Here is a 117,433-nt window from a genome sequence, read left to right on the forward strand (position 1 = left end):
AACGGAAATTCCATGGGGCCAGAGCAGCCCTTACTCCAGGACAGAAGTATCTCTGATTGTCTCCCTACTGCCCTGTACACACCAACAAAGACAGCAGTACCCCATCCCCTTACTGAATAAACGTGTCACACACACACACACACACACACACACACACACACAATTCCATAAGGACTGGGATCTTGTTTGGTTTGTCTGTGTGTCCCCAGATCCTAAAACAGTGCTTGGCATCGAGTTGGTGCTTAATAAATATGTTGGATGTATTATGGATGGATGATGGATGGATGGATGGATGGATGGATGAATGATGGATGGATGGATGGATGGATGGATGGATGAATGAATGATGGATGGATGGATGGATGGATGGATGAATGATGGATGGATGGATGGATGGATGGATGATGGATGGATGGATGGATGAATGATGGATGGATGGATGGATGGATGGATGGATGATGGATGGATGGATGGATGATGGGTGGATGGATGATGGGTGAATGATGGATGAATGATGGATGGATGACAGATGGATGAATGGATGGATGGATGGATGATGGATGATGGATGGATGATGGATGGATGGATGGGTGGATGATGGATGGATGGATGGATGGATGGATGGATGGATGGATGATGGATGGGTGGATGGATGATGGATGGGTGGATGGATGATGGGTGGATGGATAATGGATGGATGGACAGATGGATGGATGGATGATGGATGGGTGGATGGATGATGGGTGGATGGATGATGGGTGAATGATGGATGGATGACAGATGGATGATGGATGGATGGATGGATGATGGATGATGGATGGATGATGGATGGATGGATGGGTGGATGATGGATGGATGGATGGATGGAATCAGTCAGGAGGCTTTCACCATAGTTTCATGCAGGGATGGCGTGAGCCTGAGCAATGGAGGCAGAAATGGAGGGGAAGGGATAGATCTGGGACACATTGAAAGTTGCAGTAGAACCGAGTTCGATAACTCAAGTGGGTGAGTAGCCGTGAATGAGAAGCAAAGTGTATCCCTTAAGGAAAATGGAAGACCGGATTTTCAGTTGAAGGAATGGGTGTCGGCATCAGGCTCTTAACTGAGAGAGGGAACGCAGAAACAGCAGAGGATACTGTGTTTAACTCGGACGCGCTGGGTTTGATATCACGGAGCTGCCTTAGACACAGGGTGGTTTTCAGGGAAGAACAGGACTGGACAGAGTCTGGGGTGTCATCAGCAAAGGTGGAGGTGGAGGCAATGACGTTCGATAAGAGAATGGGGCATAGGAGTGAACCACTTATCTGCATTTAAGAGGGGGCGGGATCAGAAGCAAAAACCCCACAAAAAACCAAAAAACCAAAACACCCCAACACAAACCAATTCCATAAGCTCCAGGTCCCAGAAAATGTCTCTAGAAATAGAAGAAAATGATTATGCAGATATGTTCACGTTTGTGCCCAGTCTGATTTCCTCCAAGCTGCCCTCTTCCCTGTTCTGCCCTACGTCCTCACCCCCTCCTCAAGTGTTTCCACAAAACTCAAAGAAAATGCAGATTTACATAATCTCAACACTGAAACCACTGCTTCAGCAGCAGGAATGGTTCGCCTTCGCTAACGCACACAGTGTGAGTCATCTGAGGTTCTGAAATTCAGCAGGAACTCGGCATTTTCATGCCCCGATCGGTGGGACGAGGGGTGGGTGTAGACAAGCACCAGCAGGAAATGCTGAGTGTCAGACAGGGAAGATCCCCGGAGGGTTACCTTCAGCGACTCTGGAAACAGTGATGTCAGCACAAGTCACGGCAGGGAGATGGAGTCTTTGCTGGAGCAGAGACCCAGGCTGGGGACACTTCCCCTGCCCTCCCGGCCTTCCCGTCCCTGCCTGCACCCCCTCTCTCCTACAGCCTCAGACTTCATGTAGGGCTGGGACGATGATTTCATCCTGAATCTCTGAGTCCCAGCTCTGTGAGCTCCACGCGAGGTCACACTGACCCTTGTGAGCCCTGGGCATTGCCGCAGGAACCGGACACGGGATTTGGGTGGAAGTGGAGTTGCCTTGGACCCCTCAGGGCTTTCGTTACTGAATTGCCACGTGCAGAGCTGAGACAGGAAGTCCTGCCCCATCAGGCAGGTGGGAGCTTCTGGTATGTGTTTTCATCCAGTCAATTCCCCAGTCAGCTATGAGGACTTCAGCAGAGGCCTCATTGCTCATGGTCACGAACACCACACTATACTCATTAATAACACAAATGGCTAATTATTGCTCAATTCTTCTCCAGGGGATTGCCTTGGCCACAGGGAACCTGGGCTGTGGGGCCTGCAGCCCGTAGCCAATGGCTCGCTGACACATAGAGGTACGAAAAGGTGACCGCCTCCTTGTCTCACGATGGGACAAACTCGGGTGTAGTTCTTGTTCTAGAGCGACCCGTGGAATGAGGCTGCAGAAACCGGCCTCCGGGGAAGACTACACCCTGCCCCTCACATCCTTCCCCGGCCTCGCCCTTTCCCTTTCAAGCTCTTCACACGCCAACGGCGGGCACCGAACCCGCCTCAGGCTCTGCTTCCAGTGACAATGGGGCCGTGGGCAGACCTGCATCCAAATGCATCTGTGTGCTGTGCGACCTTGAGCAAGACAATTGGCCTCTCTGTGTCCTATTGTCCTCATCAGTGTTTGAAAGAACATTGCTAATTTACCCTTCATGCCTTCTCTTTAAGCTTTCACGTTAGTCTGTGGGGTGGGGATATAGAGACTAAAAGGCGTAGTCTGGCCCCCAGAGATGCGGTGTTTCTCAAAGTGAAGGGCTGGAGCCTCTCGTTAGAGGTTCGTGGAATCAGCCTCAGGGGAGCTGACCTGCATTTTGAGGAAAAGGAAACAGAATAAATGAAGAGAAGTTATCCGGGTGCATCAGACTTAATAAGAGCAAGGTCAAGGAAGCCTTTGTTGGACGTTTTCATTCTATCTAGATAACGTATCTATGTCCCCATAGATAGCCGACAGCGGACCTGAGGGGATGCTGGGTGACGATACGAAACGCATTCCTTGCTGGCCATCAGCTCTTGTCTGCGGGGATAGGAGACGGCAGCGGTGGAGGGAGCATTTCATTTCAACATTCAGCTTGTCCTTGCAGTTCCCTAAGACGTGTAATACTAAGGAGCTGATGCACACATCTGAGTAACTTTATCCGGAAAGACTCTGCCAGTCCTGAGAGGTGCTCGAGAGCATTTTCCCTGAAAGGGATAACGCATTGATGAGTCATGTGTCCTAGTCATAAAGTTACTCTCCTAAACCTGTTTAAACCACTTTATTGAGGAATAACTGTCATACAGAAAGCTGTGCAGATTTAATGTATACAACTTAGGTTTAGAGTTAAGTATTCTTAAACGCTGCATTTCTTCAGAACATTATTCAGCAAATTAAGACACGCGGTAACATATGGATATGTAGATTAGCCTCTGACTTGTTAAATGGGAATATTTATGCATAGATATGCAGAGAGAAATGCTGCCAGGCTGTGGGACGATAGCGAGTGTTATCTCTGGGTGGTGGAGTCCTTAGTGCTTTTGATGTTCTCCTTGCTTTGCTTTTTAAGCTTTAAGCAATATATTATAGTTTTCTGCAACATTAAGAGAGAATTAAAGAATAATGAGTGCTTTCTATATGCTAACCCATTTACATATCACATCATTTAATTATTGCAACAATTCCATGCCATAGGCGCTACTATTCTCCTTATGTTTACACGTGGGGAAACTGAGGCTTTAAGAGATTAAGCAGACTGCCCAGTGCCACAGAGCTGGGATATAAGTAACCAGCACTCAAAACAGTGGAAGCTTGCCTTTCCTAACCTGTCCCAAGTCCACTTAACCCTGACTTATTGCCTTTCTCTTGGATGGATGGATGGATGGATGGATGGGTGGGTGGATGATGGATGGATGGATGATGGATGGATGGATGATGGATGGACGGATGATGGATGGACGGATGATGGATGGACGGATGGATGGGTGGATGGATGGATGATGGATGGATGGGTAGATGGGTGGATGATGGATGGATGGATGATGGATGGATGGATGGGTGGATGGATGGATGATGGATGGATGGATGGGTGGATGGATGGATGGATGATGGACGGATGGATGGGTGGATGGATGGATGATGGATGGATGGGTAGATGGGTGGATGATGGATGGATGGATGATGGATGGATGGGTGGATGGGTGGATGGATGGATGATGGATGGACGGATGGATGGGTGGATGGATGGATGATGGATGGATGGATGGATGGATGGGTGGGTGGATGATGGATGGATGGGTGGATGGGTGGATGGATGGATGATGGATGGACGGATGGATGGGTGGATGGATGGATGATGGATGGATGGATGGATGGATGGGTGGGTGGATGATGGATGGATGGATGATGGATGGATGGATGATGGATGGATGGATGATGGATGGACGGATGGATGGGTGGATGGATGGATGATGGATGGATGGGTGGATGGGTGGATGGATGGATGATAGATGGATGGGTGGATGATAGGTGGATGATAGGTGGATTAATGGTTTGGGTGCCACAAATAGCTCTTGCTTGCCCTATAACACTCTTTGGTGACTTGCACTCATGTTGGGGAATATTGGCTCTGTAAATGAAAGAGCACAGTATTTCTAAATAAAGGAACACTATCAGACTAATTATAACAATTATTTAAGCAACAACATAAATACTCATGGAATCAAGTTATTCTTTAAAGTAATCTTCAACTGCTCATTGTAGGCATTGAGGAAAGAAGAATTAATTATTTAATGTGTATAATGCAAGGGAGGCAAAGGGACACTTTTCTTTGTGAGCACTGGCGGGTTCACAGGTAGTCACAGCTGAAGGACTGGAGCAATCATCCCTTCTGCTACCTCATTCTGCTGCGGGTAACGAAGCCACAGCGAGGAATGTGTTTGTTTAGTGGCTATTTAATAATTACTCCATCTTTCCTACAGACAAAACTTCATTTCTCTGGGAGTGGCTCTTATCTAACCTATTAAGTGCTGCCATAACTCCGTTCCATTGCCTTTAAAATGGAATAATAGTATCACCCACCCATGGCGCGCTGTGATAATGCAATGGCCGATGGTCAATGGCGGACGTAAGGTGCCGGGACAGGCCTGCACCCGACAAGCAGGCAAGCAGCTTAAATGTCATTCGGATTATTACTCCCGAGAGGCAGGGACTGGGAGCGGCGCTAATCAATTCTTAGCCTCATAACTGGACTAATCTCTTTTTCTCTGTTATCTGTATTTGGTTTACTGGGCACTGTTAACTTTGGAACAGCACTCTGGTTAGAATAAGATTTTCTTGTTTGGCCTAAATACACACACACACACACACACACACAAATGTATACTATATGCATATGTGTGTATATATGTATGTGTGTGTATATATGTGTGTGCATGTACACACACGTAAATGTATACTATATGCATATGTGTGTATATATGTATGCATATGTATATATATGTGTGCATGTATACACACGTAAATGTATACTATATGCATATATGTGTATATATGCATGTATGTGTATATATGTGTGTGCATGTACACACATAAATGTATACTATATGCATGTGTGTATATATGTATGCATATGTATATATGTGTGTGCATGTATACACACGTAAATGTATACTATATGCATGTGTGTATATATGTATGTGTATGTATGTGTGGTGCATGTACACACATAAATGTATACCATATGCATACGTGTGTATATATGTATGCATATGTATATGCATGTGTGTGCATGTATACACACACACACACACACACACACACGAGATTGAGAGAGAGTATAAAACATCCAATCCATCCAATCCCGATGCCTCCACTTGTAAAATGCATCCAGAATCTGCCTCCTCCATACCACGCCACCCTCCCCGCGGCCGCCTCTGCCCTCCGCCTGGCCACTCAGGGCCTCCACAGCTCCCCGGCCTCATGCGCCCCCGCGGGCCTCCCCACACCTGTCCTCCACCGGCAGCAGCTGCGTTCCCAGGTAAGTGAGCAGAGTCTTGGAGGAACAACCGCTGGAGCTGGACTCAGGACACCAGGTGGAGGAGGAGGGGCCCAGCCTATCCCAGCGCCATCTTCTGAGCTCTGCCCGGGGACAGAAAAGCAAACCCCAGCCTGAGAAAGGCTCCTTCCGCAGCCCCCGCCCCGTGTACCCCCGCCCCTGCCCCGTGTACCCCCGCCCCCGCCCCCTATACCCCCGCTCCCACCCCCTGTGCCCCAGCTCCCGCCCCGTGTACCCCCGCCCCCGCCCCCTATACCCCCGCTCCCACCCCCTGTGCCCCAGCTCCTGCCCTGTGTACCCCCGCCCCCGCCCATGTACCCCAGTCCCCGCCCCCTGTGCCCCCGCCCCGCCCCCTGTACCCCAGTCCCCGCCCCATGTGCCCCAGCCGTTCACCTATGAAGCATAAATAAAGGAGCCGGGCTGGTGTGGCTCAGTGGTTGAGCATCGACCTATGAACCAGGAGGTCACGGTTCGATTCCCGGTCAGGGCACATGCCCAGGTTGCGGGCTCCATCCCCAGTGTGGGGCGTGCAGGAGGCAGCTGGTCAATGATTCTCTCTCATCATTGAAGTTTCTCTTGCTCTCTCCCTCTGCCTTCCTCTCTGAAATCAATTTTTAAAAAAGCAAATAAAGGAAACGTCATTTAACTTGGGGTCCGGCAGTCCTGAAGGGCAGCTCTCCCCATTGCCACCCCGACCCCAGCGGGAGGACATTGCCCAGCAGGGGGAGGAGACGCCTCCGTGCCCAGCAAAGCGCCTCCAGCCTCCACCACCTCCAGCCTCCACCACCTCCAGCCTCCCCCGGGGCGATCCTGGCCTGAACTCTTTCGCTGGCTGCCTTCAGGATTGGGGTCCCGGTTACAGCCAGTCAACGACAAACTCAGCCAATGAGGAGCCGTTGCCACCCTGAGTTCGTCAAAACAGCCCCTCCCCACTCCCTCTTTTCGCCTATAAATGTGAGGCCCTCTCCTCGGCTCTCCAGATTGCCCTGGGTTCGCCATAGCCTGCTGCAATCCCTCTGCTGTTTTCAAATAAGCCCATTTTGCTGGTAAAACAAAACAAAACAAAACACCCGGCTCTTTTAATTTTTAAGGTCAGCGCATCCTTAATCACGTGTTTTCGTGTAGCACAGGGCTAGGCACATAATAAATTCCAAAGTAACCCCAGCAAGGCCTCTCTCCTGCTGGGCTGTGGACGGCAGGTCAGAGTGGACGGAGAGGGATTTAGATAAATGAGGGAGTGAGTAGGACTGAGCGTGTGGAAGTCACGTCTGATGTCAGAGGCGGTGGACGCTGGGGCCTGGGACGGGGCCGTAGGAGCTCCCCTGTCATTTTGTTACAGAAGGTCGTTCGGAGAAGGGTGGGATGGCCCGGAAGGACTTGGCTCTCTAAGGACTTGCCCATGTCATCCACCTTGAACAGGCCTCATAAGCGCCCATTGGATGGTGCTGGAGCCACAGGGGACCGGCAGGGCGGAGGGGGCCGCCTGTTTGAGGGCCCTGCACGTTCTGCAGCGGAGGGCGTGGCCCAGAGCCCGGCCTCGGAGGCGGTCAGCGAGCATTTACCAAATGCAGCAGGTGGCCGCCAGGTGAAGGGAGTGTTCGCACATGGGGGTGCCAGGGCCTCCGACCGCACGACTGAGGCGGGCCGGGTGCTGGTGTGTCTGTGACATTCACGAGAAGCCTGAGTGCAGGCTCTGTCTCAGCAGGGCTTGCGTTGAATGGACCTTGAACAGCCCTTCAGCCAGGGCTTGCTGTGAGTGTGACCTGGAGCAAGCCCTTCCGTCCATCTGGGTCGGCACCATTGGCCTTCGTTAGGATGTGGCCTTGTTTCCGGGGCAGGTTCGGGTGTGGCAGGGCCTGTGCGGGGCGTTTTTACATAAGCATCTCACGCAGCCCCCCAGGCCCCGCGGGGTAGGCAGCATGCTCCCATTCTGCAGATTAGGAAACTGATGCCCAGCGGGGCTCCCTGACTCCCCAGTCCACACGGCTGCAATGGCCATCACAGGCTTTTACACTAACGGACCCGATGGCCAATAAGAATAAAATGAACAGAAAAAGGTCAGGCATTTGGCATCTCCCAGGACCACAGCAACCACCTCCTCATCGAACCCCTTGAGCAAGCATCGCTTTATTGCTGGGCCGGTCCTAACCTCTCTTTGATCGCACAGCCCACGGAGAATACCCACCTAATCTTTTCCTGATTTATTCAGGGTCGTTTCAGACTGACTCTAAAATGGTCCCAAACTCATCCTGCCCCCAGCTGTTTGTGCCCGTGTGTATTCCATTCCCCTCCTCCTAAGTGTGTGTGCGTGTGTGTGCGCGTGTGTGTGTGTGTGTGTGTGTGGCGGGGGGGAACCTGGGACTTGCTTCTCAGCAGAGATGATATAAGATTGCAACTTCAACCCTGGCAGGTTTGGCTCAGTGGATAGAGCGTTGGCCTGTGGACTAAGGGATTCTAGATTTGATTCTGGTCGGGGGCACATGCTGGGGTTGTGGGCTCAGCCCCAGTGGGGGGGGGGGGTGCAGGAGGCAGCCGATCAATGATTCTCTCTCATCATTGACGTTTCTCTCTCTCTCTCCCTCTCCCTCCTCTCTGAAATCAATAAAAAATAAAGTTAAAAAAAAAGAGCGGCTGTCGTTTAAAAAATAAAAGATTGTAACTTGGGTCTTGTGCGCACACCCTCTCCTCTGCCTTCTTAGCTGGCGTGCTTTCATGAAGCACATGGTCATGCCAAGGAGGCCCACAGGGAGAAGAGCACAGGGCAGCCAGGCAAAGCCAGCCCCTGTGAGCTCGGGGGCAGCTACTTCCCCAGTCGACCCTCAGATGAAACCGCAACCCTGGCGGGCACCTTGACGGTGGCCCGAGGCAGAGGGCTCGGCCACGCCGCACCGATCGCAGGTGAACGGAGACAACTCACATGTGCGGTTTTAAGCCTCTACCATCTGGGTGTCCCCACCGCAGCAGAGCCCTAAAACTCTCGCTTGGTTGCAGCTCCTGGAAGGCAGGGGTGGTGTCTACTCGTCTTTCAAGTCCCAGTGCCAGCACAGGGTCTAGAAATCTCTGTGGCCTCCCTGAGCGGGTCTGTCCGCCCCCTCCCCCAACACATCCTCCACATTGCCCCAGAGAGATTGCTCTGAAACGCTGGTTTAATTGTGTCACTCTCTGCTTCCAACTCCCTGGGACTCCCCATCACGTTTACTAAAAAGCTGAACTATTTAGCACAGCAATCGAGGAACTTCATCACATGTCCCCGGACTGCTACCCCGGGCCCTTCTCCCCACGGCTCCCCCTCTCCTGCCGCTGCTCGCTGCTTGCTCCAACCACACCAACTGCCCACTCACTCCTCCCCCTGCTCCTCCAGGGGTCAGAGCACTTGCCCACGGGGCGTCCCGGCCTGGGAGAGTCTTTCTTCTTTGCCCAGTGAACTCCTGCTTGTACTTGAAGACCCAGCTCGACCATCACCCTCTCCTGACGTCTTCCCACCTCCTCCCCGAGCCCAAGGGCAGCCACCGGGCCCCCTGGTACTCCACGTGCTATTATGCCGCGTAGGACGCTGCTGTAATTCTTTGTACCCTCGGCTCCCCTCTAGTCCGTGAGCTCTCTGGAGACTTCTGTGGCCCTCTCCTATCCTTTTTCATATGCCTCTTCAGGTCCTGCTCTTTTCCCTCTCTTTGCCTGAAAAGCCCGGGTGGGTTAATGAGTAGATGACCGGCGTTCGTCACAACACCCACGGCGGAAGCAAGGCGCCCGTGGGCAGAACCGGAGCTAAGAGGCCGCGTTGGCAGGCACACAGGACGAGCGCTGCGGACACCTGAAATGCCGCTGAGTGTGGTTTGCAAACACCAGAGATAAAATCTCACGTTGCTAATACTGTCCCTCATTGTCAGGGACGGGAGCCATGGAGGCCGCACTTCCTCTTTCTGCTGGAGACAGAGTCTGTTTGTGTTAGAGCGCTGCAGGCTGAGCTTTCCCGGGGCTTTGTCCCGAAAGGCCCGGATGGGAAGGTTACACTTCCTCTCTGCTCTCAGAATATCCAACGACTGGGCGGGCCTGACTCAAACCCAAGGCTGGCTCCATCCAGACCTCAAAGCACACGCCTGCGAACTTCATGCAACTTACATGGTCCTGGTGCTCTACCTCACTACTTCCTTTTGCCCCAGGGGGAGCACAGATGTCAGCCAGTCCGTGTACCCCGAGAAGGGGACCTGGGAAGGGTGTGGACCTGAGGGGGCTCCTCACCGCTCCACCCGCTAAGCTTCACAACAAGAGCCTCCCTTCATCACCAACAGGCCCCGCAAACAGGAGGGGACAGCTCCCTGGGGAAGGGGTGTCTGTGCTGCAAACCCAAAGAGCCGACATCTCAAACTGCCGACTCGGTTGACATTGAGACACAGTCTTGACCCCACATTTCAACATGAGCGTGGAAGTTGGCCGAGTTCATGTTTAGCATGAAAGGCAGGGTTGCATCCTTTCAGCCCGCCTCTTATCAGCTCAGGGTTGTTTCCAGGCCATGAAAACAGGGTATATTAACAGCCCTGGCTCACACCATGGCCGGCCACGGCTGTCGGGTCTCCGCGCTAGAGTCCGCTTCGCAGCAGAGCCAGCCCAACTGTGCAGAACCCGTTGTTTGAACAGCTGAAAAGTCTATTTGAAACTAGATCATTGTCTCCGTGTCCACATGTAACTGGAACCCTGTCTACCTGTGAGTGTCTTATGCTTTGTTGCAGGAATATCTCCAATCAGATCAGTGTGTTTTCCCTTTCCAGCCGTCGCCCCCCCCCCCCCCGCCCCCCGCCCATACCCTCTGGATTTAGGAGAGAAAAGTCTGCTGGCTGCCCATGCCTGCGTTGGAGTCATTGATCATTTACCAAACATTTGTCAAGTCCCTTCTCCACAGCAGGCACTGCAGGTGCCAGTGGGCATGAGGCGTTAGCATTCTCTGCCTCAGTGAGAAAGAAACAAGAGGAAGCAGATTACAGCAGGTGCGGTAGGAGAGTGTTTGGGAAACATTTGATAAGTGGGTGAACAAATGCACATCTATCATCACAGGGACGCCCCAGTCCCACGGGCTGTGTCCGGGAAGACAGCAGCGAGGACAGGGGAGGTGGGTGTCAAATGGACTTCGTCCTCTGCACCTCAATCTGGAATCATACCATTTGCTCTTTGCATTTTGCTCTTCCACCTTCTGTCCGGTCTTTATTAGTAGCGGCAGAGGGAAGCAAGACTCTGTGTGTGTTAAAATAAAGAAGGCTATCTCTTTTTTAAAAACAGTGTTTTTAGCCCTGGCTGGTTTGGCTCAGTGGGTAGAGTGTCAGCCTGTGGACCGAAGGGTCCCTGTTTTGATTCTGGTCAAGGGCACATGCCCGGGTTGTGGGCTCGATCCCTAGTAGGGGGCGTGTAGAAGGCAGCCGATCAATGCTTCTCTCTCATCATTGATGTTTCTATCTCTCTTTCTCCTTCTCCCTTCCTCTCTGAATTCAATAAAAAATATATTTTTAAAAAGTGTTTTTAAAAGATTAAGGAATTAATCATGAATATTTATGTGTGGGGCAAGGTATAGGTGGCTGGGGGCGGTGGGGTTGTTCATAGAAATGCCACAGTTGCTCACATGATCCAAGGGCAGACACAGGACCTGCCGGCCTCCTGGGAATGGGCTCTGGGAGCCGCCAGCCAGCCAGGGAGCCCCTGCCTTTCTCTCTCCATGGCCTGCACCAGGCGCTGCAGCTTGTTGTTGTCTAGACAGGCCCGTCCCTCACTACTCCCTCCACTCACCCAGACATCCTCCGCTGGTTACTGGCTTCTCCTTCACAGCGCTCACCCTGCTGCATGGCCCCAGGTTCACCACGTGGCCTTTCTGCTCAGTTCTTGTGACAAGGCTCCTCGCGTTTCCATGCAGGTCCTTCCCCAGCCTGTGGGTAGCTCTGGGGCCTGGCCTAGTTCGCTGCGGGCCCGAGTGGTTTTCTGATTCCCAGCATTTCTAAAGGGAACTGGGCGGAGATTCGCTTGGAGGGGCCGGGGGCTGCGAACAGGCATCCCTATGTAGTTTTATGGATGTGGGCATAGCCATCTTGATGGCACTAGATTTCAGTTTCAAAGACGACTGCTTGGTAGCAATCCAGGCCCCTCCACCTCTGCTGGTGCCATCCTGAAACCAGGAGATCAGGCCAGCAGGGGGAGAAGAGGTCTCAGGGCTCTAAAGAAGCTCATTCTAGAAGCAACTATTTATTGAGTACCTGCTGTGCGTAAGGCAGTCTTAGATCCATTAACTCTTGGATTTTTTTGGTATGAGATGCTAGGGTGTGGGAGCCCACTTTTTAAAAGCGTCTATGTTTTTGGAGTGCTTAGGGCATTAACACGTTTTCATTAAGAATACGATGGCCCTAACCTGTTTGGCTCAGTGGATAGAGCGTCGGCCTGCAGGCTCAAGGGTCCCGGGTTTGATTCCGGTCAAGGGCATGTACCTTGGTTGCGGGCACATCCCCAGTAGGGAGACGATGGAGCCCTAGCCGATTTGGCTCAATGGATAGGGCATCGGCCTGTGGACCAAAGGGTCCCGGGTTTGATTCCGGTCAAGGGCATGTACCTCAGTTGCAGGCTCCTCCCTGGCTCTGGCCCTGGTCAGGGCACGTGCAGGAGGCAACCAATTGACGTGTTCCTCTCACATCGACATTTCTGTCTGTCTTTCTTTCTCTCTCCCACTCTCTCTAAAAATCAATGGGAAAATATCCTTGGGTGAGGATTAAAAAAGAAGAAGAAGAACAGTATGGAGGCAGTATTATAATGATTGCCATTTTACAGAGCTCAACACTGAGGCAGGGAGGTTTTCAGCTGCCTTGCATTCCTTTTTCTTGTTGAACTGCCCTGACTAGGATGTCCAGTGCATTGCTGAACGGAAGTGGCGACAGCAGATATTCTCACCTTGTTCCCGCTCACTGGGGGCCAGGGTCCAGCCCTCCACCATTCAGTCGTATGTGAGCTGTCGGTCTCTTCATGGATGTCCTTTCTCAAGTTGGGGAAGCTGCTTTCTGTGCTTAGTTTCATAGCTATGGTTTTAAAGATTCCATTTTAAACGCGGGAAAACGAAAAGCCTGGAGGGTTAGGCAAACCTTCCCTCCAGCTGTAGGGAACCAGTACAGAATCTGGAGAAACAGCAGTGAGCACAGATTCTGGCCTCGCGCTTCCCAGGTTCAGATCCGGGCCCGGCCACTCACCTGCTGGGGGTTACTCAGGGCTTTGTGCTTCCATTCCCGGCGGTAACAATAGCATCCGCCTCAGTAGGTTGTTGTGAGGTTTGACATGTAGAAATGTTTATAATATGCTTAGAACAGTGCCTGGATAATAAAACGTGCTATATAATATTTTTCTTCTTATGTTCACTTACCATGCATGAAAGACAACTAGATTCTGCTTCAGGAAGCAAGCCGACCATGCTGGCTTCCAGATGTGGGTTTTGCTCCATCTTTCGCCCACCCCTTGCCATTCGTGGTGGCACAGTGAGAGTTTCAGGCTGGTAGAGTCACCATCTAGCTCTACCTCCAGCCCAACCGCGGCAGGAACCCCGTGTGTATGTGGCACCTGACCGGCTGCCGGCCGCCTTGTGAGTGAGAATTCTTCAGGCTGATTGTACACGCAGGCAGCCCGGGTTTCTCAGTCCTGGGGAAGGCCAGTGATGTCTGTTGGGTGACAGTGAGCTTTCCCAGGGCTGGGAAGCTCCGTTTCCGTGTTCACTACACGCACGGATAGGCCCTCCAGTTGCTTCAACCACGACACCTGACATGGTGCTTGCATCTTCTAGAATACTCCGAAATAAACTCCACGGGAACTGATTTAGGGACAGGGATAGGGTGGGCTTTTCTGCTTAACAGCGACCCAGATCCTGAGTCAACACCTGAATACACACTGGGCCCTTTTTATTGAGCCCAACGGGGGGTGAGAGAGGAATGAGGCTCCGTCCTTTCCTGGCGCGTTACAAGGACTGCCCTGTGTCTGATTCCCAGGAATCCTTAGTTGGGAGACCGCTTGGTTTTAGATCGAACATGAGTCTCTTCCTGACTGGGCAGCAGGTTGCTTTGCTCACATAAACAGTATTGCTCCATAAACAAGCCAGAGGGGAGATTGCTACCAGCGAAGTTAACATTTCCGTTTAAATTCCAGCTCCTGGGAATATCAAGGCTGATTCAGCCTTTAGATGTTTTAATCTCCGGAGCCTGGCAACTCTGTTTTCCCTTTTCACTAAATGCTACAGTTGAGGACTTAGAGAATTATGCAAAACACACTTGCAGTACCAGAGTTTAAAGGGGTAGGATCCCCAGTCGTATGGGCTGATGCACCGTTACCCCCCTTTTTTTTTTGCTGATTAGGGGTGGGGGTGGGGCCTTAAAAATGAGCTACAGGATCCTGAGCAAAGGGTCTCAGGTTTTCTTGGTCCCAGGACTATCTTTTTCAAAAAAACAATTTTGAGAATTAAGTGAAAACATATGCCAAGGTCACATTTGCTGTGTGCATGTACTAACAGATAAACGTGCAAGGCAGAAGCCTGTTTATACCACTTGCAACTGCACTGCAAAACCATCAACAGCTCACAGCCCAACCCATCTTCCAAAATGTTGGTGTGATGCATTTAAAATGTGCAACTCTGCAAGGAGGTGCCCACAGAGTCTCTTCTGCGATTTGCATATTTGTGTACAGGAACACAAACCGTTTACATGGGCTTTTAGCCCGTTTTAAATGCTCCAAAAAAAAAGGTCCCCATGATTTGCTTTGCTTAAAATGCACACTCAAAACTTTATTAAAAACATTTTTCAAAAAGAGTTTCATAAAGCTAGACACCAGCAAGGCTTTACCGAGCGGTGGAAAATGGATCGTATATCTTTAACCCGCAGAAGTTAAAAGGCTTTTTTTTTTTTTTTGTTAGCTAACAATGGAAACTTTTTTTTTAAAAGTGTTTCCCTCCCTCGGTCTTGCCAAGCAATAGAAAAAAAAAAAAAAAAAAAAGAAAAACTTGTTCCGCTGAGTTCAACCCCAGACAGGCTCACAACTTCCTTCCTGCTTTCCTCCCCCAACCCCCGCCTTTCACCCTCCTCCCTCCTCACCGCACCCCCCGCCCAAGTTTTTTTTTTTTTTTTTTTTAATCTCACATTGAACAAACACTGAAGTCGCCGGGAGCAGACGCAGACGGGCACTCTCTCCTGCGCCTGGAAGGGCGCGCAGGGCCGGCCGCGTCGTCGCCGCGGGATCGCCGGCCGCGGGCCAGCAGCGTTCTCCGCCGCCCGGCCCGCTTTTGTCTGCGCCGCTCGGGGAAGCGGTCGCTTCGGAGCCTTTTCACTTTTCAGGCCATCTTGTGCCTGGGCCGTGTCGTCTGCACAGGACCCGGGGATCGGAGACACCGTAGGTAAGTTTGGCGGCTTTTTCATCGCTCCCGCTCGGAGCCTCTTTCCCCTCCCTCCCGGCTCCGGGGCGAGCACGAGCGGCCCGGGCTCTGGAAAAGCGCAGCGAGAGGGGCTGGGGAGGCCGGAAAGCGGGTGGATCCGGGAGGCTGGCGCGGAGTCTGGGTGCGGGGAGAGCGGGGCGAGCCGGGAGGGAGCTGTCGGCGTTTCCCCTGCTCGCCTCCCAGGCCGCGGGCTCCGCGCCCCTCCCCGGCGCGCCAGGCGCCCCCCGCTCGGGCGGCCGGCGGCTCCGCGGGCGACGGCGAGGCGGCCCGGGATGCGGAGAAGCCCTGCACTTGGCCGCGCTGCCCGGCGGTTTCGACCTCGGGCCCCGGGAGGTTTGCAGAGCCGGGGGTTCCCGGCGGCTGTGGCCACGCACGCCCTGGGTCCCTCCGGGTGAGCGCGGGTCCCAGAGCCGCCGAGAGCCGCGTCCTCCCCCACGGGGCGCGCGGGCACAGCGGCCCCTCCGCGGGGGGCGGCGAGCATTGGTTCCGGGACCGGGGCCGAGCGGCTCTTCGCTCCCGGACGCGCGCAGGCGCGCCCACACCCACAAAACTCACTTGTTCGGGGGACAAAGCGGGTGCGAAAAACACCTCGGTTGCGGCCCCGCCGGGCGCCCAGACCTTCGTGGGCAGGGTCAGGGAGGTTAGCGGCCGGCACGCAGGGTCCTCCCGGACCGGAGCGCAGACGGTGGCGAGGGGAGGCAGGTCCGACCGGCTCCGGGTCGCTGCGGGTCGGTCCCGGGTGGCCAGGGAGGGTGGAGCGGGGAGGTCCTGAAGTCCAGGGGCGGGGAGGCCCCGTTTTGTCCGATGCAACCTGGGTTCGCCCAGGCGGAAGCCCGGAGAGGGTGCATGGTGCCCTCGCTCAGAGGGCCCCCAGCACGCTTGGACCGAGTAGTGGCACACCGCCCCCTGCCCACCCGCGTGGCGCTGGGGACGAGTCTTGGAGTTTGGGAAGACACTTCCTGAGCAATAACAAGCTAGGGGGAGGGTGGGAGCGCGCTCGGGAGAGGCCCCCCCCCCACCCCCGTGCTGGCCACCGACACCCCCTGGGCTGTGTCCTCGCTCCGAACCAGTGAGAGGGCCAGGGGCACCGGATCCCGGACAGGTGGGACTCCGCGGTTCGAGGCGCCCCCTCCCCGTGCCCACATCCTCCCCATGGGGTCCTGACTTTTCTCCTTGTGTCTCCACAGGGTGCTGCGGTGTATGGAGCTCGGGGCGGGGGCTGAGCCCGCGATCTTGCCCCTCGCGCGCCGCCCAGGCCATGCCACTGCCTCTGCGCGCCGAGCCGCGGCCGCCGGGCCTCCGGGGCTGAGCCGGGAGCCGCGGGAGGCGGCGGGGCCGGAGCGGGGGCCGCGGCGGCGGCGCGGGCGCGGGACCCAGTACTATGGCTGTGTACTGCTATGCGCTCAACAGCCTGGTGATCATGAATAGCGCCAACCAGGTGCGGAGCGGCGCCCCCCGGCCCGGCAGCAGCGAGACGCCCCCGCCGCCGGGGAGCGCCACCCTGAGCCCCGGCAGCGTGTTCAGCCCCGGGAGGGACGCCTCTTTCCTCTTCCCTCCGACCGAGTCGTCGCCCGAGGAGCCGGGGAGCCCCCGGGGCTGGCGGAGCGGCCGGCGCCGGCTGAACAGCAGCAGCGGCGGCAGCGGCAGCAGCGGCGTGAGCAGCCCGAGTTGGGCGGGTCGCCCGCGAGGGGACGGGCAGCAGGGCGCGGCCGCCGGCGCCCGCAGCCCCCCGGGGCCGGAGGAGGCCCAGAGGAAGCTGCGCGTCCTGCAGCGCGAGTTGCAGAACGTGCAGGTGAACCAGAAGGTGGACCTGTTCGAGGCGCACATCCAGGCGCAGAGCTCCGCCATGCCCGCGCCCCGCAGCCCGCGCCTGGGCCGGGCGCGATCGCCCTCCCCGAGCCCCTTCCGCAGCAGCAGCCAGCCCCCGGGCAGGGCCCTGGCTCAGAGCGTGGGCCGGAGGACCAAGTCCTGGGGGGAGCGATGCCCAGAGACCTCGGAGGCCGACCCCGCCAGGAGCGCCGGGGCTCCCAGCCCAAGCCTCTCCAAGGACCAGGAGGGAGTGGCACCTCTTCCCTGCCCGGCCTCCCCGTCGGGCTCCGGGGCTCAGGGCGCAGCCCCTTCGGTGAGAATGGAGGAGGGGGTCCCTGCCCGCCCCCCCTGTGGCTCACCGTCCGCGATGGAGATTGACAAGAGGGTCTCTGCTCTGGAAACTCCGAGCTGCCCAGCTCCCTCGTTGGGCCAGGTCGGAGCGAACTCCTTGATGGCTGCAGAAGTGGCAGCTAGAGCCACGTCCCCTGGGCCACACCACCCGCAGGACCCTGCCCTCTCGGAGCTGCCGGAGAAGCCCCGGGGTGTGCATCCCCCGTCACCCGCGGCCGCCCTGGTGGAGGGTAAGGGGCCGGCTCTGGGCGGTGAGACGAGCCCAGCCCCAGAGATCGGCGGGCCCGGCGGTGGAGAGCCCCCTGGGACGGCGGGGAAAGGCCATCTGCCCTGTGGCCAGCCGGGCTCCGGGCATCCCGAAGCGGGCGCCAGGCCGGAGGAGAGGACTGTGGACGCGCAAAGCGCAGGGGATGTGGGCTTGGAAGGGCCCGGGGTGACCCCGAGTGCGGCCCCAGCGGCCCGGGAGCCTCCGCAATGCTCCAGCCGCGTGGATGAAGGGTCCCCGCCGCGGGGCTTGCGTGGGGGCAGCCGCGCCGCACAGCCGGGCACAGGGGAGGCGGAGGCGGGAATTCCCGCTGGCGGAATGCTGGAACCTTTGCCCTGTTGGGAAGCAGCGAAAGATGTGAAAGGACCTCAGTGCCTCCCTGCGGACGGGGTGGGCGTGCAGCCCGGGAGCTCCAGGGCTTGGCTGAGCCCCACGGAGGAAGCCTGCCTGGCCTGGACGTGCAGCCTCGGGGTACCAGCCCAGGGGACTTGGGGAAGCCCCCCGAAAGACAGAGCCACCCACTCCAGCCCAGAGCTGCTCTCCCCGGAGCAGGAGGACAAGCCTTTGCTGCGGGAGGCCTGCAGCCCCGGCAATATCCCCGCCGTCATCATTACAGACATGGGTGCCCAGGAGGATGGGGTGTTGGAGGAGGCCCAGGGCAGCCCGCTGGGCATCCTGCCCCTGCGGAAGCTGTCCTCTTCCTCGGCCTCCTCTGCCGGCTTCTCCTCCTCCTACGAGGACTCGGAGGAGGACATCTCCAGCGACCCCGAGCGGTGCCTGGACCCCACCGCCGCCTTCCTGCACACCCTGGACCAGCAGAAGCCCAGAGTGGTAAGTCTGGCCCTGAGATTTTTCTAGAACTTGAGTTGCTTTCATGCCCTCCTGCTTTTTCCGACTTTCTACTGAGTCACGGAGACTGGCCCGGGCCCTGGGGCAGTCACAACTTACTATTCTCTCCGGGTGTTTGTAGCTATTTCCATGAACATCTTAAAAAAGCAATTTGTATGTAGGTTGCCAGTCACGTCTTAGGAAGATGGTGTTCTCGAATGTCACCAAAATCTTCCCGATGAATCCCCAGCGGGAGTGAGCAGAGCTGCTAAGGGGAACCGCTTAATGCTGCGATTCTTTTCGGCAGAGGACAAGCCACAGGGCGGCATTGAATTGGCTCGGCCTCTATGCTAAGAGGCCAGGCAAACAGGTGATGCGATTCTGTGACAGGGCCTGAGACGTGGAGATGTGGCTGTGGCGGGTCTGTTAGGTGAAGAGCCGCTGGGCCTCAGTAAGTTAAGTCAGGACATGGCAATGTTCATGGGGCCGGTGTAACTAAGGTACAGTTTTGGTGTGTCAGTGAAAATAAAAACCAGGCTTTGCGTTTCTTTAACCATAGAATGTCGCGTTAGGTCAGATTGCCCGGCTGGGGACCTGGGTGATGTCTCCAGGGTGGACACCACCTCATGGACATGCGTGCTGACTGGTGCGGGTACCTGTTCAAGGGCGTCCGTCCCGGTCCGTCGTGCTGACATCTTGTTTATTTCTGTTGTGGTTAATCTCAGTCCTCGGCTGTTCTCGCTCCGAGGACGATCAGAGTGTCTTACGGAAGACACGCGTTGAAGGTAGCGCTTCTGAAAGGGCCTGGACTTTCTCTCAGCTTTCCCAGCGTCTGGGGAAATTCCTCGCTCGGCCTGCGAGGGCTTCTTGTGCTCCTGGGGAAAGTCTGCATGTTGGTGTCGTCGGCAGCCTTCCGACTGCATCTTGTATACCCAGCACTGCTGGCTGTGCCTCTGTGACTTCACCCACGGCACCGAGAACTTTGTATTTCTACTCTCCGTCCTTGTCTCGGGTATCTTGGGCCTCAAAGCATGTGTGTCCCTCGTTCCCACTTCAGAGGTCGCAGTCTGCCTTTTGGAAACCAGGGCATTTCTTTTCATGAAACTGCACTTTCTGTTGGTGGCCCCGGTCAGCCTGGCATTCGGTGGCCGGGACGGGGTGTCAGGCCTGGCCCACCGGGAGGGTGGCGGTACAGGACGGGTGGAAAGCGCTGCTCCCGGGAGACGGGCCGGCTTTCTCTGCCTTCTTGCCCACAGTCACAGGCGAGGAGGACACGGCCCTCTGTTCACGCCTCCCGTTTGCGTTTTGAACCCCGAAGCGCGCTGGCACAGCCCAGGTGCTTTAACTTGTTCTCCCGCTTTCCGTTCGCCGATTCCAGCGGCGGGTCCGCAGCTCCTATGGGCTGGTTCTCAAAACAGTTAGTGCGTCTCGGGTTTGAAAGGGGCTCTCGCCTGGAAGAGAGTGGAGGGGCGAGAATGACAGGCGACCCTTGTGTGTGTGTGTGTGTGTGTGTGTGTGTGTGTGTGTGTGTGTGTCAGGTGCCCGAGGGGAGCTGATGGAGAAACCGGAGGGTGGAGCGGTGTTTTCGGCCTGCCTCTGTCCGCCGCCTTCCTGCCTTTAAACAGGTTCCCAGACGCCCCCAGAGCTGGGCCAGGAAGAGTCCCTGCCCGCCTGCTCTCTGACTCACACGAGGCTGATGGAGAATGTGTGTTGGGGGTGAGGGGGTAACCAACTGGAAATGATGGGATCCCGGGGACATTGGAGCTTCTGGTTGAGTGCTGGCATGATGAGCTAAGTTTTCTGTTTCTTGTGCAGATTGTTATGGTGCAGCCGGACTTGCGACACCACAACATCTGCTCATTGGCTCAGAAATCCCTTGCTTACCAGGTACTGCTGTTTTGTCTACAGACGGCCAGACATCTTGATTGGCTGGGCTCCTCAGTGTTTCATAGATAAACCCTGAGCCAGCTCTGTCTGAGGCGCTGCGGTACCAGCACCCCTTTCTCTCCTCTGGCTTTGCTGCTTGTTTTTATCCTGCACCCAGGTGCTCACGCCCTCAGACGTGCTCACACTCACAGGCCCTCACACATGTCCACGCTCACACATGTCCACGCTCACACATGTTCACATTCACTCACCTTCACACTCACCATCCATCCTCACACATACACAGACATTCGCTCATACAAATTCACACACGCCCTCGCCTGTGCTCACACACACTTGCACCCTGTCACACACTGTCACACCCTCACTCCCACACACACCTCACACACACACACACACACACACACACACACACACAGGCTTGGAGCTGCATGTTCAGCCCTCCCGCCCTGGCCCTGGGGTTTGAGCAGCCCTGCCTCTCCTCTGAGAAACAGGCCGCGGGCGTGACAGGCTGTGCAGGCGGAGGGGCCGCCCAGAGGAGCCTGAAGCTGGCTGCTTTGTGGGCTCTGGCCTCCTGGCCGCTCACCACTGCTGGGATCTCAGAGCCCGTGAGCGGGGAGTTCAGAGGGCCTCCCTATAGTTAACAGCGCGGGGAGAAGCACGTCCCTTGGCAATGCACTCTGACAATTACTTCTCCATTTAGGTTATGCAAATCAGCCAAGGCCTTTTTCCTGGCAGGGAATGCGGTGAGAAGGCCACTCTCCTCATTTGCCCCCATGGGAAGGAGCCAGAGAGAGCCCGGGGGACCGTGCACAGCCTGAGGCCTTCCCCGTGGCTCCCGATGAGCCTGGCAGATGCATCTGTCCCCGAAGTAGAACGTTCTGAGTTTTTGCACCTGATGTCTGTTTATAAAAGATGGGACTTGAAATTTGTTCGGCAGAAAGGGTATTACATGCCTTGGGTTCAGTGGCTTACGTTCGGGCCTTTATTCTTCACTGGGATCTGGACAGAAGCGAGTTTCTCCAAGTGAATTTCTCTTTTATTCTTTAAAATAACTCAAAATTAATCAGCAGTTCTTTACTTTCCTCTATTATTCCATTCACTAGTATCTGAGCCATTGAAACACCAGGCTCAAAGTACTACATTAAAATATGTGTGCATATTACTTTAAAAAAGGAGATTTTATTGATTTGCTCCAATATTGTACTATTAATTAGGGGTACAAAAAAAACCCCACACAAATGTTGGCTTAGCTATCTGTGGGGTGGAGATCGGATGGATATACAAAGAAGGATAGTATAACATTTTTTTGGTTTCCCGTGCTTACTACTTGTTAAGGGCTATTAGAGTTTTGTTTCTTTTGCTTTTTTTGGTATTGACTAGTTTTGTGTGTTTTTTCCAACTACAGTTGAAATACAGTATTATAGTATTTTTAGGGGTGCAGCATGGCGATTAGACATTTATATAACTTAGCAAGTGATCACCCCGATAATCTAGTGCCCGTCTTTGTTGTCTTGTTTGTGAAAAACTCTCACGTGTACTAAAAAATTCCGTTTATAAGGGTTCTATGTGGTTTTGAAAAGTATAAAATTTTTATTTGTGGGCAAACCAAATTAAAATTTAAAGGCCTTAGAGGATTACTTAAAAAAAAGAAAAGAATGTGGTGGTAAGTACTTTTAAGCAGAAAATTCTTTTCTGGTTGAGAATGTTAAAGGCCCAGATCTGGGGGGGGAGAGGGGAAATCTGAGTCAGGTTGAATATGCAGTTTTCTTGAGATGGGGCCTCTTTCTTCTTTGTCCGGTTCGTGGATGGGATCTTTCTGGCAAGGCCTCCGCACCTTTCAGGTCTGGGAGGACCCTGAGTCATTTATGTGAGGTTCTGGGTGTTACCCTGCTCTGTTTGGGGACAAAGAAACCCAGACTCAGCGAGACAAAGGGACCTATGAGTGGCTCCACTCTCTGCTCAGTTTCCTCCTTTTAAAATGTGTCTCTTGCGTGAGGGTGATGTCATGGGGGTTTGTCTAGTTCTAACTGTCTGTGACTACGTAATTCTAGACATTTGACCTAAAACGTGGTGTAGGTGACATTTCAGGGTGTCTGGAAGTGTGACAAGATTCCTTAGGTGTAGACCTCGGGCCCAGAGGCCAAAACTGGGCACATTTAATTCTGTGCTTTTACTTAAGACCCATCAGTTGATGTGTCTGTCATCTCTCTCTTCCCTGGAAGACTGGTTCTTTGTAATTTCATGTTGAAAAAGGCATCACAATAAATCATCAGTAGGATCCCAAGGTTCTCATTAGTAACTAGACTGATATTAGGAGCCGTCCTGGTAGGATGCCAGGACATGAACTGAAAAGTAAAACAGGCTGATATCCGAGGGCTTTGGCCTCCTCAGATATTTCTGTTTGGAAAGTGAGGCTTTGCCTGCATAGAGCCAAAACACCACTTCAAAAGTCTTTCGTTTTTTAACAAAGATAGGAGTAGCTCAGCCAGCTGAAAATTCTTTCAAGTAAAGGTGGAGGGCATAGAGAAAAGGAGAGACTGATGTTGAGGCATTGCAAAAACACAGCTCAGAACTCACCTAGCCTTCAGGTTTTGTAAGAAAAACATACTAAACCAGTCAGTTGCTGCTTCGAGAAAAATGTCTTTCAGGTGTAAGAGAAATCGCTTTTTGGCGCTTCTGTTTTCAAGTGCTGAATTGCTATGGAGTCACGTTTGTGATTTTGTTGGCACATACCTGTTACATGCAGTTACAGATTAGATTAGTTTATTTGTGTTCCTAGGAGCACGGATAACATTGCGCAGGCTTATTTTATTTTTTCGGGTTTGACTTTGTTATCGAAAGGTAGAATTTTCAAATATTTAATGGAGAGAATTTTATATCTTTTTTTTAAACATATTTTATTGATTTTTTTACAGAGAGGAAGGGAGAAGGATAGAGAGTTAGAAACATCGATGAGAGAGAAACATCGATCAGCTGCCTCCTGCACACTCCCCACTGGGGATGTGCCCGCAACCAAGGTACATGCCCTTGACCGGAATCGAACCGGGGACCCTTGAGTCCACAGGCTGACGCTCTATCCACTGAGCCAAACCAGTCAGGGCGAGAATTTTATATCTTGATAGAGAAAACTCTGTAGACTTCAGGCCATCGGCAGGAACCTGAATGAATCCAGGAACTCTTCTAGGTCCGGTTGTGCTTGTACATTCGATGTGGACGGTTCTGTGGGTTTTGACAGGAGAGGAGAGCTTGAGGTAGGGCATGCACGGTGTGCCCTGAAATCCGTGACCAGCATGCCTTGCAACGATGGTTTTCCTGACGAGGTAGAATTGGCACGGATGTCATTTTCACGAATCCGGGAGCGCATTGTTGGTGAAATCACACCAAGCCCAACTGTGAATTCATTAGAAATATGGGAAGCCCTTTATGTAGTCGGCCAAGTGCCAGTTTATTAGCTGGATGTTCGGGATTTGTGTGCCCAGTTCCCCCGGGCACGGTGGTGGTGGTGTAAGCGTCCCCAACATCTTGGAACAGAAACACCCCGCGTGCAGCCTTCGCGCTGCCCAGCGGGTCCAGCCTGCCCGAGTGTGGAGGCCAATCTTGAGGTCTGGCAGGGTCCACCAACCTCGTCACGTGATCCTGGAGTCGACCCTGGTCTTGCTGTAGTCCCCCCGCCAACCTTGACCTCACGGTGGTCCTTCCAGACACCTGGCCACTCATTTTTCCTGGATTGTTACTTTGAAGACCACTCACGTCTCCTTGGCTGAAAGATACCGTAAACGTGTATATGACTTCGTTAGGCAGCGAGGCCTCTGTTTTTACTATTAAAAAAATAAAAACTTTTCTGTCGCTTATATAATTAACGTGATGTGAATTTGGGGGTGGGGAAGGCTTGGGAGCTCATGTCTTCCAATATCCACATCTTACAGACGAGGAAAGCAAGCCCAGAAAGCATGCCATATAGTCACGGGACCCACATTTGCATCCTCCTTTTCACTAACAAAACTTTACTAGTGGATAAACTCCTTACCTTGGGAGATCTACCTTGGCTTTAAAGGTAGTGCGTTTTTAAAAAAACATGGTTACAGGAATGGGTGAGTGAATGAAGCAGTAGATGGGAGACAGTATCTCATTATCTATCCATAAAAGAAATGCTGAACCATCTGGAAGATGAAGAACAAGGAGAGGGGGAAAGAACAATTCAGGCAAGCTCATGGCTTATTCCTGTGACCTGGGCCCATAGGCGTAAGGGTGACAGACTGGGGTTTAAGAGACGTGGGGTGAAACCTCAGTCTGCAAGCCCTCTGAAACATGGGGAGAGTGGGCGTGGCCCATGGGGTCAGAGGCCATTGATGCAGTGTGTGTATATACGTACCTGGCAAGCACCTGGCCCGTAGTAGAGGCTCCAGAGATGCTGGTCGAGGTGGAGCTGGGAGACATCGTGAGTGCTGGCGAGGCAGCGTCTGTCTTGGGAAGTCATTAGGTCCTTCAGAAGTGATGCTCTGCATTCTCCAAAAAGTGTGGGTCCTGTAACCATATTCCAGGGTTTTGTTTAGGCCCCGCTTTCCTCCCAGTACACCCCTGGGAAGTGATTCTGCCTCGGCCGGAATGTCTGGAATGAAATTAAATTTCTCCTAGACTGGTACCCACAGGCTACCGTGGCACCACAGCGGTCCCATGAAAGGAAGTACCTTTCAGGGCGTGTTGAGGGTGAGGCTGGCCTTACCTGCGAGAAGTCTTGACTGCTTCCTGGGGTGGTTTCCTTTTGCTCACTTGCAGGGCTGGGGACTATTTTAAGGCTGGAAACGAAAGAGACACACGGGCTTGCAGCAGAAGCGCACGCTGCACAGGCCTCGAGGAGTGAGGTCAGTGATGACACCCTTCTGCTGAGTCTTCACAGGGAAGACCTCTCCCAGAGAGGTTTCCTACTTGAAGGCAGGGCCTTCCAAGCTTTCTCTGATGAGAAAGGACTTGTAATCACCACCATCACCACCACCACCACCATCATCATCATCATTTTGCTGGTAAGCAACACGCAGGCTGTAGACCAACCTGTCGGGCGTGTTGTTCAGCAATTTCATGAAGAAGTCACTGTTGCCCTCGCTGATTTGGCTCAGTGGATAGAGCCTCGGCCTGCAGACTGAAGGGTCCCGGGTTTGATTCCGGTCAAGGTCACATGCCTGGGTTGCGGGCTCTATCCCCATAGGGGGTATGCAGGAGGCAGCCGATCAGTGATTCTCTCTCATCATTGATGTTTCTATCTCTCTCTCCCTCCCTCCCCCTTTCTCTCTGAAATCAATAAAAATACATTTTTTTAAAAAGTCATTATTAAAAAACCTGATCTTTCCTCTTATTGAGCTGTATTTTATTGACTGGATATCACCTGATGGAAAGACATTCAACAGAAGGCTACTAGTCAATATGTACTACATTTTTTTATTTCCTGAATGTTTTACTTCTATTTTGCTCCCAACCGGCTCATAATCTTCACAAGTAACCAAAAGATGGTAAGCAAAAGAACAAACCCCTATAATTTGTATTTATATAGTAGGTGTTAATGTGGGGAGAGGTATGGTTTAATCTCCCGTCTCAGATTATGTAAAAGAACTTTGCTCTCAGCCAGGGAGGGTGATGGTTAATTTTCGACTAAAGTGAGGTTCGCTGTTATCCTGTTAATCTAGCATTTTACCTTTGTGGTAAGATTCTGGGTGGAAAGGGAAAATCAAGTGTTACAGCATCTCAAACAAAGGCATTGAGGTTATTTCCGTTGACCTGGTGGTAAGATTAGGGTCTGCCTGGCCCAGCAGAGATACTGTGCATTGGCGATGCAGGGTCTGGTCCCATCCCGGCCAAGGAGAACTCTCCCGAAAGGGAGGGCCCTTTGCTCACGGTCAGGTCATAAAGTTGGTCTTCATGCATCAGAGGGCCCAAGCGAGGCACTTCCGCCTTTGGCTTTGGGGCATCGGCAATATTTTTTTTCTTTGCCCTTCTTATGGGATGCTCTGCATTCTGCACCGCCCCCCCCCCCCCATCCATTTAATCGGTGAATACACTGATTGTACTGTTTCCCCAGAAGAAGTTGTAATGCATTTTATATTACCGGCACTTAATATTTTCAGGTGCTCCGGGGGTATGCAGCCTGCCCCAGGGCGGAGGGGTTTGGGCCACCCACCAGCCCCATCAGCAGTCTCTCTTGGTTCGCTGGGGTTGGTAGACCTGGGCGATGACAGGAGGGCTCACTGTACCCCCAGGCAGTTCCCAGCAAGTGTTTTTCCAGTTTCGCCGACATTCTTTCCAGGCTCAGCTCCATTTGTTTTTTCCTTCTCTATGGCAATTGATGACCGCGTCTAGAGAGGATAATTCCGCAGGATCTCCCGTTAAGTGCTGTTTCCACTGTGGCTGGGAGCTGGCGTGTGCCCAGCCCTCTGCTCTGCGTGGCTGTGCGCGGGGTTCTCTTCGCCAGCGCGCTCTCTGAAGAGCAGATTTAGTAACATCTGCCTCAGAGCCCTGCAGAAAAAGGACCTGGGCTGGGGGTATGGGAGCAACTCGGGGGATATCGCTTCTGTCACCCTTATCTAACCTGAATCTATTAGCAGGAAACTGAAAGGGCCTGTGTATGACAATGCGATAAACAGCTTAATCTCTTAAACAATGTCAAGTGGAAAATCCGACCGCAGCCAACAGCTTAAGAAATAAATGGCCGGGAGGTTTTGTTGGGACAGCAAATCCTGAGGCCCTGGTTGCTGAGACGAGGGCAGGAAAATTGGTCGCTGGGTGTGAAACTGGGAGGTGAGGAAGACAGTGTTCAGGTTTGAGAAACCCCTGAAAAGCCCTCCCCGATAACAACACTGGCTGGTGGAGGGGACGTTTTGAATGCGTTATCGTGGATAGTTTAGTCTCTGTGAAACCGCTGACAGCTTTTCCTCCTCTTTGCCGTCGTCATTGCGGCCATCACAGTGGTAGGTCCCCATGGTAGCGAGCACCTGAGTAATTCCAAGTGGCTTAGGAGACGCGGGGCCTTCTCCGAGAGCTTTGCTGGGCGTACGCGAGGAGTGCAGTGAGCTGGGAAGACCAGCGGTTCCCAGATGTGGCCTCTATGGGTTTTGGCTTCATCTGTAAAATGGGTGTATTGCTGAAGTCTGCTCCTTCATGTGGTCTTTGCGAGTCTCACGTGAGATAAGTCTTTGTAGAGCCATGTTGAGAGAGTGTGTGTTCTTTCCTGCCCAAAGTCGTTTTAAAAGAGATAATGGGCCAGGACAAGCTCCGCCCTCAAGCAGGGTGGTTCCCCTCTGCCTTGTGGAAAGAGACCTTGGTAAGAACCATCGCTAAGGGCGCCCGCTGCAGTGTGGGTGGGAAGCAGGGGTGAGCAGACAGACATTCTGGATCCCCTCCTGGTGCCACTTCCGCTGGCTGCTGGGTCTCGCCTCCTCCTGCCTGAGTGGCCACCGGACCGATGTGGACTGTGGCCGGAGCTTCCTGCCCCTGTGGTTTGCCGGCCTGCAGGTGGGAATGCAAATGACGGACAAGAGGGAAGAGTGGGTGAGCCAGGAGGGCGTCGCCAGCAGGAGTCTGATGTTTCTGGAACAGCGCGCTCAGCTCCTGAGTGATTGAGAGGACTCTGCACCCCACCTGAGCTCGAGGACGCCTGACCGGGCCTGGAGTTTTCCAGGACCATGTGGTGTTCTTCTCGCCTGTGTCCTGGGAAGTGAAAGGATGGAATTCAGCAAAGTCTTGAGCTTTCAAAGCAAACGGGAACCCTGGCCTGTTTGGGTCAGTGGCTAGAGCATCGGCCCATGGGCTCAGGGTCTCGGGTTTGATTCCGGTCAAGGGCATGTACCTCGGGGCATATGTGGGAGGCAGCCAATGTGTCCCTCTCACATCGATGTTTCTCTCTCTGTCTCTCCCCCTCCCTTCCACTCTCTCTAAAAATCAACGGAAAAAATATAACAAAACAAACAAATAAATAAAGCAGACAAGGCATTCAGCAAATACAAATACGCGGCACCTTCTAAGCATGACGGGTGCCGGGCTAGATCCGGAAACCTCTGAGCAGAGCTGGGCCTCCGTTCTGGTGGCCGCCCGCGTGGCGGCGTGGACCTGCACCCGGTGGCCGCCCAGACAGCAGGCCTCTGCCCTCACCTCTGTCTGCACGTACCGGTGCTGTCCCTGGCCTTGGGGTCTGCCCTCTAAGCAGAGCGGATGCCAACAGACATATGTGAGATGTGCACAACTCAGAACAAAGTGGAGAGCCATGGAACACGCCCGTTCATTCACTGCGAGTTATAAACCACGGGCTGGTGCAGGCCCCTGACCGCGGGAGCTGCAGTCATGTCGTGGGACAGGGAAGAGGAATGAAATTTTGTCAACAGCCGCTGGGGAAGGCGTCTGGGTAAAGGCTGGGGTGGGGGGGGGGGGGGTTTGCTGTCTGATAGAAGTGGTCAAGGAAAGGGATTATTCTGGATCCAAAGACTCCACACAGATGGACGCTCTGCTGACAAAAGGTTCAGTGCGTGGGCAGCTGCACTGTCACATGGAGACCCGCCACCCGCACCCCAGCTGACCAGAGCGAGGTGGTCAGGACGACTGGAGAGGAACTAATGCCCAGTGTGTACTCACTGAGGGTGAACCCGTGGGAGGGAGGTGAGGGGGTAGAGAGCCCTGGTGTGGAGTCAGGACAGTCCTGGGCTTGAGCCCAGACTCCACCCCTTCCTGACTGTGTGACCCGAGAGAAATGTCTTACCTTCCTGCCCCTCAGTCTCAACATCTGTAAAATGGGACGGATCGTACCCGTCTGAGGGCTGCGAGCCTTCCGTGAGGTAATGTGTGAGGCGCCGGCACAGTGTCTGGATGTCCGAAATGCTCAGTGAACAGTAACTAAACTGCACGGACCTCAGAGGCAGCCATGCTGGCGGCAGGCTGGCTGAGCCCACAGTTCCCCCTTCCTCCCTGTGTAGGTGGTAGTGAGGGCGATCGCTGAGGGATGGCATGTCGCCGCTTCCCAACCGGGAACAGGCAGGCTCGAGGCCAGGGGAGGGCAAACTTTGTGACTCGAGGGCCACAGTGGGTTCTCAAACTGGACCGGAGGGCCGGAACAAAAGCATGGATGGAGTGTTTGTGGGAACTAATACAAATTCAAAGTAAACATCATTACATAAAAGGGTACGGCCTTTTTTTTTTTTAATAGTTTTATTCATTTCAAACGGGCCGGATCAGGCCCGCGGGCCGTAGTTTGCCCACGGCTGGGCTAGGGGCTCTTTGGAGGAGGTTTGTACAGGAGCAGGATAGTTCTGATGCGCAAAGTGAGACCGTCTGTCCGGGGAGAGCTGGGCGGGGCGGCCAGACCTGAATCCGCACCCTCCCTGGGTCCCAGACCTCGGCGGGGATTCACCTCTCTGAGCTGTGTTTCCTTGGCTCTAACGCAGCGGTTCTCAACCTTCCTGACGCCGCGACCCTTTCATACAGCTCCTCATGTTGTGGGGACCCCCAACCATAACATTATTTCCGTTGCTACTTCATCACTGTAATGTTGCTACTGTTATGCATCGTCATGTAAATACCTGATATGCAGGATGTATTTTCATTGTTACAAACTGAACATAATTAAAACGTAGCGATGAATCACAAAAACAATATGTCATTATAGATGTGTTTTCCGATGGTCTTAGGCGACCCCAGTGAAAGGGCCGTTCGACCCCCAAAGGGGTCGCGACCCACAGGTTGAGAACCGCTGCTCTAACGTGAAGATACTGACCCTCTCTCGTGGGCCGTCGTGAACATGAAGTGAGATCAGGCAGCACAGGGACCTGGCACAGGACGCGGGCGGGAGGGAGCCCGGTCCTGTCCTCCCGCCCCCGGCTGATGCGCGAGCTGGCCTGTGCTGAGTCCTCCCCGTCCCTCCCCTCCCGGCGATGACAGCAGCGGGTTACTTTCCAGGGAGGCTCTCAGGCGGGGAGGCCTCACTGTTACCAGGGCTCAGAACCTGAGGTTAAAAACAATGGGCTGCATTCAGCTGCGGGAGGGGGTCAGGTTACTCGCCCCCCTCCCCCCCCCAGTCTCTCGTACCTTTTGGAGGTGGAAACTGGCTGAGGTCATCCAGGCACAGGAGTCCCAGCTTTGGGGGCAGTGGAAGGCTCCTTCCCTCCTCTCCCTCCCCTGATTCCTCCCTTTCTTTCTTTTTTTTTGGTTAATCCTCACCCCAGGATATTTGCAACTGATTTTTGGAGAGAGTGGAAGGGAGGGGGAGAGACAGACAGACAGAAACATCGCTGTGAGAGAGACACATCGATCAGTTGCCTCCTGCACGCGCCCTGACCAGGGTCGGGGATCGAGCCTGCAACTGAGGTACGTGCCCTGGAGCAGAATCGAACCCGGGGCCTGTTCAGCCCGTGGGCGGGCGCTCTACCCACGGAGCCACACCGGCGAGGGCTCCCTGCGTTCTTGGTGCCTCTCTCAGAACCCGGTGGCTCACAAGGGCAAGAACGAGATGCACATGTCCCCCCACTGCTTGGCACAGAACATGTGTGACCGAATGGCCTGCATGGCTTCTGTGCTGTGCCGGGTGCCAGTGGGCACGTGTTGATTAGAACAGGATCCTTCCCAGGTGAAAGCGCGGCTTCCCTTCCCTGTGGCCTCGGGGGCCAGGCTGGGCAGGGTCTCTGGGCCCACGTTGCCCACCCACCTCCTCTCTCCTGCCCAGCACGTCCCGCGTCACAAGGCCGCTCTCTGCCATCGGGGGTGGGTGGTGGGGTGGAGGGAGAAGCCGGCCAGGCGGCTGGGCCCAGCTGGATGCACCCCAAACACAGCAGCTCCCTTTGGATTCCAGGAAGGCCTGGGGGACCCTGAGTTTGACAGGAGGCAGGGCTGGGTGGTGACAGGTCCCTACAGCAGCTGGGCTGTTCCTGGGCCAGACATGCCCCAGCCTTGGCACCCGCCCGCCAACACGGGCTTTGCGAGGCATTTGGCGTGTGACGTGGAAACCCTCTTTGGCTGTAACACGGGGCGGGCGGGCTGCAGTGTTAGCTCTGGGGGTTCGCATCTTTCCTGCCGGCTCGCCCTGCAGGGCCCGCGGTGGCCGTCAGGTGTCCAGGCACTGAGCAGAGGGCTCCTTCGCCGGGCGGTTTGGGGCCCGGCGCCCTTCCGGAGCGCGGGGTCTCGGGCCTGGCCTGCGCTGACGTCTCCCCCGGCTTCAGCCTCCCCCGGGCCTTTGCGCGGATGCAGGGGCTGACCTCTGGGAGGAAGGAAGCCACCAGAAGCATTTGCTAGCCTGTGGCAGCCTTGACCTCGAGGCGGCTGAACGGGGAGTTCTCAGGACAGTAACCCCCGATGGCCCAGCCAGGAGATACACACAGACCTCATGAGCTTCCGTCGGCTAACGCAGCGGTTCTCAACCTGTGGGTCGCGACCCCTTTGGCGGTCGAATGACCCTTTCACAGGGGTCGCCTAAGACCATCCTGCAGATCAGATATTTACATGACGATTCATAACAGTAGCCACATGACAGTGATGAAGTAGCCACGAAAATGACTTTACGGTTGGGTCACAACATGAGGAGCTGTGTTTAAAGGGCCAGAAGGTTGAGAGCCGCTGGGCTAAAGCCATGGGCGCTGCGCCTGTTACCTGGTGGCGTCACACTGTCCTTAAGGCAGCTCGCCCGCCCGCCTCCTGCAGGCCGTGGGTCGCCGGAGAAGCTGAGAGCCCTGCGGGCCCAGCGGCTCTTCCCGCAGCCTGTCCTTGGCGTTCGGGCTGGCCTAGATTTCCTGCCTGTCCCCGTTGGCCTTGAATGCCACCTCCCCAGGGGAAGGCCGGCGGGTCCCTGGGAGCAGCGGGCCCTGGGGGATGTGGGCCAGCCGGAAGGAAGGCCTGGGAAGTCCTGGGTGGCCCGTGGCAGGATCGTTGCCTGGCTCTGACGGGTTTGCGGACACGTGAACCGACGGTGGGGAGAAGGTTTCAGGAACTTCAGGAAATAGTTCAGTGTGACCCCGGGACCAGGCTTCGTAGAAGAGAAGGGAGTCCTGACTCGAGGATTTCAAAGTTCCGTGGCACACAGGATGGGGTGGAGGGGCCTGGCTCGTCCGCATTTGGTAGGACGCTCCCGGGAGTGGCGACGTCACCGGAAATTCCGCGTGCACAGCGGCGGTGCAGCCCTTACCAGGGCCCAGGACTTCGGCTGCACCAGAGTAATGACACAATGGCAGTGGCTTCTGAAGGGTCTGGTGTGTGCCAGGCAGGTGCCATAAATGACTGGGTTTCGTGTCTGCAAGGTGTATCTCACGTTCCTCCTTTTACACCGAGCAGATGAGGGTGCCAGTCCCAGGGCACAGCGGCTGGACTCCTGCCCCTTCCTCTCTGCCACCCATCACCTGTCACCTGGGGAGCCGAGGCAGGGGGCGGAGCTCCGGGCAGAGGGGGCGGGGCTGAGGTGAGCTCTGGGCTCCTGCTGGAGGAGGATGGGGGAGTGGGGCGGTTTGAGGAGGGGGCTGGCCCATGGCGGTGGGATGGTGGAGGGGTTAGGTGGCGTGTTGCCTCGGACTAGAGTAAAGGGAATTGTCTTTCCGTGGTTGCCCTGGAGTAAGTGGCGTTTTGGTCAGGATCAGGTTCCTACTTGCAGAACTGAGAGAGGGTTCTTTGCCTCCTGAGTGAACGGGCTTTTGTACAGAAACAGACTCCGGAGACCGAAGCCTGGCCAGTGAGCCCCGGGGGCTGCCTGGCGGCCCAGGCCTGCTGGAGAGGAAAGCCGAGGTCCTAGCCGAGAGGGCAGTGACTGTTAAAGCGCCTCAGGCTCCCTGACCGTGGAGAGGAGGGACCCCGGAGGCCAGGGCCCTGGGAGCTCTGCCTCCGCCTGCAGGGCGGCAGGGGTGCTCAGAGCTGCCTGCGGCCGGGTCTCAGCAGGCAGAGAGCACTGGCCTGGGCCTGCCCCGTGTCCTCAGGCCGCGCAGAGAGCAGCCATTTCTCGGGGCTCCCTGGACAGGTGGTTTTGCGCAGCCCTGGGCATTCTGGACCCTCAGATGGCACGGGGCAAAGCCCGCGGTGGATTTCTGTGTCAAACAGAACGTCAGCCCCCGAGCTGGAACCGAGTGCATCAGATCGCACCGCCGGCCTCCAGACCTGTTCGCAGGAGGCGCTGGACGAGCAGAGGGAGCCCCGTTACCCCAAGGGCAGGCGGACAGGAGGCCCGGCTTCCAGTGGATGCTGGTCTCCGGGTTCTTCCCCTGCAAGATCAGACTTCCTCCGAGCTCCGCTGGGCAGAGCTGAGCCCGGAGGGGGTGATGCTGGGAAGGCCCTGGTGCCTCCTCGCGGGGGGCACAGCAGGTCACCACCACCGGGCGGGCCTCGGGTGAGGACCGTGGGGGAGCCACAGGGGACGGCGAGCGGCCGGTCGCGGGGCAGATGGGTCACAGGCGGGGTGGCCGCCGCACTCTCGGGCGCCTGGCCTTAAAGTTGGATTCCTCACCTTGGCCTTGCCAGCTGAGGTTCTGGTTACGCTGTCACTCGTAGGAGGGGTGTCCGTGCTGTTTGCAGGGCTCGGCCGGTGCTGAGATGCGTGTCCAGCTTTCACTTCTCGGTGCTGAGAGGCCAGGAGTGCAGGTGCTGGGTCCCGTGGCCGGGGCGTGTTTCTGTGTTTTATTAAGAGGCCGGGTCCAGGGTGCTGTCCGTGTGCACCCCGGGCAGTAACCCCGCCCGCGGGCTCCAGCCACGCTGAGCGTTACAGGGCCGTCCCATTGTGGTTGCAGTGTGCTTCCCCGATGGTGTTGGACACGTTATGTGCTAATTCGCCATCTGTATGTCCACCTCAGTGAAGTGATCTGGCTTAAAGAACAGTTCCACGGAGGTGCTGTGGGAACACGGCTGCGGGGACACGGCTGCGGGGACACGGCTGCAGGGACAGGCCTGTGGGAACACGGCTGCGAGAACATGCCTGTGGGAACACGGCTATGGGAACACGGCTGCGGGAACATGCCTGTGGGAACACAGCTGCAGGAACATGGCTGTAGGAACACGTCTGTGGGAACACGGCTGCGGGAACACGCCTGTAGGAACACGCCTGGGGGAACACGGCTGCGAGAACACTCCTGTGGGAACACGGCTATGGGAACACGGCTGCGGGAACATGCCTGTGGGAACACGGCTGCGAGAACACGCCTGGGGGAACACGGCTGTAGGAACACTCCTGTGGGAACACGGCTGCGAGAACACGCCTGTGGGAACACGGCTGCGAGAACACGCCTGTGGGAACACGGCTGCGAGAACACGCCTGTGGGAACACAGCTGAGGGAACATGCCTGTGGGAACATGGCTGTAGGAACACGGCGGCAACAAACCCTTGGGCGTGGACCCCCCCACACCCCTCAAGGCTTCAGGTGAGGGCGCTTGGTCATCTCCAGGTCCCTGCTGCCCCAACCCCTCTGACTCCTAAATAAACAGTCGTGCCCCAGAGCAGCGCCCCCTCCCCAGGCTGGGCTCCCCCCCCCACATCCCCCCCCCTCCTCCAGCTCTGTCTCCACAGGATCCCACCAAAGCTGACGCACAGGGACTCTGCTTAAGGAAAGTTGTCTATGGATTGTGGGGCCTGGACATGAACAGAAAAACAAAGGAACAAATGCAGAGTGTCTCCCTGGCCTCCCTCTGGGCCTCCCTCAAAGGCTGTAGCCAGGACCAGCCCCCTCCCCTCTCTGTGGGGCGCCCCCCCCCCCGCACCCTCCCCCCCGCACCCTCCCCCGTGTCTCTATCTGTGCTTCGGCTTTAGTTTTGCAACACGGGCTCACGTGAAGGCCCCAGAAACACTTCTCTTCTTACGTTAACAATAAAAATAAAGGAAATGTATGCATATAATTTAAACCCGTTAGGAGCAGTGTTGACCGAAGTAATTTTTCTCTTTCAACCTGAATCGCACGCTTCCACCCTAGACTGCGTGGCAGTGCTGCTGATTTTTAATTTTTGCCTCTTGCCTGCTGGGATTGCTCCAGTCTCAGGGCCTCTGGGGGTTTGGGGTCCCCCGGGAAGCAGGGTCGTCTGCATAAGAGTGGGCCCCACATTTCTGTTTTTCTGCCTGGTTACGTGCGTGGGACTCCACGGTGTGTGAAGTAGGCATCCTCCGTCTTCAGTTCGGCGAGTCATCAGAAACGACAAGGCTTGCTTGTTTCTTCCCTGGTAGAATGAAGTATAATATTTGCGAAATCTCCTTTGGTGCATTTGCACAGACAATCTGCACAAAGGAGGAATTGTTTTCTGTGTGGGCTGGGAGGGTGTTTGGAAAATGGGCAGAGGAGTTTACACGTGCCCCTGAGCCCGGGGAGTGGAGCTAGATGGTCACAGGCTTCCCACACAGCCGCCGTGGGCCGCTAGAATATTCCAGGACACTTAACGGTCCTGTGATTGGGCCCAAGACCGAAGATGTAGCTGAATCACATCCAGCTGGGTTGGTTCAGAAGTTTCCTGCTTTGGTAACTTTTTGGAAACCTAGGTTTGGTTCTGGTTTGAACTTGTTCAGGAGAGTTAAAAGAAAGAAAGAAAGAAATAACACTTCTTGTTACATTCCTGGTTCCAGTTAAAATGTGATAATGGTGCTTGGTCCGAGGTTGAATAAATAAAACGTATTAGGGCCCTAACCGGTTTGGCTCAGTGGATAGAGCGTCGGCCTGCGGACTGAAAGGTCCCGGGTTCGATTCCGGTCAAGGGCATGTACCTGGGTTGCGGCCACATCCCCAGTAGGGGGTGTGCAGGAGGCAGCTGATCGATGTTTCTCTCTCATCGATGTTTCTCACTCTCTATCCCTCTCCCTTCCTCTCTGTAAAAAATCAATAAAATTGCCGGGAGCCGGTCCATCCTTGCTGTTTCAAGGGACCTGGCATATATGGCATACGGTTCTTAATATGTTTGCTCACCTTCTTGGTGCTGTGTTTTAACCAAGGTCACCTCTCTGAGAAAGGTTGTTTTCCCCAGGTAGGGACTTTCCCCTGAAGTTAGGGAGGGAATAAAACCCCTCAACTAAGTGCCAGGCGGGTAATTAATCACTTTAACTATGAACAATCATGCTTAAACTACATAATCTTTTCTCCCTGGAATGGAGATAAGAAACGCCCTAACCTTTGTAATAGAGATTGACAGGATTAAAATGAACTGGTATAAATACAGATGCAACAAGACAACAACAGACAGAACTCAGAATCTAGAGACAGAGACAGAACACAGAACTCATGAGACAGAATTCAGAAGACAGAACCTACAGGGAGCCTGGAGACAGAAGAACTTCGCTGGAGAGAACATGGCAATAGATCCTGGACTGAACCTGACTACAGAAATTGGCAAGAGAACCTGACTAGAACATGGTGACCGAACCTGGCTGGAGATCTCAGACCGAACCTGGCTGGAGAACCTAGTGAGGAAACATGGCTACTGAGCCTGGCTGGAGAGCCTGGACGGAGCCTGGCTGGAGAGCCTAGCGAGGGAACATGGCCACAGAACTTCCCTGGAGATCCAAAGCAGAACCTCTCTGGAGATCGAGACCAGAACTTGGCTGGAGATCCTGGCTAGGCTGCTGATCAACTGAACGCTGTCTCCGTGTCATTCTTTCTTCGCCAACTCCGTCTACGCCTTTGGGAACCCCTGGACCCGCTGGGGTCGGACCCCGGCATAAAATATATATATATAAAATAAAACGTATTAGGGCTGTTGGTGAGCAGTGCATTTTGATGTAAGTCGCTTCCCCAGGTGGCATCACTGTGGTGAAGTTTATTTCCCAGGAACTGCATTCTCCCAGGGTGCTGAGAGTTCTTCTTTCTTAAATGTTCTGGTTGACTAGGTGTCGCTACACTTGTGTTTGCGATGATTCAGAAGCAACACGTCCCACTAAAACGAGCAGAGGTTTTGCTAAATGCACAGCCTTTGTCTTCCGGGGACCAGGAGGGTCTAACCTACTGTTTGTAAGTAGCCAGGGGGCTCCTTTCTCCCGCTGTCCACGAGCTGTCCCCGTGTGCGGAGGCATCGACGTTAGGCTGGGAGGTAGGATCTGCATAGAAGGAAAGCTTTGTCCTCACCTTCTAGGAATTTCCACTTCATAGAGGGGTGAAATGTACACATGCACTGTGCGGCAGGCATTGAATGGGGAGTTGGGTGACATGCCTGGAATACCAGCAATAGCAGACCTGGGATGTGAACTCGGGCATTCTTGTGGTTCATCCTCGCTGGGGGGTACTTTTTGAAGACTGTAGGGGGGTTGGGGGTGAGGGGGTGGACCAGGGGGCAGGGGAGAGAAGGAGGAAAACATCGATGTGAGAGAGCCACATCTGTTGGTTGCCTCTCGCCAGGGCGGGGAGCCTGCAACCCAGGGACGTGCCCTTGACCCCAAGACCCCAAGAATTGAACCCAAGACCCTTTGGTTCGCAGGCCAATGCTCTAACCACTGAACCACCGGCCAGGGCAAACTAGGCATTCTTATTCTAGAGCAGCGAGCGTTTCTGAGTTTGGGCACCATTGGCACTTTGGACTAATTTATTTTGTTGGGGGGCGGGGCGGCTGTCCTGTACACTATAATTAGCAGCGTCCTTGACCATAGCCCCTCCCCGTGGTTGTAACCACCAAATGCCAACCAACAATGTCTGCAGACATGGCCAAATGTCGTCCCCTGAGGGCAAGTCACCCTGTTGAAAACCACTGCTTCTGTGCACCCCGGCTTCCCAGGCAGTCAGTGCTGTAGCACAGGCCTGTGTGTTAGGGTGGCAAGAACCGGAACTGTTTGGGGCCGTGGTCGGCAAACTCATTCGTCAACAGAGCCAAATATCCACAGTACAACGACTGAAATTCCTTTTGAGAGCCAAATTTTTTAAACTTAAACTATATAGGTAGGTACATTGTTATTAACTTAATTAGGGTACTCCTAAGGCTTAGGAAGAGCCACCCTCAAGGGGCCAAAGAGCCGCACGTGGCTCGCGAGCGGCAGTTTGCCGACCACGGGTTTGGGGGAACCGCACTAAAGTCTCCCACAGACGTCACAGGCCCACACCTGGGACGTGCACGCACAGGCACTTGCCACCTCTTTGAGGGCCTCCTAGGTTGGCCTTTTGCCAAACTCAGCGAGAACTTTTGCAAAAAGAGAAAACTTAGACGGTCGACGTTTTTAAATTTTCGAATCCTCTGAGTAAGTCCTAGAGGCCCTTATCTGTGAGGACCAGGCCACAGGCCTCCATTTGCAGAGTTAGGACGTGAGAATGGGCGTGGGAGACACCGGTTACGCAAGGCCGCGTGGTCTCACCCGGTGAGGGCGGCCGTCCGGACAGGGCCGTTCTCCGAACGCAGGTGCTTTCGCTGACGGGTCTGCAGCGCGCAGCGCAGCTTGCAAGCCGGAGCCCGGTGCCCTGCAGTAAGACGGTGCCGCTGTGACCTGTGCATGTCTGGGGCCGTCCTGAGGTAGATAGAAGAGAGGGCGAGATGCGAGCAGAAGCCCCCAGAACATCCGAGGTGGTTTTAGGAAGTCTAAACAAATTCCTTCTGAACAGGTTCCGACCGCAGCCCTGTCCCGGGCCCTGTGGCGAGGAGATAGAGACGGAGCCTGGTTGCCGTGGGTCTAAAATGGGATAAAACCGGAAACCTGTGGGGAGGATGCAGTCCTTGTCACCCCTCGACAGAGGGGACACCGAGGTCTTAGAAAAATAGAAATAAAAATAGCAGTCATTGGCCACTTCCCTCCCCAACGAAGGGCTCTTTCCAGATCTGGTTTCCACTGTATTTCTGACCGTTTCTCTCCACGATGTGGAGGGAGCCAGGGCAAGCGAGGTGGACAGAAACGGGGGGTTGCGGGGGCACAGGCATCGACTCAAAGGGAGACAGAATTGGTAAGTCTGGGCAGGAACCCATGAGCAGAACTGCAGCAGCTGCCAGCTCCACACCTCGCCTCCGGGGTCTTGCTGGAACGCGTGTGCACAAGCACGTATCTGTGGCCTCGTGCACATGTACACGTGTGTGCGTGCGTGTGGGTGTAGGGGTACGTGTGCATGCCTGTGCCCCTGAAGGCAGGCTTCTGTGGAAGGCGGTGCAGATGGGCGGGCGCTACTGACCATCCTGGGGTTTGCTGGTAGCTGCCTGGACTGGGCTGTGTTTCCGCCTCTGTCCGGCGCTCCTGGGTGCTCCGTGGTGCTCCCCCTCCAGCCTGTACTCTTCTTTCCTGAGGGCAGCAAGGCGGACGGAGCCCTTCTGGAAGCTTCAGCAGGCCATGCAGAACCAGATAATGCAGCGGTTCTCAACCTGTGGGTCGCGACCCCTTTGGCGGTCGAACGACCCTTTCACAGGGGTCGCCGAAGACCATCCTGCATATCAGAGATTTACATGACGATTCATCACAGTAGCAACGTGACAGTGATGAAGCAGCCACGAAAATAATGTTATGGTTGGGTCCCAACATGAGGAGCTGTATTTAAAGGGCCAGAAGGTTGAGAACCACTGAGATAATGTCAGAATGGAGGAAGCCTCATGGGCCTGCACGGACAGACCTGCTCAGTGAGCTGAAGGTTCCAGGCTGCTGAGTGCAGGGCCAGGGCAAGGCCAGCTCCCCTACCTCCCGGTCGGGTGGCCCTCCACCAAGGCCCCTCCCTGCTCCTTCCACACCTGTGTTTTCACAGCTGGGACGTGGGCATGTGCTCAGCTGAGTGGGAAGCGCCTGCAGCGGCACCGGCTCTGGGGGGAAACGGAGGCCTGTCCATCGCCTCCTTTCTCGGTCACGCCCGTCGTGCGGAGAGGCTGTGGTCGCTTGCCTCGCTTCTCCTCCCCTAGGATTGGGATCGTGCCCACAGTGCCCAGGAGGGCAGGGCACCAGACTGCGTGGACCTCACAGGGGCCCCAGGCCCCAGCAAGGGGCTCCGTCCACTGGGGACAGGCAGGGAGGGGGCAGGGCTGGAGAAGGGCCCCTTCCCGGTGGGCTGGCCCGCCCCTCGGGGAGGAAGGAGGTTGAACCCGCTCCTCCCCGTGCGGTGAGGTCTCCGGAAGACACAGGTGCTATATATAACCGAGACCATTATCTCACTCTTGCTAAGTTTCCACCCGTGGCTCACTGTACCCCACCGAGGGTGCCGATTTCCTGACGCCCTTCTCCAGACCCAGGGGCCCGGTGTGGGAGCGATGCTAGGCAATGGCAGCCCCCCTAGCAGGTTCAGCTCCAACCTCAAAGAGACAGTGGGCAGCCCTGCCTGCGTGGCTCAGTGGTTGAGCATTGACCTAAGAACCAGGAGGTCAGGGTTCGATTCCCGGTCAGGGCACATGCCTGGGTTGCGGGCTTGATCCCGGTGTGGGGCGTGCAGGAGGCAGCCGATCCATGATTCTCTCTCATCATTGTTTCTTATCTCTCACCCTCTCCCTTCCTCTCTGGAATCAATAAAAATCTATGTATATTTTTAAAGGAACGATGGGCAATAATACTCCTGAGGGCTTTTGTTGGCCCTTGTTGCCTCCATAACAAATGAGAGGCAGCCCGGATGGGCAGGGGTCCACGGGCAGGGGTCTGGCCCAGGCAGGTCGTTTTGCACCTCGGGCCCATCGGGGAGGGCCAGTGTCTGTGCCCCAGTGTCACAAGGCGGGGCACAGTGCCATCCCCACTGCAGGTGACAGGGCCTCAGGGGGCCACTCGGTGGGAATGAGCCTTAGGGTCACTCTTGATCCGGGGACGTGTCCCTAGATCCACATCCATGCGGAGGTGGCAGTCCCTCTGCGTGCCCCCATCCTCAGGCGGGCCAGCGGCCAGAGAAGACCCCCCTGCCCTTGACCGGCGGCTGGCCGGAGGGAACACGCAGCCCCCTCGCGTGGCCAGAGCCACGGGCGTTCAATAGCAGAGAAGACACGTTACACCGGCCCGAGAGCTACACCGGGCCGTGACGCTGCAGTTGAAGGAAGCGCTGCCTGTTCACACCTTTCACAGCCCTTTTCCTGCTGTTTGAACAGAGGTGCTGCGTCTTCGCTTTGCACCTGGCCCTGCTCACCCCATTCTTACCTGCAGTTCCCAGGGCTTCCTTCCCATTTCCAGAAAGACAGACAACTAATTCCGAGGAATGACTGTGAAGCTAGGAGGTCCCCTGTGTCCTCTCCCCTCTGAAAGCCACGGCCACCAGCCGCTCCTCCCCACACGTCTTTCCCATCCAGCCTGAGCCTGCCGCCAGGCCGCTGGGAGCAGCACCAGGGCACCGAGAGGCGGGAAGGGCCCCGGCCAGTCTGTCGCTGGGCGCTGACTGCAGTTTTTGGCCACTCGGGGCTGCATCCTCCTTAGTCAGGGAGCCATTTCCCCACAGGCACCTGCTCTGTGCCCGTCCTGGCAGGACCCTGGGGACCAGGCAGGACCCGGCCAGCGAGGTTCCAGGAAATGAGGCCCCGCGCCCAGCGGCCGTCGTCACTAGGGGTTGTGCGTGAGCAGTTTGGCAGCGCCACACAGAGCGAATCAGTCCCACACCTGTCCGGGGCCCGGGGACTGGAGGACATGGCCGGCTGGAGAAAGGCCGTCAGCCACGGTGACCGCAGACAGGGCGCCCCAGGCAGTGGACTGGCCGGGGCCTGCCCGCTGCCACTCCGCCGCTGGTGGACAAAGTCGTGAAAGCCACATTGAAACGAGGTAGGCCATCTCTCCTGCCTCAGCTGAGAAGCCCTTTGGGGGGGCTGGCTGTGCTCCCCCCCACCCCCAGCCTCCTCCCACAGTCTGCGCATAGCTTCCAGCCTCGCAGGGCCGCTGGCACGCCCGCCCCGCCCGCGCACTGTAAGTGCCGCCACCTCTCGTCTGTTACTATAAAATACACGTCAGACCTTCCCAGACTCATCGGGGACACTGGCCACCCTCCTACCCAGGGCCAAACACACCCGAGGGGCATAGTCGACACGGGCGGGGTGGGGTGGGGGACAGGGAGGCCACCTCCGTTCCCAGCGTGGCTGCAGGGAGGCCTGTGTGGTCTGGTGCCTGGCGGAGAGGGGAGACGCTGGGGCGAGGGCTCAGAGCCTCACGCAGGGGACGCACTTACACTGGAAAGTGCTTGTTGTTCAGCTGGGATTCAAGCCCGACCAGGTGTCCGCACTCTTCCCAGCAGCCCCTGCTCCAGAGGGCGGCTCTGCCACAGCTTTGCGACGTGTGCGCGCCCAGAAATGGAGGCCTCTGGGGGGGCCTCTGGGGGGGCCAGGCGCCTGGCTTCTGCTGCCCGTGCTGTCACCTGCCTGCTGTGCCACCTGAGTTGTCCTTAGGCTGGGAGGGCACTTTTGTACATGGAGATGGGACTGCCAGGTCCCTTGCTTTTTCTTTTTAAAAAAATATATTTTATTGATTTTTTACAGAGAGGAAGGGAGAGGGACAGAGAGTTAGAAACATCGATGAGAGAGAAACATCGATCAGCTGCCTCCTGCACGCCCCCCACTGGGGATGTGCCCGCAACCAAGGTACATGCCCTTGACCGGAATCGAACCTGGGATCCTTCAGTCCGCAGGCCGACGCTCTATCCACTGAGCCAAACCGGTTAGGGCACCAGGCCCCTTTCTTAAAACATAAAAATGAAAGGAGGGACAGGTCTTCTCGTGTCTAAGGCAAAGGTCTTTCTCTGCAGACACCCAGCAGACACCCGTCTGTCTCATCGATTAGACTGTGTCACCTGCGGGTGCCTGGGTCAGCCTCTGGCGTGAGAGTGATAAACCATTAGCACTTTCTCCTGGAGCAGCTCTCAGGAGGCGCATTCTGCTGCGTTCCTTCAGAGGCAACGCGGACGCCCCCACGAAGTCAGGCCCCCGCTCTGTTCCGGCCTCGTCCTACCAGGCAGTGGAGGCGGTGCTGATGTTTCATTTGTTCTCCTGGCGTTTTAACACGCCCTTCACCGTGACCGAGCAGGAGCCCGAGGAGACCAGGACTCCCTCCTGGAGCACCTCGGCCTGTGAGACGCTGCCTCACGTGGTTTCCCACAATTGGGACGCGACGAGGCTGATTTTCCCTCTTGATCTGGTCATTTTCATGTCATCTCGCCCATTTTCGTGCACTGACACAGGCCATCCGCGTGTCATTGTGAGTGGATGAATCATAGTCATAGCATCTGATTTTTATCAAGTACTTACCATGGACCAGGCATTGTTCTCTGTTTTGCATGCATTTTTTAAAAATTCCTTATTGTGTAAAGTATTACATACAGTATTACCTGTGTCTCCTTTCCCCCCCCATTGACCTCTCCCCGGCCACCCCACTCCCCATGCACGGGTTATTCTCGCAGCCCTCCCTTTTCAGATGAGGAAACTGAGGCATGGAGAATCCAGAAGCTGACGCGGTCTGGCTTCTGAGCCTGTGCTCTGGACCACTGCGTCCTTTCCACGGGCTGCTTTCACTGTGGTCGTGGTCGTCACTCTAGGCCAGTGGTCGGCACACTCCTTAGTCAACAGAGCCAAATATCAACAGTACAACGATTGAAATTTCTTTTGAGAGCCCAATTTTTTAAACTTAAACTATATAGGTAGGTCCATTGCTATTCACTTAATTAGGGTCCTCCTAAGGCTTAGGAAGAGCCACCCGCCAGGGGCCAAAGAGCCGCATGTGGCTCGCGAGCCGCAGTTTGCCGACCACGTCTCTGTGCAGCAGTGAGTGTTTCCGTGACAATGGCCCTTCTCCTCTCCCGTGAGCCGCTGCCTTGGGAAGTGCTCCTCTCGGTGGCGCTGTCACCAGAGCCCACGGAGATGAAGGCTGTCACCTTCCCCCTTCCTCACGGGGAGACACCCGGCTACGCCACATCCGCAGGCTGAACGCTCCTGCTTCTCCACCGCCATTGGGTTTTCTTCATGGTTTGCTCTTGTCTCCCCGTCCCTTGACGTTTAAGTTTGTCATCTCTTCGTCTCCAAGTGGGATTCCGCATGTTTCCTGGGTAAACCGCCTGCTGGTCCCCGTGGCGCGACCGTGGCATTGGATGTAATGACAGGACCTGTTGGTGGCGTTTTTACGGAGTCAGCGCTCCATTGTTACTGATAAGCATTTTTCTATTCTGGGGCTTTCTCTTAAAATGGTGCTTTATTTTGCAACCATGTTCTCCCTCCAGCTGACTAACAGATCCTTTTTGTTTCTCTTGTGAGATTGTTCTTAACTGCCCTGGCCTGGAATTAGGGACCATCTGGCACTTGAGGGCAATGGTTTTGACTCATGTTTCTTAATGCAACCAACTTGAAGGAGAGGATAGAACTGTGCTTCAATTCCTGCCCCCGCCCCCCGCACCCCCCGCCCCCACCCCCTGTGAAGACTGGGTCTCTTAAAAACCCCTTTCTGAAAGCCCAGGAAGCAGTTTGGCTCCGGGCTGGTGCCTGGGTGCTAACGAGCTGGCCACTGGCCATAGAGGCCAACCCCAGTCCCTGGCCATCTGCTCACCTTGACAACAGAGTGGGGACCAACACGCCAGGCCCAGAAAGCCAGACAGAGCGGCGGCTGGAGACTTCACGGAACCCTTATAATTAGACGGGAAAGGCCTGTCGCCCATGCGGTGTCCTCCTCCCACGGGCCCCGAGCAGCTGTAAGAGGTGACATATAATTTGCTCTGTCACCTGAAGTCCTCCTTGAGTTTTCTGGGGCTTCTGTGTACAATCCAGGAGCGGGGCCAGGGCAGGGGCTGTTAACCCCTCTGCGGCCTTGGGCCATCTCCTGGGGAAATGCCCTTTCACTCACCGGTTTGAGTGCCCTTTCAGGACTTGTATGGCTAGAAGCCCATCTCGACTCCAGTCTAGAGTCTTCAGGGTTTAGAACCCAGAAACTTGCTGATCTCTGAGGTCCCTTTCAGCCCAGAAAGCCCCAGTTCTAGAAAGTTCCGGTCACGGAACCTAGGGATGCAGCGGAGGAAGCAGCTGTCAGATTTTTTTGTTTTTTATTTTGTTATTTTTCGGGGTTGAGCTCAGCCTTGTGATACCCTGTTCTTTCCCTTCATCTTATTCTTTAAAACTGTGGTGCTGCCGCTGACTGCAGCTATTAAAATCTTTCTGGCTTCTTGGGGGTTTGGGGGGGGGGGGTAGATGGGCTCTGGTTATGTTTCTGACCCTCACGGCACAGGAAGGGGGAGCATCTGCCCAGATGGGACTGACAACTGCCAGCAGCTACCAGCCCGTGCTCGCTGACCCCTTAGCCGTTAGCAGCTTGGGATGAGAGAACGGCCGGTGGCGTCGGTGTTTTTGTGAGCAAATGGGCGCTTGGGAGCGGGGAGAGAGGAAAACGTCCCCCGGTTGCCCCGAGTGCCTTTCCTGCACCTCCAGGGTGACTTGGTGAGAGCTTTGCTCCGGTTCCCAGGGACTTTCCTAATTCCTCAGATGACCTGCTTGGGAGGGAGTTGGCAGGAGTGACTCTTGGACCTCAAACATCCATTCTCAGGGGCCAGGAAAAGTCTCCAGGGTCATTTGACTTTAGCTGGAGGGGAGATGCCCTCAGCCTCCTGGTGGTGGGGGCTGGCGCTGACCCCCAGGGCGGAGGTGGTCAGAGAGAGAAGTCCTTCTGCAGGAGCGCGAAGGTCTGTGTGCTTGTCTGCGTTCACGGGCGCTTCCGAGTCTTTGGTTTGACCCAGAAAGTTGACGTGGCCGGAGCAGGGGGGAGAGTCCAGAACCTTTTCCCTCCCTCTGGCCACCAGAATGTTTGCGGAATTTTAGGGCGGTTTTGCCGTGTGGGAGAATGGCCCGGCTCTACCCCGGGTACAGGTGCTGTGCAGTTCGTGTTTCCTTCCTATCCTGGAACTCATCTCTGAACGCTGAACACCTTGGACCAAGCAAGAGCTAGCCTCTCCTCTCTTCCAGTCCTAAGTTTTAGGAGGAGTTTGTTTCAACATGCAGAGGGACCTACCACTTTAAGAAAGTTCATTCCGGTTCAGGATTTCCCGTGGAGGCCGTGCGAAGCCACAGGTTTCCCCGTGTGAGCTGTGGAGGCGAAAGCCTCTGACCGCTGGCCCAGGCCCTGCCCGGTGGGCGGCCGTCTCTTGCTGAAGTAGCCAGTGATCTCCGAAAAAAGCCTGGCTGTGCTGTCGCCAGAATGGTGCACTGCTTTGCTTCAAGCCCCTGTAAACGGTCCTTCCCCGGGCCATTTCCATCTCCAGCGGGTCTGTCGCATCCTTCCGCCTGTTCCTCCAGTGGGAGGGCGTGTGGCATCCCCAGAAAGTCTCCCAGAAAGAGTGATCCTTGCTGCCTGCGATTCGGTCTCACCGTGGCCCAGGAGAGAATCCAGCTGTGTGTGTCCCTCCAGCCTCACACATCTGCATCAGCACACACACACACACACACACACACACACGGAGTTTTGTACAGGACATGTGACCAGGGACGGTGGTGGGTGTTGTGGTGTGGCCAGTGTAGGTTACATAATAATTTTTAAAAGGGCAAGTTGTTGTATGACTTTCTTGGTCGTGTACAGTTAAATTGGACGTCATGTCCTAAGAATGAATAATGTGATTGATGTAGGACATGCTTGTCCTGTTCACATGTGCGTGCTCATTGGTGCAAAGCGGGTGGGAGTGAGCCCGAGACTGAACTGTGGGGAGCTCTCTGGGTTGAGCAGGTGGAGTTAGGGCCCTGCCCTCTCTGGGTCTGAGGTCCGAGCAAATACCAGCCGAATCCTGCCCCTCCCAGCCTCCAGCCTGGGGCACAGTGTTGGCTGAGGAAAGAAATGAGGTCTGGTGGGGGGGGGGGGGCGCGCATCAGCCCTTGCACAAAGTGAACCCAAGTTGGGACCCAAGTCCGTTCCTCGCGCACAGGGATGAGGGTCCTCGGAGCCGATCCTGGTGTCGTCCAGTCCGGCTGATGAGCGTGAGCAGCGGCTGCTAAGCTGGTCATGTGAACGCGGACCGATGTGCAAGCACTGGAGAGAGATGGGGAGGGGGGGGGGGACGGGACGGACACGCGGGGAGCCCCACCGACCAGCCCCTGCTGTCTGAGCGAACGAGGTCCGCAGGCGCAGGCCGCCCCTTTCAGGCAACAACCCCCCCCACCCAGAGAGCAGCCCCCCGCTTCACACGCGTCTACATCCACCCCGTTGGCAAGAGGAAGCCGCCATCAGAGGCGGCCCCGGGGCTGCGGGGCTGGCGAGCAGCCAGGATCCTCTGCAGGGAGAGGCTGCAGGGTTCCCACTGTCGGGGAGCAAGGCGGCGCCTCGCGGTGCAGGCCCCGCCCCTCGCGGTGCAGGCCCCGCCCCTCGCGGTGCAGGCCCCGCCCCTCGCGGTGCAGGCCCCGCCCCTCGCGGTGCAGGCCCCGCCCCTCGCGGTGCAGGCCTCGCCCCCTCGCGGTGCAGGCCCCGCCCCCGCCCCGGGCACCGCCCCGTCACGTGGCCGCGCGGGGCCTGCCGGGAGGCGGCGCCCCTCCCCGCCGCGAGCTTCCGCGCGTGGGCGGCGGGCGCGGGCGGCCTCGCTGGGCCCCGGCCGGGGAGGAACCGTGGGGAGGAAGGGCCCCCTCCCGGGGCGGCTCCCCCCGACCCTCGGGACCCCGCCCAGCCGGCCGTCTCGCCCGGAGCCGCGGGCTGAGGGCGGGGCGGAAGGACGCGGGGTCTCGGCTTGTAAACAACTCGGGGAGGAAGGACACCCGCGGCCCCGTCCCGGCCGGGCGAGCAGGGGCCGCTCAGCCCTGCGCCCTGGGGAGCGCGCACCGGGGTCCTCACGCCCAGGCGGCGGGGCTCGGCGTGCGTCCTCCTTTCCGGCGGCGCCGCCCCGCCGCCCCTGCGCTGCCGACCCCTCCTCCCACCCTGTGTCCACCCGCCCGGGCGGCCGGGCGAGCCCAGTGCTGTCGGCCTTGTCGGCCTCGGTGCGGAGCTGCTGGCGCACCGGGCGTGCTGGTTGCAGATGTTTTCTGTTGTGCACATACACCTCCTGCGGTTGCACCAGCTCAGACTCCCCGACAGGGCCCGTGTGGATGACCTGCTGGAGGGACAGCTGTTTGCTCGGAAAGGAGGGAAAAGGGAAACGGCTCAAACCCGCGGCGGGGAGGCGGGCAGGAGAGGCGGGCGAGGATGCTCGCAGGTGAAGGTCAGGAAACGCAGGGCTGGAGAAGCCGCCGTGGGACGCGGTATCTGGGCTCCTGGGGGCCGGCTTTGCAGTGGTTCTCAACCTTCCTAATGCCGGGACCCTTTAATACGGTTCCTCATGTTGTGGTGACCCCCAATGTCATTGTTACAAATTGAACATCATTAAAGCATAGTGATTCATCACAAAAACAACATGTAATTATATAGGTGTTTTCCGATGGTCTAAGGCGACCCCTGTGAAAGGGTCCTTTGACCCCCAAAGGGGTCGCGACCCACAGGTTGAGAACCACTGCCTTAGATTGACAGCCCAGGCCTCCAGCCCCACCCACTGGAGTGTAGGAGGGCGAGGGCCAGAGGCACCCTGTTACTGCATCTTCATCCCACCTGCCCACCGAGGAACAGAGGAGCTGTGTTTGGTGCCTGTCCTGGCGCCTGTGACTGGGTGAAGCTGCGCTCTCCCCGTGCACGTGTGGCGAACCCAGCTCCTCTCTCTCTGGCCAGTTGCTTCCCGCCTGTTTGACCGAGGGCGGCCCTAAGAACATGGGCAGCCCAGCAGAAGGCAGTTCTTCCGGGGAACCTCACCATGAAGAAATCGGGGGGCCCCAAGTGGATCTGGGGAAACAGTCGTCCTGCTCAACACGTTTCTGATGTCGTTTTCTTGTCCCTGCTCCCTGGCGTTTTCTCTGGTGTTAGGCCAGCGTGGCCTGCCGTCTCTGATCCTCCTGTGTGAGTGCATGCGTGTTGGAGGAGGGAGGGGGAGGAGAGTTTCTGATACAGGACCCATTGGGCAGCAGGAGATGGCGTAGGGACTTGTGCTGCAGAACTAGGGGGTGTTGATGGCGCCGATGCTGTGGGTCAGGAAGGAGGACTGTTGGTCGTGACATTGAGCCCTCTCATCACGAGGAGGGAGGGGGTTCCTGGGTGCCAGTCGCAGCGGCTTGAGAATAGCCCACTCCTACATCCTGCCTCGCCGGCAGCTTACTGAGCAGGTCTCTGTGTGTCTGTGCAGCGTAAGACCCGAGGCGGTTGGAGAACGCAGGGAAAGTTGGTTTTGTGAAGCAGGGCTGTTGTTAGCAAGATGGAGAGCCGCTGAGCGTTGTAGGGATACCTTTGGGGCTCTGCATTTTGTTCCGTAGCAGGGACACGTCTTCCAGAAGCAGGAGTTCTGGCTTCGGCAGCCCGGAGTCTCGCCTGCAACACGCACAGACCCTGCATGGCTGGCTTCTGATCACAATGCCAAGAGCATGGGAAGTTGGTGCAGGCGTGTTCCCGTGGAGAACTGCAGGTGCCCCGTGCTGCCATGGAATGTGCTGTGCGAGCTAAAATCCAGAGGCACGGGGAAAGCTGCGGAGGCTGACAAACCCAGAGCCAGGAGAAGACAGGCTCTACCAGCCAGTGAGCGCCTCCGAGTCCCCAGCATCGCTTCTCGGTTCTGTGCCTCTGGCTCTGCACCAGTCGGGCAGCGTGGCCCATGGAAGAAGTTGGCTCTGGAGTCCGCAGTGGGGTTTCCCTCCCAGCCCGGCCGGTTACTAGCACCATTTTAGGCGATGACCACTGTATTTATCTTCAGTGAAAACCCTCCTGCACTGTGTTAGGAATGCACGAGGCCAAAAGTGGTAAGGGATTATAAATTAACTAGAGGCCTGATGCACGAAATTCGTGCGAGAGTAGGCCTTCCTTCCCCCGGCTGCCGGCACCGGCTTTCCTCTGGCACCTGGGACCCGGGCTTCCCTCGCAGCCCCGGCTTTGTCCAGAGGACATCCGGTCTAATTAGCATATTACGCTTTTATTATTATAGATTAGGTCATCTGGAGACCAGATGGGCTGAGCCCCCCAATGGCGCCAGCACCCAGGGGTGGGGAGGCAGAGGTTGTCAGGGACTCTCGGTGGGCTTATTTGGCAGAGAACTCTCTGGGTGGGTCTGGATCCTGGGAAAGTCAGGAGGGGAAAGATAAAGGTCTGAGCGTGGCATGTGGCCTAAGCGACAGGGAGTGTGGGTGGTGACGTGGTCTAAAGGTCAGTGCCCAGGGCAGGGGCATCGATGCATTGATTTGATCAGACCTAACGCACTGGATTTGCATGGGGATGGGTTGATGGGAGTCAGGTGCTTTGCCTGCATGGTCAGTGGTACTAACGTTCTTGCTTTTCAGTTAACGAGGCTGTGCTGTCCTGGGCGCTGTGGAGGTGTCCGAGGCAGGACGGCTGGCAGGAGCTGACAGGAGGACGGTGGCTCACTCTGCCGGGATCACTCTGCCAGGCAGTGCGCCCGCTGCAGTATTCTGGCTTACCGACTCCTGGTCGCGGGCCTAGGGTGCGTGCCTTAGTATGTCTGTTGTGCAGGTGAGATCACAGACACAGGTCAATTAGGTTCTCAAGGTCAGAGAAGGTTCCAGGATGTGAGCTGGAGTCTGGGTTCTTCGCTGCTCTCGCAACCCTGCCCCTCAGTGCCAGCGCTGAGGTCAGGAGGTCAGCGCTGTCAGCAGCCTGGGAGCGGGGGGAACGGTGGGGGCGGGGGTGCTGCTGAGACCTCGGAGGCAGCCTGGGGTCCGGCCCCTGCACCCCGGCTCACTCTGTGACCGCCACTGCGGCCAGGAGCCTCCGCATTCCGCTTTCCTACGGAACAAATGGCCCACTGAGTACTTCCCTTCGGCCGGCCGAGACCTTTCCCTCCCTCTTGGCCTGATAGGCCCTTATTATCAACCGTTAGAAAGCCAGGGCTGTTCTGCATGGGAGACGGTGGGGGTGCGAGGAGGCCGGAGGGCATGGAGAGTTCAAGGAGCCGGAGGAAAACTCCAGGCATTGTTCTCGCCCGGCAGCTCGGCCCTGGGCCTTCCCAGCTGTTAGCCTTCCCAGATGACACGGCGTGACACTGGCTCCAGCTCTTCCCTGGCTTCTTGGACTCCGAGCGTACGCGTGCAGCAGGTGGGAGAGGGCCAGCCGCAGATCTGAGCAGGCGCGGGGCGGACGCTGCCCAGGGCCCTTGCTGGAGCCCCGCAGCCCATGTGTGAGTACCCAGCCCCCGGGCGGGAGAGGCCAGCCCGGCCGCTCGCTCAGGGACCGGCCGGGAGGGTTGCCCGTCGGCAGCAGCTCTCTGTCCCCCCCACCCCGCGGGTGCTGCCTCTTGTCTCTTCCTCCTCGGACCTGGACCTGGGTCAGCAGCTCCCTGGCTTTGGGATTGGCCACCGGAGGAGGGTCTTGCTTTTCTGTCCTCCTCCGGCTTCTGGGGAGTTAGTTGTGACCCCTCCCATGTGGGTGGACAGGGCCTGTCCCTGGGCCTCTGCCTTCTCCGAGCAGTTTAGCTGGGCCCTGCGCTGAGCCTGCGGGGGCACGAGGTGAAACGGAAAGGCACACGCTTTCCACCTGTGATCCTGGGAGGTCCCTGCTCCTCCTGCCATCGGTTCAGAGCATCCACACTTGTGTAAGGGAGGTTTCCGGTCACCCCTGCACCAGCCGCGCACCCCCGGCCCTGCTCCCCGGCCCTGCGGTCAGCGGAGTTCGGTGCAGACGTGAGCTGCCTGCCGCTCTAGGGGCCTCCAGGAGTCAGAGACATTCCTCACCTGCGGCAGCAGCAGAGCTGTCGTGAGCACCCAGGCGGGGCAGGCCCTGTGCCAGGTGCCGTGGGAACACATCCAACCAAACACCCGCCCGCACGGAACTGCTCGGGGTGGTGATTCCCCTTGGCCCCTGACAGCTACACCCATGACATTTAGGGACAGACAACAAGATGCAACCGGTCGGGCAGAGAAAGCCACGCTGCCTTTCAGCGGCAGTGCTGGCCTGTCGGGCTGGTGGCCGCCCTCTGTCCGGGCGCAGCCAGGACGCCTGCCTCTGGTCTGGGCTGTGACCTGGGCTGCCCGGGCGGCTCTCGGCTCCTCTCTGGACCCCTTGGGCCTGGATGGAAAGGCCGCTGTTCTCGCTCAGCCCGCGGGCCCTCCCCTGGGACGGTCCCTGACGGCGGCTTCGGCTCCTGGGCACGAAGGGCACTTGGGGGAACTCTGGCGGGGACGGGCTGCCTTCCCGGCAGCGTTCCGTTTGGCGGTTACTTTCCCCTGAGCGCTCGGCTCGGGGAAGCAAGGCCCAGAGCCTGTTGCCCTCTGTCCTAAGCCTCGGACCTGCACCCACCCGGGGAGGTCTCCCGGGAGACGCCAACCCACCCTAGTTGAATGCCTGGCATGGGCATGGCTGGGGCCCAGGTGCCAGGCAAGGCCAGAGACCATGGCAGTCCTGGGGCGCCTGTGGCTAGGACAGCTCTGGGTCCTGTGCTGAGGAACCTGGAGCTCTCTCTCTCCCTCTCCCCGCCTCCCGGCAGCGGGGCCAACAGGAAGAGGGAAGATCCCCACGCAGGGCTGTGCCTGCTTTGCAAGAGCTCGCCCGTCAAAAGGGGGAAACCCTGTTCCTCACATTCTCTGCCCCGTGCACTTGTGGCTTTTAGATTTGCTTATCGGTGGGGAAAAGGGAAAGACACTTAACATTAGCTGAGCATTGGCCAAACGCAGCCCACGCCCTGAACGCATCCCGCCGTGAGCGCGCCCCACCGCGGTTCTTTCCATCGCCTTGCTGACCAGGAAGCCGACTGGAAAGGTGAACCGAGTTGCAACAGGCACGCAGCCTGAGCCAGTGGGTTTCCTCCTGGACTCACCAACTGTTGCCAGTGTTTGCCGATGTTCTCTGGGTCAGTGAATGATATTGCAGGACTCATATCGCAGCACCTCCACGTTCAAGGGAGCCCGTGTGCTCAGGTGTGATGGGCTCCCAGGGGCCTGGATGAGCGAACGCCAGGGCGTGTCCTCTTCTTAGCGAAGGACACGGGATCTGTCCTTCCTGCGGGCAGCTGGCACCATGCAGGGTGACCCATGCTGCTCTGCTTTCCTGGTTGTGGGGACAGGTTATGGCAGCGGTTCTCAACCTGTGGGTCGCGACCCCTTTGGCGGTCGAACGACCCTTTCACGGGGGTCGCCTCAGACCATCCTGCATATCAGATATTTACATGGCGATTCATCACAGGAGCAACATGACAGTGATGAAGTAGCAACGAAAATAATGTTATGGTTGGGTCACCACATGAGGAACTGTGTTTAAAGGGCCAGAAGGTTGAGAACCACTGGGTTATGGGAACTTCCCTGGCCCCCAGGAGGCGCTGCAGGGGGCTCAGGCCCGCAGCGGAGGCCTGGCCCGTCCCCTGTGCAGCGGCTCAGCCCTGAGACGCCGTGACCTCAGTGAGTGTGATACAGCCTCTCACAGCCCTCGCCGCGTGTTAAGGTGCCACAGGGCTGCTGTTTCTCATTGTTCAGCCAGCAGTGAGCTCTGCAGAGAAGGTCAATCAATCATCTCAGTGGCCACTTTGTCGCCACAGGGACCCTGAGTAGTAGGGGCAGCTCATGCTCCAACTAGGAAATGTGTCCTCGGGAAACAGGAGAAAGTCAGGGCCCGGCCTGCACGTTTCCTCTCGAGGCGAGGCCGTGGCCGTGGCCGTGGCAGAGGTGGAGCCGGCTCCCGGGTACGTAGTAAGCGGCTGCTCTCTGCGTGTAACAGCGTCGTCTGTGACAGCTACACACGAGCTGCTGACAGCTCTCTCTGTGTGCCGGTCTGATTCTCATTAGATCCCAGAGCAAAGCTATGAGGCAGATATCATCCCCATTTCATAGATAGGGAAACCGAGGCTTAGAGAGTTTAAATAATTGGCCCAGATCGCAGATCGCACAGCTAGTAGCTGGCACAGCCAGGATTTTAGCCGAGTATATCGAATTCCAAAGACTCCAGGAGGGGCAGTACTGGGTGGGTAATGTGCTAAGCCGGGTGTCTGGAGTGAGAAAGGGGATGGACGAAGAATTAGGGGGGTAAATATCAGGGCTGTGGAGGCGGCCTGGGGGACATTGCCTTTTCCCTGGCTCTGCCCTTTCCTCTCCTCTTCCTAGTCCAGGTCCTATAGGGTGTCCCAAAATTCACGCAAGAAGTAATTTTGATAGAAAACACAGGTTTATAATTAAAAATTGTAAATTTTTATTGATTCATAAAGTATACAGTATAGGGTTATGTATGGAATAGCACATCGGGTAAATGGCCTCCACGGCTTGCTGGCACAGACACAAAGCCGTGGTCTTCATTGGTCCTCATTGTCCCTGCTCCTGGGCCATCGTTGGTACTTGGTCATGCTTATCAAAGTGAAGGGATTGAGATCAAAGGGCAACAGGTATTAGAATCTGATCCAATAAACCATGTAAAATTAGGCTTTTATTTTTTGTTGTTGTTGTTAATGCTCACGCAAAATTCAAATCTTGCGTGAATTTTGGGACACCCTATAGGTCCCTTTTCTCCCTCTCCCTCTCCTCACCCTCACCCTGCTGTGCTACTGGCATTTGGTGGGTAGAGGCCGGGGGGCTGTTACACATTCCTCACAGGGAAGCAAGGAACTTCTCTGTCCAGAGTGTCAGCGTGGCCGCGGCTGGGAAACCCTGATGGCCGAGCCTGGGTTTCCACCTGCTTGGGCGGCTCCGACGAGAGAAGATGTGAAAATACTGGATGCAGCCGTGAAGTGTTGTGCGGGCACCCACTTCCTCAGGTATCAGTCAGGGTGGTGGGCATCCGTGCCCATCAGTAGTGTAGCTGTCCCCAAGGTAAAGAGCTCCGCGATGACGAGGTAGACGGGCATGGGCGTGGGCAGGAGCCCGCGGGGTCCCAGGAGGAGCGCTCCTCCGGCTAGGAAGGGCCCGTCACCGGCAGCGTCCAGGGCGTTCAGGCAGCTGCAGAAGTGTCCGGCCACACGCGGAGGCCGGCTTCTTTCTCGGTCACTTCGGGCCGCGGGGTGAGACCTACGCACGCTCTCCGCGGCCCTCTCCCTGGTTCTGAGCCGCCTCGGGAGACGGAATGCGAGTGGTTTGCTGAGACTTTCTCTCGGTGAACCCATGTCAGTTGTTAGCGATTTCGGCTTTTCCCTGTCAGCGTTCCCGGACCCCTCGCTCTGTAACCCAGCGCTATGTTTGCCAGTCAGAGGCTTCCAGAATCCAGTTTGGCAAAACGCGGGGCAGATATTTGCCCATCTTTAGCCCTCTGAGCGTCCTCGTGCTCCCTGTGCTGTCTGAAAGGTGACTAGCACTGGTTTTTTTGAACGCCTAGTTGAGTTCTTTCATGGCTGCCTTGAAGGCGAGGATCGGCAAGGTGTGCTGTGAGGACCCCCTGTGCCTGGGCCATCAGATAATTTGAATTCTCCAAAAAGCACCAGTGAGGGGCTTTATGGGTGGACTTGAGTTACCCAGGACAGAGGAATAAGATAGAAATCAACTAACGTATGCCTTCCATCTGACCCATGATGTCAGCCATGACCCTCCGATGGGGTTGGTCCAGGTGGTCACGGGCAGCATTTTAATGAAATAGAATATAATTCCCTGGAATAGGAATATTAGAGTGCATTGCAGAAAGCAGTATAACTGCTGTCTTCGGTTGTGTGTGTGTGTTTGAGAAAATATTGGCATGCTAGCGGTCAGACTGCTGACAACGGGTACAATGGAAAGGGCTGGGAGAGCAACAGGCCAGGGTCTCCACAGACCCGCGTGGAAGGGGCTCTGACGTCTGGACGTCTCGTTCTAAAGCAGTGGCTCTTAGGGTGCCGGGGTCCAACCCCAGCAGGTCCAGGGGTTCCCAAAGGCGTAGACGGAGTCGGCGAAGAAGGAAGGGCACGGAGACAGCGTTCAGTTGATCAGCAGCCTAGCCAGGATCTCTAGCCCGGATCTCCAGAGAGGTTCTGCTTCGGATCTCCAGCGAGGTTCTGTAGCCATGTTCCCTCGCTAGGTTCTCCAGCCAGGTTCTGTCTTGACTCTCCAGTCAGGTTCAGTGTCCAGGTTCCAGTCAGGTTCTCCTGCCAATCTCTGTAGTCAGGTTCAGTCCAGGATCCCTTGCCATGTTCTCCCGCTAGGCTCTGTCTCTAGGCTCTGAGGCCAGTCCCTCTCCAGGATCCTCCGGCATGCTCTCTCCAGCAAAGTTCTTCTGTCTCTAGGCTCCGTGTAGGTTCTGTCTTCTGAATTCTGTCTCCTGAGTTCTGTGTTCTGCCGTCTTGTTACAACTGTATTTATACCAGTTGATTCAATCCTATCAATCTCTATTACAAAGGTTAGGGCGTTTCTTATCTCCATTCCAGGGAGAAAAGATTATGTAGTTTAAGCATGATTGTTCGTAGTTAAAGGGATTAATTACCCGCCTGGCACTTAGTTGAGGGGTTTTATTCCCTCCCTAACCTCAGGGGAAATCCCTACCTGGGGAAACAACCTTTCTCGGAGAGGTGACTTTGGTTAAAACACAGCGCCAAGAAGGTGAGCAAACATATTAAGAACCGTATGCCATATATGCCAGGTCCCTTGAAACAGCAAGGATGGACCGGCTCCCGGCATTAGGGGTCCCTGATGTCTGTGAGAAAGAGGCTCTCGGCCTCCCTTGACTGTCCAGTGTAGACCGGCCAGGGAAAGGCCGGGGGCGGGGCGGGGGGCAGGATGGAGGGGCCCGATTGCTCCCTGAAGCCCCCGGCAGTCTCAGCGACGCGCCTCCCCGTTCCCATCAGTGACCGTAGTCCGGCTTCTGGGAAAGCAGGGCTCTTGTCCAGACGGGTCTGGTGTGACTGCCGCCCGACAGTGGTACCAGGACCACAGGCTGCTTTGTTCCTGACCAGCGAGCTCCGTGACGGCCAGGCCTGAGGCAGCTGGCCAGGGACTCCAGCTCAGGAAAGAGCCCCCTGGGCCCAGGAGAAGACGAGAGCCATGGACGCAGGAGCCAGGTGTTGAGGTTTGGTTGTCTGCTCGATGTTGGTGCTTGTCGGGCAAAGCGGAAGGGGAGAAATGAGACGGTGTTTACACCGAGCAGAGTTGTCTCTTTAAAAAAATTTTAAAAATATATTTTTATTGATTTCAGAAAAGCAGGGAGGAGGGAGAGAGAGACATCAGTGATGAGAGAATTTTGATCGGCTGCCTCCTGCACGCCCCACACTGGGGATCAAGCCCACAACCCGGGCGTGTGCCCTGACCAGGAATCTAACCGTAACGGCGGGAACGTATGGTTCATAGGTCGATGTCCAACCACTGGGCCACACTGGCTGGGCTAACATTTTTATTGATTGATCTGAGAGAGAGAGGAACGTGGATGTGTTGTTCCACGTATTCATGCATGTGTGGGTTGATTCTTGTGTGTGCCCTGCAACCTTGGTGTTTCAGGATGATGCTCCGACCGACTGAACTCCCAGGTCAGGGTAAACCATGTTGTTTCATGAAAGGGGTTTTCTTTCCTTCCCTCTTACCTTTGTCTTCCTTCCTTCCTCCCTCCCTCCCTCCCTCCCTCCCAGGTCGGCATGCTTCTTGAACCTGGATATTGATATTGATACATATTGGGCAGTTCTACAGTTGAAGGATAAAGCCCTTGAACTTGAGTGGCAGGCTCCCTCCGGCCGGTGGTGGCTGATGGCCTCCCCCGTGATGGTGGCTCAGAAACAGCCAGCGCGCTGAGTGCCCAGACCCCAGGCTCTGGAGGAGGAGGCCGGGTTTGGAGGCCGAGCTGAGCTCAGCAGCTCTGTGGCTGGTGGGTGGGGGAGGCCTGGGGAGGCGGGGCTGGTTGATGAGGATCCCGGGGCTGCAGGAGGGGAGTGCTTTCTTTAGCAGCTCGCCCCTTGAAAAATGCCGTCCACGTCCCGATGTATTTAAAGAGGCTTTTGAACTTCTGTTGACGAGATACGTTCCCGCCGTTTCATGTGACCTGGGACACAGCAGCTGGGATGATGTTCTTTTTACCCAAATGGAAAGTTGGGCTGGGCGGGGGCCTTGGGAAAACTTGAAGAAGTGAAAAAGCCAGGCAAGCGGGGTTTTAAGTTTTAAGTCATCCTGAGAGGCAGCCTCGTGCCTGGAGCCAGGTGGCTTAGGGTTGAATCGCAGCTCAGCTCCCGGGCGCATTGCTGAGTGTCTTGCCCTTGGTAAAGGCCCATGAGGCTAAAGACGGCGCCTTGCGCGTAGTAGGCCCTTGGTAAGTGTCGCTTCCCCGGCCTCTTGTCCTCGTCTTCCCAGGGCTCTTACTTTTGGTCACAGGCCATCAACCAGCAGATCATCCGTTTGGGCTCCCGCAGGTACCGGGGGGCCCAGAACCGAGAGTGCTTGGACGCCGGGTGGGCTCTGGGCGGCCCCGGGGACCCACTGGGAACTGCCTTCAGGCTCAGGGCTGATGCAATCCAGCGCGGCTCCCGCAGCTCTTCCGTGTTTGTTTTGGTTTGGGGTCATTAAAGCTGAATCCACAAGGACGCAGTGGGGAGGAATGGAGGCCAGGCACACGGAACACGTCTGGAAGCAGAGCTCGCGCTGTTGATGGCGTAACGGACAGCTTGGCTCCGTCCCCGCGTTGTAATCTTCAGGGAACGCGGACGCTCGGTGGGAACAGTTTCCTTGAAGACATCAGTGTTGGGGTGAGCAGTCTCCTCTCACTGCTCCTCCGCTGGAATGATCTGCTCTGCTCTCCATGGGGCCAGATGCACTGGCCAGAATACTCCTGCACTTTGGTGGGAGGCGATACCTGCTCATTCGAGGCCCTCCCCTTCCTGCTGTCGATTCAGGCCCGGCTACGGCGCTCACATACGTTTGGGGGATTTTCAGGGGATTTTAGAATGCCTGCCTGCTTGGCGCGAAGAGCTCCCCGGCGCGTGGCCACCGCCTGCCTCCTGCCCGTGCCTCGCAAGCCTTATGCTCTGAGGTTGGGAGGAGAATGGAAGAAACTGATCGTACAAACATGTGTGAAGTTAGTTCGGGGAAGAGACTATGCATCCTCACCCCCAAAGAGAACAAACGAGGCTTTAAAAGGTGTGCCCCATATGCCATTGTAACCGTTGGGAGGGTACCGCCCAGGAGCGTCACGTACGTTCACACTGTTGTACCTGATGTTCGCCGCCGTCTCCAGAACTTGTTCGTCTTCCCAGCTGAACGGCTGTCCCCATTCAGTGTGGGCTCCCCTTCCTGCTGCCCCAGCCCTGGCAGCCGCCGTTCTACCTTCTGTCTCCGTATGTTCGACGGCTCTGGTACCTCCTGAAAGTGGAATCACATGGAATCAACCCCTTTGTGACTCCGTGATGGTAGACAGTGTCTTCCAGGTTCACCTGTGTCGTCCACGTGTCAGAATTCCCTTTTCAAGGCTGAAGGGTATTCCATGGCACGGATCTAGCACCCTCTGTTCCTCCGTCGGTGAGCACTTGGGTTGCCGCCACCCCTCGGCTGTTGTAGGAAACGGCTTGGACAGACGTGTGGAGGCGAGGCCGGCTTTCTCTGCCTCCTGTGAGGTAGGCGAGGTGAAGAGACAGTGTGCCCCGCGGGAGGGAGGGAGGTGTGTGCGGGTGCCTGTGTCCCTCTGTCTGTCTCAGTTTATGTCAACGGGGTATAAAAGCCCTGTCTTACACCCAGAGAAACTCTCCCTGGCCCCCGGCTGGTCAGAACCTCTTGATGGGAAGGTACACAGGAGGCCCGTGTGAGGCCAGCACTGAGGGAGGGGAGGCAGGTGGCCACTCCTCCCGGGTCCTGACGGCCCAGGTGTTTCACGGCTCAGCAGTCCCCGCCCCCCGTGCCTCTCGCCTGTGCCTCCGGTACCGGGATGGCCTGTTACTGTAGGCCCCGCAGCTGTGGGGGTGGTGGGAGGTCCCTCCTGTAGCCTGGCAGTCCTGGGCCAGAACCAGTCCTGCAATTTCCTGGCCGTGTGACGCGGGCTCAGTCAATTAACTTCTCGTAAGCTCCGTCTTTGCGTCTAAGGGGAGTTGTTTGTGTGTGTGTGAGAGGGAGAAGGGGGGTGGGAGGAGAGAGTGAAACACAGCATACCAGAAGCTGTTAGCCCCGCAGTTGGCTTATGGCACACATTTTAAAAAAGACCTTAGCCCTGGCTAGTGGCTCAGTGGTTAGAGCAGGTTCTCTTCCTGGTCCAGGGCGTGTACTTGGGTTGCAGGTTCACTCCCCACCCTTGTCCGGTGCACGTGGGAGGCAACCAGTTGATGTGTCTCTCGCACATTGATGTTTCCCTCCCTCCCTCCCGTCCGCCCTCCCCCTCACTCTTTCTCTGGAAAGCAATGGGAAAATATCCTCGGGTGAGGATTAACAGGAAAGGAAATTTAAAAAACCTTTCTACCTTTATTCTTCCCTCCTCCACCGGACGGGAGACCTTGTGTTTCGCTTCTGTGGCTCCCGGGCCGACACTGTGTGGACACGGTAGCGGCTGCCGGTGAAGGCTCGCCAGCCTCACGGTGAACACATACGTGGAACGGGCCAGGCCCCCGCAGGGCTTGTCCGCCGTGACCCGGGCGGCAGGACGCCCTGGGTGCACGCAGGCCCCGGGGGACTGCGGAAGGAAGCGTGACTTCGTTGGGGGGTACGTTCTGACTTGTTTGAAACACAGGAACCCAGAACCGGCCTCACTGCTTGTTGGTCATCACCTTGTCTGTACGTGGAGTGCCTTTCAAAGCTTATTCGGTGGAACTTTACAAATAGGCCCGTTGTCAGAGGTCTTGGCGAGAAAACCTCTCCCAGTGGCTGCAGGAGTTTTCACAAAGCGAAGCGCTCTCCTTGGAGAGCTGTTTAGATCAGAGTGGCCGAGGGCCCGAGGTGGGGGTGGGGGGAGAACTGACTCAGCACCCCGTGCCGACCGAGTCCAGACACCAGTGAAGTGGGGGGACTTGTGTGTTGGGGGAAATTGAATGGTTGGTGATGGGAACAAAGAGCGTTCAAATCCGTCTTTCTGGACCCCCTCCCTGCCCACCCTCCCCCAAGGGCACCTGTCTGGTTTGACCAATGAATCCTACCAGCCTCCGGGGTACTTGGTGGCTCAGGCAGGGGGAAGGGCACAGCGTTGTTGGGGTTCCCCTCGCCAGGTGGAAGGCAGGGAGAAGGTTCCAGCACCAGAGCTCTGCGTGGACGGGACAGGCTGCTCCGCTTACGGCAGGTGGCCCGGCTCTGTGGTTCCAAGTAGCCGCAGAGCATGGGCTCCTGCTGCCGTCAGGGCTGCTTGGGCCCCGGGGGCCCCCGAGACACCACCCCACCACTCCCCTCCCCTCCCCTCCCCTCCCCTCCCCTCCCCTCCCCTCCCTTGCCCTCCCCTCCCCTCATGGCCTTAGTGTTTATTATCTAGCAGGATGGGGTGGCTTTTCTCTTCGTCTCACCCACGTGGGGCTGTTCATCCTCAGGAAACAGGCAGATGGGGAGCTTTCTCCTGTGTCAGTAAAAATACTCAAGAACCGAAAGGGTTGCTGCGGAAACTCCCTCAGCTGGTCCTGCAGACCCTGGTTCGGGGCAGCTCCTCCCGTCCCGAAGGCCTGCGGGGGTTGGGGGCTCCTTGGAGGTGAGGGGTGGTGCCCTTGGACCTCGGTCTTTGTTGTCTTGGCCACAGGCCGCACACAGTGGCCCTTCAAAGTGAGGTGCCCAGGCTGGGGGTGCCACCCAGGCTGGGGGACCCGCGCACTGGCTCCTGGGTGGCCCTGTGTCTGTGCCAGGCGGGGTCTCGGGAGGCGGAGGTGCGGGTCTCCAGGGCAGTGGGGCTGGTGGGACTGGGCTCAGGGCCGCCTCGGCGGTGCTGGCCGCAGGTCGCAGGGCCAGAGCAGACTCTGTCTCCGAGCTCACGCACCTTCCTTGACTGTGGGCACCCGAGTCCCGTGGAGAAAGCTGCTCCCCGGACGGGACGGGAGGCGGAGTGTTTCCGGGCCGCCCTGCGCCAGGGAGCAGAGACGGGCCGGGTGTCAGGTGGGCCGCAGGAGGTGGCACACAAGACCCCAGGCCCGACCGGCCCCTTTCGAGGCCCTGTTGGTGGCCAGTAGGTAGTGGGTGAGATTTGTGGACTCGTGCTGCCCAAAGACCTCCCGGCGCGAGGAAGGCGTGGCTCCGTGCCTCGTGGTTGCAATGTCAGCCGCCGTCGGCCCCATGACCCCTTCGCTCAGTGACCAGAGTTGACTTGCTCTGAGCGTATCGCAGCCGAGTTTAAGTGGTGCTGTAAGAAGACACTGTTTTGCCCTGGACGGGCTCAGTGGTTAGAGCGTGCGCCCACAGACCAAGGGGCTGGGGTTCGATTCCCAATGAAGAGCACGGCTGGACGTTTGATCCCCGGCCCTGGTGGGGCGTGTTCAGGATGTTTCTATGTCTCTCCCCCCGCCCCCCCACTTCTCCCTTCCACTCTCAAAATCAATGGAAAAAAAATCCTCTGGTGAGGATTGAATGAATGAATGAATGAATGAGAAGGTTCCGTTTTTTGCACACAGATTCCGTACTGGAAACCCAAGGCAGCACTGGCTTGCGCCACATCCGTGAGGGAGGAGCGGTCCACGGTGCCCGCACTGCCTGGAGGCCCAGCCGCTGTGCATAACTCTCCTTTTCCTCCGGCCCTGCCGCACCTCGCCCTCTGCTCAGCCCTTCCCTTTGCCATTGGAGCAGCCACAGGGGGCGCCCAGGGCGTGGTGGCACGGTCACACGTACCACGCAGGACAACCCCAGGGAGGTGGACACACACCCAAGCCCTCTGCGATGCCTTTCTCCAACGTCACGCACAGCGACGCAGCCCGTTTCCCAGAGCAGTTGGTTACCCTGGAGGCGGGGTCAGGGTGGAGACGACGCCCTGGGTGGTCTGTGCCGGGGAGAGGGGCCTCACAGGGCCGCCTGAGGGGGTTCGGGCCTCTCAGAGGGTGGGGGGGCGCTGCAGGAGCTTCGTGTCCCCCCCCCCTTCACGCCCCCTCCCCGGCTTAAGGAAGCTTGAATGGGCTGATCCTCTTGAATCCTTCCCGTTTCCCCAGGCCCCAGGCTGGGCTGGCCTGTGACCTACGCGGACCCAGTCCTGTCATGCTGTTCTGTGAGCCCAGGGGAGTTTTTCCACTTCCTTTGGTGGAAACCACGACCTCCTTTCCAGTCAACACCAGGCGGGCCAGCCCTGAGCTCCGGCCCTGGGTGTCCGGGGGGTGGAGACGTTCTTCAGCAGCCGGAGCCTCGCTTGTTGAGGCAGGTCAGGTGCTTCTGTGCCTGCCCCTGGCCCACCGCCTCCAGCACCTCATCACAGCAGACAGAACCGGTTGGGAAGCCTGCTGGCCCGCATGGCTTTCTCCTGGTTCCCCGGAGGTTCCCGGCGGGCGTGTGGGCTTCTCTGCCAGGCTGAATGGGCTCCTCTGTTCGGTAGCAGCTTGTCCTGTTCCTCTGGGGGGATCTTCACCCTCCCGAGCTCCTCCATCACTAGCTCCTGGCTGCTCCCCGCTCATCTGCCCAGGGACAGCCTCTTCCTAAAACTCCCCACCAGCCCTTGCGGCAGAAGCAAGCTGTTTCGTTCCCCCAGATCTAGGGCCTCGTGACCAAGAATGGGGATTTTTTTCTAATGATTTTATGTGTTTGGGCTTTTCATTGGTCCTAAACCTGTGGTTCTCAACCTTGGCTGCACGTTAGAATGACCTGGGAACCTTTTTAAAATCCTGATTTCTGGGCCTCGTCCTCTGGAAATTCTGTTTCTTTGTGATGGGGTGAGGCCACCACGTTAGTCACAAAGAACAGAATTTCCGGAGGACGAGGCCCAGAAATCAGGATTTTAAAATGATTCCCAGGTGATTCTAATGTGCAGCCACGGTTGAGAACCACTGCCCTAAACACTGAACTAAGCGCATGTGACATGCTAACCATTCCAGCCGAGCGAGACCCAGTGCTGCCCGGGTGGAGGAGCGGAAGGTGGAGCTGGCCACAGAGACGTGCAATCATCCCAGCGCCAGGTGTGCAGGGACAGGGCGGGGCGCCGCCAGGCAGCGGTGACAGCTGCCCCGGGGTGTGCTGGGAAGCCCCGGGCAGAGCGATCTCCCGGACGGTTCCCAGAATCGGGAGTCAGCCTGGTCCTCCCTGTTGAGTGGACTTCAGTGGCTGGACAGGGAGGAAGTCAGAGTCCAAGTTGGAAGATCCAACAGCCAAGGGACCTGAGAGAATGTGGCGGGACCGGGAAATGGTGAGTGGCCGGTGGCCAGGGCCTGGGTCTGATGGGGAAGCGCTGGCGTGCGAGCTGAATCTTGAAGCGCCACACTTGGAGGAAATCAAGACACCCTGTGGGTGACGAGAGGACGTGGCCAGTTTTTAAAGTGGCTTCCGTCAACCTGGGCATGGGGAGTAACCCTGATGGCGGGTGTTTGGGTGCCTCTGAGCGTGTTGTTCCCGTCGAAGGGACCGTTTTCTGCCTAGTGCGTGGAAGGCGACCTCCATCCTTCCCCCCCTTGCCTTCAGTGTCGGCTCGGGCTTTGAAGGGACACAGCAACCGGCGGTTTTTCCTGACCTCGTTCTCCTGGCCCCGTGAATCAGCCCGGTTCTGAGTTCCGTGGGTCAGGAATGTGGACCCATGGGCGTGAATGGGGGGGGAGGGCACCGCGGCCTCGGTGCCTGGCCTCTGCGCCCACCTGTGCGCCCTCAGGGGCGTGACGTCGTGGGGCCCTGTGTGCCCGTGCGCTCTTATGAGAAATCATCTTGTTAGGTGGAGAGACGGCCCGCCTCCTGGGGTCTCCATGACGGGCAGTGATTGCTGCCCGTGGACATCATTTGAAGGGCCTGAGACCCGGGAACCTCGCAGGCGTTGATGCGGGTCCCTCTCCCCGGCCCTCCCAGGGGCCGAATGTGGAAAGGACGCTGCCTGGGAAGGGCCCGAGGGAGCCCGGCTCCGGGACAGGGACGGACTGCACCTGGGAGTGCCCCTCCCTGTTTAAAGACGTGCTCCCTTTGTCCTCCCTCCACACGGGGCATGCCAGGCCGGCTCCTGGGAGAGCTGGTGGGGTCTAAGGCTGGCTGCCCCTCTCCTGCTGGAAGCCCGGCCGGGCAGCTGGCCGGAGAGGGCCCGGTGACAGGTGAGCCAGGTTGCCCCGGCCTGCGTTCTGTGGGGGCCGCACCTGCTTGCACGTGATGATGCCGTGGGACGCTGTCTGGCCGCGTTTCCTTCCCTTGGTTTTGTTCCTAATGGCCCCACTTCGTGCCAAGGGCAAGAGAATTCTTGGTTGGAGGGAACTGGGTTCTGAAAAGGGGCTGTTTTTCTGTGAGTTCAAGTTCACTTACTCTTCATATTGGAAATTTCCCCAAGACCCAGAGAGCCAGATGGGCTGTCCGTGTGGGGCAGGCCCCTGGTATTGGCATAATGCCGTGTGCGCCCCTCACTTTTGCATTGTGTTTTAATACGAACTTTGGGAAGAGGGGAGCTTGCACTCGGGGCGCAGGCCGTGTAGGTGCTTGGTGGTCGGGGCTTTAGCTCCTCACCTTGGCCTTGGGCGGCCGCTTTGCCCTTTCTCAGATGAGAGAGCAGAGAGGCACAGAAGAGGGCGTGGCGTGCTCTCCAGACCAGTTTTAGAATTGAGAGTCAAACCAGCCACCGCCCACTCCATCGCCCAGTGTGCCATTGGCTTTAGGGGGCCAGGCGACAGAGCAGGTGGAGAGAACTGGGTTCTGGTGCACAGACATGGATTCGAGTCCTGGCTCTGCCTCTGATGAGTTCTGTGACCCTGAGCAAGTCACGGGATCTGCGGAGCTGTGTTCTTTCTGGTGACCCGGGGTAACCTTCGTCTCTGCCGTCACCTGCCTGGGGGCTGAGCATCATAAAGCTAACGTGTGGAAGCCCCAGCAGCTCCGCAGACGTTACAGGACACAGGAGGAGAAGGAGAGAATCGTGTGGAAAGGCGGTTCCTCATGCCGGGCCCTCAGAGCATGCACCCCCGTCTCCGGGGCCTGGGTCACGGCCACAGGTCCCCAAGGTCTGTCTCCCCCACCCAGGCCTGCACGCTTTGTACAGAGCAGGCGACAGACCCCGTGCTGGCTGCCCTCCAGGTTCCGGCTCCCCTCAGAGCATCATGGCTCAAAGGAGGAGTAGAGGGTAGGCGTGGGCCTTGGGCAGACAGACCTGTCTTGGGCAGAGCTGCTTGGGTGACACAATCCGGGGTGACACAATCCAGTCTGATCACCGCCCACCATGGGAGGCAGAGCTGTGGCCAAATGCATCTGGTCTCTCCCTCTGGACACACACCTTCTCCTGAGGCTGAGCTTGGAAGTGGCCAAGGACCCGGAGGTGGGAACAAAAGCTGGGGCGTCCTGGCGCTGGGGCTGCCCCGCCTGCCTCCCACGCCACCTTTAGCTGGTTTACCTCCCACAGCTTCTCCCCAAGGAGCTATGAACCTCGCTCTGCCAGATTCTGAAGAAAAGGGGGCTTTTCTTGAGAACTCGTGCCAGCTAATCCCGTTTGCAGCTGTTTGATAGCAGTCATAGGCATCCTCTGCTGAGGCCCTACATGCCAGGCAGTGGCCCGGTACAGCTGGTCTCAGCACAGCCCTGTGAGGGAGGGAGTGTTAGCGCCACCCGCACTTAACAGACGAGGAAACGAAGGCTCAGAGCCATTAGCGGGCTGGGCCTGTGTCGCACAGCGGGCAAAGGGCTGCAGCCGGGATTCAAATTTCTGTTTGCTTGGCTCCAAAACCTTTGCTCCCGCTGCCACCTCACCTCTCGCTGCCCATCAGCAAGTCCCTTGGGCTTGGCCCGTTCTGCAGAGCCCTGGCCAGCTTGCTGAACATACATACGCTTTTCTAGCTCTCAGGCTAATAGGACCAAACGCCAGGCAGTGGTTCTCAGCGAGGCTGCGCGTTAGGTGATCCAGCCAGTCTCTGTACCAGACTGCAGCCCAAACCAAGTAAGTCAGAAGCAGCACCGAACTCCCAGCGCAGGCTCCCCGGAGACGGACGCTGGCACCCAGGCTTTTGTTTGGAAGGGGAGGTGGGCATCGTCCGCAGGGTTACCAAGACGATGGCCGGCGAGACCTGGGTGCGTGCCCTTTGCTAGTGCTCAGGTTGGGGCATTTAAATGTCGCAGGTAGGGAAGGATAAAGCCCAGATCCAACTCTGCATAATGCAAACACATGGAAACTGGGTTTTCAAATAAAAGGCTACTAGTTTTAAAATCCAATCTTGTACCTTGAATAGGTGTTCCTTGGTTGCCCAGGCAACTGCAGGCAGGCAGCCTGACATCTGGCAGGCCTGGTTGGATCTGGGCGCTGGGTTTATCAAATTCCAACACTTACCAGCTCGGTGCCCTGGCCAGGGTGCCTGTGAAGACTAAAGAGAATGGATTCAGCCTCTCACACAGTGCCAGGCAGAGTGCATGCCCAGCACATGTCCATGCTCCTCCTTTCCTCCCCTGCCCCATGTTGGTGAGGGGTGCCTGCCCTGCCTGCCCAGTAGTAAATGAGGTGAAACCCCTAAGAACGGAAGGGCTGGTCGAGGCAGGAGTGTTACCCACCGGCCAGGAATAAAGGAACCGCCTGGGTTCTCTCTGGGAGCCCACCCAGCCCCAGGGCTGAGCAGTGCCGGGGCGTAGACCTTCTCACTGGACGTAGGAGTGGGTGACGACGTTTCTGACCCAGGAGGAAAGACCACCAAGTTGCAGGAGTGGCTTTGCCACCCTCGGTGAGTTTTGGTTATGCAGTGCCTCTCGTAGGATCACCTCACAGGCTGACCCTGTCCTATTGGGGACGTTCCCTAGCAACACCAAGGACCATGCCCGCTTCACTTACTGGCAGGGTGTGTGTGTGGAGGGGGAGGTGGGAGGTCTTGCATTCACTGTTTTTCCTAGCGACGGGCTAGCTCTCTGGCTTCAAGGCAGGAGGGCAGCATCAGCCCTCTGGTGAGAGAAGGCATTTAAGACGCCTCTTGGACAACACTTCCCTGGCTGGGTTTCCTCGGTCTGACTTTCCTTTGGTTCACGTTGCAACGAAGCTGCCTGTTCTCGACAAGTTCCTGTCACGGTGTCATTCTCTTTGCGAATGCCCTTGGTGTCCGGCCCCCTTTTCTCCCCAAACTGTGAGATGTTGCTTTCCTCTTAAGAATCGCCAGTAACTTAATACAATTCATCACGGTAAGGTCCGCTCTCCAGTAACTCCTTCCATAGTGTTCCTGGACCAGGACCCGAAAACATTCCGCATTTATCTCCTTAGGCCCTTGGGGAGGAGTTCCTGATCTTCCTGCGGGACTGGGCTGCCCTCCAGCTTTCCTGCAGTCCACCCGGAGCCTCGATGCCGCCCTTCAAACCTAAAAGGATGCGAATTAAATGCGAATTAAAGAAGCCGGGCGCTATTCGGGGATCGCGCTGATGTGGGCCATTGGGTGCTGGCTCCGCCCCGCCCACTGCGCCCGGCCCCGCCCACCGTGCTCAGCCCCGCCCCTCCCGCGCTTAACCCCGCCCCTCCCGCGCTCAGCTCCGCCCCGACCGCGCTCAGCCCCGCCCCGACCGCGCTCAGCCCCGCCCACCCGGGCAGCGAGGCTCCTACCTCTGCTTTTCCGGTTGAAAATTCAGCCTGCGGCTGCGCGGTAGTTGACCGCACGCTCCCAGTGTCAGGCTGCGCGGGGGTCGGTCTCCCCAAGCGGGTCCAGAGGCGCAGGCGCTGGGCGGAGGTGTCGGCAGCAGCAGGAAAACAACCGTTTCTTGGGGCTTTTCGCATTTCCCTTTTCCCCCCTCCGGCTGCGGCCTTGGTTCTCCCCGTTGGAGAGCCGTTAACATTGGTGCAAAGAGGGGTTAAGGAGTCAGACTCTCCCTGAACCCTCTCCCCAGCAAATGCAGTTTAAAACAATGACTTCTAAGTTTATTCAAAACACGTTACACATCCATTGTAGATAACTGGATAAAGCTAGAAAACTATAAAGAAATGAAAATCACCTGTGCTCACCCGGTTGGATTTTTTTTCCCCTAAGCATTTAAAAAAAAAAAATTGCTTTCATACTGTCAAAAGGCTATTTAAGTACACTCCTTTGGGTTACTCTGATAAAGAAGAAAATTTCCATTCTCTTATCTGCCTGCTCCCTTAAAACCACTTCAAAAGGGAAGTGGAATATTAACGCAGGTCAGTCCCCACAATTGGGCTTTCTTTGACATTCTCCCAAGACCACGGAATTTCAGGGTCGGCTGTTATTTTTGAGCTCGTGTGGTTAATCCTTCCGTTTTGTGGACTGAGACCAGAGTGACAGGCCTTGCTGGGGATGCTAATTAGCCCAGGCCCGGACTCGGCTCCGGCCCCAGGAGCACTCACTATGACCCTCATTTGCAGGTGGGAAATTTAAAGTCAAGGCCGGGAAGGGAAGAGGGAAGCGTTAGAAAGGGACAGTTTTCCTTAGAATTCTGCTACATTCTGATTTCTTTTTACAAATGAACACGAAGTGACATGTTCTAAAACTCCGGGTAGAGGCTGTCCCCACTGGGAGAAAACACCAGCACGAGACGCGTCAAGGCCTGGCTCTGTCCGGGAGCGGCCCCCGGCTCTCTGGGCCGTGTGACCAGTCCTGGAGAAGTTGGCCCCGTGAGTCCCCTAGCCCCTGGTCCCCTGCCAGCTGTGTGCCTCCCGGGCCAGCCAGCATTCTCTCTCCTCTGTCGGCAGCATTTCTGCCGGGCCTGCCCCCTGGCCCTCCACTCTGCCTGCCCTGTTTTACCTGCTTGGTAAACACCTGTGTTTATTCGTTGACACCCGTGTCACTTCCCGGGAAGCGTCACTCATCACTCGGGAAAAGTCCTCCCTCTGAGCAGCTTAGGATAAGTTGATTGTGAGGACGGTTGTCAAGACCAAGGAAGAACCTGACCAGAGCCTTAGCCCAGGCCGGCCCTCTGACTGGGACGTGTCACGGTTATAAAAAGCCGCCTCCTAGTGGCCCCAGCTCGTCTTATCCGAGGGAGAGGACGAGGCACAGACACGCGGGCCCGGTCACCCAGCTGGTGAGCGGCCGAGCCAGAATTCCACTGAGCCGGCTCCAGAGACCACGCTGCTAACACGAGACCCGACTGGTTGGTTTCCGACCGGGCTCAGCCCTTTCCCTGCGTGGCAGCGCGTGGAGGCCGTCTGCACGGGCGTCTCAGGTTCCTCCCTCTTGAGTGAGTCTGGGGTCTGGCACACTGGCCGCTGGCTGGCCTTCCTTTGATGTCTTTCCGAGGGTTCAGGTAATGCCCGTACAGGCTCGACTCCGCAGGCGAAATCAAACAACCCACCAACTGCCCGTAAGGTGGACGAATTAATGCGTGACACGATGTCTACAGGTGAAGCTGGTCCCCCGTGCCCACCCTGGCCTCGGGGTCAGGGTCAGTGTTCGCCACGGTCCCCCCCCCCGCCCCCCCATCTGCCCCTCTCCACTCTGAGGGACGGGGGAGGGTGCACGGAGAGGTGCTCTTGACATCATAGCTGTTAGTGGAGGGAACACGTGTATGTGAGGGCTGCATGAGCTGCCTGTTGCCACGGAAGGAGGGGTTCTCCAACTCCCCCCATCACTTTCTCTGGCTCCAACACCTGCAGCGGTTCTCAACCTGTGGGTCGCGACCCCAGAAAATACATCCTGCGTATCAGATATTTACATGACGATTCGTAACAGTAGCAACATTACAGTTATGAAGTAGCCACGAAAATAATGTTATGGTTGGGGGTCCCCACCACATGAGGAACTGTGTTAAAGGGTCGCGGCATTAGGAAGGTTGAGAACCACTGTAGTCTCTGGCACAGCCCGGAGCCCAGTGGAGTCAGTAGGTGCGACTCCCAGCAGGCCTAGAAGGTTCCGTGGGAGCCCACCTCCCCTCCCTGGAGCCACAGCCAGAAGGGGTCTGAGTCCCAGGCCTTCTGATCCTGGGGCTGGGCTTGTCTGAGGTTCAGATGAAGTTAGAGAATTAGGAGGAAGGAGACGACCTTAAAGCCACCTCTCCCCTCCCCTCTGAAGGAAACCTCAAACAGCTCCTTCTGCTCATCTCCTCCCCTCACCCCCCCCCCACACACACACACCTCTTCCTGCTTTCTCTGCTTTGACACAAAGGTCTCTCCCCAGCCTGGTGGCACCTTGCCTGGGCGCTAATAATAGCGAGGGCAGATCTGCCAAGCAGAGAATCAGGAGTCTGTGCTCTGCGCGGCCATCCTGGCAGCCTCCGGGGGCGACTTGGTAAAAACCCTTTGTGAGCAGAATGAGCCTTTGTGTGGCCTGGGAACTCCTGTCCCTCCCCGAGGGCGACCCCTCCTGGAAGGAGGATGGGGGTGCCTCTGGCCTGCACAGGGCTTAGGAAAACATCCTTTCAAATAGCTCTAGGCCTCCAGCCCGCGAGGGCTGGTTGGCATGGCCAGGGACCTGCCAAGGTGACCAGGGAAGAAGTGGGGACAGAGAGGAAGGGAGGGTGAGTGTGAGGCACCCCCGTTCAGCGCTACTTGAAAGGCAACACAGTGCACTTCCCTGAGTCCTTTTCAAAATAAAAGAAAAGTGAAACCTCTTTAAAACAAAATCCAAAAGCCTGCCGCCCCATCCAGCGGGGTTTTGGAACTTGCGGGGATAAACTCACTTAGAAATTACTGGAGAACCTCTCTGGGCAGCCGCCTCACGTTCCTTCTAAGTCCAGATGGGATGCACATCGACGCAGGGATTAAAATAAAACACTTCCAGGCTGGGGGTTATTTTCGAGGCACTTTTGCCAGAGAATCGCTGGCGCTTGGGCCTGCTGTGTGGTTCACAGAGGGCTTTCCCAGGCGCTTTCTCACTCGGTCTTCGCAGTCGCCTTGGGAGCCGGGCCGGGCGTGTCTGTTATCATCCGTGTTTCACTCACGGGGCAGCCACGGGTTTGGAATGTCGAGTGGTCTGTTCAAGGTCGCACGGGGGTGGAGAGAGCGTCTGAGCTCGGCCTCACCGTAACTGTCCTGCTTCCCACCGAGATGACCCAGGTCCCTTTGAACTTAAATGAACTCCCGGGTTCTTTATGTTGCCTGGGGGCCTGCCGGTCCCTGCTTTGCTGAACTGCTTGCTTTTCTTCTGTAGAATTTGCATGTCAGATTGGAGCCAAGATGGCGGTGTTCATGGGGCCTGCCCTCGTTGGCTTCTGCTCGGGCGTAGCGGCGTGGATTGGCTAGGGGTGCCCATGATTATGCTCTGCATTGCCCTAAACACCAGGACTACCTTGCAGGTAATTGTGCGTCAAGAGGCCCTGCACGAAAGGCACCAGGCAGCAGCCAGATGTTCATTTTAATAAATGGAAACTATGACTCAGAACTGGGGCCAATCTGACCCTCCAGGCAGGCAAATTAAGCCGTGGATGTGACGTCTTCGTCTCTGGATTGTAGAGAATGTGGGAGCAGGGGGCCCGGGCTCAGCCAGTCTCATTTATTTCTTCTCACTTCTTCTATTCAGTCTTGTTTATACTCCTCTGCCCAGACTGTATTGAATATTCTACCGAAATTCTGCAGGAATGCGGGTAGATTCTAATAAGGCTCAGAAGGCTGAGTTGGGGAAGTTCTCCAAAGGAAATGTGCCCGAGGGGGTGCAAAGTCCAAGAAAGACATTGGTCCTGCTGATAGCGACAACCAGCCTCTGTAGAGCCCGTGAGAGTTTCCAGAAAACCTACATGTCTCCCTCTGCCTTACTCCACACGGGCTCAGCCGCCGAAGACGCGAGCAGGGCGCTCATATCTCCCCGTCTCAGAGAGGAAGTGGGAACCCAGAGGCCGGGAGGTTGAGTAACTTGCCAGGAGTTCCACAGCTAGGAAATGGCGGGGCTGGGCTCAGTGCCGCGTTCTTTCCAGTCCGCCTTCCAGCTCCGCCCCCCCCCCACTCCTCTCCCCTTGCCCTCCCCACCCCTCCCCTGCACTTCGAGGCTCCTGGCCATTCATTCCCTTTGCTTAGAGCCACGCCCCACCTAAGCATCTCTGAAACCCTGATGCCTCCCCCACACACATGTAAGTCTTAGGATTCAAAAAGTGAACTCCTATTCACGTGGAGGAACCCTAAAAGGAAGAACGGAAGGACAGTTGAAGCGCTGAGGAAGAAGTCACTAAGAAATTGCTAAAAAATAGTACGAAGTGATATGAAAAAATAGCAGATAGTTTCAAAACATATAATCGAGAACTGAAATGCATAAATATGTCACAATATGTATTTATAGACTAGATGAGGCCCCTAGAACCGTGAGAAACGCAGGAAGTTCACTGTCAGTAACTCACTCGCGAATTGCCCCCCTTACACATCACATCGCCCCCTGTGGGCGCGCCCGACCGGGGACCACTGCTTAGTCGGGCTGGGCCGTGCGGCTGTTCCAGGGCTGAGAGGTGGCCGGGCCGTGGACCGTGTCTGCCCTGGTCTGTGCCGTCGGCGCGGGGTGCGGGGCGGGTCTCAGGCAGAAGCTCTGGCAGGCGCTCCCCGTGTGGCCGCTGCGTGCACGCTGCCGGTGGAAAGTAGTAAGGGTTCCATTTTCCTGTTTCAAGCGAGCATTTCCCCCTTGGGGTTAGAGTAACCACTTCCTCCTCAGCGCCCAGCGGGACGTGGTAAACACCCGTTGCTGCCGCGCATTCCCTTCTGAGGGCCTGTGGGTTCCTTTTTCTCCCCTCTTGACTTTGCACATGCAGGCACACACAGACACACACACACACAGATATGCACATGCACACACATGCACACAGACACACACATGCACACACAGACACACATATGCACACACACAGATATGCACACACACACACGCACACAGACACACACATGCACACACAGACACACACATATGCACACACAGACACACACAGATATGCACACGCACACAGACACACACAGATATGCACACACACGCACACACAGACACATGCGCACACAGACACACACAGAGACACACACACACAGATATGCACGCACACACACACATGCACACACAGACACACAGACACACACAGATATGCACATGCACACACACATAGACACACACACATGTGCACACACAGACACGTGCACACACAGACACGTGCACACACAGACACAGAGATATGCACACGCGTGCACACAGAGACACACAGATATGCACACGCACACACAGAGACACACAGACACGCACACATGCGCACACAGACACGCGCGCGCGCACAGATATGCACATGCACACAGGCACGCACACAGACACGCACAGACACGCACACATGTGCGCGCACACACACATGCACACAGAGACACATGCGCACACGCACATGCACGCGCACACATGCACATAGACACACAGACACACGCACACACACAGAGACAGACACACACACAAGCGCACATGCACGCAGACACACACACACACGTGCACACACACACGGGGTTCTAAGGACAGGCCTCCTTCCCCTCTGGGTGGCAGTCCTCAGGCCTCTGCAGGGGCTTTGGAAACAGAAAACCCGCCCAGGTCGGATGCGGGTCTGAGGCCTTCGTCCTCCTGCCTCATTTTGGAGGGACTCGGTGGGAGTCGGCTGAGGAGGGATGTGGAGTCGCTGGCTCATTGTTGGAGCCGCTGGGTGAGCTGGAGGGGAGGCGTGGGGGCGAGCAGCGTGGTGGCCGCCTCGGGTCATTGGGATGGTCGGGAGCAGACAGTGGCCGGGAGCCGGGCGGGACTTGGCGGTTAGGTGATGGGACCAGGGAGCAGACGGGTTCCGCAGATGCCGAAAGGAGTGGGGGATGTAGGTAAGGGGTCAGTAAAGGGTGAGTACGACATTTACAGAGAGGCCCTCGTTTTAGATATTTAAAAAATATGCCTGGCAAAAAAAAAAAAAAAAAAAAAAAGCCCGGCTGGCATGGCTCAGTGCTTGGGCATCAGCCTACGAACCAGGAGGCCCCGGCTCCATTCCCGGTCAGGGCACGTGCCTGGGTTGTGGGCTTGACCGCCAGTAGGGGGCGTGCAGGAGGCAGCCGATGAATGACTCCCTTGTTATTGATGTTTCTCTCTCACTCCCTCTTCCTTCCTCTCTGAAATCAATAAAAGTCTATTTTTTAAAAAATACCTTAATACTTTTTTTGTCATTGCTGGTTTGGGTTACAAGAACTTCTTCTGACTCCCCCTCCCCCCAGATTTTCTTATGGCCTTTGAGACCGTGGAATTTGTCACCAGAGAATTATTGTGATGTGGGGCTGATGGCCCCTGACCCTCGGGGTGGCCGCTGAGACCAAGTGAGACAAGGAGGGCTTGGAGGCATCCGTGGCTGTAAAACCTCAAGGCTCTGCTCAGCCAGCCATGCCTGCGACGGAGCCCCAGACGGGGAGAGCCCAGCCACTCCTGGGCCTGTGCTTGCCTGTGTGCCTCAGCACAGACAGCACGGAGCAGGCCGCGGGGCCGTCTGGCAGAGCGCTCTGGGCAGAGAGCACGGGCTTCCTGCATCTCTGGCAGGTTTGCACGACCGTCCAGATGCGGAAACGTCTATCGCAGACAGGCTTGCCGTGTCTCCTACGGTGTGCAGATAGGCGATATGCTGAAAACCCAAGGAATCTAAACATGTCACATGTACCTGAAGCGTGTGATGTGTAGTATGTATCGATCTATGTCCACAGGCTCCAGAGGGCCTGTCAGACCTGTACGTCCAGAGAATGTAGGAAAATGGGGAGGCGGCTGCACTGGTGGCTGACGCCCCCCTGGCTGGCAGGGCGCTCTGGGCAGGATAGGCAGGCACTCCGGCAGCTCTGGCAGGTTTGCGAGGGCCTTCCCCCAGTCCCCCCGCTCCCGGGCAGACGGAGCCTACATGTCCACAACTTGTCCGATGCATCCCCGTTTAATTCTATTATTTTATTTTTAACGTTTATTTCAGAGAGAGGACGGGAGAGGGAGGGAGAAACATTAATGATGAGGGAGAATCACTGATGGGCTGCCTCCTGCACGCCCCCCACTGGGGTTTGAGCCTGAAACCCGGGCATGAGCCCCGACCAGGAATTGAACCGTGACCTTCTGGTTCACGGGCTGATGCTCAACCACTGAGCCACCCGGCTGGCCGCTGCCTCCCCGTGTTAGATGGGAGCATCTGGAAGAACATTCTTGCTGCAAGCGTGTTCTCCCTTGTCAGACAGGATGCTGGTTAGGTCGGGCATTGCCTGAGTGGTAGGTTCTCTCATCCTGGAACCAGGGTACGGAAACCCTGTTTCTGGAACCTTCCTCCTGTCCATCTGCCCAAGGCCACACCTCTCGGAGGAGCTCCTGCTCACACCTGGGATTCCTTCCAGGACCCCCCCCCCGAGTGCCCCCGAGGCCGCCCCCCACCCAGACCCACAGGCAGGCTCTTCGTCTCCAGCCCCAGCTCCTTCCCGCGTCCCGTTGTCAGGGTGTTCGGAAGCCACCTTCTTCCAGGGGCCACACCTCCAGGTGCCAGTGGGAATCGGGAAGCAACCAAGAGACAGTCATGGTCTGAAGCAAAGAGGTTTTTAATCCCTCTTCCTCGTACCTGGACACTTCCCGTCACCTCAAACGTGGTCCTGTTTCGTTTTACCTTTTCTCATGCGCTTTCTGTTCCCGGATCTACTCTACACACAGACTGAGTGGCCCTTTTAAAACATGAGCCAGCCCGGCCGGTGCGGCTCAGTGGTTGAGCGCCGACCTATGAACCAAGAGGTCAGGGTTTGATTCCCGATCAGGTTGCGGTCCGATCCCCAGTCGGGGGCATGCAGGAGGCAGCCCATCAGTGATTCTCTCTCATCATTGATGTTTCTCTCTCTCCCTCTCCCTGTCTGATATCATATATATATATATTAAAGCATAAGCCAGATCATGACACTCGCCCTCACAACCCTCCAGTGCCCTCCCCTGGCTGACATCCAATCCAGACCCTTAGTTGGCCTGAGGACCCCTGCGTGCGGGGAGGCGCTTCATCCCAGCTCCCCTTGCTCACGGTTCCAGCCTCTGTTGCTCTTGTCGGCCTTTCCCCTGCGGCCTGGGGCCGCTGCTCCTGGCTGTTCCCAGGAGCGTGCAGGGCTCAGCTCCCCACTTCCTGCAGAATGGGCCACTCCTTCCTCTCCACCTTGCTGTTTTTTTTCTCCAAAACACTTGCTGTCTGATGTCGTCCGTATTTATTTATTCACTAAAGGCCCGGTGCATGAAATTCATGCACGGGTAGGGTCCCTGGGCCTGGCTGGCCGGGGCCTTCCTTCATTCCGCGCCACCCCCTGGTGGTCAGCATATGTCATAGCGAGCGATTGAACTCCTGGTCAAACTCCTGAGGGGACACTTGGCATATTAACCTTTTATATATATAGTTTGTCTCCTTCCACTGAGAACTAAGCCCCTTCCAGGGTAGGGACGTGGCTGTGTTCACCCCAACATCCCTGCACCCAGGACAGGCACGTGGTGGGCACTCTCGTATCTGCCCTATGAACGAGCAGACGAGTCCATTAGCAGCAGCCTGCACTGAGCTGTCGTGGAGCATCGAGTTGGCAGCAAGGCTGCGAAGATGGTTTTCAAGGCCCCTCTCTCTCAAGGAGCTCGGATTTTAATCTCTTCTCTATGGGAGCTTCCCACGCTGCCTCCACCACTCCTGTCGCTGAATGTGCTTTGTGAATATGGGGGTGGCCCCTCCCCTGCCCCATCCCGGCCGCTTGTTATGGAAATGGCCCTCCCGGGTCCCATGGCGTCCGCTCAGGGCACAGGGCTCGTCTTGACCCCTGGAACCTGCTCGGAGAAGGAAGCTGTGTGTCTGTCGGAGGAGGGGCTCCCTGGAGGGCGCTGGGTCCTCAGATCAACGCAGGAGAAGCGCTGACCGTGTTGGGGGACACAGCAGTGGCCTCTTCATGGAACCTGCCGGTGTGGTGATCACACCTTTTAAATTGTGAAAGCAAACCAGCTACGTTACAGACGTCTCAAAAATAAAGAATGAAGATCTATGTCCGTGGTCGGCAAACCGCGGCTCGTGAGCCACATGTGGCTCTTTGGCCCCTTGAGTGTGGCTCTTCCTAAGCCTTAGGAGCACCCTAATTAAGTTAATAACAATGTACCTACCTATACAGTTTAAGTTTAAAATATTTGGCTCTCAAAAGAAATTTCAATCGTTGTACTGTTGGTATTTGGCTCTGTTGACGAATGAGTTTGCCGACCACTGATCTATGTCATCCTAACCCGACCCGTACTGCTGAACATATGGATTCTGTTGATTGGTTACCCATTACTTGGTTAATTTCTACTTTATCTTCAGAAAGGATTTGAGGATGCTTACAAACTTACATGCAGTGCCTTAGAATATAACCAACGGCTCATAAATCCGATCCAAGGGTCAAATAGCTTTATGGAAATCAGTATAGACTTAAAGCACAGGAATGCATGCTGATACAACGATTCTTATCCACTGGTCTGTTTCCTCCCAGCCTCTGAAAGGATGTGCATTTTTGTAGCCGATCACTCTCCCCCTCCCCGCCACATGTTGAAAAATGTCCGCTTCTTTCTCTTATTGTTCGGGCCTGGAACGATCCGTGGTAAGGATGTGCCCCTCATGGACTTAGCCATTCCTCTATTGTTGGATCTGGGGTTATTTTCGATGCTATTGTTAAATAAACAATGGCATAATTAACATCTCAGTGCTTGTAACTTTTTCCATATTTTAAAGTGTTTCCTTAAGTAGATTTCCAGAGGTGAAATAGCGTTGGAAAGGTTCAGACACTTGTGTGGCCTTTGAAACATATTCCTGGGCTGCTTTCCCCGAGGGGATGTCCGAGCAGCCCTGGGCGCATCTCAGGGGCACGTCCATGGATTACTTTTCTGTGTTTTGTAACCTAATAAGGAGATAGTATATTGTTATCTCCATTTTGTGTCTGTTAAATTATGTGTATGTTGCTAACTCTCAGCATTTTATTTCACCTGTTTGAGTTCTTTATGTACTAAATGGATTGACCCTCCCATCCTATATAATAAAACCCTAATATGCAAATCGACCGAATGACAGAATGACCGGTTGCTATGATGCGCACTGACCACCAGGGAGCAGATGCTCAAGCAGGAGCTGCCCCCTGGTGGTCAGTGCGCTCCCACATGGGGAGTGCCGCTCAGCCAGAAGCCGGGCTCACGGCTGGCGAGCGCAGTGGTGGTGGCGAGAGTCTCCCGCCTCCATGGCAGCGCTAAAGGCCCCTCGGGGGGAGCAGGCCTAAGCTGGCAGTTGGACATCTCCTAGAGGTCCCGGACCAAGAGGGCGCAGGCTGGGCTGAGGGACACCCCCAACCCCACCTCCAGTGCACAGATGTCATGCGCCGGGCCTCTTGTTATAATATATTTTGTAAGCCATTTTCTTTAGCTTATTTGACTTTTACTTTAACTTGGGGTTGTTGTTTTATGCCTTTGATGCTTAAAGTTTTTATACATTTTGTATAGTCAGAGCTCTTGGTAATGCCCTCTTGTCATTTCTCACCATTTGCCTCGAGACGCTAGTCCAGGCTTATCAGCCTGCAGTCAAGGCCGTGGTGCTGTCAGCTCAGTTCTCCTTCCCCGAAGGCTCACCTGTCCTCTTGAAGCTTTCTTGTCAGGAACGTGAGCCAGTGACGGACCTAGCACACTCAGCACTTAGCGTGGATGAGGTTTCTTTAACAGCCTCCTCTTCTGTGTGACAAAAATTACTTTCCGTAGCAATCAAGAAATAAAGCATGAGAGCGGCCGGAAAGGAGTTGGAGACAGTGAAACTTTTTTAAAAATACGTTTTTATTGATGCTTTTTAGAGAGGAAGGGGGAGGGATAGAGAGAGAGAAACGTCAGTGAGAGAGAGACATGGGTAGGCTGTCGTCTCCTGCACGCCGCCCACTGGGGGTCAAGCCCTGACCGGGAATCGAACAGGGGACTTCTTGGTTTACGGGTCGACGCTCGACCACTAAGCCACACCGGCCGGGCGCAGACAGTGAAACTTGCCTATTGAGTTTTGTATACATGATCACACCAGTTAAAAAAAAAAGTCGGGGAGTCGTGATGGATCTAGCAATACCTGTTAAATGTATTAGTGCATGTTTTGGAGAAAGGAGAAGTTGGCACTTACGTGTTGTCTACAGCTGTAATGAAGAATGGCATGACCGTGCCTATTTTTGCTCGTGTGTGAATTCGTCAGGCTGTGTAAGAATGGCCTCCTTTGCATGTCCATGTCCGGTGGACAGGGACAGCTCTGTCTGTCTTCCCTGTAGTGGACTGCAGAGCACGAGCCATTAGTTTTAACTCTGACGAGTTTCTTTGAGCTGAAGCAACAGATAGAAAAGGCCTTAAACATACCGATAACGTGGTCACAGATTTCCCGTCGACGGTAAACCAGAAGGTGGGACCTGCCCTTCGCTGTATTTCTTTGCGGTGGATGCCACGTCTCTGCGGCCGAAACACTTTAAACAAACAAAAGCTCCCAGGGATCTCGGAGAATGACAGGATGGAGGGAGCCGGGGATCTCGGAGAATGACAGGATGGAGGGAGCCGGGGATCTCGGAGAATGACAGGATGGAGGGAGCCGGTCCGGTGTCTTTGTCTTCGTGCGGGGCTGCCGTTGTTTACTTCTGGCCTGAGGTTAATTTCTGGGCTGTTCTTGGAGCTCGGAATGTGCAGTACCACGGGGTTGGGGACAGCAAACGGGCCCCGCAGCGGGCTGGACTGTGAACCTGCTCTTGAAACGTGTCTGTGCGTCTGCGTTGGGGGCTGACCCGATAGCTGCGCGTTCTCTGAGCTAACTTCCATGTGGGACACGATATTTATTCGAGGTCAACAGCAGGCGTGAATTGGAAGCTCACGTGCTACTGAAACGAAACAGCAGCGCGGCAACTGTTTAGAAAGAGACAGGAGGCTTGGGGAGCGGGCGGGAGGCCTGCGTTCAGTCCCGTCGCCAGCGCCTGGGGAGGCTGGAGAGCGAGCGGTTTTATCGCTGTTGCGAGTTCCCTGCAGACAGCCTGCCCTCCGTCGAGGGCTTGTGCACTGCGCTGCCGGCCTCTCGGGCACACTGCGCCCACTGCCCACCCTTGGTGCCAAGGTGAGCTTGGCTGTTGGCGCTTTTTCTGTTTCTCTGCTTTTGCTCATGTTTTTTTCCAGACCTGAAACCCTACCCCCAGTTTGCACACACACACACACACACACACACACACACACACACACCCTCGGCCACCTTTTCCATGACGCTTCCTAGATGTATTTCCTCTGTTCCCCAAGAAACAAACGTCCTGCCGCCCAGTTTCTGTGCCTCCGTAAGGCCCCTGACATGGCTACCCGCTATTGTGGTTATTCAGCCCTGTCGTGGCCTGTGGGCTCCCCGGGGCTCAGCGCCGAGCCCAGTCCGTCGTGTCTGGCACGTGCTGTGGGGCTGGAACGGGTACAGATTGTTCTAGGTGGTAAAGTGCAAGCCGTAGGGGGTGACGCTGCAGGGCCCCCAGAGTGTGGGTCCATAGACAGGAGAGGGGGGCTGGGCCTGGAGCCTGGAGAGAGCAGAGGGCTGGTTAGCTCTCCCCAAGGAGGGAGGCGGATGAGGGAAGGTGACGCGTTCCTGGAGCCCGCGCTGGCCTGGGTGTGAGAAGACTGGATTCTCCCCTGCTGAGCTGTTCCCTGGGCGGGTCCCTCCCGCCGGAAGGGATTTGGGAAGCTAGGGGAGGTTGAAAGCAGGGGGGCCTGCTGGCATGATGAGATGTACATTTTAGGAAGATCTCCCAGGCTGAGGAGAGGGGCTGTGGGAGGGCAGGCCCGGAGGCGGGGACGCGGTCCTAACCCAGGGGGACAAGAGCAAGGGCGATGGTGATGGGGACGAGGGAGTGGTCAGGGTGCAGAATCACGCGACTTAGGTGGTCTGCTGAGTGTTCTGGAAACACGGTGCTACAGTCCCCGTAGCTGCTGAGAGATCTCAGGGTCACCCCCAACATTTGTGATCCTCGTTAGTTCAGCTCTGTCCCGCCAGACCCGCTGGGCAGGGGTCCCAGGTCTGGGTGCCCTCGAGCCCCTCGTATCTGTGATGCCGGCTCAGGAGCTGGTGAGAGGAAGACGCCCTCTTGGCCTGAGAGATGAGCACTTGCCACACCGCCCGCCACAGGCACAGATCCCAGCAGGTCACCTGCTGGCTCTCTAGCCTTCCCCCCAGAAAGGCGAGCTCGGACATTGCCTGTGGGGAAACTCTGGGGCAGGTGGGGGCTAAGACATGTATTGCTTAACCCTCTCTTGTCTGCAGAAGCCCCTGGTTGCTGGCCCTCGGCAGTCATTTCTGTCCTTTCCTGCCCCTTTTGGCAGGTTGTGGGGGCAGAGAGAGGACGGCCGGGGGCCTTTGGGGCAGATGCCAGTCAGCGCTCAAAGTGCCGCAGAAGTCTGCACTGAAATACCCAGTGCGCCCGCTGCCCTGTGCCCGCTGCCTCCTCCCTAGCCTGTTCCACAGGGTGATGCATCCATAGCCAGGACGCTCAGAAGCCATCCGAGTGTCGCCTGCCCAGGCTGGGTCAGGGCCAGAGCCCCAAAGGCAAGGCGCCCCCAGTTCTAAGTTCTGCTCCGATGAGAGGCAGAGGCCGGTCAGAGCCCGCCGCTCCGTCAGCCGTGACCGAGGGACACCCCACTTCTCTGGTGGCAGGGGATGGGGCAGGCGGGCAGGGTGGGTGGCTGGGTGGGTCTGTCTCAGCCCCTCTAGGTATGGGCCACTGAGCCATCTCTCCTGCTGCTGTCCCCCACTCCCGCCTCCCGGCTACTAACCCAGTCAGAGGCCAGCTTTCTCTGGGCATCTCATTTGACCCTGTAGGCCCGAACGGCCATGTCTTGCTGGCATGTCTGATGCAATCGGGTGTTCAGAGCACTCACGCCCCTTGTTCGCCTGTGTGGCCTCCCTGTGCCTTGTGTCCTGTTTGCAGATGGAGAACCGGATGCTCAGAGGAATAGGGGCTTGTCCACGTTCACATGGCCTGGGTGGGCTACTGGAGACCAGGCCCCGGCTGCCCTGGCTCTGTCCTCTGCCTCGATCCCAGGGGCTCAGCTCCGACGCCGGCCCGGCCTGGCACAATGAGGCTGCTGGCCGGCTCAGCCACGGGGATGCCACCCGGGAATGCGAGCCCCATATTTCAAAGAAAGTTGGCTTTTGTGCGGGAAACGTCCTGATTTTTATATGTTGGCAACTAATTCAGAAAAGAAGAAAGTAATCGTAGCCAAAGAAAATATATCGGCTGGCCACTGGCTGGACTCTCTGCCTGCATCATTAGGTCACTTGTCACCAACTGGCTTTCCCCTGGGTCTGACTCAGGGTTGGGGGGGAAAGGGAAGAGGAAACAGTGTGAGAAGCGCTGGGCCACCTGCGGTCCGCTGGCCGGCGCTCTGCAAACGGCCCAGCCCCTGCCTTTCCCGGGCAGACCCTTGCCACGCTCCTCCTGGGTCAGCCTGCACCCCGGGCGCCGAGGCAGCCCCTCACCTGCTTCCTTTTCCAAAATCAAAGTGACGGCCCTTGGAAACGTATCTTCCGTCAGGTTTATCCTTGGCGACCTCACTCACACAGATGGCCCCTAATAATAGCAGTGAAAGTCCAGGGTTCTGTTCCCTGGAAGTCGTGATGGTCCAGCTCCCAAGTGTGGGGCATCCCCAGAGGCCGCTGAGGGGCGGGCCCGCGAGAGCTGTGGCCACGGAGCCCCCCCAACCCCAGCCCCCTCTCTGAAGCTCCTGTTCCCCCCAGTGCAGCCAGCAGCCCCCTCTCCATAGATTGGAGACAAAAGCCGTCTACACCTGCCGTTGCCCTGTGCCCGCAGCCTGGACCTTGGTGAGACCTAAACCCCATTCGCCCTGAGCAGCTCCCCCCACCCCTCGAGTTCCTTTGCTTCAGGGCCACTGGCTGGAAGGACTCTCCCAGGGCGTTCGCCCTTCCCCGGCCCCTCATTCCAGGACACATTTCTCAGATAAGCCACTTGCATCTTGCATGACGTTGCATTTCCCCCCACTGGGTGGGAAGGGGCTGAGAGACTAAGAGAACTGCTTGCGGGGTCGGGCTGTGAGGCGGAGGGTGTGGCGCGGGAGACAGCAGACCTGGTGCTGCACGCAGCCGGCCATGGCGTGTTTGTGGGTCGGCGTCTCCGTGAATCGGGGGAGAACCCAGGAGGGACTGGGTCCCACCGCAGTTTGGTGAAAACCCATCCTGCTTGTAGCCCAAGAGCTGCTGTAAAACACCTCAACGTGAAACAAATGTTCCCTCCCTGTCGCCTAAAGCAAAAAGTGACGGAAACAGACGTGGAAGATTGGGGGGGGGGTCCCTGCTTCCAGAGGGCGGGAGACAGCCCCACACCCACTGCAGCTGGATGGGCAGGACCCCCAGGTCTGTGCCCGATGAGGACGCAGCCAGGGTGAGCCCCTTTGTCCCTGTTCGCTTCCCTGGGGCGGGAGGCGGCCTGCAGCCTGCCCCTCAGGGGGCTGGGAGGCTCAGGACCTGGGGAAGTGCTGGGTAAGCACTCGGCCGGTTGACAGCGCGGTGAGGGGAAGGGCGGTGAGTCAGTCTGTTTATGAAAATCACAGACGTCAAGATGGCCCGGGGGACAGCCGCGTGCTGAGAGCTGACGCGTCTTGGGGGTTCACTGGTGTGTCTTTCTGGCAGCCGTTTCCGGTGCCTGGGGCGCTCCACGCGTGAACAGAGGCATGGCTGCTGGGCGCAGAGCTGGGGCGGGCGGGCGGGGGCCTCGGGGCCGAGCCCGGCAGCCTGTGGCCGCCTCCGGCTCGGTGCGGCTTCCCTCCACGGCCTGCCCTCCCGCGTGCTGAGCGCCGCCCGCCACAGGCAGGCCCGGGTCCTCTGTCGGGAGCCTGAGTCGCACCAGCGTATCTGGCTCAGAAATATTTTCTAAATATAGTGAGATATTTGCTATCGCTTGTAAGTTGGCATGTGGTTTCCAGGCTCTTCCAGGAGATTCCCTGATAGAAGTTCCTTACGTGGGAGTTCGCAGAAACCTGGGTCTGGAGTTAGTCCAGAGTAAGCCCCTTCCCAGGTCTCTTCCCAGCGCTTCCTGGGTTCGCAGAAGCGGGGCCTGGCCTGTGGGTGTCCTGGGCCTGGGGCAGGAGGAACTCTAGCTGGTGAGGAAGGCTTGTCCCTCCTGCTGTGCTCAGGCGTGCACTTCGGCTTCTTAATTTGTAACCTGAAGGCTTCCCGTCTGAGCGAAACCTGCGGAAATACAGGGCGGGCCACAGAGCTGGGGCACGGGAGAGGCGTGCTTAAGGGTCGTGAGAGCCGCGCAGAGAGGGGACGACGCTGTTTTGTTTTGTTTTCTTTGGACGATATGTTTTCATTGATTTGAGAGTGAAGAAGGGAGGGAGAGATAGAAACATCAATGATGAGAGAATCATGGATCGGCTGCCTCCTGCACGCCCCACACTGGGGATCCAGCCCACAGCCTGGGCACGTGCCCCGACCGGGAATCGAACCGTGACCTCCTGGTTCCTAGGTCGATGCTCAACCACTGAGCCACACTGGTTGGGCAAAGGTGACGTTCTAGATTCTTCATCACTTTGCAGAAAAGGTCCTTTCCGATCCTTGGCTCTTCATATGCCATCCTCCAGCCGGAGATAAAGACGTCTGTTCCCACGTGGGCCGCTGGGCTGAGCTGCCTGGGGAGTCCCCTGGGAGACAAGCGGAGGGACTGGTTTCTGACCACAGGCCCCGGGACGAGGGCCGGGCAGGGAAGGCCCGCAGGAAACAGAAGAGCCGCGTGGCCCCGGCTGGTGGCTTCTGCTCGCGGCTCCCTCACCCGCCGTCTCTCAGCTTTTAAACGGCTCCTGGGGTCTGGACTTCCAGAAAGATCTGCTCAGCAAGTCCACGCTCCTCCAGGCTTCATTTCGCGGCACGAGCAGGACGGCTGTTGGAGGCCGTGGCCTCGCCGCTGCCGGGACGTCCTGGAAAGGGGGGTGTGAAGGCGGGGCTGGGCTGCAGGGAGAGTCCGGAGCCTGTGCCAACATCTGTGGAGCCAGCACGGAGCCCCCCCAGGGGCCGCCCCACACCCAGGCTCCTGCCTCGGGGCTGAGACAGGACACGGGAGAGTGTGCGGTGCTCACCTTACCGAGGCCTCTGTCTGGGTGGCAGGCGCTGCACGTGCGGAATTTAATCCTGAAAACAAGGGGCGGGCGATAGCCCCATTTCATGGATCAGGAGGGACCGGAGCTCAGAGAGGTTTGGTAACTTGCCGTACACCACCAGCCAGGACCTAATCGGGGTCTGAATCTGGGCTTATCTGGCCATAAGGGTGCCGGTTACAAACAAAAGGAAACCAGGCAGCCCGGCCAGCGTGGCTCAGTGGTCGGGCGTCGACCTATGAACCAGGAGGTCACAGTTCGATTCCCGGTCAGGGCACAGGCCCGGGTTGCGGGCGCGATCCCTAGTGTGGGGCGAGCAGGAGGCAGCCGACCCATGATTCTCTCTCATCATGGATGTTTCCATCTCTCTCTCCCTCTCCTTTCCTCTCTGAAATCAATAAAAACATATTTTCAAAAAAAGGAAAGAGAGAAACCGGGCAGCCTAGAGCGTGATGATGAAGAGCTCGGGCCCAGGAGCCGACTGCCTCAACCCCGGCCTGGCCACTTCCCGTCTGGGGCACCTTGGGCAGGTGTTTACTCCCTGACCTCGGTGTCCCCGTCTGTGGAATGATGAACGCCTATGCCATAGGTTGAGGTACTCAGGTGGGACCTACATAATCCTTATCAGGCGCTTAGCACCGCACCTGTGTGTGCAGTGGGCACTCGCTGTGTGTTCGCCACCTATGACGGGTTCTAGGAGAACGTGCCGCTTGCTGCCCATCTGCCCTCCCCTGTCATCTCCAGAGGGCCGAGAAGGAGGGAGGGAGAGCCTCGAGCCCCCAGACCGGGGAGCTGGAGGGGGGGGGCGGGGCAGGTGGGCCCGGCTCAGGAATGGGCCTGGGAGGGGCGCGGGGTGCTGGGTCGTCCCAGGCCTTCGGTGCCAGCGTCGCTGACCGCGTGGCGTGGCGCGGCCTCCAGTAAATTTCCACGCTCGCACGCTCGCTTTGATTCTTTGCATTTTACCAAAGTAAAAACAAAACCTCCGGGGAGGGGGGGGGCGGGCGTGTTTCGGGGGGCGGGCCCCAGCGGGCAGAGCCCCGGAAGCCCTTTCCCAGAGGAAGCGCGCCTGTCCTGTGGGCTCCGTCCAGTAGGAAGCCGGCTCAGGAGGCTGCCCCACTCCCAGGCCTCCCCCGCCACCCCCCCCCCCCCCCCGTTTCCTGCTATTGTTGGTCCCCAGTTCTGGTCCCAGCAGCCTTTGAGGCCCCGCCGGCTCCTGGTGTGAGAGGCTCGCGGGCCTCGGTGCACCAAGCGTTTCCTACGCTTTCTGCTGCTTCCTCTCCTGCCTCCTGCCCCCAGGCCGCCAGTATTTTTAGCTCCCAAGAGGATGGAGTCCGGGCAGAGAGGGGGCCCACTGCGCCTCCCGATGGGGAGAGCGGCGGCATTTCCATTTTGGGCGAAGGACACCTCTCTTCTGGTCACCAGCACACGGCTCCTTTGCGAGAGAGGGCCCCAGGGCTGCCAGCTCCTGGGAAGCTGGGAGGGAAGGAGGTGGGTGGGCCTGGGGCAGTCACCGGGGGCCCTCCACACCCTCCGGTGCCTGGCAGGAGACCCCCTGGCCAGCCAGGCTGCCAGCTGTCCTGGGGCCTGGGGACACGGAGAGGAGGAACCCCAGGCAGATTGAACAGGAAGTTCCCACGAATTTGCACACACACACACACACACACACACACCCCTCCCTGGAAAAGCCTCTGGAAAAATCCAGGCTCGAGCAGGTGAGCGTGAGGGAGTGCCAGGGGTCCCAGGGGCTGGGTGTGGCACCCCCGCCCTGGCTGTGCGTTGGCTGTAAAGTTCTCTGAAATTCAGGTGGCCAATGGCGTTGTGCACCCACGTGTGCCCAGCCTGGGCGTGCAGCGTGCTGGCCTAAGTGCCAGTTCTCTAGAAGCTTCCCTCTGCTCGGAGACACAGAGCACCCGAACCCTGTCCCGCTAGGCCAGCGGTTCTCAACCTGTGGGTCGCGACCCCTTTGGCGGTCGAACGACCCTTTCACAGGGGTCGCCCAAGACCATCCTGCATATCAGAGATTTACAGGACGATTCATCACAGTAGCAACATGACAGTGATGAAGTAGCATCGAAAATAACGTTATGGTTGGGTCACAACATGAGGAGCTGTATTTAAAGGGCCAGAAGGTTGAGAACCACTGCGCTAGGGGGAGGGTTCCAGGAACGGTGTGTGGCTGGACGAGCCTGAGAAGTTTCATGGGGACGGTGGGGCTCACCACAGATTCCGGCAGGATCAGCTGGAGGGACAGGCGGGCTGTGATCAGGGAGACGGAGGAGGGAGAACATTGCAGGTGGGGCGGGAGGGGGCCGGCCCTGCTGGACCAGAGAGGCACCTGGGAGAGGAGTGTGGGGAGTGAGGACAGAGGGGTTTGGGCTGGTCTGTTCCTGGCGGGGCCCCCCTGCCTCCTGTGGGTCGGGGAGCACCGGTGGGCCCTGGGGCAGCCCCCTCCGGCGGGCATTGTGTCTGGGGGCGGGCGAGGGAGGTGGCCATGCTGGGACCTCTGGGTGCAGCCTGGGTGCTGCCCTGGGCCCAGACACTGGGCCTCCCGGTGCCGCAGGAAGAAGGCTGCTCATCAGGAGGGGACGCTGGGCACTCGCTCAGGGCCTGCCCGGCTTTGGCCAGAAATGCCGCCGGGAGTGGACTGGCCAGGGTGGCTCCCTCAGGACCAGCCAGCCAGGTGCCATTTTACAACAGCAGCTGCGGTCTGCCCGGGTCCTGCGCGCCCAGCCTGACCGGGAGCCGCAGTCCCTTCGATGCCAGCAGGAGCGGGGAGGCACAGCCCTCACCCGGGAAAGGAGCAGGCTTCTCTCACGCCCGCCCGCGGCGGCCAGGGCGCTGGGGAGGGGGGGCCGTCCTTCTGCCCCGGGCCTGCTGTGGATGCCCAGGCGCTCTCCGCCCACCCTCACTGGCGGGCCCTCGGGAGGAGGGTGAGAGACACTGTGCCCAGCGTCACCTCCGCCAAAGGTGCCCTGCGCCGCCCCGCCAGCGGCGGCATCGCGTGACCCGTCTGGGAGGGTGGGAACGGAACAGCCCTGGGGTCTTTTTCAAAGAGCGTTTCTGCGTTTGCTTTTTAGGGGAGTTTTCTTGTTTGTGGAAGGAGCAGATGGTTAGCCTTCAAAGCCGGACTTTTATTTTTAGCCGGAGCGACGGCCCTGCCAAGTCCCGGGGCCTCATCTTTCCGATCCTTGGAGCCGTGGTTCTGAAAGGCCTTTCCTCCTCCTCCTCCTCCTCCTCCTCCTCCTCCTCCTCCTCCTCCTCCTCCGCTGGGCGCAGCTCACTCTCTGGCAGCCAGGTTCCAAGCAGGCCCACCTGCCAGGGCCTGCACCGTGCCCTCCTGGGCCCTGCCGGCCGCACAATGAACAAAGCTGGCTGCTGCGAGGAGCGAGGCCGCGCCCCAGCCAAGAGAGGCACCGTCACCAGGGAAACCCTCCCTGTTTGAGAAAGACCAAAAGAAGGAGGAGGGAGAAAACAGCTTTCTTCCCAAACATGGGCACCTCGGTGGCTTTCGCGCGGACGTTTCCAAGAGCAGAGCAGAGCCTCCGATGCCTCCCGCGCCCACTGCAGGGCTTTGTGGAATGCGCCTTCCCTGCGTGGAGCGTGTCGCCAGGCCGCTGGGAGCCGGCCTGCGGGAGGGCAGGGCTTCCCCATCCGAAAGGCCACTCTTTTGACAAAGCACTGGCTGTTTATCTGAGCTATTTTTTAACGGGGGTGGGGGGGGGCAGCTGGCCCGGGGTCAGGGAGAGAGGGTGGGGGCCCCGTTGCTTTGTTGGCTGAAACAAAACAAAATCCTCCAATTAAGTGGTGAGGACCAGGAAGCTGTGTGACCTGGGGCAACTCACTCAGCCTCTCTGAGCATGTGTTAGCGCTTGCAGGATGGAGATAGCAGTTTCGGTGCTGTGAGTGAGCATTGCACGAGATTCCGCAGTCAGATGCCTCATGACGTGTTCGATGCTTAAAACGTGGCTTGTTTGGCTCCTCCCCCCACCGGCCAGGTCCTCTCCATTCACAGGCAAAGCCAAGGATTCCGGCAAGATTGTTTGGGAGCGTTGCAGAGCCCAGAGGTGATTCCCCTTTTCTGATATTTTAGAGAGTTCTCCTCGTCGCGTTTACTCTTAAACAATGGAGACTTTTTATGATGATTTAAAGATGAAAGTGAGCCAAGCGATCAAACTACTTCAGTAAAAAGGGAGATGCTGGAGGGAAAAGGAGCAAATTGGGGGACAGGTCCGTGGGAAGGAGGTTGAAGAGAGGTAAGCCCGTTATAAAGTGACACAGGCTCAGCAATCTCACTGTTTGCCCCCAAAACGCCGCCCATCGCTGCGCCTCGCGGAGTCCCACAGGGCGGACGGGTTCTCGAGAGACTCTTCTCCGTCGGCAGCTGTGCTGACCTCTGACCCAGAAACGGGTGAAGACCCCGGGGCTGCAGCCCCTCACCCTCTCCCCGAGTCGCAGGTGCCGCCTGTGGGCTGCCCGGGCCTGGCCTCCGGGGGGAGCTCTGTGCGGGGTGACTCGCACTGTGGCTCATGCTGCCACGTGGGCGCTGGCCTCTGGGGGGAGCTCTGTGCGGGGTGACTCGCACGGTGGCTCATGCTGCCACGTGGGCCCTGGCCTCCGGGGGGAGCTCTGTGCGGGGTGACTCGCACGGTGGCTCATGCTGCCACGTGGGCCCTGGCCTCCGGGGGGAGCTCTGTGCGGGGTGACTCGCACGGTGGCTCATGCTGCCACGTGGGCCCTGGCCTCCGGGGGGAGCTCTGTGCGGGGTGACTCGCACGGTGGCCCATGCTGCCACGTGGGCGCTGGCCTCTGGGGGGAGCTCTGTGCGGGGTGACTCGCACGGTGGCCCATGCTGCCACGTGGGCGCTGGCCTCCGGGGGGAGCTCTGTGCGGGGTGACTCGCACGGTGGCCCATGCTGCCAGGCGGTCCCTGGCCTCCAGGGGGAGCTCTGTGCGGGGTGACTCGCACGGTGGCCCATGCTGCCACGTGGGCCCTGGCCTCCGGGGGGAGCTCTGTGCGCGGTGACTCGCACGGTGGCCCATGCTGCCATGCGGCTGTGCCTGACCCTCGGGAAGTGCCCGGGGGATTCTTGCCCATCCATGGCTGGGAGGAGAAACTATTTCCATTTTTTTAAAAAAAAAAGCAGCCCTGGCCAGTGTGGCCCAGTGGATAGAGCGCCGGCCTGTGGACTCAAGGGTCCCAGGTTCGATTCCAGTCAAGGGCATGTACCTTGGTTGTGGGCACATCCCTGGTAGGGGGTGTGCAGGAGGCAGCTGATCGATGTTTCTCTCATTAATGTTTCTAACTCTTTATCCCTCTCCCTTCCTCTCTGTAAAAAATCAACAAAATATATATTTTTAAAAAAACACAAAAGAACAGCAGCCCTGGCCAGTGTGCTCGGTGGATAGAGCATCGGCCTGGTTCGGTTGCCGGTCAGGGCACATACCTAAAAAATAAAAAAATAAATTTAAAAAAATGTTTAAAAAAACACATAGAGAAGCCAGGGGAGCATGGACTGGAAGGTGGCCTGCCCGTGACAGTCTCCAGAGCACTGCATAGGTGTATCATTGCCTCATCGGTTCGCACTGTGATCCCAGGGGTGGGCGGGGCACTGCCGTGCTATCGTGCCCAGTTTCCAGATGAGAACACTGAGGTGGGAAAGCGAGCCCCGGGCTGCTCCACTTCATGGCTCCGGAATGAACGCCCAGGCTGCAGGCTGCCCTCCAGCCCAGAGGCAGGGATTTTAGAACCCAGACAGAGAGGGAGGAGTGTGTTGCTTCAGCCTTAAATTTCTGGGCCGTGAAACGGGGTGTCGGGGTGACGCGGGATGTGAGCAGCTGTCTCCGGGAGGCCTGCGTCTGGGAGGCAGCCCAGGCATCACCGTGGCTGACGGGACAGGCGTGGCAGGGCCCTGAGGAGACATGGAGCGAGCCCCCACCTGCCTGGCACTTGCTTCCAGGCTCTGACCAGGCGCCCGGTGGGCAGAGCAGCCCCTCACGCACCTGACATGTGGGCGTGGCTGACTGGTGACTCCTCGGGGACACCCAGCCAGGTGGGCCCGGAGCGGGGGTCCTGGCTCTGGGAGGCTGACACTCACCCAGACGAGAAGCGGGTGCAGGTGTCGCCGGGGCACGTCGGGAGGGGCATCGGGCAGAGGAAGGGGCTGGGAGAGGGGCCCCCGAGCTAGTCCTGTGCCTCCGTGGCTGTCCTCGTGGGGGTCCCCGGTGGCGACAGTCCCACCCTGGCAGCTGGGGCGGCTGGGGGTGTATGGAGGCAGGAGCTGCGCGGAATCTCAGGCCTGAGTGTGTGCGGGAGCTGCAGTCGCTTCCGCGTGGTGACCGTCCACGTGGGTGAAGCAGTCCTCACAGCAGTCTGTCCCCCGTGTCCCTCCCTTCCCGCCCACCCAGACTACGTGGATGAGCACGCGTTCGGCTTGGCGGGGCAGGCGGTGGCTGGACAGACACAGGAAGCAGACCTCAGGCGCGGTGGCTGAACGAGGAGGAGATGGCGCTGGGCCTGGGTGGCTGACCGTCCCGGTCCCGTCGGGGAGGCTGGGCTGGCACCACGCGGCTCCCTCACCGCCTCCTAGATGAGAAGGAAGGCCTGAGGGAGGAGAGAGCCAGGCCAGACCCTGAAGGACGCGCGGAGATGAATGAGGGGAGGGCTGAAGGCGGGTGACCATCCTGTCCCTCCTGCCCACGGGCCCTCCCCTGCCCCCAGCACCGAGCGCAGAGGGGAGGCTGTGGTCACCAGCAGAAGGCCAGCGGGCAGACCCCAGTGCCCTGCGGGCCCAGGTCCCCTGTCTCCACCAGGCAGCAGGGCCGGTTCCCACCGGGCAGCTGGGCCGGAGTCCTGGGGGTCACAGCGGCGTCCACGCCGGGCTCCTGCTCTGCCATCCCCGTCGGGCATCCTCACTAGGTGTGGACACGGGCGCGCATTTCCACTTGATCCCACGCAGGATCCTGACGGTCCTAGAGCGCCTGTGGGTGGGTGGCCAGAGGCCCTCAGCCCAGCCTGGGCACTGCCCCCCCCCCCCCAGTCCTTTGGGCCTGTTGGATAGAAGACAAAGGCCGGCCTGGAGGTGACTGTCCGTCACCCAGCCTGAGGGTGGGTTCCCCGGGGCGTGAGTATCACGCAGAATCCGGTTAAAGAAACAGGCAGCACCAGAGACGCTGCCCAGGCGCCTCCCGGGCCTGGGCCGCTCCTGCCTGAGCCTCCCACGGTGTCGTCCTCCTGCAGGACACCTGGACTGCGGGCTGTGGGCACAGGCTGGCCGCCTGGGCTGGAGACAGTTCCGCTTTCTGGAACTCACTCTCCCTGTGACGTCGGTCACCTCAGCGTGAAGAGGGCTGGGGTTTCCTGGTTGCAGGATTCTTCTCCCACGACAAGCCCCTCTCCGCATCCTCTGAACATTCAGCGCCTGTCGGATCGGGTGCGAGGGGAGGACGTGCCCGAGCAGCGCCAGAACCCGGCCTCCAGGCCGCCTGGGTCCTCGGGGGACCCCCCTCCCCGCCCATGCCCCCCAGTCTGGCTGTTTGCTGGCTCTTCCCTCCTGAGCTGAGTGAGCTGTGCAGCCCGAGGACCGACCGACCTCTTACAGCCGAGGCCAGGGCTGCTCCAGACCGGCAGACACCACTGCCCTGCGCTCGGGTGCAGACAGAGCAAAGCCAAAACCGGTGCCGTTGACCCCAACGTGCGGCCCCGAGGGCCGTGTCGCTGGGCTCCTCCGAGCCCGCAAGCCTGGGGGCTGCCCCAGCCCTCGCTCAGGCCCTCAGGGGGCTTCATCCGAGCGCAGCATCCGGGCGCGCACCGTGTCCGGCCCACCCTGCGGCCCGCCGGCCGGCAGGGGACCCCTCCGCTGTCCTTTCCCTCGGCCGGCTCTCAGCACGTCTCAGGAGCGGGATTCCCGCCACCGTCCAGGCGCGTTTAGCTGGTCTGATGGGAGCCCTGCGCCACCGGCAGCTAAGCCGGGAGGGGCCCTGTCCAGCCCCAGAGTGGGCTGTACGGGGGCCTTGGTTGGCCAGCTGTGGAGCATCCCACAGGCCAGGAGCCCCCGCAGGAGCCTTGCTGGCTGACGGGCTTGGCCGCCGGTGAATTGGTTTGAGTTCCCAGACTGGCCAGGGCGGAGAACGGAACGGCTCTGGGGAAGCAACTGGACTTGCTGGGCCTTGGGTTCCTCGTATGGCAGAGAAGATGCTTCTCATCAGGTGGCTGTGAGGGTCGGCGGGGAGGCCATCAGGGGCCCGGCCAGCGCCTGGCAGGTAGAGGGAGTCCATAGTGACAAGCCCTGACACCAGCACCAGGCCCGGCGGGCGGGCCTCCCTGCAGCTCCCAGCGAGGGGCCAGCAGGGACTGTCAGGCCTGTGGGCTTTGGCCACATCCCAGGAAGGGTCAGCAGGGGGTGGCCAGAGGCCCCTGGCGATGGGAGGTGAGGAAGGACCAGCCGTGAAATCGGCGGGCAGCCAGCACTGCCCGGCGGGGACAGCGCCCTTTGCCCCGCTGCTCGAGGCACCTGAGGCTGCGTTGGTGTCTCAGGAGCCGAGCCCGGCGGGGGGTGGGGGGGTGAGGGGGGGAGGGCCTGGGAAGGCCTGGGAGGGGGCCCCGATTCCAGAGGAGAGACCGAGGCCATCGAGAACTGCCCCGAGAGGGGAGGGAGAGCAGAGTTAGAGGGCCGCTCTTCTGCGTGGGATTCCCGCGGGCAGTGGGCTGCCCTCCTTTCTTGCTTCATCACCTGTCACCTCATCACCTGTCAGGTGGGGGCCGTGGAGGGAGGCTGTGTGCCCGGCCAGCCCTCACCCACCGTCCGGAAAGCAGCTCCCCCTGCGAGTGGTGTGGTGCCCGAGCGGGGCCCTGGGCCCTGGATCCTCAGAGCGGAACTGACACCCGAACTCTCCTCCACCCGCCGTTGTCTCCGCTCCTGCGGCTGGCAGTGGGGCGAGAGGGCCACCCCGCAGGCTCCGCTCCCTGGCGCTGCTACTTAAAACCCCGGGCAAACCCCTGCGTCCCGTGTGCAAGCCGCCCCGTGGAGTGTCCACCGCCTCCCGCGCGGGGAAGCGCGGATGGAGGGCGCTGGTGGCCGTGGCCGTCGGGGCCCCTCTCGTGGGGAAATGCTTCCTCGTGGAGGAGGCCGGGAGTGGGGAGGCCGAGCAGAAAACGTCCTGTTGCTCCGAGCTCAGTGATGTGGGGAGGGAGGGTCGTGGGTCCGTGAACCGTCAGAGGGCCCAGCCCCTCTCCTTGCAGCCGGACCCCTGGTCTTTAGCCTCGAAAGAGAGAGCCAGGCCTGGAGGCTTCGAGCTCCCAGTGCCCTGATCTCTCCTGCCTCCCGGGTCGCGGGCTGCAGGCTCAGCGTGTCCCCAGGTCTCTGGAGAGCTGCGCCCCGACAGGGTGGCCTGAGCCAGCCCAGCTCCGTGGTCTTTGCTCCTCAGTAACTATGGCAGCTCCTCCGCTCAGCCCCAGCCGGACAGCCCCCGGGATGGCTTCAGAGAGCCCGCCCTGAACCCAGAGCTGAGGCTCCCCCACGACACCCCACACTCTGCTGATGGCGTTACCTCCTGCTGGGCCGGGGGGGTCTGTGTTATGCCCATTTTACAGGTAGGATAATAGTGCCTGAAAGCGGGTGAGGACTGTTCAAGGTCAGTCAGTGAGGAGGGCGGAGCCAGGACCCAGACCAGGTGGGCCGGCTGCCCGCACACCACGTCACCTGCTCAGCCATCCGCGTCCCAGGCCCCTGTTCCCCGGAGCCAGCGTCCCCAATGCCTTCGTTCCTTCCCGAGTCCGTCCCCCGAGAGCCACCTCGGCCTTCCTTCCCACAATCACGCCCTCCCTGGCCTGGGACACAGCTTCCCTGGGTCCTCTGTTGCCACCGTGTCTACGGATAAAACATGAGGTGACACTGCAGCAGGTGGCAGTGGGCCTCGCCGGTCGTCCTCGGAGCGGCCTTGGCTGTTGGGATGTGGGAGGTCATTTCCCAGAGTCCTAGAGAGTCTGTCGGTCCAAGGAGTCTGGGGGACCAGCAGTTCCTCCTCCTAGACAGGCGAGGAAACCGAGGCACGAAGGAAGGCTAGGGGGTCAGCTGGGGGGTGGCAGGGGGTGGGGTCCGCCCTGGGTGAAAGCACTGCCCTCCCCCACCCGCCCTGGCCTGTCAGACCCGCCCCTCCAAGCTGGGCTGCGGGGACGTGACCAGCAGCTGGCGGCCGCTGCGCACTCTTCCTCCGGCCCCGCCCTGATGTCTTCCCGGGCGTCCAGCTGGGCTGGGCTCATCGGTCGTTAGGTTTTCCATTGTTGCCTCGGCATTGTCTGCCTGATTGTTTACCAGCCTTCTGGGCGCTCAGATAAGAAACGCCTCCCTTCCTTCGCCTTCTTTGGCGATCTCCATCGGGGACCTGGAAAAACACGGTCAGTGCCGGCGCAGCCCCGTCACGTGGCCGGCTGAAGCGGGACCAGGCCGTGGCTCCGGGACGGGATGGGAACGGCCAGGTCGGGAGGGGAGATGTCCTCGCCTCAAACAGACCTTAACTCGGAAGCTTGATGACAAGAGTGGCGTCTCGGCGAAGAGAGAAAGAGAGACGGATTTAACCTTGGTTTAACCTTGGTTTAACCTTGGCTCCGGCCTCCGCAGCCGCGTCCGGCCAGGGGGACGGGAGTGAGGGCTCCTCGCCCTCCTCAGGACCCCAGCTCCCCTCTCCCAGCAGAGCCTGTGGTTTTCACTCTGGGTTTGGGGGTGAGGGTCTGCCGTCTCAGGAAACCCTCTCAGTTCAGATGCTCATCGCCCCGTCGGGGCGCGTGTGTTTGGGGCCACTCGGTCTTTTTTTAGCTCGATGGCCTGTTTTTACTAAAGTTCACCCAGGGATGTTTTCCCAGAGAAGTGCTTATTGCTGGGGGGAAAGGAGATATTTAAAAAGTAGTCATATTACCCGGCTGGTGTGACTCAGTGGTCGAGCGTCGACCTGTGAACCAGGATTTGTTTGATTTCCGGTCACGGCGCAGGCCCGGGTTGTGGGCTCCATCCCCAGTGTGGGGCGTGCAGGAGGCAGCTGATCGATGGTTCTCTCTCATCATTGATGTTTCTATCTCCCTCTCCTTTCCTCTCTGAAATCAATAAAATTATATGTATTTTTTAAAAGTAGTTGTATAGGTGAGGGTTTAAATGCCAATTTCACCACTTACTTCTCTGCGGCTCAGATTCTACAAATGACCATAATGCTTGTTGGGAAAGAAGGTGCGTGATGAATGTTAGTTCTCCTTTCTGCCCAAGGAGCCTCCTACACATGCACACTCACGCACATACACACGTACATACACATACACATACATGCACACTCATATGCACTCATGCAGGCATGCATATGCACATGCCCACTCCCACACACATGCACACTCATACACACGCACATGCACGCACACTCACATGCATGCATACACAGATGCACATGCACACTTGCACTCATGCACACATACACATGCACGCACACACATACGTGTGTGAGCGCCTGGCCTGAAATGGAGCAGCACCAAAGGGGAGAGACCCACAGGCCTGCTCACTGCATGCGCAGGGGGAGCTCCCGTTAAAATCGCTCTTCTAACCACCCGCGGGCCAGAGGTGCTCTGTCGTTGCTGCGTCTACCAGTGATGTGAGCGGACAGCGGCGTGGGTGGCGTGCCCTCCCTTATCCCCTCTGAGCGGCCGCAGCTGTTGGGCTGGAGGACGTCATGTTCAGAGCCCCCGAGTGTCCATCAGGCCGAGGAGCCGGGGGACCAGCTGTCCCCCCTCACGAGTGTGATGAGGAGACTGAGGCCTGAGAGGGTGGGAAGGGGCAGCGTGAGTTCAGCTGTTCCCAGACGGGAGGGGGGGGCACGGGATGGGGGTCCGCCCTGGACTGAGACCACCCTTCCCCCTCCTCACACCCCGAAACCTCCTCCGTGGAGGTCCCCTTGCTTCTGGGCGTTGGCTCAGCCTTGGCGAAGCCCCTCTGGCAGGTGAGCCCCCAAGGCGCCCGCGCTGTGGGCGCTGTGGGCGTGGCACCCTGCTTGGAGCTCGCCCTAACCGGGGGGCCGCGCTCCTGCTAACGCCCAGCTTCTCGTGGGCTTGTTTCCAGAGCAAATCATGGAGGAAGATAAAGAACATGGTGCACTGGTCTCCCTTCGTCATGTCCTTCAAGAAGAAGTACCCCTGGATCCAGCTGGCGGGACACGCAGGTAGCGGCTCCGGGGTCTCCCTGGGGGTCGCCCAGCTCGTGGCGGGAGGGGCTTGGGGGTTGGGGGTGAAAGTGGCCAATCAGGTTCTCTGAGACCCGCAGCGGCAGCGGCAGCCATGCTCTCGAGATGTGGCCCTAACGCTGCTAGCAGATGCACAGCTGCCATCCCCTCCCCAAACACGCACCCCCCCCCCCAGTCTTGGTTCTTTTAGTCTCTCTTAACTCGGTGACACAGATGACGCTGTAGGCCCCCGTTTGTCATCTGGGACAAGGAGGCAACGTCTGCGCCTTCATTGAGCATCTGCTGTACCCCATCGCCCGGGGTCGCAACATCAATGAAAATGCAGCATCTGTTGGAAGGGGCCGTAGGTGGGAGACGGGTGGCACGCTGGGTGCGGGTGCCAGGGCACCAGGCAGCCACGTGGCTCTAGTTTGCTTCTCATTGACGGAGGAGGGGCACCTGGAGCCGAGCCCGGAGCTGCCCAGGCCACACGGGGCCCTTTGGTGGCGCCCTCCGGGGCGTTCGGTGGCTGTCCGTGGCCTGGCCTTCATCATCAGCCAGCACGGGCCTGGCGTTTCTCTTATACCCCAAGCACATGGCCCAGCCCAGGCTCGGGGATGGACGCACTCTCTAGGTGCCCCCTGAGGGCGTGCTCGACAGGGGCATGGCCGGGGGGGGGGCGAGCGTGGACCCCGCTCAGCCAGGCTGCTTCCTGGCACTGAGCCAGTCCTAGCGGGGTTTCTCCTGAGACCCTGCCACTGGCCCTGCCGCCCTCCAGCAGTGAGCGCCGGTCCCTCCATCGTCAGATGGAGTTGCCGTCAGTGTGGGGGTCTGGGACGTGCACCCCTCCTCTCAGCATGCTCGGTCCACAATGGAGACCTTCAGCCTGCGCTGAGCAAGCCCGAGGGGCATGGCCCGGGGCGCGGGGCCCTGGGGAGCCCTGTGCTGAGGCCCTCGCTCTGCAGGGAGTTTCAAGGCGGCTGCCAACGGCCGGATCCTGAAGAAGCACTGTGAGTCGGAGCAGCGCTGCCTGGACCGGCTGATGGCCGACGTGCTGAAGCCCTACGTGCCGGCCTATCACGGGGACGTGGTGAAGGACGGGGAGCGCTACAACCAGATGGACGACCTGCTGGCCGACTTCGACTCGCCGTGCGTGATGGACTGCAAGATGGGCGTCAGGTGAGCCAGGCTCCTCCGCGCCCGTGGCAGATACCGGGACGGCATCCGGGCGCCCCCGAGGCCTCGTGGGTGCATGGGCGGGCCCGGGGGTCTGGTTGGACCCCATCCCCACCCCAGCCATGTCCCTACGTGCAGAGGGGACTGGGACCCTGGCTTTGACCCCGATGGCTCCCCCACTCGGGTGAGCTAGGGTGGGGCAGGAGCACTAGCTGGTGGGGCCCGGTTTGGTGCTGTGTCCCCAGGGAGGGGCAGAGGCCCGTCTGGTCCCGGGGCTGCGGGGGTAGCAAGGGGTGGCTTCCTGTTACATGAGCTTCGAGGGGGGGCTCTTCCCATCCCCCAGGGTGCTCCAGGCCCTGGCCTAGCACATTGGCTAAAGGGTTACCTGGGCCTGTGCGCAGCATTGGGCCACCCCCTCCTCCCCAGGACGCAGGCTCCCCCTGATGTCTGCCCAGGACATAAGCAGGAGAGGAGCTGGGAGGAGGGAGGGGAGGGGGGGGACTGGGCCGGAGCCTGGGGGCGAGGGGAGTGGAACCGGAGGCCCTGAGACCCCGCCCTCAGCCCTGGCACCTGCTTGGCTGCCCGGTTTCCTCGTCCCCTCCCGAACTTGGACCCTCAATCCCGGGATCGCCATGAGGCTCCCTCTCCTGCTGGGCCCAGGGTGGGGCTCGGCGTGGCTGTCGGCCTCATGGTGCCCCGTGCGCTGTGGCCGGAGAGCCGCCTGCTGCCGGGGCAGGCCAGGCTGCGAGCAGCACACTCGGAGCGGAGCTTGTTTGCTTTGGATGGTTAAGCAGTTTTATTTCTTATAAAAGGAAATGGAGGAGGATGGGAGAGAGGGAGACACAGAGAGAGAAGCCAGGAGGCCACGGACGCCCGCTTTCCTTCTCACTCCTCCGGGCGCTGAGTCCTAAAGTCGGACCCGCAGGCGGACGCTGTGCTGGGCTCCGTGGTGCTGACCCAGGGCAGGGCAGGTGGGAAGTGCAGGTCCCGCTCTGCTCTCACACTGTCCCTGCCTCCCTGCGCTCTCGGGCCCTCGCCAGCTGCAGCCCACAGGGAGGAGACGACGTCCCGTCCCTCCGGCCACCACCTGGCACTGCCCTTCCCCAGAGTCATTTCTGTCCCAGGAAGCGCCCCTCCCCGTCCCTGGGGCACCAGGACGGAAACTTAGAAATAACCTGGTTGGTGTCCATTCAGACCCGGCCAGATAGCGTGCACCCTGGGGAGAAGAGATAGTAGTTGGTTCTGAAAGGGGCTGTGCCTCACTGCTCCCTGGGAGGCCGCTGGGCACACGGGTCCCTCTGCCCAGGGCCGCCCTGCCCCCGTCTCCTGTGCTTCTGCCCACGGCACCCAAGGGCTCTCAGAAAGGCCCAGAGTCGGCTAGTGAGGCTGCCCCACCCAGCTCCACCTTCCCTGCCTTAGGATGGCCCCTTCTGTGTCCCCGGGTGCTGTGCTGGGTATTCCCAGGTGCTGTGCTGGGTATTTCCCGGGTGCTGTGCTGGTTGCCCCGGGCGCTGTGCTGGGTTCCCCGGGTGTTGTGCTGGGTGCCCCAGGTGCTGTGCTGGGTATTCCAGGGTGCTGTGCTGGGCGCCCTGGGGCGCTGTGCTGGGTTCCCTGGGTGCTGTGCTGGGTGCCCTGGGCTCTGTGCTGGGTGCCCCGGGTGCTGTGCTGGGTTCCCTGGGTGCTGTGCTGGGTATTCCCAGGTGCTGTGCTGGGTGCCCCGGGCGCTGTGCTGGGTGCCCTGGGCTTCCCTGGGTCTGAGCTTTGACACGGGAGGTTAAGGGACCCTCAGGGCCATAGTCCCGAAGCGGCACAGCTCTCACTTGCCCGGCCTCCACCTGTGCTGGCCGAGCCGGGACTCTGCCGTTTCCCTGCGTCGTGCGGAGCCCTTGGCCTCACGCCTCCCCCGAGGCCAGCAGTCCCAGTCCCAGGCCCCAGAGCGTGGCTGTGCTTGGCAGAGGCGGGAGGCGAGAGCCCAGCGTCTCCCCCGGGCACAGGGTGAGACCTGTCACCGAGCAGCAGTGGGAGGCAGAGCACGGAGCGCAGGGGGGCCTGCAGAGTCCTAACTAGAGGGGCCTCGGGCCCCGGGCCCACGTGGACCTGCACACACGCTGCTCTGAGGACTTCCTTAGACTGACCCTGTGTCTCTGTCATGTGACCTGCCACTCAGAGTCAGCGCGTCTTCCTGGCATCGGGCCAGGGACTGGGGTGGAGACCAGTGCCGTCTCCTGCACCTCTGCCCTGCGCGGAGCTGTAGGTGGCTTTGGGGTGTCACCTGTTGGATCTCCACCGCCCACCCCCCACCCCCCATGAGATGGAGCTATGACCTTCCCGGGGGGTGGGGGCGTCAGGCAGCAGGGCAGCGTGGGTGGCTCCCGGCTGCCCCCACAGCCCCGTCCAGCGGTGCCTCCTGTGGGCATCCCTGCCCAGCCCCCTCCCTCCCGGAGGCGAGCAGCGCTGCCCAGAGCGCAGGCCCTTTTGGGAAAAGCCTGGTGGCAGGGCTTCACGGCGAGGCTGCTTCCTGTGTGAGGAGCTCCGGAGGGCTCTTTGCAGAAGTGGGGCCGCCCACCACCCGCAGGCCCTGCAGTGCATCAGGGACGTTTGGGGGAGCACCCCTGCCCAGCCATCTGCACACACAGGCCCGCACGCAGGGCTCGGTGCAGACGCGGCCGCCCTGCCTCCCAGCTCTCGTCACCCGCTGGCCCAGCACGCACCGTGGTGTGAGCACGTGCGGGTGCGGGCGCGGGTGCAGGTGGCCAGCCAGGGGCCGGCTCCTGGCGCCCTCACCACCTCCTGGAAGGTCAAACGACCAGGCCCAAGGTCACGCCCAGGGGTCTGGGTTTTTCTTCATCGGTTGATGAACAGTGGATTCTGGGAAAGTGTCTCCACAAGGCATTGTGCATTTGACATTCAGTCTGCTGGGTCCTGACCGGCAGCTCGGGGTGTGGGGGGAAGTACGGAGTGGGGCCAGGACAGAGGGCGAGTGGGAGGGCCGGTTGCCACCACAGGCTGCGTGTGGGCCGCTCCGCCCACGCAGGGCCCGGGACGAACTTCCCTCTCCCACACGTCGCGCTGCACATGGCTGTCCCGTGAGGGGTCACTGGGTGGCCGGGGAGGAGGGGAGTTTGCAGGGGGGCAGGGAAGGGGTTCAGCCTCGGGCTGCTGTCCTGTACTATCCCTGCTGCTGTCCCCCCTAGTGTCCAGGGGACCCCACGCCCAGGTCAGCCGCGGGCCCAGCCTGCCTTGCAGAGGGCGGGACACTGTGCTGGTCATTTGGACACATTTCTCTGGCTTTTGGGGCTGGGGGCTCAGGCGAGAGGGGGCGGGACGGGCTGAGGCCTGGTGGCCACGGGGCAGGATGGGCCGGGGCGTCTCCACAGCAGCACGGAGGCCACTGAGGCCACCGAGGCCACGGAGCCCCGGCTTTGTCTCCTGTCCTGGGCGTCTCCCTCCAGGCCTGTGGCCCCTGGAGAAGCCACCTTCTGGCCTGACCGTTACCCCAGAGTCATCTAAGGCAGCCGTCGCCAACCGGGGGTCCGTGAGGTCCGAAAGGCTGACGATGGCTGATCTGAGGGCCGGCCCAGCCCCTCAGGCGGCCCCAGAGCCGGGAGCCGGAGCTGGGTGGGCGGGGGACCGACAGGCGCAGCCTTCAGGGGGTGCTCTGGGGAAGGGCCTGGCCGCGGAGAGGGGCAGCTGGGCCCTGATGGCCCCTGCCCGTGGCCCCCGGTGCCCAGCAGCGGCCTCACCTGGCCGCCCCGCCCCGCAGGACCTACCTGGAGGAGGAGCTGACCAAGGCCCGGAAGAAGCCCAGCCTGCGGAAGGACATGTACCAGAAGATGGTCGAGGTGGACCCCGCGGCCCCGACCGAGGAGGAGAACGCCCAGCGGGCCGTGACCAAGCCCCGGTACATGCAGTGGAGGGAGACCATCAGCTCCACGGCCACCCTCGGCTTCCGGATCGAAGGCATCAAGGTGAGGCCGCCAGGGCGGCCGGGGCTGCCGGGCCCTGCCCAGCTCCAGGCGGGGGGCGGGGGGCGGGGGCTGTGCTCTGCCCTGGGTCTCAGGCCTCCGCACGGCCGGTGTGGGCAGCCCGGGGCGGAACTTTAGAGAAACTGTCCTGCTCCTCAGGCCGGGACAGGTGGGTGGCCATGAAGGGCGCTGGGCCTGGAGCAGGTGTGGCTCCAGCTCTGCCGGATGAGTCCCTGCTAAGGACTCTGCCCTGAGCCCAGGCCATCCTGGGCCCTGGGAACCCACGGGGAGGCAGGTGGCAGATGTGGTGGGGGAGCTGGCCCCTCCACCCAGGACCCGGGATCCGGGGTCCGGAGTGAGATGCAGGCCCGGGAGGGAGCGCATGGGCCGCCTCCACGTCCACGCGGGGAGGGGGAGGGGGCGGGGGGGGGCTGCTGCGCCCAGGCTGCAGGACCAGCACTGCCCCTCGTGTCCCCAGGGAGCTCTGCGGAGGCTGCACGAGCCTCCCAACGCCAGGGCCGCCCCTTCTCTCTTCAGTCTCCCCAGAGGGGTCTCAGATGCTCTCCCTATGCCTCCCCCTTGCTGTGGGGCTTGAAGAGCGAGCTCAGTCACCCCCAGAGCAGGGCTGAGAGGCGTGGCCTGCGGGGTCTCTGGTAGCCTGCCCGCCCCCCCACCCCGCCCCCCCTGTCGAGCGGAGGGAGGTCCTGCAGGGTTCCTGGTTTCTGTTGTCAGTCACTCACTCTTGGCCCCCCTGGCCCAGCTGTGGAGTCAATCGGGTCAGGGCTGGGTGGTGGGGGCCCTGCTGGGGCAGCTGCAGCCTGCCGGGCTCCGCAGCGCCCTCCGATGGCGTGTAGGGGTATGGTTCTGCCGTTGGGGTGCCCTGCCGCTGATGGTGGTGAGCCGGTGTGTCCGCCTCCCGGGACAGCTGCTCTGCGAGCCGTGGGCCCCTCCCTGTCTCCCAAACCAGCTTCTCTGTTTCACATCCAGCCTCCGGCTGGGCACACCCCGCAAGCTCGGCGTCTCCCCCACGCTCCTTGCCCTTTCCGGCCTGAGACGCCCCGCCTTTCCCTTCACGCCTCCCTCCTTCTGGATGTCCTGGGCTCTGTCCCTGGTCCGGCTGCGGGACAGCCAGCCGCCCACCTGCTGGGGCGGAGGCCACCAGCTCGGAGAGCAGCCCTATCTCACCAGCAGCCCCTCCCTTCGGTGCAGGAAATGCCCGGAGGCCCTGCAGGAAAGGCTGATGCGAAGTCCGCCCGCACCCGCACCCGCCCGCACCCGCCCGCACTCGCCCCTGTGCCTGCAGGTGGACACCTCGCTGCCCAGGGCCAGGCCTGGCAGGCGCGGCTTTCTCAGACCCCTGGGGGGTGAGCCAGGAGCCTGTCCCCCTCCCCCCGGGCCCTGCTGACCCCTCCCGGCTCCTCCTCAGAAAGAAGACGGCTCGGTGAACCGGGACTTCAAGAAGACCAAGACGCGGGAGCAGGTCACCGAGGCCTTCAGAGAGTTCACCAAGGGGAACCCTAACGTCCTGGTGAGTCCGGGCGCCGGGGGAGCGGGGGGGCTCGGCAGGATGGGGTGCCCACTCCGCAGGGACGCAGCCGGCCACAGCGCCGTGGCCACGGCGCCCACACAGAGCCTGGCCCACGCTGCTGCTGGGAAGGTGAGAGGAAGGTGAAGCGGTTGCCAGCCCCGTTCTGCGGGCAAATGGGGAAGCTCGGCGACACTCACTCACTGCCCTCGCTGCCACCTCTCGGCTCCCAGAGCGTTCTCAGTCCTTTAAGAGCTGTCCTCTCCGGCTGGCTCTCCTCCGCAGCCGCTGTGGCCGAGCGCTGTGCTCATCGTCCTCGTGGCAGCCTCTGGTGTGGGTGGAAGTTCTTGTCCCCATTCCACAGATGAGGAGACAGAGGTCACGGTCACGGCTAGGGCAGGGCGGAGAGGGGTCACCGGGCTGGCAGCCTGCCGGCCCCTGCACCCAGCCCCCCCAGGCTGTGAGGCTGAGCGAGGGAAGGGGGGCGGGTCACAGCCCTCCCCTGGGAAGAGCCTGTGAGCTTCTCTGAGCCTGGAGGTGCAGGTGGCAGAAGTTCATGACACAGTGACTTCCCTGACGGATGCTCTGACCACTGGGATCAGGACCCCGACCCTCCCATCAAAAGCAGGGTGGCTGGGTGCCCTGTGACAGTCCCACACGCAGGCACACGGGCTGGGTGCCCTGTGACAGACCCACACGCAGGCACACAGGCTGGGTGCCCTGTGACAGTCCCACACGCAGGCACATGGGCTGGGTGCCCTGTGACAGTCCCACACGCAGGCACACGGGCTGGGTGCCCTGTGACAGTCCCACACGCAGGCACATGGGCTGGGCACTGAGGCGCCCTCTAGCAGGGCTGCAGGGCAGGGAGGATGGGGCAGACACCTTTTCTCCAAGAAGACTCAGCGCCGCTAGACCTGGGGACACTCCCTCCCTTTCCACTGGGGAGACTCCCCTTGACCCCTGGGCACGCACCCGCCCTTCCATGGCTGAGGCTCTGGGCTCCGGGCCACCAGCTCCTCACAGAGCAGCTGAGAAGCTGCTTCCTGTGCCCCGAAGGGAGGGGTCTGCTCCGGGGCCGTGCCCGGGCTGCTGGCCTGCCCGGTGGCACTGAGGGCTGGTGCGCCTGTGTGGCCGGGCTTCCCCAGCGTCCCCGGGGCAGGCGGCACCCCAGGCCACACATCGCCCTGTTTGTAGGGCTCCATGGAGAGGCCCCTGGGGAGGGCTGTGTGGCTCTCCCGCTCGCTCTGCCCTTTCAGAAGTCAGGGCGCTGACGTTGGTGTCAGGAAGATGCCATGGCAACGGGCTCCCAGGATGCTGCCTGCCCCTGCCCTGCATGCCGGAGTCAGCTTAGCCCCGTGTGAGCTGCACCAGCCTCGGGGCTGGGCCTCTCCCCCGGGGCCCGCGGAGCCGTGCGGCCTGGGAAAATGCGGCCAGGACCCGCCCCGGTCTGCTCTGGGCCTCCCCCTGACACGCAGTGACCCTAATGGGGCTTAAAACCCAGCCCCAGCCCCAAGTGTTTAAAACCCATCATCTTTCTCTCCCCAGATCGCCTACCGGGACCGGCTGAAGGACATCCGGGCCACCCTGGAGGTGTCCCCCTTCTTCAAGGGCCACGAGGTGGGTACTGGGCCGTGGCTGCCCTGGGCAGAGCTGCGCTCGTGTGGCTGGGGTGACCTGGGCCTGAGCGGTGAGCCCGCCTCTCTCACTAACACGTCTGCCTGCTCCACAAGCCCAAGGGGCGCTTTCAGGGTGACAGAGGCAGCCCCCCAGCGGCCCGGCTCACGCAGGGACCGCGTCATCCGCTCTGCCAGGAGCCTGGGTGACCCCTCGGGACTGTCCTGCCTGAGGCCGGGCCGTGCCCTTCCTTCTCCCCCCCAGCCACTCGGGTGCTGTGGCAGGACTTCAGTCCCACATGCCCGAGGGTGTTAGGGCAGAAGCTCTCCGAGCTGCTAGGACCCCGAGACCTGCAGGACCTCCTGCTCCCACCTCCGTCTGCAGGAAACCAGACACCTGAGAGAGAGGGTTTGGAAATTGTCAGCAGGTTCCTGGAGGGTTTATAACAGTGGTTCTCAACCTTGGCTGCACGTTAGAATCACCTGGGAATCTTTTTAAAATCCTGATTTCTGGGCCTCGTCCTCCGGAAATTCTGTTTCTTTGTTATGGGGTGGAGCCACAACATGAGTCACAAAGAAACAGAATTTCCCGAGGATGAGGCCCAGAAACCAGGATTTTAAAAAGATTCCCAGGTGATTCTAATGTGCAGCCAAGGTTGAGAACCACAGGTTTATAGGATCCTGACATCAGCCCCAGGCACACGGGCAAACACGTGCACACACACGTGTGCGCACACAGCTGCAGCCTCGGCGTGCCCGCCACCCCCAGGAATGGTTAGGCTCTCAGGGGCCTTCCCTCCCCGTGGCCTCGCTGCTCCTGGGCCTCTGTCTTCGCAGCTGGATGCAATGTCTTTGTTCAGCCTGGGGCCTCCCTCGCTCCGTCCTGCCTGCTTCTCCGGGGACGGGGCTCCCGGAGGCCTGGCCGGGAAGGACGGGGGCCTCAGAGTCGCCTGGGACCCCTTGGCAGCACGGGCTTTGTGTCGCTGCCTTGCTCTCTGCTCTCAGCACCTTTGCGTTAGTCCTTGAAGTTTATTTCTCTGTGCTCTTCGCGAGTCTCACTGGGAAACAGAACCTGAGGCTCTGTTATTTCTCACCCGGAAGAAGCCCTTTCTCTGGGCTCGGCATTTCCGGGGTCTCCCCTGCCCTGCCCAGAGCCCCCAGCCCTCCCTGCACCCCAGCTCCTGGCCCCACGTGGGTGACGGGGATGAGGGCTTGTGGCTGTTTCCACCTGGGAAAGCACTACCCATGCCGTTGCTCTGACCTGCCCAGAGCAGGGGGCCCTTTGGTGCTGCTGCCCCTGGCAAAACCAGAGGCAGGGCCCAGCTTCAGACACCCCGCCAACCTCTTCCCAGGATTTGCAGGGGTTCCTGCTGGGATGGGGGGCGATCTGGCCTCGCTGCCTGCCGTTCTGGGGTGTGTGTGTGCATTTGGACAGGGTCCTTCATCCTCTTCCCCGACCCCAGTGCAGAGTGTGGCATCTCCTTGGTACCCTCCTATCACATGGGCAGTCACTCAGGGTGTTGGGGAGTCAAGGTCTAGGAGGGGAAGGGTGAGCCCCAAGTCTTAGCTGTGGTCTGCAATAGTGGAAAGTGTGCAGGCTGCGGGGTGGGGGGCGGGGGGCGGAGAGAATCTGCCATCGGGACTTCCTCCTGCCGCTGCCCACACAGAGGGTGGCTGCTGTCTGGAATCCCACGTCCTCTGCCCCTCATGGTCTCTCCGCGGGCAGAGGGGCAGGTTCGGGCCTCACCTGAGCCACCTCTCCAGTTCCAGCCGGTGTCCGGGTCCCCGGGAGCCAGGGTGCAGCGGGAGGGGAGGGGAGGGCAGGCGGCTCCGGCCCCCCTCACCTCCCTGCTCCCTGCAGGTCATCGGCAGCTCGCTGCTCTTCATTCACGACAAGAGGGAGCAGGCCAAGGTGTGGATGATCGACTTTGGGAAAACCACGCCCCTGCCCGAGGGCCAGACCCTGAAGCACGACGTGCCCTGGCAGGAAGGGAACCGGGAGGACGGCTACCTCTCGGGCCTGAACAACCTCATCGACATCCTGACGGAGATGTGCCCGGGCCCCGGCGCCCCTGTGGCCTGAGCCGCCGGCCCGCCTCCCCGCGCCTGGCCTCCCTCCTCCCCTTCCCGCCTTCTCCTGCGTGTTCTTTCACGTCCACCTGGGTGCCAGCCAGAACTGACCCTCCAACTGCACTACAAGACACTCTGTAGAGGAGACGAGGCTTTCTAGTTCTTTCCCTACTGAAGGGCTTTGGCGCTGGGCTCCCATTTCTCTCCGTAAGCAGGTCTCCTTCTAGAAGCGCAGTGTCCACGCCAGGCTCCGCTGCCCGCTGCCCGCCGGGGAGGTCAGTTGGGTTTCCATCTGGCTGGAGGCTCCGGGCCCCGGGGTGCCGCGCCTCCGGGTGGGCTACCTGTGGGCGCTTGCTTCCCCCTGGTGGCCAATGCCATTAGTGCCGCTGCCCAGCACAGCCAGTCTCTGCCCGTCCTCCCGGGCCCGCTGGGGCTGTAAGGGCCTGTTTCAGCGGCTGCCTGGTGCCCGGCTCTCTCGTGTTTGGGGCACAGAACCACCAGGAACGCGTGTCGGCCCTGAGTAGAGCACCTCCCATGAGCAGCCGGGGGTCCAGGACGTGTGGGGCCTTCATGGTCCCTTTGCGGGCGGTGTTGAACTCCTCGAGCGTTGGGCCGGGCCCGGGAGCCAGGAGCAGGCTGTGCCCTCTGGTGTTGCCTCCCCAGTTCTTCCATCTGCGGTTCTCGCCCATGACTTCAAAGCTTCCAGGCCGCCGCCCACCCTGAGCCAGTTGTGCTGCCCACTGCCCCCCTGGCCTGTGTGACATGCCGGGGGTGGGCCAGGGCCAGGCAGCCCGGGGGAGAGAGACCTGCATTGGACACGCCTCGCCCTCACCGCTCCCCCCTCCCCGGTGGCACTTGGTGACCCTGCCTGCTCGCCGGGGTTCTCTCGTGAGGCCCCGAGTCTCCTGCAGCTCTGGGCAGGGTTCAGGCCAGCCCTGGGCAGGGAGGAAGCCGCCCCCTGGCATCTGTTTTCCCCCTGAAATAGGTCTTACATCCTGAAGGGCTGAGCCCTGTACTTCCCGTGTGGTGTGGGCAGGTCCGGGGCCCGTGTGGCGCTGGGTGTGCCAGCATCTCTTCCTGGGGACCAGGTCGCTGGAAGGCTGGTGGGGACCCGGCTGTGAGCCTTATTCTAACTGTAAAGCAAGTGAGCGTGTATCACCGAGAGGGGTGTGAAACTTGCGTGACTTTTGAAGGCAGAGTCCCGGCTGTGGCCATGTAGGGCGGTGCCCCCGGGGCCCCCCTTGTTGTTGGGGGAGACTTGGGGACCATGCCAGCAGCCACTGGGGCCAGCTCCTCCACGGAGCGCAGCTTCGGGGACACGTGGAGACGGTGGTGCGCGCAGGGGTGTGTACCTGGAGGGACCGATCCAGAGGAGGGCTCCCCGTCACCCGGGGCCTCGGGGGGAGCTGTCAGCTTCGCCCACATGACACGGTTCCCCTTTCACGCTGGGTTAGTGACAGTTGGTGGGGGCGGAGGGTGGGGCGCGAGGATGTAGAAGTTCAGATTTTAAAAAAGGAAATCACTTTTCAACTTCCTGGCTCTTGTTCAAAACAGGGGTGAGCTCTGGTGTGGGCCGACCTGCTAAAGGTCGCACCCCCGCCCCACCACCTGGTGATGGGCACGTGACCCGGAAGGCTGCGCCCCAGCCGTCTCGGGGGGTGGGGTGGGGGGGGGCTCACTAAGGCAGCCGCCAGGGCTCTAAGCTGCGGGCTGGCCAGCAGTGACCTCCTGTCTAGGACGGGTTTGTTATCCAGCACATTCCTGCTATGAACAAAGCGCCTGGGACCAGCGTCCCTACTAAGAGAACGAGGAGCACTTTAGCGGCAGCAGCGGCTGCAGACGCTGGGCTGATGGGCAAGGGGTGGTCAGTGCAGGACCCGGCTGCTCGGCAGTCCTGGGCTTTGTGGCATTTACGTGTGAACGTGGCATCTTTTCAGGGCTGTGCCTTTAGGGGCGGGTCTGCATTTACTGTGCTAGTTCCCTTCCAGCACCTCCTCTCTCACCCTTTCCCCTCTGACCTCCCACCTCCTTCCACGACCCTGGAGTGAATTTCCCAGGAGCTCCCCCCGGGCTGTCTGACTGGCCTTCCCCACCCAGCCCGGTGCAGGCCCGGACTCTGGGGCTGGCCACGCCGGTGCCGGGGGGGAGCATCCTCCCTGCCTGTCCTGCCCTCCCCCTACCCCCCGCATTCTTGGGGTTCAGTACTGCTTGGCCTTCGAAGAAGGTTTCTCACCCGCTCGGCCCGGACTTGCCTTGAGAGTCATGTAAGAAGTTTTAAGTTATATTTATTTTGTTGTTGTTGTTAATTGCACAAAACACTAAAGACCGAGAGGCTGGATTTGTGTCTCCTCTAAGCTCTGCCTTCTTCCTGAACCTCCTTTCCTGCTGGGGGGAGCCCGGATGCACCCCCCCCCCCCCCGCCTCATTAGCTGTATTTAGCTTTGAATTCCTCCGCATCCACCCGGTCACCCCTTGTGTATACATAACCCAGCCTTCCCGGGAAGGAGCAGAGTGTCGCCCGAGCCAGTGCCTTTTCTCGGGAGGGGAGGACGCCCCGGGGGGCCTCCTGCCCTCTGCACCCCGCTCCCCGAGTCACCTGGAGAACACTGAACTGTTACAACCCGCACAGGCCTGTCGGACAGGCTGCCGCGCTCTGTACCTTCCTAATAAAGGCCTGGAGACCACCGTGCTGTCTGCAGTCTGTCCTCCCCCGCCCTGGGGGGGGGGGGGCCGGGAGGGGCCTGGAAGCTGGAGGATTGAGTCGGGCTATGATGACCTGCGGAACAGGGGTCTGATTGAATTGCGTTAGCGTTTTAATCTGCAAAGGATTTAAGACGCGCTCCAAAGCTAGTCTTTGCTGCCTCTTCCACAAAACCTTCAGCGTAGCCCAGGGCCCCGACCAGCCACCAGCCATGCTTCCCCGGCATTGCCCCCAGGCTGGGGAGCCCCTACAGCCTCGGGGGGCTCACATCTGCAGTCTCCTTTTTTAAAAAAATATATTTTATTGATTTTTTACAGAGAGAAAGGGAGAGGGATAGAGAGTTAGAAACATCGATGAGAGAGAAACATCGATCTGCTGTCTCCTGCACACCCCCTACTGGGGATGTGTCCACAACCAAAGTACATGCCCTTGACCGGAATCGAACCTGGGACCTTTCAGTCTGCAGGCCGACGCTCTATCCACTGAGCCAAACCAGTCAGGGCTGCAGTCTCCTTTTTAAAAAATACGTTTTTATTGATTTCAGAGAGGAAAGGAGAAGGAGAGGGATACAGAAACATCGATGATGAGAGAGAATCACAGATTGGCTGCCTCCTGCATGCCAGCTGCCTCCTGCACGCCCCCTATTGGAGATAGAGCACGCAATCTGGGCACGTGCCCTGACCAGGAATCAAACCGTGACCTCCTGGTTCATGGGCCAACGCCCAACCATTGAGCCACGTTGGTCGGGCTCTGGTCCCCTTTTATCCCCGTATCAACTCCATGAACAAGGCTGTGTCGTCTCCATTTTACAGATGGGGAAACTGAGGCTTCAGAGATCAAATACCTTGACCTGGGGAGTAAGTGGGAAGCGGGGATTTGAATCCAGAAATTGCCTGGTTTCCAAACCGATTCTGTCTTCCTACCTGGGAGTGTGTGGGGGGCACAGGGCTTGTGTTCTCTTGGCCCAGGTCCCAGGGGTGGGGCCGAGCTCTGGCCGCCCAGACCCTCAGCCAGCCTGGGATTGTGTGGGGGGTGGGGATGGGGAGGGACCCTGAACCGGGAGCCCTCTGACCCTCAGGCACTGTGTATCCCAGGCTCTGTGACCTCAGGGAAGCACAGCCCTGCCGCCCTCTGTCCCCTTAGCCCCGGGACACAGACTCAAGTCACCATCGCCCCTCCCCCACCCACCGCAGCAGCCGCAGTGATAGGGCAGCAGATGAGGCCACGCTCTGCGGTCACCTGGCTCATGGCCTCCCATAGAAAACCCAGCCTGACAGACTGACCTGCAGACCCTGAGTGACAGGCGAATGATGACTCTGACACACGGTCTGTGAAAGAGAGGCTAAGGGGCTGCCTGGCTAAAGGGACCCGGCAGCCCGGTTCGCCTGCCTCCTTCGGCTTTTGTTGCAGCAACAGCTTGAACTAAACCCCTAGACACAATCAGCCGGGCAAGCATCCTTGAGAAAACACATGCATCTGCAGCGTCTTTCAAACAAGGACTCTGAAGTCTAAACATAGAGATTCCAGTGAACGCCCGGGCTCAGGCTTGTTTGGAAAAGTCAAGGCAGGGCTGCCCCTGGCCTTTCAGGGAATCCTCCTTACAGACCTTCCAACCAAGCCCCGTGCTTCCCACACCAGCACATCCCAGTTCTCGCAAACACCCAGAACAGCGGGCGTCTGTCCTGCGTGGCCGGCCTGCTCCTGGCACTCGGGGCCCCCGCTCAGCCTGAGGGGATGCCTTCCGCAGAGAAGTGCGGAGGGAATAGCAGATGGCCCCGGGCAGGGGTCACTCTCAGAAGATGGGAGGGTGGCAGGGTTTTGGTAAAAGCAAAAGAGAAATAGTCCGATAGCATGCTGACAACAAGAACAAGGTAACAAGGAAAGCGGCTCCCTGAGTAGGTGCCGGTCTCAGCCGGCTTGGGCTGCCCTACGGACACCCTGACCGGGCGGCTGGACACAGACATGCAGCTCTCCTTCCGCGGCTGGAGGCCAAGGTCAAGCTCTGCAGGGTCCGGCCTCTGGGGGGCCCCTCTTCCCGGCTGGCAGGTGGCCACCTTCTCAGGGGGTGTGTGTGGTGGGAGGTGGGGGGGTGGGGGGGAGGAACTCTGGCGTCTCTTCCTCACTAAGGCCCCATCATGCTGGCCTCACTTAACCTTTCTCGGGTCCTCACAGGCCCCTTCTCCAAACACCATCGCATGGGGTTAGGGATGAGGGGGTGTGGGGGGCACAGGCATTCAGCCACAGCAGTGCCCCTCTTGCTAACTAACTTCACGCCCTGTTTCCAACCCCACCCTCCGCCTGTACCCCCCACACTTGTGAGTGAAGCAGGTGGGGGAGCAGGGGAGGGGTGCCATGCTCATCTCTGGTTTTCAATGTGGCGACGTGTCCTTGGGTTGTTTTAAAAATAGTTTCTGCAAATCACGGGCAAGCGCATCAGGCGGGAGCGTGCTGCCGCCAGCAGCCCCGCGCTAGTTCAATGGGGGGCAGGCCCAGTTTTAGTCGCGCTTCTGCGAACACGTGTGGGGAGAGCGAGTGACAGGGTCCCCGTCAGGGGAGGCCGCCCCCTTCTGGACGGCCATGTGCATTACAAGGCACCTGAAGTCATTCACCTTGCAGGTCTGGAAGCCCCATGGCCCAGGGGGCCTCCTCCCCCGTCCTCCCCCCACCCCCCACCCCCGTCCCTGATGCCCAGGGTGCAACAGCCCCTTCCTCTCGTCACTCGTCCCAGCCCAGCCCAGCCACACCTTTGCCCTGATGAGCTGCTGAGACGGTGAATTGCACTGACCAATGTTCAGTCAACCAGGCACACCCCCAGGGTCGCCCTCTGTGTCCTGGATGCACAGGGGTCCCCGGTCCAAGGAGCCCTTCGCTGTGGTCGTGGCTCTGCAGCTGGCGTGTTTGACAGATTGAGCACAGGACTGTGTATAGACCAGCCGTGGGCAAATTACGGCCCGTGGGCCGAATCCGGCCCGTTTGAAATGAATAAAACTAAAAAAAAAAAAAAAAAAAGACTGTACCCTTTTATGTCATGATGTTTACTTTGAATTTATATTAGTTCACACAAACACTCCATCCATGCTTTTGTCCCGGCCCTCCGGTCCAGTTTAAGAACCCATTGTGGCCCTCGAGTCAAAAAGTTTGCCCACCCCTGGTAGAGAACCACAAAGGGGTGAATTTCAACATGTAAACCGTGTCTCAAAAATCCTAACTGAAAAGGTAACTGCTCTTCACCGTGGAGTTAAAGGCCTGGGATGTCCCTCGGGCATCGTCCGCGTCTGGGAGTGATTCTGTCCGCTCCTCTCTCCCGCGTCACCACCGTTCATGCTTCGGTCGGTTCTTACTCCTTCCACACGGTTGTTATTTGCAGAAACCAGGCGTTGTCCGCGCCGTGAGTCCCCGGTGTCGCTGGGAGGGTGTTTTATAAACGGGATCCAATTCCACCTGCCAGGCCGGGCCCCGGCCAGGGCAGCAGGTGAGGCCGCGCTCTGCGGTCACCGTCCCTCACACCCTGGGCCTTGGCGCACACGCGTTTCCCACTCTAAGATGTCCCCAGACTCGCCCCCCGATGACCTGGGCCCCAGGACTCCGGCTGCCGAGGGGCCACCTCGAACCATGCCTCTTGGGTCTCCCACGAAGAACAAAGCCCGGGCCTGGCCAGGCGGCTCGGTGGGTTAGAGCGTCATCCCCGTGCGCCAAGGTTGCGGGTTTGCTCCTGGTGAGGGCGCGTGCAAGCATCAGCCAGTGAAGGCATGATAAGTGGGACCACGCATCATGTCTCTCCCTCCCTCCCCTCCCCTCAAACCAGTAAATCTTGTTTAAAAGCCTGTGAGTGAGATGCTTTCGCTGGAGTTGCGAGTCGTTTTGGAAATCCCGGTCAGGCCACCAAAGCGCCCCTGAGACGGGACTGGGCTCCCGTGTTTGCTCTCTTCCTCTCTCTGCCCAGCGCCTCGCGGCCCGAGGGGATGTCTGGGGGCTCCCGGGCCTGCTGCCTGGGCTGATTTGCGTGGCGAGTCCCCAGCCCTTCAGAGAGGCAGGAAGCCGTGGGAACAGCCTGCCTCTGTCCTAGAGAGGATTCTGCACAACGTGTTTCCCATGTCAGGTGGGAGGTGGGAGGTGGGGAAGGGTCCAGGTGCAGGTGCGCTTCGTACAGGTGCGCGACCTGCTGCTGCTGCTCCTCCCGGCAGGTGAGGGACCTGCTGCTGCTGCTTCTCCCGGCAGGTGCGGGACCTGCTGCTGCTGCTCCTCCCGGCAGGTGAGGGACCCGCTGCTGCTGCTCCTCCCGGCAGGTGCGGGACCCGCTTCTACTGCTCCGCCCGGCAGGTGAGGGACCTGCTGCTGCTGCTCCTCCCGGCAGGTGAGGGACCCGCTGCTGCTGCTCCTCCCGGCAGGTGAGGGACCCGCTGCTGCTGCTCCTCCCGGCAGGTGAGGGACCCGCTGCTGCTGCTCCTCCCGGCAGGTGAGGGACCCGCTTCTGCTGCTCCTCCCGGCAGGTGAGGGACCCGCTGCTGCTGCTCCTCCCGGCAGGTGCGGGACCCGCTGCTGCTGCTCCTCCCGGCAGGTGAGGGACCCGCTGCTGCTGCTCCTCCCGGCAGGTGAGGGACCCGCTGCTGCTGCTCCTCCCGGCAGGTGAGGGACCCGCTGCTGCTGCTCCTCCCGGCAGGTGAGTGACCCGCTGCTACTGCTCCTCCCGGCAGGTGAGGGACCCGCTTCTGCTGCTCCTCCCGACAGGTGAGGGACCCGCTTCTGCTGCTCCTCCCGGCAGGTGAGGGACCCGCTTCTGCTGCTCCTCCCGACAGGTGAGGGACCCGCTTCTGCTGCTCCTCCCGACAGGTGAGGGACCCGCTGCTACTGCTCCTCCCGGCAGGTGAGGGACCCGCTGCTGCTGCTCCTCCCGGCAGGTGAGGGACCCGCTGCTGCTGCTCCTCCCGACAGGTGAGGGACCCGCTGCTGCTGCTCCTCCCGGCAGGTGAGGGACCCGCTGCTGCTGCTCCTCCCGGCAGGTGAGGGACCCGCTGCTGCTGCTCCTCCCGGCAGGTGAGTGACCTGCTGCTGCTGCTCCGCCCGGCAGGTGAGTGAGCTCCCGGGACAGCCAGGGGGAGAGCACAAACCTCCCAGGAGGCATTGATGGGGACTTCGTGTCTGAGAAACCTGGTTCCCTGAGAAGAGGCCATGGCCTGGCTGGTGGGGACTTTGCAGGCTGGACGGACAGCAGGCCCCGGGCTGAGGGCCGAGAATCCGAGAATTCCCGGGGGCTTCGGAACGCCACGCTCAGGTTCTGTTCTCACGAGGGCTCGAAGGAGATGTAAACGTAGGGACTGAGATCCAGGCCCCGCCTCCCGGCCCCCAGGAGCCGGCTAAGTGCCGGCCAGCTCGCCCGGCGTCCCCCGGCTCTGCCTCGCCTCGCGGTCGGGGTGACGGGAGAAGATGGGTGCGTGTCTGTAAGCCCCCACTGGAACCTTTTCTGTTAACGCTTTTAATTGAGATCATTGTGCATGTGTCAGCCACACTTTTTAAATGCTGTTCTCCAATATTCTTGGTCCCAGGAGAGGTCAGGTGGCGTGGGAAGGTGGGAGGACGGGGTGGAAGGGATAAAATCGTGTCACATGTAAGTGCCACACCCGTCACTTGTCCCATGTGGAAGACAGTTACACGTGTGCCCAGGCCTGGCGTGCGCACATGTGCGCGTGTGCACACGGTCACAGCCGAGAGCCCGCTGTGGGTCTCACTGTGGACTTGGTCGGTGGGGAGACGGTGAAGAGCGAGGGAGTCAGAGGAGGCTTTGGGGGCAGAGACTCAGTGAGGACGTTACTGTTATTGTTGTTATTGTTTATGGAAAGAAAGAAAAGGAAGGAAGGAAG

At 58.7% G+C, this 117,433-nt stretch overlaps 1 protein-coding gene across 5 annotated transcripts; it reads left to right on the forward strand.

Annotated features, from left to right (window-relative positions):
* Window positions 1-15,198: 15,198 nt before the first annotated feature.
* ITPKB (inositol-trisphosphate 3-kinase B) lies at window positions 15,199-111,560 on the forward strand. Of its 5 annotated transcripts, XM_059677605.1 has the most exons (8): window positions 15,205-15,470; window positions 16,697-18,765; window positions 98,423-98,522; window positions 99,488-99,701; window positions 103,462-103,666; window positions 105,090-105,191; window positions 106,737-106,808; window positions 108,666-111,560. In XM_059677605.1, the coding sequence occupies exons 2-8, from the start codon at window positions 16,891-16,893 to the stop codon at window positions 108,885-108,887; spliced, it is 2,790 nt and encodes a 929-aa protein (XP_059533588.1). In that variant the 5' UTR covers window positions 15,205-15,470; window positions 16,697-16,890; the 3' UTR covers window positions 108,888-111,560. The 5 variants fall into 5 exon arrangements, with proteins under 5 accessions (XP_059533590.1, XP_059533589.1, XP_059533591.1 ...); XM_059677607.1 differs by lacking the exons at window positions 98,423-98,522; window positions 99,488-99,701; window positions 103,462-103,666; ... (1 more) ...; window positions 106,737-106,808; window positions 108,666-111,560 and adding an exon at window positions 20,578-23,523 and having other exon boundaries at window positions 15,199-15,470; XM_059677606.1 differs by lacking the exons at window positions 98,423-98,522; window positions 99,488-99,701; window positions 103,462-103,666; ... (1 more) ...; window positions 106,737-106,808; window positions 108,666-111,560 and adding an exon at window positions 19,488-19,870 and having other exon boundaries at window positions 15,199-15,470.
* Window positions 111,561-117,433: the final 5,873 nt, after the last annotated feature.

This window comes from Myotis daubentonii, chromosome 20, assembly GCF_963259705.1.
Source record: "Myotis daubentonii chromosome 20, mMyoDau2.1, whole genome shotgun sequence".
NCBI lineage: Eukaryota > Metazoa > Chordata > Mammalia > Chiroptera > Vespertilionidae > Myotis > Myotis daubentonii.

Excerpts from the sequence above, each read along its gene's own strand:
- ITPKB (XM_059677605.1), top strand. The coding sequence starts at position 16,891 with ATGGCTGTGTACTGCTATGCGCTCAACAGCCTGGTGATCATGAATAGC. Across the intron at positions 18,766-98,422 it reads ACCAGCAGAAGCCCAGAGTG|AGCAAATCATGGAGGAAGAT; the intron begins GTAAGTCTGGCC and ends GCTTGTTTCCAG. Across the intron at positions 105,192-106,736 it reads AGGGGAACCCTAACGTCCTG|ATCGCCTACCGGGACCGGCT; the intron begins GTGAGTCCGGGC and ends TTCTCTCCCCAG.